Source organism: Scomber scombrus, chromosome 7 (genome assembly GCF_963691925.1).
Source record: "Scomber scombrus chromosome 7, fScoSco1.1, whole genome shotgun sequence".
In the NCBI taxonomy this organism is placed as follows: domain Eukaryota; kingdom Metazoa; phylum Chordata; class Actinopteri; order Scombriformes; family Scombridae; genus Scomber; species Scomber scombrus.
The window spans coordinates 23,821,160-23,965,338 of NC_084976.1; the positions used below are offsets into that span (position 1 = coordinate 23,821,160).

The 144,179-nt window shown below is 38.5% G+C and overlaps 6 protein-coding genes across 9 annotated transcripts in view; 3 read left to right on the forward strand and 3 right to left on the reverse strand.

Moving 5' to 3' along the window:
- Nucleotides 1-349: 349 nt before the first annotated feature.
- Nucleotides 350-52,071, reverse strand: crppa (CDP-L-ribitol pyrophosphorylase A). Its single transcript, XM_062422835.1, has 10 exons — nt 51,705-52,071; nt 47,899-48,184; nt 43,651-43,800; nt 36,585-36,689; nt 35,463-35,508; nt 33,762-33,859; nt 26,864-26,941; nt 25,455-25,547; nt 18,835-18,966; nt 350-1,686 (listed from the first exon to the last, which is right to left on the reverse strand). Exons 1-10 carry the CDS (start codon nt 51,953-51,955, stop codon nt 1,582-1,584), a joined length of 1,344 nt encoding a protein of 447 aa, XP_062278819.1. The 5' UTR covers nt 51,956-52,071; the 3' UTR covers nt 350-1,581.
- A 2,639-nt stretch (nt 52,072-54,710) lies between these two features.
- sostdc1a (sclerostin domain containing 1a) lies at nt 54,711-56,877 on the reverse strand. The gene is made up of 3 exons (XM_062423036.1): nt 56,673-56,877; nt 55,800-55,805; nt 54,711-55,156 (listed from the first exon to the last, which is right to left on the reverse strand). The coding sequence occupies exons 1-3, from the start codon at nt 56,875-56,877 to the stop codon at nt 54,711-54,713; spliced, it is 657 nt and encodes a 218-aa protein (XP_062279020.1).
- A 6,339-nt stretch (nt 56,878-63,216) lies between these two features.
- On the forward strand, nt 63,217-64,777 carry LOC133983933 (leucine-rich repeat-containing protein 72). Its single transcript, XM_062423148.1, has 7 exons — nt 63,217-63,222; nt 63,341-63,414; nt 63,518-63,587; nt 63,684-63,765; nt 64,186-64,299; nt 64,469-64,531; nt 64,680-64,777. The coding sequence occupies exons 1-7, from the start codon at nt 63,217-63,219 to the stop codon at nt 64,775-64,777; spliced, it is 507 nt and encodes a 168-aa protein (XP_062279132.1).
- Nucleotides 64,778-66,195: 1,418 nt separating this feature from the next.
- Nucleotides 66,196-144,179, reverse strand: part of ankmy2a (ankyrin repeat and MYND domain containing 2a) — a 366,395-nt gene continuing 288,411 nt past the window's right edge. The window contains exons 2-11 of the mRNA XM_062422730.1: nt 75,049-75,182; nt 73,573-73,637; nt 72,030-72,168; nt 71,830-71,928; nt 71,431-71,591; nt 69,866-70,080; nt 69,406-69,541; nt 69,083-69,211; nt 68,494-68,623; nt 66,196-67,108 (exon numbers count right to left, since the gene is read on the reverse strand). Coding sequence (XP_062278714.1) covers nt 66,975-67,108; nt 68,494-68,623; nt 69,083-69,211; nt 69,406-69,541; nt 69,866-70,080; nt 71,431-71,591; nt 71,830-71,928; nt 72,030-72,168; nt 73,573-73,637; nt 75,049-75,115 — 1,275 coding nt within the window. The 5' untranslated portion in view covers nt 75,116-75,182 and the 3' untranslated portion in view covers nt 66,196-66,974. The remainder of the gene's footprint in view (nt 67,109-68,493; nt 68,624-69,082; nt 69,212-69,405; nt 69,542-69,865; nt 70,081-71,430; nt 71,592-71,829; nt 71,929-72,029; nt 72,169-73,572; nt 73,638-75,048; nt 75,183-144,179) is intronic.
- LOC133983757 (type-4 ice-structuring protein LS-12-like) lies at nt 89,467-91,500 on the forward strand. 2 transcript variants are annotated; one of them, XM_062422935.1, is made up of 4 exons: nt 89,467-89,584; nt 89,791-89,871; nt 90,275-90,425; nt 91,111-91,500. In XM_062422935.1, exons 2-4 carry the CDS (start codon nt 89,820-89,822, stop codon nt 91,370-91,372), a joined length of 465 nt encoding a protein of 154 aa, XP_062278919.1. In that variant the 5' UTR covers nt 89,467-89,584; nt 89,791-89,819; the 3' UTR covers nt 91,373-91,500. The 2 variants fall into 2 exon arrangements, with proteins under 2 accessions (XP_062278919.1, XP_062278920.1); XM_062422936.1 differs by lacking the exon at nt 89,467-89,584 and adding an exon at nt 89,671-89,717.
- Nucleotides 123,224-144,179, forward strand: part of ntrk1 (neurotrophic tyrosine kinase, receptor, type 1) — a 38,425-nt gene continuing 17,469 nt past the window's right edge. Inside the window, exons 1-8 of one of the 3 annotated variants that reach the window (XM_062421920.1) lie at nt 123,224-123,293; nt 124,805-125,095; nt 134,689-134,763; nt 136,080-136,151; nt 139,385-139,453; nt 140,905-141,059; nt 142,222-142,364; nt 143,795-143,933. In XM_062421920.1, coding sequence (XP_062277904.1) covers nt 124,881-125,095; nt 134,689-134,763; nt 136,080-136,151; nt 139,385-139,453; nt 140,905-141,059; nt 142,222-142,364; nt 143,795-143,933 — 868 coding nt within the window. In that variant the 5' untranslated portion in view covers nt 123,224-123,293; nt 124,805-124,880. Of the gene's footprint in view, nt 123,407-124,152; nt 125,096-134,688; nt 134,764-136,079; nt 136,152-139,384; nt 139,454-140,904; nt 141,060-142,221; nt 142,365-143,794; nt 143,934-144,179 lie in introns of all 3 variants that reach the window. The other 2 variants (XM_062421919.1, XM_062421922.1) reach the window with 2 other exon arrangements.

Here is a 144,179-nt window from a genome sequence, read left to right on the forward strand (position 1 = left end):
TCAGGTGCCACAGGGCCTGCTGGTATTAGAGCTGGTTCACTGCAGGAAACAGGAGACTCTTCTACACTGAGCTCCATCATTAAAAGCTCCTCTGATGCATGAGGTCGCAGACACACAAACTGACCTGCATGTAAACTTTAAATCACCCTTTTTTTCTGAAAATGGCACGATTTGGAGTAGGTTTCTTCTGAATGTAAGGTAGCAGTAGGTAAAAGAGACAGGCAGCTTGCTCTCCTGAACACCTGTTGAAAGGATATTTATGAATTATGTTTATGATTGAGTTTATGAGTGTCAACTTAAAAAAAAAAACACATGACCTCCAATGACCACAGGTACTGTAGAATATGAAAAACATCTTTATATGTAATTTATTGTCTAAATAAGCAGTTTCAGTAGATTACAAAAAAATATAAACTCAGTCTTTTTACATATTTGTGTCAACTGCAGTTTCCAGTGGTGAAGAAAAGGCCATGTTTATCCCACAACACAATTTAACTGTCATAACATTAATGCGCCAAACCTCTGCCCCATTACTCACTGGACTTGTTGATGTTTAGTACATCACACCTAACTTTATTTGACCTTTAAACAGAGTGTTGGCAGGAAAAAGTCCCTAAATACTATTTGGCCAGCTGTCTTTCAAACACTGAAGAGGACAAACCTACTGGAAGTGATGTGATTCCCCAATTATTAACTTCTTCCACTATCACATGTCACAAAAACTGTATTTGTCTTGAAATAACAACACAGCTTCCTGTTTTAGATTGTCCCTTTTAGTCATTTTAATGCCTCAGTTTTTACATGATTGTTTTATCTTTCAAATGATGCAAGTAAGTCTGAAGTTTGTGGAAAATTTAGACCATTCAAGCGTAATTTAACTGTATGTGGTGTTTCAGTTCTTTCTGCTAGAGTGTCTGTTTATTTATGCATTTAACCACAAAGATTCGGCAAAACCAGAAAGGTTCAAATCCAACACACAGGGGCTTTAATTTCTGAATATGCTTTGAGATATATTCAATTTCAATTTTAACATCCCCTTTAAATCCCTGTTAATTACATGAATGCAGATTTTGGGATGTTTTTCTAACTTTTCTGGAGAAGAGAAGAAACTTTCTCTTTTATTAACCGCAGATTCAACCCCAAAAATAACAGCCACAAATTATTAAACAAACATATTTTTAAAAATATAACACTGCCTCTGAGTTGTGGTTGATTATAGTAAAGACTAGCTTAACCTTTCATTGCCACAGTAAAAATGGCTGGCAGGTAGTAATTAAAGGGACACCACATGTCAAAGTCAATTTAGTAGTCATGGTCAGCCTTTGAAAACGGGTTATTTAAAGCATTTAGTTCATCTTGCAAACTGTGGGCGAGGAGCTTGAAAGGGACGGATTGATGAAGTGTCTCAAAAGTATTGAAATCTGTCTCTTCCAGCACTAAATCTCTGGAGTTTCCCTTTAATCTTGCTGTAATTGATAATGAGCTGGATTAGGAGCAGGAAAAACACAGTCCCTTGGTAGTCAGCAGCAGCAGCAGTGTTCATGGGAAATGTGGGGATTTTCGGTTGGTGTGGCGTCCCCTTCATGCCTGCAGAAGCTGTCCCACCAGGGCGGAGCTTCTTTCCCGGATCAAGGCTGACGTAATCTCAGCTACCCTCAACACTGACCTCTCCCAACAGTCTGTGTCCTACAAGAGAGAAGGAGGAGAGAAAGCGAGGCTATTTGTTAGAGGATATTCAATTACAGGCATACACGACATCAACGCGCCTCCTCGCTCGTCGGCTTCACACGAGCGAGATCCTGCAGTAACAAACTGAGACGTCCACACGCAGATTCACATTTGTTCACGTTTATCTTTCCTCTCAGTAGTCACGACTCCGTTTGAGTCATCCAAACGTTTGTACACAAGTGTTTCATCTTACGGGACCGCCAGCAGCATCCAGTTAGTGTGGCGTTAGCAGGCTGTTCAAACCAGCGGGAAACAAAGTTAAACCATGTTGTTCCACTTGTAGTAATGGCAGCAAGTAAAAGCAAGTAACAGACTGTTAGGAAGAACTTACAGCATCAATTGTTTGCTTTTGCTCTAAGCAACTCAAACATCACTCAGAACAAACAGTAAAAAGGATTCAGAGAAGATACAAATTTAGCAACAGCTGTGACTTTTTCTGCAGAAATGACACTCATGGAAAAAATATCCTGGATGTTGACAAATCCTGCTTTCCTCTCACATCTCATCTCCAAACACCTGCAGCGTGTCAGCTATAAAGTAAACAAATCAATACACACACACACAGCGTGTAGCGTGTGGCGATCTGAATTCACCACATTTAATTTGATTGCAAGAATCACAAATTCTTAGGAAGGATTTTCGTGAGTCCCATGTTATTTTATGGCTTGTTCAATCAACAGACGGAAGCAATTTTCCAAAAAAAGGAGGGGAAAGAAAAATGCCACAGAGTTACAGCACTTTGGCTTTCTTTTTTTCACAAATTTGTGTTAATACAAAGTCCTCTGAAGCACATGAGCCAATAAGGCCTACTTTGAGATTTATTGTGCATGATATTGGACAGATCAATGCTAAACCACACATTAAGACAAAAGGCCAACATACATTCTCTCTCTGTTTCTTTTAAAGGCAAACTCCAGTGTTGTGGTTGTTTTGCTTTTCGTGATTTCTCTCTTCTGTATCTCTTTCTTCTTCTCTTTTTTTTTCTCTTTGCAGACCGCCTGTGCAATGCACTTTTAATGGTTTTCACTCCCCTGACTCCATTCCTTAGGCTGCAGCAACTCCCTACTTTGATTTAGGTTCCTGATGAGGCCTCAGAATGACCTGTTTTCCATCTTTCAAAGGCAACTCAGTTCAAGGAGCTTTACTTTGTTTTAACCACGGCTTGTTCCTCGCATAGATTTATGCTTCATGCTCTACCTGGACTTTTTCATAAATGGATCGCGAACTTTAATAAGGCTTTTGACATCGCTTTTGATGTAGCAGCGTGCATGAAGGAGAAAATATAAAAAACATTTTCATATCTTGAAGTCTTTAAAGTAACAGTTTATGCCACTGAGAATGCAAAAAAATGAAATATACCGCCGAGAATAGAACAAAAAAAAAGAGGTCTGGAATTGATATTGGTTAATGCAACGCAACATTGCATTCAAATATCTACAATGTTACATTGTTTTCAAGCATAAACGTTCAAGAGCGAATAGTTTGGTTGAGGTGGAGCGCAGAATGAAGAACAGCACATAGTCCAAGACAAGCAGCTAAAAAGGATGAAATGTAAATAATCACAATATCACTTCTCTGACATTGTATCTCCATCCACTCGTTTCATTTTTCCTTGTAGGAAGTGGGAGTAGAGTTACACAACTCCGGGAATTCAGAAATGCTTGAAATAATACTATAAAAACATTCTTCACTAAAGTAACATTATTGCTGCCATAACTTTCTCCTCCTGTTAATGCCAGAAAATCATTGGACGCAGGTTGTAGAGGTATTTAAGGTCAACCTTCAATTTTGTTGAAATTTGTTCGCAAAACCTGTCAAAATCAGCATAAACTCCTTTCCCTTGACAATGTCAAACTTGCGCTTTTGGTGTAAAAGTGTCTGTTCAGTATCTTGTTTTTTTTTTACCATTTCCACTTTTGGTCATCATGTCTAATACTATTTAATAATGGCACTTTCATAAACTAAAATTGTTCAGAGACTGTAGCCAAATTATCTACTAATTTGGAAAACCAAAAGTAACTACTAAAAATTAAATAATCCCTTATTTCATATTAAAACTGCACACACGACTACATTAAGTACAACATGTGAAAGTTGAACCATGAAGTGGGTCTATAAACTGTAATGAATATTTATAACTGACAGTTTTGGTCGTAATTTTAAACCGGTTCAACTTTGTTTTCTCCTCTAAATATGTTTGGTTAACCCGGATCTTCACCTAAAACCTCAGCAATCATCTGACCGCTTGTATTTCTTGTCCAGTCTGATTTCTTTTTAGAGCCTGAACTAAGTAATCACCTCAGTGAGTATATTGTTACTGATGGAAACAACGGTCAAACCTACAAAAATAAGATCCAAGTGGCAATAAACTGGAATGATCCTTTAAAATACGACTGATTGTGAACTGTGAATCGTTTTATCCCAGCAGAAACACACCAGCCACTCTGACACTCTCATTTCTGGGTCTAAAAGTGGTTTTAACAGCCAGGTCTCATAAGGCAGGTTTGGCCAGAATGAATACAATCAGTCAAGAAAGATTAATAAGACTTTTCACAAGCTTTTAATGTTCTAATAAGCGCAGATAGGAAAATAGAAATATATAAAAATATGTCCCACTAAAATGACAATATATATTTGATTTGTGATCTGGAACATCCTGTGTAGCATATCTTCAGATCTGAACTCCAAATGCAGTTTGCATTACAACTATGTGTCAGCAGTTTGACACACTTGGAGCTGAAAGTATGTTTTCTCTCGCTCTGTCCTTCTCTCGATCTCGTGGCCTAACTTCACCAGCCACCTCCTAAAGGCCCAGTGTGCGCGGGGATTGGACGGGAATGTGACGAGGTGTGAGAGTGATGAGCGTGGAATCGGGCCTGACCGTGGTTAATGGGAGCGAGGGACCCTAGATCCAGAACTCCCGGAGCACTTCTCCCTAATCAGAACCAGCGCAGGGGGAGTCAGATGACATGGATTTTCCACACCAGAAGACTGAAGGGGGGGCGAGGAACTGGAGCACAGATCAGCGACTCCAGCCTCTCATTGATTAAAGCAACACGGGGGGAATGAACAGAAAAACCAAAAAAACAAAAGATGGGATCAAAATATGATAGCTTTGAATGGGCTCCAGAGGGGTTCACTGTCAGCATCTACAACCCTTTCTTAATAAAATATATTCTTCATAATTGGCTAGATCTTTGAAGAATCAAAGGACATGGAGTAAAAGAATGAAAAAAGAGGCATTCCTGGGTTTTTGGGTTGTTTTTTTTTACGATGTACCCAAGTCATTGTTCTGTGGCTTAATCACTCGTACGAGGCGATGAGGAGAAGATCCAGTACATCTGCAAGCAGTCAACAGAACGCAGCTGATAGCACAATGTTGTCCTCATATCTTCAGGAATATGCGCAAGTCCATCAGCGATCAGTCAGGAGCTCCGAGCACGAAAATCAAAGTGTTCGAGTAAATCTGATTGCATCTTTTCATTGTTTACACCATAAACAATCAGATCAAAGCATTCTTCTGACTGTTATCTAAAAGCAATTACACTCTTCACACGGAAAGTATTTGAGATGTTACATGTGTTTGGCGGAGCTAAAAGGCCGCGGGGATGATAAATGCAATGAGCACGATCGTCGGACGATTACCACCCAAGTGCGTTGACGAGGACCCTGGGAAAGTCACGAGAACTCCGGGTGTCTCGGGCATATTGAAGACAGCTACAGCCATCAAAACCACAGCTAATGACTCTATTATAGAGGTCTGTTTGCTTATAGGCAGAACAAAAAAACATTTAAAGTTTGCACACGAGAAAAATAAGAAAAAGCAAAAAATGTACGTCTAGATCACCAAGGAGGATCAAAGTTTTAAGCCTGTCTAAGCCCCTGTGCTGAATTATTTCCACTCCAGATATGAGGCCTTTGAAATATGAATCATGCTTCATAAAGCAGCGTTATTAAATCAAGTAGTTGCTTGCACAGTGGAACACAAATATGACTTGAGCTCTTCATTGACTCGTGGCACAGCTTTAAGTAGTCACAACTGTCACTCAGACTTCAAATGTGGTCGAGGGAAAAAAAACACGACAAAAGGGTAGAATTACTTAGCAACAACAAACGCAGAGGCCTCAGATAAATTTGCATATGTAACTACTTTCAGGCTGAAATCTATATGAGTAGAGCATGAGGAATTGATTGATTGCCGCTCAGAGAAGAGCCACAGTTCGTTCCCGTATGCTGACAGACAAGATAAGGTACTAGCTTCTCCTGACCGGGGCTTCGCTCCTGTTGGCGAGGTGGCGTACCGTTCAGCTCGTGTCTCTCGTCTTTCCACTGCGGACCATCCAGGACGAATAAAGCAGCTCACTAACGAGCAGCCCACTGGCTCATTGTTACGGGCAGACGACCATGAGAGGGGATACATGTGATGGGACACACACACACTTGCACGCATATGAAAGACAGAACAGAAGCTCAGACTGGGGACGACCTATTGTGCATACTCGTGCGCACACAAAGAGGTGGAATGTGATCCTGGAAGGGATTTGCATGTCTCCAGATCTTCATAATCATCATCATCAAGCCTCTATCCTCCAGCGTTGACTGACTCTTTTCCACTGTCTCTCTCCCGATGTCTCTTCCAGCAGAATATGGAGATGAAGAAACCAGTTAGCGAGCGCTCTAGGCTGAATATTTCTCACTGTGTCAGAGCTGAGACAAACAGGCATTTGGACAGAAATGTGATAAAACCTGAAGGGAAGGCATAATTGAGCCTTTGAGATGAAAAACCACAAGCGAATTAGTCTTGATTGATGGCGCTATTTGAGCTAATAGGCCTTCCTCACCTGTTTACAATGAGGAATTAATCTTCATATGCTCCAAAGACAGAGAGATCTCATGTGCCAAAGTCTAAGTGCAGTCAGCAGGAGGGTATTTTAATTTATTTTAAAAAGGGTCTGCTTTTTACGAGATTCACTTGACTATTATTAGACTTGAGGGAACCTCACTTTCCACTTCACAATGATTAACTGCCACAAATCCTCACTTAAAGGATTTCCCAGCCAAAGGTATCATCATTTATTCACATTAGTGGAGGGACTATCAGCAGTAACGTACGCCATATTGAATGGCAAAGCGACACATTTACATTTTGAAATGCAACACACTTTTTTTTTTCTTTTCTCCACACCGTGCCTACTGCTACATCGATTACTGACGCATTCAATCCTTTGGTGGCCTTGATTGCCATTATATAGTTTCTTTTGACAGATTTTACATTATAAAAATAGAGACTGTCAGCAAACAACATTTGAACTGGGAATCAAGGGGAAAAATACCACTTGATAGAAGTCATAGATGGAGAGACTTCTAGGGACTTTAGTGGTGTTATTTAGTTTTTTTATTTTTACTTTGCACACCTTGATTCTCCTCCAAGTGACAAGTCATATTAAGAAATTAAGTGACAGTATTGTTTTAATAGATAAACAATGCCATATATCATCGTATGACTGGGCAGTAACTAAAAGCAAAATGTTCCCCAATCACTCCCATGTGTATGAATGCACAAACACATGAAACAGCCTTGTTATTCCAAACTACAACCGCAAGTTTATGGAATGGAACTTCAATCATTAGCTTCTATTTTTGCTTACTGTTTAAAAGGGAGGATTTTGACAAGCCGTGAGGCGACAGGTCTTTGAAACGCAGAGCGGTGGGGGGAACGAGGAAAGACGGGGGGTGAGGGGAGGGGGGGCGGCATCGGTGGACCACACACAATAAGCAATCCTCAAACTCTCTCTACTCTTAAATGCCATGGGTGCAATCAACCTTTCCGTCTCAGAGGAGCGTGCAGCAGCACTTCTGCCACACAAGAAGGGTCTGCTTTGAAACTTAAAGGTTTCAGGCAATTAGGACCTTTAACGGTGACAATCACACGCCTCTGTCTTCTCCCGACATCCCAAGGCCCCAGGACGGCTGCTGCTGCTGCTGCTGAGGGCTTCCACTTCTCTTTCCTTCATGAAGTGCCAAGAGCGCCGGGTCCTAATTGAAAAACAGCTTATGGAAAAGCTTGGCACAAGGCCCGAGCCAAGAGCACTGGAAAGAGTTGTAAGAGTCACACCAGCTACCAAAACCAAAGTGGCCAAGAACATTTTGAAAGCTTTTATCGCCTCTTTTCATCATCCTAATGTTATACTGTCACTGTATTTTTACCCAGTGACATGAAGTACAAATGGTTGCAGCATCCACTTGAGGGCAGCATCACAACTAGCATGAAAGCCAAGCAGCATTCTCCACTCTGGGAGTCTTAAAAGTTAAAACCACCACCTAATGTGAACTTCACTGACTGGCCTCTACTCTTTAATAGATGAAGTCATTTCTCAGGAAAAAAAAAAATTCTCCCTAAATGACCTGCACATTGAATCCCAGTGATACAATACTGCTAAAAACACCCGTGCTTTGGTCTAAGAGAGGATAGTGTTTCAGGGCTTCTGACAGCTCGTCCCTGAGTGGGTATTGTGGTCCTGCTGCCCTCCCTCCCCTCCGTGTATCATTGAAGACAGGCAGTAGCTGGGGGCTAAACTGAGAGGAGAGAAGGGGGATAACAGGTCAGATTACTGGCCAGTCCAAAAGTCTGCCCCAAATGTTACGCTGCACAGATGAGACTCATCTGATATGATGATAAAAGGTAGCAAAAGCAGCAACATCGAAGGGAGAAAAATACACCATTAAAAAGGTAAAAATCCTGTATTAACTCCTTAAAATCCTTTTATTCTGAATCATTGGAACTACACGATGATTACAGTGAGTTAAATATATTCAAATTCAAGACTCTATGTTTATTATGGCTGCACTGGTTTCAACAAATGGAAATATTCTGCATCATTTTATACACATACCCCCAAAATTCAGCCTGAAATATTTGGTATCCTTGGAAACTTTGTTATCTCCACTAGAATTTAAAATAAAGTCTTGCGGGTTTATGCAATGTCCTGTTGCACATACATGTGTTTTTAATGATGGACCCACCGAGGCAAGTAACTGGGATTTAAAAAACCTTGAAGTTAACAAGTAGTAGCAGCAAAATATTATAAAGTGTGAGAAAGAGTGTAAAAGTTGTGCTTTATTCCTGTAGAGGGATTTGAATGCTTTCATGTGAGTTCAAGAAGGAAGAAAGGCAAGAAGAAGTTAGGAGAGAACATACAGGAGCAATGGTGAAACGACGAAGAAAAATAAGTTCTGTACTGAGTTACGTTCCTTTTTATATATTCAAAGTACTCATTTTGAGAAAGAGTACATAAAGTTTAGTTGTGCTGCTGGATGAAAACCGTTATTCCTGGCTAGATTGTCTTGCTTTTAAATCAGCTGACAATGGAAGGAAAATAAATATGAGGGATGAAATGATACAAGGCCAGAATAAAGGAAGAAAAGCAGTAAAGAAATAAGGAAAGGATACCTCAAAATTGTACTTCGCTGACACTAAAAGTTGAGCAATAAATTAAAAAAGCTGCGTGGATCCAATCTGAGAGACTGAGAGCTGCAGTTGACAGAGATGACAGAGACGTAAGCTTTATTTCTTACTTAGCATCTCCGGGGAATGTGTTTTATTGAATTTAGCTGAGGTATTTAGTGTCGTTGCCTGAATGTCTGTATTTTAGATACCCGTGTCGTTCCCACTCTGCCTCACTTCATCTGAAAGGGATCGTAATGTAGGAAAATGAATAAGTCTGTATCCCACCCTACTTTTGTGCGGCTGTGCCTTCCCTAAGTCTTTCCAGCCATAGAAAAAGCAAACTTTTGTATTGATAACTGCTTTTCAGACCCCATTGAGAGAACAATTGCGGCCACACAACTCTTTCATGGTACACTGGTGAAGCTCTTTCAACACAGGTTTCCAAAATATCCTGTCTAGGGGCGTCGATTGGGCAAACATAGCAGTTTGTTAGTCACGTCTAATGTACAACTTCTCTTTCTGTGTACCCTCTTCAGAAGAGGCGAAAGCTGCAAAGAATGGGACGCTGAGGGGGTCTGTCTTTCCACTGGATCCCCTCAGTGAGAACACTTTTTCAACAAGCTCTGGTGAGAGACAACTTTGTTTGAATTCAACTCACCGACAGACATACCTGAAAACAGTAAGCAGAACAATGGATCTTTAGTTGAGGAGGTATGAAAGCATGAAGGCATGGGTAGGATTTATGAACTGAGAACTACCAAATCCCACATGCGGTGAAAGAGCCTCAAAAGCACAACACACACACACACACATACACACACACATACACACAACACACACACACATCCTCCAGGGATGCCTCATTTACTTATCACACGTTATCAGTTACACAAAACCAGGGAAGCCAAATACAGTCTATAATCCTGAGAGCATCCGAGGTCAGGTGCAGGTGCAGGAGAATATCAAAAAACAAGACATTTATTACGACCTGAGCTTTCAGCAGCACGCATCCTGGCCAAGGCTTAGTGCCCTCACTTCCAGCCTCCGTACAAGCACTAGATTGTAATCACAGGCCGTAAGCCAAACATACAAACATAGGTGCAACACTGTGTTTTTGTACTGCTGTCAAAATATCGGTGTACCGCAGACTAAACATCAGGGGATAAAGCCGACCGTGTGGCTTGACAGATGTAGTGTGAGAACAAGAGGGGACCACTAACAGAAACTGTTGAGGAAAATCATTTTCATATGACACTTTGTGAGAAAACTCTGGAACTGTGTGATTCATTTGAAGACATTAAATGCATGTCCAGATTTCAGTTCTTGAATTCTACCTTGAAACTTGGTTATTTAAAACTTTAGAAACTTCCAATTGGGGTTTCCATTAGAGCAAGAAATAACATTTTAGCATTGGGACCCAAATCCAAAAACTCACCGGCCATATGCACTTCACCAGTTGACTGAACCTTCCAACTATGAGGGACGACCTCCAAACAAATTGGTTGGTCATTACCTCCATTAAAATGATGCTTTCAGTCTGATTCAGCTCCTTTTAGTTTTACATCACATTTTGTGCAGTAAGGGACTACAGCATAATATAGCTACACTATAGCTGCTTCTGCTAATAGGCTCTGAACCTAACCTTACACCATAGCTGACGTTTACCTTCCCAAAAATGTAAGTACACGTCAGGCCTACAAACGCTATGGAGATACCTTGTGCAGACATGAAGAACTGTGATTGGTTACTGGTGTTATCTCCTTTAGGTTTTTGGTTCCTGAGGATATTTGTAAAGACAACATTTAAAAATTTAAATAAATGCTGTAACACTCTCCTTTTCAGTAGTTCGTATCTACAAACCCTCTTTTCACCGCAACCAACGCTCTTTATCACAGAGAACGAATGAATGTAAACATTACGATTGCAAGCTAGTAGTCTCCTATCAGTACTAAGACAAGGGGAAATAGTTACTATGAGGACTGAAATTATAGCAGGACAGAACCCAATCACGTATGATACATCTGCCTAATGTTACAGCATGTGGTGTCAATCGGTTAAATCTTAAACTGAGCGAAAAAGCAAAACCCGTGACATATGTATCTACAGCACGAAAGCAACTCCTTGCATGAGTATGAATCCGGCTAAAAGATTAACATTAGATTAACGTTATGGCAAGGATTTGGATCTACTTTGTGTTTTTGTTTGTAGCCTTTACAAAATCGACAGAAAACATAGTTTTGGTGAATTCCAAAATTCTTGTTGCCCGCTATTGTCTGACTGCAATTAAGAGTTTGGAGGCATATGCACGATTTTGCAAATTTGATGGCATTCAGCTTCTTTCAGGTTGAGCTAAAGCAACATAAAATGAAAATGGTCATTTAACTATGTTCATGTCTCTGAGTTATTTGAAATGTTGCATATACAAAGCCTTAATATTTCTGTAAAGGATTTATTTTTCCAAAAAATGATGGACATGATGGCCTACTACTAGATGTGGGTTAAAATTCAGATTTAAAATTATTATTTAAAAAATGTACTTTTGTTTTGCGCCCTGTGAGTGCTTTCTGATTTGCCAAAGAGACTGGGAGTGCACCAGCCTTAACTTTAGTTTTACCAGCATTCAGGGCATCTGGTGGTATTTTTCCTGGTCTGAATACACTGTGTGCTATTCCTGCAGTTATTTTCCACCACACCGAACCAGACAAGCATGTGTACCGAGAGGTCCCTGCAAATAAAAGCAGCGACAGAGCAGGAAGGTGAGCACCACAAAAACAATCTTTGATGAAGCCTGTTAAATGAGCGCATAATCCCTGCAGAGCCGTGCTCTCCTAAGACATAACTAGCTGGAAGTAAACTCAAACCAGAACTACTGTGGGTGGTCAGAAACAGCTCAAAACCAAGTGGCAAAACAAACATACACGTATGTTTTGCCCTTTCTCTGTGTGATTGAATGTTTACAAACTAATTGTGAAGAGCTGGCTCACATTAATCTTCCATAAGAGCAAACCGTCTGTTTGAAACACTAATTCTCTCTTGGAATGTCCTTTCCCGATTGTCTGTAAGAGCCTGAGTTGAGGAGTCACATCAGCCCCAACAGCGTGCTTGCTGGTCTTCTTAATCTAAGAAATCAAAGCTGAGTAAACATCGCTTTGGTATGTGTAATTCCTAGAGCCAAACTCCAGCGGTCAAGTTTCACACATACCGACACACATCTGGAGCTTTCTCGGCATGGAAGATCAAGCTTGATATCCTGCACATGTTGCAGCAGTGAGAGTCTCTTCCAAGGCTCTGACCCTAACACTCTACAAATACATCACTAAGGAAAGGAGTGATCCCGAGCTTCTGTCTGTATGGAGATGTCAGGATTCCACTAAGGTAGCCAAGTGCTCTCATCCACATTTCCAGGGGGATCTTAGATAAAGTATAAAGACATAATCATCTGAGCAAAGACAAGTACTTAGGCAAACAGCAGGGGGAAAAACTGTGTGAATACGCAGGGTGGATATTGGACTTTAACTCTGATGCTAAGTGCAGTGGATCCACAAGGAGGACTCGCCAAATCTGTCAGCCCTCCCAGAGACGTTGTTGGGGTAACCGAAAACAGCTTTAAGAAAACGCCATCATTTCTTATCTGTTTTGCTTTCTCCAATGTTTTGATGAACTTATGTAAAGTTCAGTTAAGCATCACTTTTAAAACAGCAACTCGATACTAACAGCATTTTTTCTAAAATTTCTCTTCAGCTGTCAATTGACCTGGACTCGTAATTTGTTTTTTAATAACTCCTCATTTCAGAAACTGGAATGGTGATAAATAGAGAACATTTAAGCTTCCAATGCTCTTTCATCACAGACAATATAATGCCAGTTACCTATTTATCAGAGAACAATCGTTGGATTTGCTCAGAGAAAGGTCCGGAGTGTGCTGAGACAGCAGAGGCGGCAGCCATCCCAGATCTCCTTTGACCCCGCCAGGGTGCGAATACATCGTGTCACAGCAAGAGCTTCAGTCGCTTGTGTTGGGTTTCACCTGTCAGCCTTGTTGGACCTAAACAGGATAAGATGCATATGTCACCTGACAGATGTAGTGTGAGAAAAAGTGTGGACAAGAACTTTGGGAGAAATGATTATCCCTTTACGCTTCATTTAGAAAACTCTCCAGCGGTGTGTAAATCCTTTTGAGAGAATGAACTGAAGGAGCATATTTTACTTATGGAACTATGCAGTGAAACCTGATTGTTTATGACATTCCAAAACTTTTGTTCACTTCAAGTTCATAGAAAATTAGATTCTTAAAATCAATCCTTTTGGCTTGTGACCTCTTAAAATGAAATAGTGTCTACTTGCGGGTAGGGGGCTATGAATTGTGAGCAGTGACTGATTTTCCCTTCAAAACATCTCCGATTGTTTCATTTGAGTGACGACCAAAAGAGTCAAGATTCAAAATATCACAAGAAAAAAGCAAAGACTAGAGAAAAGTGATGAATAATAATATAAATGTGTTTGGCAGAAGTTTTTATTTCTTTTTTCCTATCCCACTATCCGATTCCATCCCTGCGACCACTCTGATTCATCCACGGATCCGCAGGTTGCTAAGAGGATCCTTCAAAGAACTTTTATGTGAAGATAAACTTTCAAGCTATAGCATTCCTTGCCATTAAGACCAGTTGTTCATTCATCAGAGGACAACAGTTGGATTTAGTCCGAGAAAAGTCGGGAGTGTGCCGAAACCACAGAGACGGCAGTAGTCCACACTCTCCCTTGACCCCGAAGAGGGTACAACTCCACGGGTGTCACAGCAAGAGCTTCACTGGGCCGTGTACAGTTTCACCTGTCTGCCTTTCAGAGGCTGATCTGAACAGGTAGAGGAGAATAGACCTATAGAGTCCGCTCCTTTTCTACCTCCTCCCCTCTCTCTTCTCCTTTCTCTCCCTTCTCTTTTCTCCCTGGCCAGCTAATCTCTTCTCAGGTTTAGGATTCCCGGGTCCTTACTCTTTGAGTAGGAGGAAATATGGGGTTGGGTAAACATCAGGGCTCTCACTGCGGGGATTACAACACCCATATATCACTGTGACAGCTCCCTTTTCAGCGGATGACAAGTCGCCAGGACCCTGTACGACGAGGGATCCAATGACACTTCCTATCGCCGCAGCCGACACTGATAGTATATACCGTCACCATTTTCACAACATCGTGTCAGTTTATGAGGATCCGGTGTCTGTGAATTCTCAGCCAACGTCTTTAGATTGGTTTGAGGTTTTCACACATTATTGCACCTGATGTTTGGCTTGTGGGCATCTTCAGAGAGGCAACAACAAAAAAACGGAAAAGGACTCTAGAGAAGTGCTTTGATCACGTCCTTTCAGAAAGACTGCGGCTCATTGTCCGTGACTCCATTTCACTCTCTCCTCTTGACGAAGTGAAGTGGCACACATGGTGACACGCTGCTGGGTGCATTGTGCCTCGGCAGCTGGGTGTTACTCTGAATAACGTGAAACCGTAGTCAGGCCTCATTTCAGAAAATCCACTTTTTATCCAAAAAGACATCACTGAAAGGTCACTGAGGTGGATCACTTTCCCAACCTCTCTGGGATAAACACAATTCCATGTGCTCATGCTGTTAAACTGTCAAAGGTTAAAATTCAGTTAGCCAAATGGCCGTACTTTTCCAAAGTGGTGGGTGCGTCCAATAATTCCTCAGAGTGATACATAATAAGAGGCAAGGGACACTTAAATGTTCTCAACGGTTGTTCTTCACACTGTTGAGCAGTTGAAAACAACAGTCATGTCAAAGGAGAAAGATGATATCATTCAAAGAGTTTATGAACGATTATCTTTAACAGTGGTCTGCATAAAAAAGGTGGAACATACTCATGGTGTTGATGTCATACCTTGATTTATTATTGATGGCATCAGATATGAGCAGAAAATGGCTTATTTTAGTTAAAACTTAGTTAGGATCTGTATTGATTTAGAACATGAACTGTATTTTAATTCATAAAATCTTTATTGGATTGGAAACATCTCCGGTGACATGCAGCCCTAATTATTATATTAAAGTGTTGTGTGTTGGCAGTATTACTCAGGTAATGGTGCCCTGAACCTTGCAATTAAATCCAGAAAACTAAGCAACTCTGACTGCACAAATATTATTCTTTGCTTGAATAAGACGATCCCTGACACAAAGCCTCACCGATGCCAGGTGAAAACTGAACACAGGTCTCATAATATTTACCCACTTTTTTTTTTAACAATGGCTGCCTGATATTTTTTAATACTTTTTATACTAGTAGAAAGAGGAGGACCACACACAGACTTATACGTTGTCCTATTTTACTTCAATATCATAATGAATAAAGGTCTATGTTTTACTATTTTCTCAAAAATACACAGCATCACTTCTATTGATCTACTTTTCAATCATATACTTTTCCACTAAGGGATTATATGATGTCAGACACTTGGATGATTTCACCCTTTAAGCCCAATCTCACAAATTGTAATTTATTTGTGTAGCATGGTCCAATAAATTAGTTTCATATGTAGCTATTCAAGGTTCAGTAGCAAAGTGCAGCATAAACGGAGGAAACTGTGACATTCATACAGAGCAGTGTGTGTGTGTGTGTATGTGTGTATGTGTGTGTGTGTGTGTGTGTGTGTGTGTGTGTGTGTGTGTGTGTGTGTGTGTGTGTGTGTGTGCGTGTGTGCGTGTGTGTGCGTGTGTGTGTGTGCGCGCGCGTGTGTGTGGTGCTCAGGAAGCAAACTCAGACTGACAGTTTTTGGGGTTTTGAACAACTTAACTTTTTCATTATGATCATGACCACGATCCTTTCCAAACCTTAACCAAATGGTTTCAGTTGTTTCATCTGTAAGAAATCATTCAACATTTTAGGAAATAGTTTAGTCGGTTTCTTCACAGGAGTGAGATGAGATGATTGATACCACTCTCATATCTGTGTGTTAAGTGTGCAGCTGGAGCCAGGAGTCATCCAGCTTCATTTAGCTTAGCTTAGTTAAAGCACCTAACTCCCCACAAGACCACAAGTTGTTGTTTTGGCATTTCTGTTTGTGTATGGATAACAAAAACAACATACATGGTGTTTTTTACTTTGGACAGAATTAGTACAACAGTTTCCCCCTGCTTCCAGTCTATATGCTAAGCTAAGGTGTTTCCATTTGACTCTTAAATGGTCAAAACTCACACTTGTGGTATATAAAACAACTTCATTGTTTTATCTAGCATTAACCGGTTACATTTTACAGTTTATATTGAGTTTTCGTAGTAGATTGAGTTTTTCTTTATAGTGATTTCAGGGTTACTGAGCACCACTGATTCTTTGCAGATTCTCCCTGCTTCACACTCGGACAGGTTCAAAGTTGTTTTTTCGCATCAGTACATTCAGCAATTGTACCAATAGCAACAGTGGTCACAGTTCAAATGAGTTGCACATTCTGTTTTGATTCACCAGCAGTTGTTGCTGCCAGTGAAAAACGACCTGTCGTTTTATTGTACAATCAGTTTTCACAAAACTGTTTCTGAGAAATATAACTCAGCCAGCTTACATTGGAAGAGCGTTAAAGATTTTCTCTGTGTAACTGTGTTGTGACTGCAGTCAGTTTGGTCGATGTTTGACAACACAATAAACTTAACAGCCAGAAATGACTGTTTGTCTTGATGTGGACCAAAGGCAAAACCAGAAAATATACACAGTCACATGTGGATTTACATGGAAAAACGCTGATATTAATCAATGATGGATACACAGATATATACCTAATACATTATTCATATGAACTAAATTAATGTTTATTAATACAAAGTGAACTGTCGAATGTTATAGGAAGAACGTATGCATAAAACTGTGCAGCATAACTAAAATGTTTTTGTCTCCGTTGCCTTCCTTTGTGAAGATACTTTGAGATTAACAAACAGGAACACTCGACCGTTTCCTTGCAGGGAACAGAAAATGTAATCCAGACTCTCTTGTCATGGTGAAAACACAACATGTCATCTTACCTAAAGTGCATGTGACCAAGCTGAAAATAACATCCTCCTCCTAATGTTAAAAATGCTGAGTTTCATGGCAAAGATACCCGAGTTGTAGCCTGTACTTGGTGACATCATGGTTCACATATACACAGTTATGTATTCTTTAAAGCTGCAAACACATAAGGGCAAAAACCAATTAGAACAAGTTCAGCTGCATTTTTTGTAAAGTTTTACTACGTCTTTCAACAGACATGATTGGCTGAAGATGTTGGCTATGTGTGCATCATTTCAAGCTGTCAGATCTTCTTTATAAACACCAAACAAATAAAACAAACTTTGTATTTGTGAGCAAAATTCATATATACTGTATGACCACGGCTGACAGAGGAAGTGTTGGCAAGCATCTCGACAAGTACGAATAAGGCCCATCTGGGAAGAATTATCCTCATTATAACAAAAAGCTAACAGTGATTTATTCGAGGCTGTATTCTGCTGTTCCACTATCTCATAACGATAAGCATTTTATCATGGTGAAACACGAATTATCTCCGTCCACTCCCTTCCCCTTTTCTCTGTTCTCTCAGAGGAGTTGAAGCAGGATGACTAATTAACAGCATTAGTCTCCATAATTCAGAGGAAAACCATGATGTCCAACATCCGATAGTGGAATCAAAGTCACATGTAGGCCAGCAGCGTATTGCATGCCTCACTATCGAGAATACAAAGCATCTCGTTTCAATTAGGTGATTCTGTGACGTCAAGGCCCGCTGACGACGCCGACTCACTGACCACAGTGAAGATCGTTCTTCAGCTAATTGTTCAAATTTTCTTTTGCAGGAGTGAACGAACCCGACCTGCTCAAACATCCCGTCGCCTGAGACACAGAAACTTTAACTATTGATTTGTGAAGACGTGCAGCTGCCAAGAAGCCTCATTTGTCACACTGTTGCAGTCACAGTCATGAACATAAATCATGACGGATGTCATATTTAAGGCCAGAAGCTCCATGAATATTCAATGTTTGTCTTCAGTTTTCTCTGCACATCAGGTCCAAAAGTTGTGATTTGAGCTGACAGCTTTGGTAGCATGACTCCTGACATTTCTCACTGCGCTGGATGAATAATTCCACCTTATATAATCCTGTAATTACTGAGCAGTCAGTTATGGATTTCAGGTCAACCGCATCCACCCTGATGACTCCAGAGCATGCTTGGCGGGCCTCACAGAGGATTCCCATGACACACAGCTTAACTCAAGAGCTACAGCCTACACGGGTGGTGGTCGACACTAGACCTAAAGCACCTCTGCATCCTTTTCATCCCTCTGGGATAATAATACTACACAACACATATGGCAGGAGGGGAAAAAGTTGATATCCTGCCCTCTTAATCACACTAGTGGGCACATATTTATTCCCACTTGCACACAGATAGACTCACCTGTCCATGTGCAACACACACACACTAATACAAAAAGATGGTTGTTAAAAGACAGCAACCTTGCCTGAAGCATATAAGCATAAAAGCATGACAGGGCATTGGAACGAGACACTTAAAAGACATTTCCCATTCTGTTTAGTTTGGCCTCTCTTAAATATGCATTCCACAGGAAGTCTGAGCTCACTTCAGAAAGAAGAAATTAAAGAAGAGATGGGAAAAGGCAAAGAGCTTACCTTTGACTGCTGAAGCAGGACGCCATAGACGAAAATATTTCGGAGCTTTGCTGCTGAGGCCAGGTCCGTGATGGCCGCAGGCTCTGCCATCCTCCCACTGATGGACAGCTCATCTGAAGTACTCAAATGCACCTATCAAAACAAAGACCACCGCGCCCAATCAGAAAACACTTGCCAATGGCGAGGATCTCTTTCCAGAAGAGCAATTATGCCCTTTTTTTGGAACAATTACAGCTCATTGTTCCGAGCATTCGTTTAAACATGTTGCAACTCAATAGGTCTGTTTATTTAAGGTTGTGTTGAGGGAAGATTTGTGACGCGTGAGCTCTGCTGGCTGAGAGTAAACAGAGGTTGGTTGATACACAGTCCTGTCTGAGGATATAATGACTCTGTAATTCAGTTGTAAATCTTTAGGGCCTCTGGGGTTTATTTTCTTCAATTAGGGCAGCAAAATCCAGACACATGGGTTCATATTACAGTGTCATCCGTATGAGTATCCAAAGCTTAGCCGATTTCCATAACCATCCCACTGACAGAAATGTAAGTCCTGATTTATTCACCGCAATTATTTTGTCAGATATCCTTAAAATCTGTGGCAGCAAGACGCACAAGTCAGGAGAAACGTTTTAAATGTGTCAAGACATCTGCCATAAATGTGCAATTACTACACGTACACTTGAATATCAATCAGATGCTCGCTGTCATCGGGTGAACTTCAACTTGAAGACTGATAATTGAGCACATTAGCAGATGTCAAACTTCCCACATAAATATCTCAGTACACCTGAATTGGCTTCTCCAGGCCATGTATGAGTCTATTCTGAGATCAATGCCGCAGTGTGCAGAAAATATGAACCACTGAGTTCTAAACAAACTGACAAACAGGGACAACAGCATGGATTAAGTAATTAAAGGTGTGTCATTCTGTTGTTATGGTAACCTTTTTAAAGACGAAAAGGTTGAGCAAGGATAGACATGCTTTTTTATTCAAACTTTTAAACTTTACTTCAAATTTTCTTTGAGATACATTAACACTAAAAACATTAGTGTCTACCTTTGGCCTCTCAGCAGGTTTTCTAAGATGTAGGGCTGGGTATCTAAAAAATGACTATACCAGTACCAATCCAAATACCCTTAAAGTGATACTGATACCAATTGAATACTTCATTCAATACCCATCATGGGAATAGAAGCATTAAATTGCATAAAATGCTACCACACTTCCACATTTAAATTATTTCATTTTTACACAAATGCATTTTGAAAGTTTTCAAATTATTAATATTTGTTAAATGCAAAATGCTCAAACTCAGTAGATAGTCAAACAATCATAACAGTCATATTTTTTAGTTTTGGGTGCAAAAAGTATTGACTGCAGGTATCGCTTGACAGAAAATGTTTAAATACTACTTGGTATTGATTTATTTTAGTCGATACCTTAAAGGTACCGATACCCAGCCCTACTAGGATGGTTAAAAGACAGAGCAGCTCATTCATAATAGTTAATGGGGATTTACCTTACAGTTTTAGCCATTTACAACACAACATCAAGCCTGGATAATAATACTGCATCTATTGCAGAGGGCTCTAAAACATCATCGGAAGTCAGTGTCAGGTTTTGAGGCGTCAGTTGTTCATGAACAGAGTGAAGGCTTGTTTATTCCTTCACCAGAAAGCAATAGAGGACGAGGAAAACCAACAAAATGTACTTTATTGAAGTCTCAAAAGACTAGAATAAGAACAAGACATGGCATGTGGCTACTATAACTTAAAAAGTGGTTGCTAGGTAGCTAGCAGGTGATTCCCACAAACTGAATGAAAGCAACAAGTCCTTGCTTACTAAGCTAACTACTAATTTAAAGGGGACATGTGGTGTTCTTGTGAGTTTTTGTTATTTCTATACTGTTATGATATCCGATGTTAAACAAAGTCAAGGTTTCAAAATTTGAGGTGAACATATGTAAAAATGCTCCCTGCAAGTCAAAAGTGAGGGCTTCAGCCTTATCTGAACCTCTACTTCCTCCTCATGATGATGTCAGATTGTTCATGCACGCCCACAAACAGCTGTTCATTCGTAAGGTAGTTTCATGGGTTTCATGGGCTGTTCACTTTGTCCTCTCGTATATTTCAGAATGGATATGGACTCCAACATATACAGATGTTTTGTATTCTGAGTGAAAAGCAACTACTACTGCTACTGTTTGTTTGCATAGCCTCCAGTGACGACTAAAGCTGGCCACTCAGAACAGAGTTGGCTCATCAGGAAGGCGGCCTTAAAGAGACAGGAACTAAAACAACCTGTTTTAATTGTAATTCATTTCATTTGTCCTTTTAATTTGGTTTGTTTGTAGTCAGTTTCTGCTTAGTACACTTTCTGCAATGATTTAGAAAGTTGTTCAACTTTAAATTGGAAAAAATATTTGACTTGTCCAGACGTGATTTTTAAACTGCCTCAATGCATCAATCAGAAATAAACACGTTCTGTAGGCATTATATAATACTAAATAACTACTACTACTACAACATAAGACATCAAAAGGTAATATTTATGAGAGGGAGCTTTCTTTTAACACACTGCATAAGGTAACAGCACCTCAGCATGTTAATTCACTTTTCTTGACCATGTTATGGCAGACAAAACAGTGACCTTCAACCACCAGTCTGCCTGTCCGCCCTCGAGGTAACCTCCTACACTTCAAACTCAACTTTCCACTGATCGAACCTGTGATAAATAACAAGGTTTGTGTGCCATTTAACAGCAGCCCCTGTACCAAAAAGAAGAGGTAAGAAAAACACTTCATTGCTGAACTGAACCACATCTCATTACAACCGTGAAACTCCAAAGCTGCTTCAAGTTTCTTTTTGTCACAACGTCCCAGACTGAGTTCATACAAAGTCTGACGTGACCATAAAATCAGATTAGGCAGGGAGGGAAAGTAAACTCTGTGATCTATTCAAAGTTTTTCTTTTTCCTTTTTTAAAATGTACCTCACCGTATAATTTATGGACGGTTTTGTAGCTAGCTTAACGGATAGTTTTTAATCTGGTCTTGATCATTTTTATTATATTATGCAACATCCACATTTGTCGGGCTGCCAACTCAGGATTCATATCCATTTTTTTCTTGCTTCTTTTGTCAATTAGGTGATTGATCATTTAACCTATAAAATGTCTAAAGATGGGAAAAGTTGCTCAAAATTACACAAAGCCCAGATTGATGCCTGAGTGAGATTATTTGTTTTGATTGATCAACAGTCCAGTTATAGAGTTATTATTACATCCAACAACTATATCAAGAGAAAAGCAACAAATCAGTGTTAATTAGACAGACAATAAAGTTGTCTTACCTTATCTTAAACAAATGAATAGAATATAATGGAGTGGAGCAGAACAGAACAGTGGAGTAGAGTAGAGGCGAATAAAAAGAAAAGTATAGAATAGGCCAGTATAGCGATTCCTATTCTTATCCTAGCATAAACTAGTCTACGTTCGATTAGAATAAAGTAGAATAGAATAGAATATATTAATCAAGACTAGAATAGAAAATAAATATAGAAGAATAGATTCATAGACATACATTGACTGCTTCAGCCTGTTGCTATGATACGTCAATGTCTCCACCCCATTAGACAGGGCAAAACTTCCTGTAAACAAATACAAGTAAATGGGGGAGGTGCGTTTTTCCTTGATATAAAGCACTATGTTTTTTAATTAATTGTTTTTTTATATTCACATTTGGAAGAGTGGTGGTTCAATTCCCGGCTTCTCCGGTCCACGTGTGATGTGTCCGTCGGCAAGGTACTTAACCACAAATGCTCTCGACGGTGTATGAATGTGCAAGTGAATGTTAGTTTCCTCCTGAGAGGTTGGCACCCTGAGTGGCAGCCCCTGACATCAGTGTATGAATGTGTGTATGAATGGGTGAATGTGACATGTAATGTAGCGCACTGAATGGTCAAAAAGACTAAAAAAGCACTAAATAGGTACACTCCATTAACCATTTATTTGTGGAGACGTCCCGATGCCATGTAAATAAATTACATTTTTTACATTACTACATACTTTTCTTGTGCTCCAGGTTGGAACCAGCTGGACCCAGCAGCCGTTGTGGCATCTATGTAAATGTCCATGAATAGAGTAGCAGTCTAGAATAGCATATGTTAGAATAGAGCAACCTTTGCTTTTGGAATAGTACAGAATAGATTAGGATGAAATTGAGCATCTTTTTCTAGAATAGAATAAAAAACAAACGTAAAACAATAGATCAGTATTGGATATATGCCAGTCTTATGCCAGACGACAATAGAGTAAAGTAGCCTGTACTATTCAACTGTTTTTTACAATTCAACAGAACAGAATAGATGCTCGTGGATACTGGGAGTTGTGGAGAACTCAGACATGGCGTTGCTCAGGTGTGGCAGAGGGTCAACCCAACCAAAAAACTGGAGCTTCAGACTGTGTTTTCACAAGTGAGTCCATGTGTCTGCCAATCTTTGTTGTAAACTCAGTGCAACTAACACAAATAAGAGTTTCAGTTGAGTAAGACTGCGTGACATCTGCAGTGATTGAGACTTTTGTTCTGTGGTTGAAATCGGCCTGTGCAGGTTTGTTTTGATTTATTACCTGGCATTGCTTTGGCATTTCCTCTGTGTGTTAGTTGAAAAGCTCAATTTTCCATATTTAAAAAGTGTAAACACAACTTTCACAAATATTTAAATGTTTCTTGGTGCAGATGTGATCAGTTTGTTTTAGGTTTGTCTCACTCAGAGCTCTGAGTGTTGCTCTGGTAGAGAACGAATGTCGGTGTTTGAAGCAGGACGAACAGTAAGCGAGGCAGAGCTGCGTCGCTCTCCTGGGAGGTGTAAGGTTTCCAAACAGCTACAAAGCTCCTCAAGGGACCCGAGGTGGACTACAGGTGACGTTTTTACAAGCGTAAAAAAAGAAAAGCTATGGCTTGCCGTGTAGTACATGGACCGCGATGAAACTGAATCTATCCTGTGCCAGATGTCTGCATTCATGAACATGCAAAGAAAAAGTTCATTCAAAGTGTGGGAAATGATACTGAGACATGCTTAACTATGCTTCAGTCCACTTACGGAGCACAGAGGCCTACAGGAGCTGTTAATACAGACAGATGTGAAGCTCTTTAATGGGCTCAGAACAGCCGGATTGTGTTTTACCCTGTTTTCTAAACAGAGGTTTTGCATCAGTAAATAGGATTAAAAGTGAAATTGCTTGGTCTTACACAGTAGGTACTTTAAAAGATAAATTTTGTCTGTTTTCGACCAGAATTGCTACAATGTGGGTATTATATGCAAATGAACAATGATTAACTTCCCTCCATGTTGGCTGTACCCAGAGCTCTGCGCTCATTTGCTGGCAAGAGTTAGCTGTCTTGGCCTGCAGAAGTCTCTAGTGAGCATGCTCCATGGGCGCATTGGGCCCATAGAGTGTGCACAGTATGTTTTCCAGAAGTAGCTTTTTTGGCTTCATTTGATGCTGAGCAACTTTCACAGGAATGAACGGGGCCCGCCTCCAACGCTGCATCCAGCTCTCTTTATACATCCATGAATATAACAAGTGAATTGTTAACTGTTTCTCCTTGCTACTCTAATCTAAGCTAATAACCTTCTGATTGTACAGTTTGTTTTTGATTGTTTAAGATTTTAGCATAATATTTATAGACATGACGAGTGATATCAATCTTCTTATATAAAATTAATAAGCTTAGATTCAAAAATGTCAAACTATTTCTTCTCAGGACTCTTTAAACAGAGAGATGAAGATTTCGCAAACAAAATAGCCAAAAATGTTCATTACATTACTGCCTTTTTCTTTGTCCATTTCAATCAGTGCTCATACTAATAACTAATTAATCTGAAACGGATGTTCCTATCACTTACTGTGAATCCCTGTTGTGCTGTCAATAAACTTCAAAAAGCCTTATTTTAGCATTGGCTGCTTATTGCTCATCTACAATATTTGCCTTTGAAGTGAAGAATAAAAAGTAATGAGAGTAAGATTTGCACAGATGCTTTCGTTGTGGCGTGACAGAGACAAGTCGTTTCTGCACTAATGAAACCCGCCGTGTGTGGACTTACAGCTTTACTGAAAGGCCAGCGTACCTAACACAAATCAAGGCAGCGGCTTAATCGAGTAATGCTCTGTGACATTTGCACTTATTAAACTAAAGTTCTTTTTTTGTTTTGTTTTGGGTTGAAACACACGCACATAGAAAATCGCATAAATCAAATCAAGAGTAGGCATTCCAAGTTGTGTTGGCCTCATTATTCAGCTTCATTTTTCACTGGGCCTCAGAGTGCAAAGTTTTAATTAGAAAAAGTTAAATAGGGTTTTTTTTACGAATTCAAGAAATTACGTCTTTTCTTGCTATAACTGGATGCTAATGTAGAATTAATGTGTTGTTAATAGTTCCTGTAACTCCCAACATCTAAGCATTCTTCACTGATTTGCAAGTCCACCCAACTCACAATGAGGAATGGAAACTGCAGACGGGGAATTTCAATTTCCAGCATTTGGTAAGGTTGTGAGGATATATTTGGACATGTGAAATCATAGGTAGCTTTTTTTGTGATTACAGTATCCCTGCTTGAACTCACCAAAATGACAACCAGCGGGTGGAGAATAGCTCGATTCGCTGCCTCCAAAGCTGTCAGTAAGGCCTCCACTTCAGACAGGCAAGAACCACTGATCTGAAGACCAAAGAAATAAAAAACAAGAACTTTTAAAGTACAGATTCCATTTTTCTCTATGATTAACAGCAGGATGATAAATATACTAAATCTAGGCACCCTATTGGCCAGAGCAAATGATGAATTTACGGTACATTGGACAAGCACTTGTTTACTCTCTCTATTTTGGACTCGGCCTTTACTCTCTGGAGCAGATTGGGTACCAATTGTTTCAAAGATCTCTTTGATGGTGATACATTTTTTCTGGCTTTGACTCTTTATGTCTTAAATTTAGTTTGTCATATTCAAACTTGTTCCGTTATCTCCAAGTCCGTCACTTCGTACATAAAAGTTTGATTCCTTTCCCAGGCCCCCTCAAGAATCATGAAAGGATAGCCTTTTAAAGCTATCTCCTCCTCAGAGGGGGCTTATATCTGAAATCTATCAAATAAAACATGTCTTTGAACAGGGACACAGTCTCTATGTCAGAATCCAGATAGGAGGGGGAAAGGAAGTGGCTTCATCACCCTGTGCTCAACTGAGGTGGACACAGCACAGAGCCTAATTCTACCAATCTAAACTGCATGGAACATACCCAACAGTCTACAGGCAGACCTCTCACATATGCCTGATGCTCGATTTTCAACATATTCTTGACGTTGTTGAATGACAGTTTACAGCCTCGCTTGTTACTGGCCATTTTCGGGGGTACCAGCGGAGGCCTTCCCTTGCATTTCCAACAAGGTTGATATGATTGCTTTCACAACAGTTCGAGCCAAGTGAACAATACTCCTAACACGGAAATCACCTACCCACCCCACACATTCTCTAGCTGAAAGATGTGATGTTATTTTTACACCTAGAAAAGATAAAGTTACTTACACTTGAAGGGTGTAGTGACTATTTTCTAAAAAAAAGTGGCAACTCTTTGTCTCCAATTTTAATGGTTTATCTGTTTTTCCTCATGACTTGACTGTGTTTCTACATGATATCATCGGTATGTAACTGGCCCCAGATCAATACACTCCTGAACCCCGTGGCCTACTATAAACAAGTTAATGCAGAGCTTTTTTTCCCATTTTTATTTTTACTTTAATTTGTTTTATTATTTTGTTTGTTATTTTTCTTTTCCACATTTTTTTCCTGGCAATGAACTTACTCACCCCATGTTGGTTATCATAGGGTGCTGGGTAGGAGAAAACATGAAAAATTGTGACCTGTAAGCCCAGCACTGGGTTAACTGATTGCTTATGCTTTTCATCAAAGAAAAGAAAAGAAAAACTATTTTAAATATAATTCCATTGGACATAAAAAATGTGCTCAAAACGAGAACTTACAGAAACATGGATGAAGTTCCACTCCGTTACTAGATACCTGGCGTTGTCTCCCATCAGATCTGGGATGGCGTCCAGCTCCTGTAAGACAGAGATACAATTATGTTTTTAAAAAAATGTGGTTGATATTCAGCTTGTTACAGGATCCTGAGTAATAACATTCAAAGCAGGTGCTGCAGTACCAGGGTCCTAATGCATCTGATGTCAAATGACTGATTGACTTCAGTGCTCAAAAGTTCAAGAGCCTTCTGGTTTTTGTTTCTGCCACTTCTTCAATCATTCAGTGCAAGAGTACACCCACCTGCTTTCCTGTCATGAATCATTTTATGATTAGAGAAGAGGGGTAAAAAAAAAAAGAAGAAGAAAAAACCCATTACTCTCAGAGAATATGACCTGAGTGGCTTATTTCCATCATCTGTAATCAGAAGCTTATTAGAACAAATGGAAGAGATTAAAAAAAGAAACTTTTCTGGGCTCCTTTATAATTCTGACCTGGCAGGAAAATTCTGTCATATGCAAAAGTCGGGAACAGCGATCATACACAAGCCAACTTAAATTTCATTACGCTGCAAATTGAATCGAAGGCGGACGTACGGCCAAGAATCGTAAAATCTTTTTTGCTCAAAGAACCAGAACATTTAGGTCTTGATCTTTCCATGCAGTTTTGGCCTTGGCATGAGAGTGACATGAGGCAACTGGATCGCGCTCCGTGTCCACCATGTCCGTTTTACATTCGTCTTTGTTGTTTAGCCTATAATTACAGCCTGGTACTACAATTTCACACACACAGGAAATAAACACAGAAATAAACAGTCAGAGTCTCAGTTTGGCATTAAGATACAGTTGTTCTACCCATTAAAATAACACAAAGTAATTGGAAATGTGAAATGGTTATGGAAAACATATGTCGGAGGGTTAATTAGTCTTGAAAGATAACTGCCCGTGGCTTCAGGAGGAAAATAATTTCAGTCCGAAATGTAGATTTGCAGGGTTTTAAAAAAAAAAAGACATGATCTAAACCAGGTTGGGCATGAAATCCCAGAGTAGGAATGTTTATTTAAATTTAGGCATGGCCTGGAGAGCCAAGAAGCCACGGAGGCTCGACGACCAAACCACTGCAAGGAGAGAAGAAAAACAAGGTTTCAAAGCTAAGTATAGTCAGAAAGCGACCCGCAATATAACTTTTAAATGTGTTGAGGAAGAGAATAAGTCATGCTGGAGTGGAAGGATCTAATTTAAAATAATCACGTGTTTAAACATTAGAAAATCCTTATTAAATGATCTAAAGCAGTAATATGTAAAATGATGCTGTAATACAAAACTGATTTAGATCTGCCTAGTTGTCTATTTACACACCAAGGAGTCACAGAGCAACATTAATGTTCATTTTGTGTTGAGTTTCTGACCGCCCAACAAATATAGGTCCAATATTCACTCTTATTTTAGCTCTGATTGGGGCTCCACTAACTAAATGCTTCAGCTGGTTGCTTATAGGCAGAAATATGTGCCCCTAGAAACTACATTTTAACCATTTATATTTTAATCTTAGTTGCTCACCTAATCATCGAATCTGTATTGTTTAACTTGATTAAATTTTAAACTTGATTGAAAACTGAATCTGAATATGGTAATTTTAAAATTTAAATTAAATTAGTTTGGAACTGAATTTCAATAAAATTGAAACTAAATAATATAATATGAATGAAATTAAATGAATTTGCTCTGAAACTGTATTTAATTCTCACTAAAAATTCAACACATACATCCACAATCAGATGTCACAATTAAAATTCAGTTAAGTGAGATGCTCGAAAACACTGTAGGCATTTGAAATAATAGCAACTCTGGAAGCCTAACTAGTATAAACTAAATTACTGGATGTGATAATGGCACTACATGAAGAGACATTTTCACTCTAAACCATAAATGTCAACGTAATGGTAAATCATCAAATTCATTATGCTTCATCCTACTGGAGTCACAAATGTATGTGCAAAATTTCAAGTTAATCCATTAGATAGTTGTTGAGATATTTAAGTTGCAACTAAGTAAGTGGACTAACCTAATGACAGGCATGTTAGAGCCAAGTTTTTGGTGTTTTTAAATCAAGTTTCCTGTTAGACGAGAGCAGCGTGACTTTAACAATAGGAGGGAAAAAGAATGTAAAAAAAATGTCTAATATATAATTACTTTATTTCATCTTTGAGCCTGAATTGGCATTAAGGTGGGATAATAAGTAGCAACAAGAGAGTATTTTCATCCATACTCCAGATGACATATTATTTCCTATATTCAGATTTCGCCTGTCTGCTCTAAAAAAAACATTTAGCTAGTGGATGCAATCCTTTTTCTTCTGTCTAAATGAAATATTCTCTCATAGGTTGAGGTTAACCATTAAAAACCTTCACAAAATTGATACATGAGTCTGAGGATTCTCTTTGATGTGGACTGAATATGAGTATTATCATACATCAAGTTAAAGACATTAGTGATAAGGGAGCGCATACAGAAGAGGTGATCTGGATTGTTTTATCAGATCCTGCTTTTCTTTAAGTATTTATGTGCCTATAAAACATCCACTTATCTGAGTTTTGCCTTTGTTCCAATTCACTGAAGCCAAAATGTTTGAATAGTTAATGCCTCATAATTATAAAACCAAAAATGGAGAAGAAGATTTTGACTGCCTTGCAAAACTGTTTCAACAGGGATTAACTCCTTTACAGGAAACTGAGATTTTCAATTCTTCAAAATAAACTGCACAACAAAACTGATTGATTTGGCTAAATATTACACTTAGTTTTTCAATGCTCATGAAACATTTCGCATAATGTGTGCAGGAAACAGATGAACACAGTAATGCTTAACATTTGGTTACAATGAAAAAAATTCCACAGACTGAAATGTGTAGGTCAGGGCGTTGTTTGCCTCTTTACATCTGAAACTAAAGATTTATCTGACTACATATTGAAAAACTTAACATCGCTACAGATTTATACTATTACAACAACTATCTTAATCCCAATGACCAATATTAATGATGTGTAGCTATTAAGAGCTGTAACACATAAAGATCAAAGATTGCAAAAACAGAGATACAAAACTACTTATTTCATCACCGTACTATTTATACTGTTGAGAAGGCTAGTTTTATAACAATGCACATTATTTTTGCTTCATTGCTTTTGCTAAAAATGCCTGTTGGTAACTTTTTCTATATAAGCACATTGCCTGTCTGACACCCTGTTTACACCAGGCATTAATATGAGTCTCAGGTGATCCAATCACAAGTGAACAGAGCAAAATACAAGTGTAAATGACCTCGGAGACGCATTGTGATCCAATCACTCAAACCATTTGTTGAGGTAGTCTGGGATGCATTTGACCACATGTATTTTGTAGTGTAGTAGTTTTGTAGTGGCCTGGAGAGCCAAGAAGCCACGGAGGCTTGATGACAAAACTGCTCCAAGGAGAGAGGAAAAACAAGGTTTTAAAGCTCAGTAAAGGCAGAAAGCGACCTGCAATATAAGGGTCAATGACGTATAAGGATTTTCAACAACTCAATTTTAGAATAATAAAAACAAGCATATCTAATGCAGTAGTTCAAACATTCAGAATGTTGTGTACCTGACAATTCATATTACAATTTGAAAGTGATTTTAGTGGGAGTTTTTCAAGATTAATTGGCACTGGCCTTAAAAAAAAAGTCATGTGGTGCGACCATGATTCATCTTGAAATGTCTTATATAAATAAAAGATCATACTTTACAAACATTTTTAAAAAAATGCAAATACTTTGTTTCCAAACACTTTATATTACTGAAAAATTGTAAATAAAGATGTGAAGCGTATTAAGTAAATTCATTTATTTCAAGATGAATCATGGTCGCACCACATGACTTTTTTTAAGGCCAGTGCCAATTAATCTTGAAAACCCCCACTAAAATCACTTAATTTCAAATTTATAATATGGATCTTCAGGTACACAACATTCTGAATGTTTGAACTACTGCATTAGATATGCTTGTTTTTTATTGTTCTACAATTGAGTTATACGTCATTGACCCATAAATGTTAAGTGTTGAGAAGGAGAATAGGTCATGCTGGACTGGAAGGATCTAATTTAAAATAATCACACGTTTAAACATTAGAAATCCTTATTGAATTACTTAAAGCAGTAATAAGTGAAATGAAGCTGTAATACAACATTGATTTACCATCTGCCTAGTCGCCTATTTACACACCAAAGAGTCACAGAGCAACATGATGTGTCCCTGGCAAGGACGTAATAGCAAATATATCATCAATGGAGGACGTGGTGGCTGTATTGGTAAAAGCGTGTCAATGGTTGATGTACATGGTTGGAGTAATCTGAACATTTGGAATATCTTGTGCATGTATATTAGGTCTTGAAACATCTTTCTTAGCTCTTTAGCCCACAATAAAAACAAATCTGGCGCTTGTCTGACTGACGTAATAACTGTGCGTTGAGCCGTTTAACCTTCTTGTGGAAGTGATGTAGGCAGCAACAAAATCTGGACACAAGTGGTCAACTTGAGATGCATAATAGAGACAGTCGTGAACAACAATGCGTCTCAACTGTCCACTTGTGATTGGATCACCCGCAAAGCATGCTAACCGTCATACATTACTACCACTGAAGGGCCCTTGAGCCAGGCCCTCAACCCCTACTGCTCCTATGAAAAATGTTTCGTAATCAGCAGATAAAATGGTTGTATGATTGTACTGGACAGCCCCAAGGTGGTAATGTGTGCAACTGTGTGAGAGTGAAAAGGGACTTCTTGAAGAACAGTACAACTTAAATGCCTTCCAAGAAAAGGAGTATTTGTTCCTGTAGTGAGGTATTTTCAGGAGTTACACTTGACAGATTCATTTCAGTATAAATTATACATCAACTGACAACTTGGATTGGAAGTGGATTAAATGTATCTCAGGTAGCATCCTGCCCGCTGAGAGAATCCCTTAATCATATTCTAACTGTGAGTGTTTTCCTCACTCACTCAGACATGCTACCAATTCCTCCACCTGTGAGCGCACACACAAACACACACACACACACACACACCACACTGTCAGTTTTCAGCTTAGCTTGGGCAGCTCAGCCTCTCTTATCCCTGTATTAAATTCACGCAGTGGCACTGAGACAAAGGTAATTCTTCCGCTTCTTCCACTCGCCTTTCATCTCCCCACCATTCTTCCTCCATCCCCAAACTGCCTGAAAAGGATGAATCTGGTTCCGAACACGTGCACCGGAAAAACACACATCCCCACCGGCCACCTGAGCACAGACGGGAATGGCTCCAATCAGCCGATCCAAAGATGCCGACACTGGCCCCTATCCATCTGTGGGGCCCGGTCCAGCACCGGACAGCAAGATCCGCCTGTTTGACATCAGTCGATGATGGACTTGGAGCGAGTTTAAAGGAGGATGGACGTTTGAATCACGGCGGAGTATTGGAACACGTCATGCAGCGTGCTCTGCTGCCCCTCTCCACTGTCAGCAGATACACCCGGGGAATATATATTCGTATCAGGATGATCCAGGAAACACATTTCTGTGCGTAAAGCCATGTGTGGGCGATTTGTCAGCCTGGGTGTCTTCACTGAAAATAAATCATAGGTGATGGCAGTGAAATATAAGCACATGAGGAGGTGGACACAACATCATGAACACCTTTACAATCTCTGGAAAAGTGGAAAGGACACTAAGTGCTTTCTGAAGGGATCCTCTGATGGCCAGTATGAACGGAGGAACGATTATGGCAACAAAAAAAACAAGTTTTAATGTTCATTTGGGCTCCTGTCTGTTGTTTTAAAACAGACTCTAAGAAGTGTGAACTTGTCCTTTAAATGGGCCAAAAAAAAGCTTCAGCTCCACGAATGCAGTATTTGTTGCAGAATTTGGCTCTAAAGGCATTTGTGATATTGCATCCACCCTCTTCACTGTTTCAGCTCTTGTCATATCAGGTGAATCAACTCACCTTATTGCAGCCAAACAACATTTTACAACTGACTGACATGATGGATTGATTTTATGTTATAACTTGTCACTAGCTGGTGTTCATTACCTTCATGTTTTAAACACACCTTTGCACAAAAGCTAATATTTCCAATTCATTTTGATATTTCTGAACCAAACTAGTCAGCTGGGTAAAATAACTTATTTTTCTGACATCCATTCTTCCTCCTCAGTTTCAAAGACGAAAGGTTGCTTCAGTTTGTGGTTAGGCGGCTTGCTGAAGGGAAACCCAACAGTTGTTGAGGTAAAGGAGAGTGTTTCACATGTGGAACCTCTATGGTCTGTGCTGTCGTATTTAATATCTCAGACTGTCACTCTTTACTGTTTTGCATATGGAGACTGTTTTCCATTGTCTATTAGGAACAATTTTACACATTAAATGGAGGATGTTTGCAACATAGGCCGAAGGCAACATGGGAATTTGATTTACCCCAAAAAAAAGATTAATAGTGAAAGGGAAGGATATGAACTATGGTGGAAACTGGGAGCATGTCAGGTCTGACTGAGCTGAGTTGGTAGGAGGACGAGGAGGAGGAGGCAAGAACTCATCACTAAACACTCAATTAATCAAGCAAACTCCCGTGGTTTGGGAAATGTGACTGCCATCTGCTCTCCTGCATGCAGGGGAGTGAGAGGTGGAGGTCGGGGATGGTGGAAGAAAATGAGGAGGAGGAAAGTTGCAGAGTGTGGATGTCCCAGACAGGCTCCATTAGAGGTCTGACCGCAGATGGCAAGTCTCCACCACCGGCCCACCCAAGTGGAGCTCACAATGAGTTTGTGGGATATTGGAGGTACGTGATGGGAGATAGGGACGGGGATCTTCACCGCCAACATTTCAGTCAGCTGCGACTGTCACACTCTTACCATTTCCAGAGCTCCAACCGCCTTCTGGAGGGCTTCAGCCAGCGTCACAGCTTGTGCAGACCCACCTGTGATAACACAGGCCGTCCGTGATAGAGCCTCTGAAAGAAAAACACGTGATTGATTAAAAAACAAACTAAACTGAATAACTGCCATATAAACAGGTAAAACGTTTATTTGCATGAAAGCAACCTAACAAAATGTTGTATTGCAAACATACTGACAGTCAGTTTGATACCATCAGTAGAAGTCAAATGGAGGAGCATTGCACAAGTATGATAAAAATGTAAATAGATAAATTGTTACTGAGAAATTGTGTTTTAAGTCGTGCCAGTGTGGTACGGTGGATGGCTCTAAATCCAACGATTCCATGAGTATGGATTCTCAAGAGAGTCAGAGCAAATACAAAAATGATTCATCACTGAGAATAGGAACAAAACACCAAACAATAATTGCTAAATTTATACCAAACCGATCTGAAATCTGCAAGTAATCTCACTGAATATTTTAACAGGTTTCTACTTAGTGTTTTTTCCCCCTTCAGCATACAATTAGTATTTCAAGTTCCACAAAATACTCCTTCAGAGTTGTGATTCACTTCTTCCATCACCATTCAAGCTTTGCAAGTACTCCAACTGTCAGTCACCTACCACTAAAATGACATTAACTTCTGCAATCCTTGAGGCCTAAAACAACTTGTACCTCCTCATCTAGACCTCTACATCATGAAGGTGACGGCGAGCTGACCTGACTATAATATAGTAGTCAGAGCTTTTCACATTTCGTAGACTGCAGGTTTCATTCAAAAACGAATAAACTGACTTTTTTTGGCCATGAATCCACAGGCAATAACCCAAAATGACAAATAAAAAACATTAAGCTTCTCTTTTATTTTCAGTAGTTTGCTAACTGACAAGCATTATTATTATAATTTCATGGTTCAAAACACAGTTAACCATAACTATTTTTTCTGTTAAGTGGCCAACTTGTATGTTTTGACACACAGTCATGACATCACAACCTCTAAAACAGCAAGCCCAAATTAAAGGACATACTGAGAAATCAATTCATAATTCAACAAGCAAACACACAGTACATGTGGGCACACAGACACACACAAAATACACAACCTGAAACATTCGACAGTTTCTCATACTGACAGATGTGAGAACTTTCTTCCACGTCTTCTCTAAAAATAAAAAAAACACACACACAATGAATTCATTCACTTCACAGGCTCTGTGAATAATCACTGTGCGCCTTATGTCATCATCAAACAGGTAATTGTTAGTCCAGGTGCTGGCGGGGTGAAATATAGGGCTGTGTTTATTTCCATTTCTCTGATTGTGATAGGCTCCCTTGTCCTGACTTGCTCTCTGTAGTATTCAGACTTTTTACACCCGCCCTGCTCCAACCAAACTAAACAATGCTACAAAGAATTTATCCCTCTGAGTAGAGTGAGGGACTATTTTGGTTGAATGTCGCCTATTCAACTCCTTAGACTATCAAACAAAGAGAGACAAAACACTGCTCATTTCTGAACATTTAACCCATCTAAGAAGAGCCATTACATTCATTCTTTCATGTATATTATGTCTATATGCATAATTAATGTGGGTATATACTGAAGTCTGCTATATACAATACATACAGGAAACGATGTAAAGGCTAGGGTTAGAGTTTGGTACAAAGAAGGTAGCTCACCTTTGATAATGGACTCTGCAGCAGCCAAATCCCGTTTGTAGGTTACCTGCAGGACAAAATAGGACAGGTTTAAAGGGTTGGTTCACCCAAATTATATGTCTGACCATCCCTTTTGGTTTTCAGTGCCATAATGTTTCAAAAAAATGTTTCCCAGCCCAGGGGTCAGGACATAAATCAAAGGGGTCACATGATAATAATGACGGGGTAGAAAATAATCAAAAATAAAGTTCGGCTGCACAAAATGTTATTTTTTTGACTTTTTTGGGGGAAAAACTGGAAAGCTTTACCTCTTCTACCCTCTAAAATTATTCAATGAAATCAATCTAAGAAGGACTAAAAATGACTCTTTGATTATAATGCTCATAACTGCTTTCCTTTCAAATGTAGAACCAATTTTAATCAAATTTCCAGAAAATGTACAAAACATGCCTCCATGCACATTATCATCCACTACCATCATGTGAATATTAGGAGTTGTTTGATCGAGATAATCAGCCGTTGTGACGTCAATTAAACCATTGCAAAAGAAAAGAGTGCATAAGATGATGTCATTAATAAAGTGCCTGCACACAAATCTGATGTTTTTGTCTGCTGCCATTTTAAGTCACTTAATATTTAAGTCACTTGCGTCATGTACATTATGATTTATCCGCCAAGTCTAAAGCCATTACACTCACATTTTGCTTTTAGAGCTATAATAGCTTAAAGAGGAGCAACTGCTCCAGTCAGCATCCAGTAACCACTGTTTCTAAAAGCAAAACAAAACAAAAACAAAGTTTGTGCTCAAGTGTATTTAAATATAATTTTCAATGCTTTGACCACCACAAACAAAATACTGTCTGTCTTTATTGTATTGGAAGAGGGGCAGAAAACTCAAAACCTCAAATATTCGGGTGAAATAATCCTGTGAGGTTCAGTACAAAATGTTTATATTTAAATTAATTTCTACATGCTTACTCTGGACGTCAGATTCATCGTATTGATGTTTCCTCTTTCGCCAAAAATCCCTCACTCTCAATTTGCGAACTTTCTCTGTGCCCGTATGATAATCAGCGGCGGGCACACAGCTGTGCTCACCAGATCCACCATCCCCAACCCAAACCAGGTTCCTGGCGAGCTCACCTTCCACAATGTTGGCGGACCCTCGATGAGCTTGGCGTTGGTACCACAGTACTGCAGAGCCAGATGGAGACACTCGGTGCCAAACTCAAAGTCTGACTCGGTGCACTGAAGAGAAACACAACAGAGACAAGAAGCTGTCACATGTTGATCCACTGCACTGAACTGCACTGATGGATGCAGCATATATGTACATGTATTGGCGCTTTTCCACTACACCGTTCCAGCACGACTCGCCTCGACTCGGCACGGTTCCTTTTCCATTACAAAAAAGTACCTACTCAACGTGGGCGGGGTCGTCATAGCACGGCTCCGCGAAACTGCTGTGACTTTGTTTTATACGCGACACAAAACACATAAACAATGGAGGACATTGAGGCAGTGGTGTACTTGCTGCTGTATGAGGCTTTCTGTCACACACAAAGCAAGAAAATTGAGCCGTATGGTTGTAACTATGGTTGTAACGCTGCTGCCGGTATTTAAAAATGCCGGGTTTGATTCTTGTGTGGGACGGCTCATGACGCTTCCAGCGACAACTACCAATCAGCGGCCAGCAGTGTGTCGACGTCACATTTTAATACCGGCTTGGCTCGCTTGGAACCTCACCAGAGCAGGTACTAAAAAAGTACCAGGTACCAGGTACTTTCCCTAGTGGAAACGCAAAAAGAACCGAGGCGAGGCGAGGCGAGGCGAGTCGAGGCGAGTCGTGCTGGAACGGTGTAGTGGAAAAGCGCCATATGTGCACCCTAATAGCTACTTTAACTGCCATAAATATAATTTACATCATTGTTTCTAGTTTTTTTTTTTTTTTACATATTTTATTTTTGTACTGTTTGTTTTCATGGCTGTTGATTTTTTGTGTGCCACTATGTAGGAACTTATCTTGTATTCTGTGATGTGTGCGGGATGAATTTGATTGTAACAAGCCAGAGAAGTGTGCTAAACTTTAAGTTTAAAACTTTAAGTCTATGAAGAGAGAAGATGTATTGCTCATTTAAAGATTCAGTTTGAAAGATTCAGTACTGGATTTTCATTTATCTGAGTTGTTTAATCTCTCTTTTTATTCTGTTGTATTCAGTTGAATCTTTATTTTATTTTAATATTACTCCTCCTAGGTGTTTTGATACGTTATTCATATTAAATGAAAAGAAGCATAACGTCACCCTGTCCAGCTGTCTTTGTAATGGATCCTTCACAATAAAATATATTTGAAACATGTTCTTAGTTGTTTTTAAGCCCGTTCAGCACTTTGGCCGATGCGGTTGTTTTAAACTGTGCTTTATAAATAAACTTGACATTGACATCTAACAGAAGCAATAATAGAAGCCAACACATACACACAACACACTGACAATAACAATTTTGTTTTTCTTAGAGCCAATAGTGAGGCAAAGAGTGATAATTTTATGGTTTGTGTGTTAGAAAAATGTAATGTAATGGAAATGTACCTTAAATTGTGGGATGTCATGTGTGGAAATCTGATATTTTGGGCTGAGTGTGGTGAAAGCTGAAAGCTCATGGAGAGCATCTGGGGATCATGAATATACTCATCTTACTCAGTAAATTTCTGGTCAATGTCCCTGAATTAACTGACTCAGGGTAAGTACATAAGACCCCTGCATTGCGATAGAGCAGGAAATGCTGTCCTCAGTTACTATCAACCCACATTGTTTCCAATTTAGTTATTTATTTGGTCATTTTGAGATAAAAAAAAAAAAAAAAAGTTTACAGTCTGTCCTGCTGTCACCTTTCATTATTCTGTCTTTTTATAGCTTTGAGTTATAGTCGAGACTTCTCGACTGACGCACTGATGCAATTCATAATAATATCGATTTTTAAGGCTGCTGTATAAAAGTGAAAAAAGATTTGGCCTAATGGTGGTAAGGGAAATGTCAAGAGTCACTGTTTCTTCTACTCACTGGACAGATTCTTGGAAATCTGGTTATTAGTTGTTTTTTAAAAATCCTTATCATGAACTGCAATGTTGGCTAGATCATGAATATACAAACCAAATGTCATGGCAATTTGGTGAGTAGCTGTGGAGAAACCAATGACAATCATCATCCTCAGTCATTGTCACCAAGAAAATACACACAAAAAAAGCAACTTAGAAAAATATTATAGGCACCTTTTCTCTTTTCTGTCTGCTTAGGTTCAACTTAAAACACCTGACTGTAAGAATTGCTTCACAGTGTTATTTAAAGAAGAGTTCACATCAATCAAACTGCGATATGACCGTCTCTGTCTTCCACTTGCTTCATAACTTCCTTGCATTCCTCAGATAATTTGGCTCTGTGCATCACGTTGCTGTCTACTTGAAAGATTAAATCCTTCTTTAACTTATCCTGTCTGCCAATATTTCACTAAATATATCTCGCTATCTGGAGCCTTTCCTTTATGGTCATCATCGTGATCAGAGTCGGTGTTTGCACAGAAGAGAAACAGACTCATGAGACAATGTTTCTGTCATATTTTTTCTGTAGATACTTAAGAGGATATTGTTTTCTTTGGCTGACGGACTGCTGGCTCTGTGACACTCTTATCTTCTTCAATTACGATTTAAAAAGTGCAGATTTGGGATTCGTTCGCACCGAGAGACATTTTCCCACGTTTTTAAAAGACGTGTGGATGCTACAAATGTCTGTTCCTGTAGATGCACGAAGAAAAAAAAAAAAACACCCTCTATGTTCGTCTGGAGGTGATGTTGGTGCACAGTTGCTTCATGTTTACTTCATTCTTGTTCAGTTGGGTGGAGCAGTCGGATCTCGCTCAGGATCCTGCGGTCTTTCACACTTCCTATTAAATCCCCTCACATACCATTCTCAATCAACAACAGTGTTACCCACAGGAATTTATTTGTGTTGGTTGACTTTGTGAGGGTGTTTCCAGAGATATTAATGATTGATTATGTTGGCAGCTAAACCACCTGTCCTTTTAGAACATAAAAGAACAAGCAGTGAGTAAAAAAAAGGTTATTTTACTTCCTTTTTCACAACAGCACAGATTTCACATTGTTTGTTCGAGCATTTTTGTTTCAGTTGTTCTTTTTTAAGAAACTGTTCAACGGCTGGTTTTAGTTTATTTTACTGGAATTTTATGCTTTTGTCAACTTTCAAAAAAACAGCATCAATGTGTAAGCTGTCACACATAAAAGTGTGTAATTGTGCCTAAATATGTGAGAGGGACAAATGACAGGCCTGTCACGAATAGCTGCAATTCACATGGAAAAGTAAGAATAAGAATAAAGGAAAACTCTGTGTGGACAGGGAAAAATCTCTCTATATATATATATATTGATATACTTAAATAAATTCACAAGAGTAACTGAGCCAAGATACAACAAACATCGGATAGAACTAATTAGAATTCTATTAAATTTAGGTGAGGCAAAATCTGCATGTGAATGTTAATGCTCACAACTCCAGTTAAAGGGAACTGTAGCCTCTTTTGACCTTGTTATTGCTGGTCATGCCATTCAAAATTAAAGTTATTGGGGGTTTTCCAAGCCTTGAGGTACTAAAAACAGAACATTTAAATGTGAAATGTGTGGCCGGGCTTTGTTATCTAATCTGAATACCTTCTGTGCTAAGAAGTGTCTGCAGTGCTGAGTATCAAAAACTCTCAAATTTAGAGAGTTGGTATCAAACACTGGAGAGATTTTTAGTCTTCCTTGTGTATCATTTGAATCTAAATCATAACTTTGCTTTGCATTTTAGATAATATTTCTTCAAAGCTGAATTAATTTTTTCTTTGGCCGCTTGGGGCGAGTTGAACAAGCTAAACACACAACACTAACATCTTACATGTCAGCTAACAGTTGCGTATTTACACATCCTGCAAAAAAAACCCGGAGCAACAGCATTCATTTGGAGTCATTTTCTAATCACCTAATGAATGTAAGTCCAATATTCACTCTTCTTACAGCTCTGTTTTTGCTCTCTACTAACTCCCGAGGGAAATATCTGGATCTTTAATTGCTTAAATTTATCAGAGCTTTTTTGCTGATGAGAGCTGCGAGACTGAAGCAAACCAGTAACAATGAGTTGAAAGACGATAAAAAGCTCCAAAAGGTAATTCTCTGCAGTCTATCACGATTAGCGACCCCTTTTCTCTCTAAACACAGTTATTTCATCCTTTGTTAATGGAAAAATACTGATTAGAGCGGCTTTAAACTGAGGTTTAAAAAAAAAAAGAAGAAAGCTTAAGAAAACATATGTGATCATTATGTATGTCTTTTCTCCTCCTGAACTCATCATAATAAGGATAAATATGTTTGTAGTTAATTGTACATCTGAACATTTTATTTGTGCTTTGATTCACTTCTGGGAAAGCTCTGTTTGTGACGATCACATGGATGTTTGGATCGAGGCAATGAGCTCATTTGGTTTAAAATACAGTCCGGAAAAAATACAAAGTACAAAGACAAATCCATGCTACCTGAGATTATAGTTGGGTAATATTTTATCAAGCTATAAAAGAGAGAGGTCTTTTATTCAAGGGACCCTGGAACTGAATAGAGAAATTACATGAGAAATATGCTCTTGGTCTTGAGGTAATTTAACCTTCAGCGTTTTCTCCCGGTACAAAAGCCTTCACTGGGGACTGGATAAAGTGTCTCCCCCTTTGTCTTTTCAGCCCTAAATTCTTCCACTCTCATTGGATGTCAAGCTACAAATGTGCAGCTCCCAGAGATTTTTCATGAACATGTCCTACAGTCCTAACTTGACAGACACCTTACACTTTCCCTTCTTTTGAAAGCTCGAAGAGGAGGAGAACAACAGGGAGCAGAGAGGGAGGGAAAGCGCACTCTCCCATCGACCCCGACCTGCTCCTTCTCTGCCGACCTCCCCGAGTTCGTCTTCATTTTCGCAACCTGACTGGCCCCGACACAGCGACATAAATGTGAGCTCATTTTCTGTAAAGGCCAAAGCCAACAGGGCTCTCAAAGCAATCTGAAGATCCCAATGTGTGCCAGGAATAAAAATAACTGCAGACAAATGGGGCTCCAATTGGAGGCATTCTTTAGCTCTTAGCTCAAAGTTCGCTGCCTCCTTTAAATCACGGCTATCGGAAGAGCCAATCTAATGGAGTGAAGGTTGAAACAGCAAACTCGGAGTGTCTGAGAGATAAATATGGTCAATTTCTGCGACTCAAGTTTCATATTAAGCTGGCCCGTCAAGTCTTAGCAATAAGCCCCCTTGCTTTCAGAGGAGAATCAACACATTTGTGGCTGACGTCAGCGGATAAATTCTTTCCATTTTTTCAGGTACACGCATTAAAACGCACTCAACTGCTGAGACTATTAATCCGAATCCACCTAGACGTGCCATGTAATTTCAGCGCTCTTTCGCCACTTTTCCAACTGAGCCCCTTTATTCACTTTTTGTTCCACAGACTAATCTGCTGCAGTGTGGCAGAATATATTAACGTGTCATTTCTTTCCCAGACGCGGCGGCAGAGGCCAAGTGAAAATGATAGCGCCCGTGCCACGAGCTCTTCAGAGTGAAACGCTGCAGGTTCTGGCACATCAAGCCGAACAATGAAGGGCTGTAAAGACCTGTTATGATGTATGAGAACCATAAAGTCCTTTGTCATGTAAGTGGTGTAATTTTTAGTGCATAAATCTCAACTTGACTCTCATTTCATAAGATTTGAGAGACCTTTTTTTGAATTATTTGACATTAAGAGTGAGTGTGGCATGCCAGCAAGACTTGATGTGTCTATTCTGTGATTGTTTTTTTACTAATATATCTGCTGTAGAAGTCACATTTTTGGTTGCATGCGCCTTGGAGAAATACTGCATTACTGCTGCAGCCCAAAAAGAGAAAACAAACACTCTTACTCTCTGCAATGTATGTCCAGTCCAGACAGTAAATATTTGGACAGCTACACATTTATTGTACATTTCGCACTCAGTTCTTTCAATACTGACGTAAACCTTCTCAAATTAAAGCCGAGACTTAGCACTTTTTAAAGTCGTTTCCATTACTCTGTTCCAAACTGTCCAAATACTTACTGTCTGGACTGTAAAACAATCAAAAATCACTTTGGCATCGGCCTGCTCCGCTGTACGTATTCTCTGGTAGGGCGGGTCACTTTATGGTCGTGTAAAAACAGCGGATTCGATGGCAAAATCATCAAAATATTAAAATACAGACTTGCTGATTGTCTATTGGTTGCTATTTTTAATTTAGTAACTAAAACGAAATTAGGACAAAATAAAAATTGGCAGTTTTTCTTCAGCTTTTCTTTCTCATTTGCCCACCGCTTTTAAATGTCTATTCATTATTTCACTTACGAAAAAAGGTGCGTTTTTATTTGTATGTCAATTATGAGGAGAAATAGAAAGGAGAGAGATCGCACCTGAACTAAAACATCTAAGATTTTTAAACCGGCACGTGCAGCAGCAAACGAACTGTGCTGTTAATTAACAGAATAAAACTTCTTATAAAGACTCGTCAGCTTTCTTCTTTCTGCACATTAATGTCTGAACTGAAGTCATGGAGAAAAAAAAGACATTCATCTCCAATTATCAGGTTGCAGCCTGTGCAGGTTTTTCTAACAGAGACGACTGAGGAGAGAGTTGCTGTGAATGTTTTTGTGGCTTTTAAATCTAACTTTTTCTTTTTAATCTAAGAGCTCTGTGCACTCACTGACTTCTTACTGTTTCTTTGAATCTGACACATTCACAACACAAAAAACGCTATTGTGTGTGTTAAAGCCAAGTCGACCACATTTCAAGAAAACTCAACAGTTCAAAATGACTGATACTAACATTTTTCATATATGTATTTTCAACGAGTATTCAAAGACTACAAATATATTATCATTGGGTGAAAATGTCTTCTTTGTTAAAGTCCTTTAGATGATTTTTGTTTAAAGGCTTTAATCTTATTGTTAACAGTATGATTATGTATGTAAATTATTAAAAAGATAGATGTCAGCCCATCTAGGCTTTTACTTTTTCCTGGCAAATAGATGTTTTTCGTTGCTGTTTTGTGTGAAGTTGTTTGATTTTAAGCTGTCCAAAATTAAATTCGATGGGTAAATTAAGTAAAAAGTCTCTTACGCTCTGATAGGCTTGATGGATGACATCGTATGTGAAGCCCTGAGGCATCTCGCTGGCTCTGTACTTGGCTCGCTCCAGTGAATGATCCAGGTAGCCCTCGGACGTGGTGGCGATCACCGTGGAAACCAGCGGTCGGATGGCTCCTGCCGCCTGGGTGTAGAAAACAGAAAAGTGTTATTTTTTTTACATTTCTCTGTATTTTTTATTAAAGTTGCTCTTTTAATTAAAATTGAAAAACACATAACATTAAATATAATAATGTTAAATCGATGCTTTGTCAATATTCTGGCTTGTTGGAAACATTCACAATATGTAAAAGTCGGTCATAAAATAATCTTTAATGATAAAATAATCCTCCTAAAATGTGTAAAGCTGCAACGAGTGGTCAATTAATTTATTAGTCGATCGAAAGAAAATGAATCTGCTACTATAACTAAACTATTTTGATCATTTAAGTAATTTTTCAAGCAAAAGTACCAAAGATGTGTTGGTGCCATGCTCTCAAATATGAGAATTTGGTCTTAAAATCATAACACACTGAATACTTTTGTTTTTACTTTACATTGTAGTATGTTGTGATGGGCAGTTTTCGCAGTAATCTGATGATTTATAGACCAAACAATCAATTGATTAATCAAGAGAATAAATAACAAATTCATTAATAATCATCAAATCTGGGGTCTAAAGATAGAGGATGTCGTATGCTGTATGGACTCTAAAGCCATCTCAGGCTGATATTGGGCTATATAAATTAAAATTGACTTGACTTTCGGCCCTAGATCTGTGCAAAGGTATGGTGAAAAATGTGATATAGTAAAAATACACTAGACAAGGACGTAAATCAGCTAGCAAAATCCATAAACGTAATAATACACAGATGAATAAAAATGTCTAGACAGGAGGATCCAATGTCTGAACCTTTGGACAAGCATTTTCCAAACACCTTGTTGGACACAAACCATAAAAGCACTTTGCACTTTTTTTTTTTCACTTGAAAAGCTCAGGTGTCACTAATAACATTAACGACGACAGTTCAATTCAAATATCTCAGAAGTCATAACAGTGTGACAGTGTGAAAGTGAGCCAGCACTAACGAAGACCAGGACCCTGCAGCAGAAGCAGATACATGAAATTCAGCCATCATTCATTTTATCATTTAAATGTGAGTTTTTCCTACTGTGACAAAGCCTTTATCAAGTTTCAAGTGCCAAGTTTATAACCACAACTATTTAAAACATACAGTGGAATGAAATTGCTTTTCTCAGGACCAGAGTGCAAAAGAAATACAATAAATAACTAAAGGAACACGTAAGAATAATTAAAAAGACAATTTAAAAAAAGCAGCAGTTAAAAAAGACCAGTGCTATACTAAAATAAAATATGCCTGATAAAAACATAATAAATAATAATATGAAATCATTTAAAAGGTAGATGTTGTGCAGATGTGCAAAAGTGCAGTTTCCCAGGTTTATAAGAGTCTTACGGCTCGTGGGAATAAGTTGATAGTATTGATAGACACAAAAACAGATGCAGATTGACACTGCGTGGCACTAGCTGAGTCCTTCAGGTTTGCAGCGACTGTGAGTTTTGTGTCTCCATGAATGTGCAGAGAAAGAGCTTCTGTGGTTAAATTGTTCCCTGATAAGTTATGAAATCTGTCTGAAAGCTGTCACACACACACATTCGCTGTTTATTGTCACTGCAAACATCTGCACCGTCAGGCGGAGGAGTGTTTATGCCCGAAAGGCGCCAAAACCACCGCAGTGGATAACATTACACCCCTAATATCAACTCGTCTTTTCGCTTTGGATGTTCGCTGTGGATGAAAATAATCAACATGTTGACGTACGCTGTAAAAATCGGCAGCTTTTTTTAGGCTTTCGTGCGATGTCGTCGTGATTGACAACCTTTATCACGGTATCGTCAACATATTTTTGAATCAGGATTGAAGAGACACAAGCGAGCGGAGTTTGAGTGTCACGGCAGCCGTAACTGCACATTTCAAACAGGGGAGAGAGTCAGCAGCCGTGATTTTTTTACAGTAACAATAAATCCATCTTAACAAGCGCAGCTGGAGCACACACTGGTTGCACTTCCTCCCTTGGAAAATTCAAAATAATCAGCATTTCTGAGATAATATTTTCATCTTGGTATAGCTTGATTGAAGACAGTTTCCAGGAGCAGGCGAGCAGAGTTTGGCGAGCGTGTGCGGGCAAAAACGGCCGGCGAACGAAAGCAAAGCAAACATGTGTTCTGCGTGTTACACATGTTGTTAAAATCTAAATGAATCTGCTGCTTTTCTGTGGAGACAGGCTTTCTGTTGCGAGCGTGGATACTGGCAATAATGAAGACCAGACCGCCTGCTGTGAAAGTTCTTAACAAGGCACACACACACACACACACACACACACACACACACACACACACACACACACACACACACACACACACACACACACACACACACACACACACACACACACACACACACAACAAATGTTGGCCCCGAGCCAGAGAGCTCTGGGATTTTTCACAACCTGTGTGACCTGCATTCAATTCAGCTTGTGCGGTTGAGCCGTGAATCATTATGAAACTGATCTTCGTTAGAGCGGCCGTGACTTCAGCCCCAATGTTTTTCCGTCTATCGCTGATGAAAAGCTGTAAACTCCTCCACCAGGAGCGATGGATCTGTCAATCTGATAAACAATTTATGAAAAGATGGAAAGACCGTGTTAGAAAAAGGGGGGAGGGGCAGGTTAAAGGTGTGAATACAAGAACTGTTTGTCTCTTTTTTGCTCTGAACCCGCCTGGAAAACTTGACTTTTGTTGTATTTATGAGTTTGGTTTGTTTATGTGCACACTTCATGGTAAAAAATGAACCGCTGTAGTCCCACCAGGAGGGATGTTTGACTTTAGGTCTCTAAAACTGCAGCTACACACGATGGATTTGTTTAAACTCATTTGCTATAATTGCTTTTCTCTGATTTTCAGCTAAAAGCACATTAAAAAAAACATAAAGTATGAGCGACAGTTGAGCTTTAATTCATCCACGCTATTATTTCCAAACACGAGGATGTATTGGCATTTTGGGGTTGTTTCCCTTTACTTGCAGAGGGATTACGATCTTTCTCTGAACCGCTGTTCAAACTTGGAAATGGACGCTTCCTGCTTACATGTGCTCCTGGAAAATTGGACATCACATAAAGGTTGCACATCTTCAAGTCATATTCACAAACGAGCTTTGGAGATTAGTGTGATTATTTAAATTTCCAAATCGTGACAACGCTGAGCTTCATCATGGCAGGATGACCAGCTGCTTACAAATAAATGCATGATTGCCATGAGCGAAAGACCCATTTCCATTCATTTATGATCAACAAACAAGCAAAAAAAAAAACCTAATATGTGCAGTGTTTCTGATTTGGAAACAGATGAACATCAAAATCACATCTAAACAAGTGATTAGATTTGAGCTTGTGAGCAAATGAACCAAAGGAGGAAACAGAGATACATAACCAATACAAAACACAAACGTGATGTAAATTAGGGCTGCAAATAACTATTATTGTCATTATTGATTCATATTTTGATGAATTTTTAAATAAATCAGTTAATCATTTGGTCTATTGATGGTGAAAAATGTGACTCATTGTTTCCTGAAGCCCGAAGCTAAAGTGTCTTCCACAACCCAATTATATTCAGTTTTCTATCATACAGAAGTAAAGAAAACTGAAATATTCACATTTAAGAAGCTGGAACGAGAGAATTTGGGATTTTGTTTTTTCTTTATAAAATGACTAAAAAAAAATTCATTGAAATAGTTGACAGTTAATTTTCTTTCAATTGACTTGGTTAATCGTTGCAGCTCTTTTGTAAATGCACCCTTAGATTAGAATAAGCAGCAGATGTAGTGAGTTTAAAGGATTTCACTTTGCAAAAGACCAAGTTCCTATCACTCGAAATATGAGTGATGAGCAGAAAAACCACATAATGACACTCTAACCCATCATCATTTTAGTCACATCGAAACAAAAGATGAGGGAAGATGGGAACGCTGATGTGTAGAAGGAAAGAAAAGACGCCATGTTCGTCACTGAGACACATTTTGGCTTCGGTTAACATTTAAATGACAAAACAGCAGAATGAAACTGTGGGAAGAGAGACGGTGTGCACAAGTTTATCTAATAAGCTGATATTGATTCAGTGCTAATATCAAAGATTATAGTTAAATCAGCTTTTATTACTGACCCCTTGTTCCTTGGCAGCCATGGCTATCTTGTACAGAAAGTCCTCCTCCACAAAAGGCCGCACTGCATCGTGGATGATGACCACCTTCGGCCTCTCCGCTGTCGACCCCCCCTCCTCGTCCTGCCCGGAGCCCAGAGCCAGAACCCCGTTGCATATGGAGCGGTGACGAGTCGATCCGCCTGGCACCACTCGAACCTTCCTGTGCTGGAAGCGCTGGATGATGTCAGTCATCAGGTCTGTGTTTTCTTTGGCAACCACCACCACGATGGTCTGGATCCAAGACACCCTGCGAGAAAACATCACGTCTGTTCTGTAAGGTGAGAATTCAGGCGGAGCGGCGACGGCAGGCATAACATAACACTCACTGAGAAGTTCTTACATAGAGGAAGTAGGTCAGCAGCTAATCTTAAATTTGCTTTTTTAATCTAAGGAATGTCAAAACAATACCCACTTCTTGTTTTAGATGACCACTAGTCAAATACTTAAAGATATGGTGATACAAAACAGGGAAAAGCAGAAACACCTCACATTTTAGAAACTAACACTAAAGAATCCTACACACTGTCTATCACTTGAACTCACTTTATGGATACAATGTCCTGTCCTCAGACCTTTACTAGGCAAAATCATACAGACAAACAGTACCATATATATATATATAAAGGCTATGGGCTTCACTCGAGATAAAAACCAATTGGCTGAAACTGATAAAGAGAATTCAAGTGATGGGCAGTGTGCAGGAATCTTCTTTTTGAGTCACAAATTTTGGATCCTAAACACATTTTACCAAGACGTTATGGTATACAAGTAGGGCTGGGTACCATTTAAAAATACCAGTACCAATTCAGTGATACAGACACCAACAGAGCACAGCATTCGATACCCATTACACATTTTGTGCACTTGCTTTTATCTGGTGTAACAGGCATGTAGTGAAGCCACACTTTAGATTGCATCATCATTACTTATCAATTAACTTGTTGATTATTTTCCTGATTCATTGATTCATTGTTTGGTCCATAAAGTGTCAGAAAATGGTAAATAAAATGCCAATAAATGTTTCCCAAAGCCTGAGGTGACATCTTCAAATGTCTTGTTTTGTACACAACCCAAAAATACTCCAATAAATAAAAATAAACCAGAAAATATTAACATTTGAGACACTGGAATCAGAAAATTTGGAGATGCTCTTCTTAAAATTGACTTTATGAACTACTCAAAGACTTGGTGATTCATTTAATAGTTGGCAACTAATCAATTAATCAACTAATAGACTAATTGTTGCAGCCCTAATAATGAATATCGACTTTAAAAACGATAGATTGTGGTTTCACCCTGCACTCAGTCTTCATGCTAAACTCAGCTAACTGTGTAGCTTCATGTTTAACAGACAAACATGAGATGGGTAACAGTCTTCTCATTAAACCTCAGCAATAAAGAGAATTAGTATTTATCCCAAAATGAATTTACTTAACTAAACGATCGATACATTCTCAAAAAGTTGTCAATTTTTATTTAAGAAATGTAATTGTTCTACCAACACGTGGTAACACATCTGCACAGAAATCAATCCCATGTATCCCTTCTCATAATGAATGACCAGTTCGGGGTTTTTTTCTGACGCAACACTGATGGCCTCTGACCTTCCTCTACTGGGAGCCCCTCTCTGTAATCACTGGGCCACACAGGCAGCATCTCAGTGCTCTTCACTTCCAGGATGTTGCTACTTTCATTTCCTGACAACACATAAACACTGACAACAGACTAAGAGGAGACAGGTCTGATTATAAACACCGGTTGTTTTTGTATTGTTGTAATGAAGGTCAGGCACTGATCACAACACACTGTAAACATCCACCTTCTCAGTTATGGAGATGGAAATCACTAGAAAATATGACTGTCTACCAGTGGTGGAAAACACTCAAATACTTCAATGATGCTAAAATGTGATAAAAGGAATACCTGCAATTGAATAAATTGGAAAAAGTAATTAAGTGAGTAAACTTTATTTCTATAGAGGGCTGCAACTAATGATTAGTTTCTCAATTAATCAATTTGTTGTCTGATCTATAAAACATCAGAAAGTGATGAAAAATGTTGATCACAGCACAAGGGGACATCCTCAAATGTTCATAGTCCGACACAACTCAAAATATTCAGTTTACATCATAGAAGACTAAAGACATTAGAAAACATAAGAATTAAAAACATAATTTGTGTTTTTTCTTAAAAAAGTGACCTACAAAAAATCAATTATTTAAAAACTCAGCATTTCAGTTTCTGCCAATTGATTAATCAATGAATCACTGCATCTCTATTTCTTTAGCACCTTACAAAATGTGGTTCTTTATACATAGTAGTAAACAGGTATTAGCCTGTATGAAAGGGTCAGTTCACACAAATGACAAAAGTCTGAGATTTCCATTTTCACTTGAGGTTGAGCGATGTGACAATAAACCATGAGAACACACAAAGTAATCAGACTTTTTTTGCCATAGCCATAATACCCATAATTTAACATCTCTGGAGTGTATTAGGCCACGTTGGGCAATGTTGCAATTTAATGTCTTTCATGGTGGGAGTGTGGAGGGGGCCGCTGTTTATTTAAAGGGGATGTAATATGCTTTGATATGTCTACTAATCATATTTCTATTATTATTGATGTTGTTATTATGGTTGCTGCTCTCTCTCGCTCTCTCTCCTCTTCCCTCCTTCTTTCTCTCCCAACCAAACCAGTCAAAGGCAGATGGCCGCCCACCTAGAGCCCTGGTTCTGCTTGAGGTTTCTTCCCATTAAAGGGGCTGTTTTTCCTTGCCGCTGTTGCCAACTGCTTGCTCATGGGAGAAATGTTAGGTCTCTTTAAATTAAAGAGTTTGGTCTTGACCTGCTCTTTGTGAGTTAACTTCTGTTGTGATTTGACGCTATATAAATAAAACTGATTCTAATATGTTGCACAGTGGAAGTATATTAACAAAAAGGTGGACTTTGGCCGGATCTACCATACGGGCAATGTGGTCAAGTACCCAGGGGCCTTAAGCAGAAAGGGATCCTCAATGATGAGAGAAAAAAAAAAGTGTGCACTATTTTTATTTTATTTTATTTGTCAGGCTCCAAAGAAATATGACACAAGGCTTAACTCGTTCTCTTGAAGTTGATCATTATGGTCACTGTCGGAAATGTAGCAGGCCTATGTCCAAAACAAAATATGGAATAACAAGGTTTTCCACCCAACAGCAGCGTTATCCAATCAGAATAAAATAAAAGTTGTTGGGGACACATGAGCTTCCAGTGTCCAGGGGGCCGTGGGGATACTAATCCAGCTTTGACTTTGGCACTAAAAAGACAAATAAAAATAAAAATAAAAATAAACTGAAATATATCGACTGGATTTGACTCATTTGGACAGCTGGAGCTTCATATTAGCTTCAGATAATCTTTTAAATACATTTTTACACAGAAAGAGGACTGTGGATATTTGTCCCCCATCACTTTCATTGTAAATGCATTATGAAGGGATCTTCTAATGGTCAGTATGAAGAGGAGTGGTCACAACAAGAGAAACAATGCTCCTGAATGTTGCTTTAAGACAGACATTTAAATTTAAAAAAAACTGTGAATTTATCCTTTAAGTAAAGACTGAGTATTTCTTCCACCACTGATTGAGGAGTAATTGATAACACCTGTGTAACCTGCAATTAAAATGTAAATATTAAAAGCCTGCACAGACACACACTGTCTCTACCTGTAGATGCTCAAAAATAGTGATTATTAAATCTTATTTATCCTGTTTTTATCCTTTTTTTTACCTCTCAAAAGCCTGGATAGTGTAGCTTATGAGCTGTCTGCCCAGGAATGAGCAGAACTGTTTAGGTGTCTGCAGTCCGGTTCTCTCTCCGGTGCCTCCGGCTGGAAGAACCACAGACACCGGGAAGTCCACTCTGCGTTCCGCCGGGTTTCGCTCGCTCTTCCAGGCCTCGCCACTTGGGAAAACCCCAGGATGAGCGGGCCTGTCTGGGTCACAGTCATCGCTCTGCTTGTTGATGGGATTCATCTCCATCAGCTGGTGAATGGAGGGTCAAGACAGGTCATTCCCAAAACTGCACATTCCCTGTGTGTGTGTGTGTGTGTGGGAGGGATGTGAGGTCAGCGGCAGCGTGGACTAGATTTGGGAAAAAACGGAAAAAAGTTAGTTACATTTTAATACAAGGCTTCCGCTTTTGCTTTCAAAAATAAAACCCGTACCTGCAGAGTAAAAATGATCAAAAGTTAATTTCATTTTTTAATATTTAACATGTTACTGAATATATATGTTGCTTTTTATAATTCTTTGAAATCATTTTTTAATATTTTGTAAATAAATTATGATGTGGGTTTGTTTAAACACACCGATTAAGCCCATGCCAGTTTTTTGACTTATTTCATAAAATATCTTTATTTTATGTTCCAAAATCTACATGAACTAATGGATATATTTTCAAGTGGGAGATAAATCTTTCTTTATAAGAAATTATCTCCCTTATAAATCATGTCAGTATCCATGAAAAAACACCTGAATTTAGATTTTGGTGGTTTTAATGGGTAAACTTACCCTAACGGCTGAAAACATTAGTTAGACAATTGGAAAAGTAGTCAAAAAGTAATGTAATAAGTTACATTACTTTGATTAAGTCATTGAAATAGTTACATTACTTATTACATTTTAAATAAGGTAACTAGTAATCTGTAATCTATTACATTTTCAAAATAACCTTCCCAACTCTGTCTTTAAGAAACTGCTGTAAGTGAAAGTATCAGATCCTGTACTGAAAATATGCATTTACAGTTAATTGGATGGATGGCTGGATGGATAAATAGATCTTTTTATTTCTATATATTTCTATACTTCTATTTCACCATGACAGTTACATTGTGTGATATTGCACAATTCCAGAATTTCAGGAGTTAATTAAAGACAAACATATAACTTAACAAACAGCCTAATGTTACACTAAAGAATTACAAGAGAAAGAAATAAAAGTGTTGCACCGCTATCTGAGAATTTGCACTGCAGCTCTTTGGAGCCACTGTCCTCTGCAGCGGCAACCATCAGTCGATTAACTGATTAGTTGCCATTTATTAAAGTAATTTTAATATTATGATATACTATAATATAGTTTTAATATTCCAGCTTCTTAAATATTAATATGTTCTATTCTTTTAGTCCTCTATGACAGTAAGCTGAACATCTTTGGGTTGTGGACTGTTGTTCAGGATGAAACAAGACGTTTGAGGACATCATCTTGGGCCCTGAGTGATCATTGTGCATCATTTACTGACATTTTATGGTCCAAGCAACTAATTGAGTTGCAGCTGCACTGTCCTCTGATGCTGTGCGTTTTTCACATTAACAACCCTAAATGGACACAAATTAGACCAATGGACTTTTAGATGTTTTATTACAGAATATGAAACCCATGACCAAAATAGTCACACATTCTTTCATTGTGTTACTTATAAATGAAATCACAGAGAAAGTATGGTCTAATGCTTAATTGTCTTGCTATGCTTAAATGTCTGTAGTGTACACTGAGTTATGTTGGAGTGATTGATTTGGTTGTCTATAAGCAGACCTTAATATTTTTATTTACCAGATGATGTCATTTTAATTTATTTAGTTTGTTTGTTTTTTATTTCAGCTTTCATTTTTAAAGTTTGAATTGTTTTATTTCCGCTCAAATTCAAGTAAATGTTCCCAACTTGACGCATCTTTAGAAAGGAATCGGCAACTGCTACAAATCGTCACATGTGAATATTCTCGCGAGATCTCAGGGTCTCACCACACTGCAAGTCTCGCGTGATGTCAGTACTGCTGTCTGCCTTTGAATTAGAAAACTCCCTTGCAGCTAATGCCATACAAAAAATAATATTTTTTTAAATTATCTACTAGTGCACAACTAATTTTATTATAGTGGTGATCATTTCCTAAACATTAACATATATTTGTATTATTTTCAATTAAGCACCAAATGAAGCACACTGTAAAAAATATAAACTATAACACATCCCAGTTGTATTTCATCAGGGATAAAGTCTATATTTGCATGATTGAAATTTTAATTTCAACCTTCCTGCAGGCCAAGCATCTCTGTGTGAGTAACCACGGCAACCTGCAGTGTCATACCTGGGTAAAGTCTCCACGGACACCAAAAGTTGTGATAAAAAGTAATATTTATTTCATATGAAGTTATAACAAGAATCATTGATGACAAAAGCTTTTCCAGCCACATGCTGACGCCACTTTAAGCAAAACTCATCATATGTTGTCACAGAAAATATATTACATCATACATCATAGATCTTACATAGTAAAATTTTATACACATGGCCATACTTCAAAAAGGCAAGTATTTGATATATGTACAAGTATTTACACACAATATTTTTTGAGATGTTTGGTGTTTACTGGTGTTGGACAGGGGGGGCGACAGATCTCCGTCTGTGATTAAAATGAATATATGAACGCATGCACATGGCTACATCTGGGACAGTGTGGGGTTGGCTCGGAGCTCCAGAAAGCTCTGCAGACTGTACACCTCACTTTTGTTCACATTATATTTAATCACATGGATTAAAATGTCAAGAAAAGTCCTTAGCATGCCCTTTACAGTTCTCCATCATAGTGAGGAACCAGCTTCACATAAATCAAGTCCCCCTTTCACACGGAGAGATAATCCACAACTGCAGGCTCTGGATGCTGTGTCTCATTATCGTAGAGACAAAACTCCTTTAGGATATATGGGGTTTCAGAGTGAGTCTGCATGCCTTCCTGTCTCTCAGGGTTCAGTCTCGTGCCAGTTCTCGCTCAGCCGGTTCTTCCCCAGCCTCCTCTTGCTCTTGGACTTGTGCTTGTGCAGGAGCTGCGGCTGCGACACAGACGGCTCCTCGAACTTGTTGCCGGACTCGTTGTGCTGCCTCGAGTACCTCTTGCATTTGCAGGAGGTGACAATGGTGATCTTGTACGTTCTCGTGCTGCCGTCGTGGCACTGCAGCTGGATGCGCTGGGTGCGGGTCTTGTCGTTGACGCACCGCCAGTCCTGGTTGCTGCTCCGGCGACTCCAGAACTTCCTGCCGTAGGCGCCGCCGATCCAGTTTTGAAGCATCTGAGCTGGGAGACACTCGCCGGTGCACACCAGCTCCTTTATGGGGTTGATGCTGGTGCAGTGGCCATCAGAGATGTACTTAGTGGATCTGAGCTCTCTGCATCCGATTTGGCTTCGTTCTACTGGAAAGACAATGAGAATTTGGAGAAATAAATAAGCAGAATCGAGCAGTGCAGACATCTGAACAGGATGAAGTCATGTCAGGTTTAGTTTTCTAAGTAATTTGAATGAGAATGTTCTTTTCATCTCTGAGACAACAAAATTGCCCTTCACAGTAGCTCAACGTCATTATTTCATCATGATATTGAAGGATAATAGATGATAATAGTGGATTACTGCCCAGCCCTTTATCTTGTACATTATAGTGGTTTTGAGCCTCTGGCAAGTCACAGGAACACTGGGAAGGAACACAATAGCATCTTGACCTTTATACTTCAAAAAGTTGAGGAATTACAGCATGTGATCAGGAAAGAAACTCCTTTTTTATCAGAGGAGCAGGGTTTTAACAGGAGGATTACCTATGTCAGTATTATTATGCTGCAGGCTGCTAACAGTCGCCCCCTCCCTTGCTCTCCCCTCTACCACTGTAACCCAAGCTCAGGTCCATTCATACAGCTCCATACACCTCAGTGACAATGCTCGCCTCTCTCTGTGACAGCGTTTGATGAATGAACAGGGGTGAGGCTCAGGCTCTGTCTCCCCCCTCTCTCTGGCTCTTACAACCCCCCCCCCCCTCCCCTTCCCCTCTCTTCCTTCCTTCACGGTCGACTGCTGGGAGAGCTCATGTCAAACAGCCTCAATCACAAGCTTCCTGTGCACAAGAGAACACCTCCATTCAGCTGCTCTGACACCCAGTCGGCTGCTGGGCCTGTCGGAGCCTCTCATCTCTGCTTGGCTGACAGCCAGCCAGGTGTGTGTTACACTTGGTTGGGCTGAGTGTTACCTCGGCTCATTGTGGTGATGAGCAAGGAAATACACTAAATACACTGCCACTATGAGCAGATCAACCATATCTCATTGAAGGGATCACACTATGACAAGAGCTATTTTTAACTTACCTTATTAAAACTGTGCAAAACTCTGGTAAATTTAAAGTGGTCTTACAGTGATTAGATTAGAGTATTTGTACAACTGCACGATTCTTGTGATATAAACATTATTGATATTTTAAAGTGTTTTGATGATATATAGTCAACAATACCTCTCAAGAATGTGGAGGTATTTGTAAATGATGAAGGGATCATGATGGGATTAAGTGGCTGATTTAAAGGTGCCTCATTTGGCTCTTTGTGATGCAGATGTGTAACTTAACTTAAAGATCAAGTTAAGAGGAAGAAAAATATGTTTTGGAGAACTAAAGTTAATGCCTGTTTAGTTTTCTCATCTTTTCATGCAATTGTTAGGCTGCATGAACTGCAGAAAGTAAAGTGATCCATTAGGACATTCTACATAGATTACTATTTGACATCCTGCACAAAACCTCAGATTAAGAAAAAAGTGACTATAAATTCACTGTAAATCACCAGATATTTTAAAATCTGCACAGAAATATAAAAGCATCTGACAGCCTAGTAATAAATGACAAGAGCATCCTCCGCTCTCCTCTGCAGCACCAGGACTCGTCCTCTCACTCACCGCCTCTGTCTTGCGCCGTGTTGCCAGCTCCTCTCCCGCCGGTCCGTGCACGGTTCAGGGACACGTTGCTCTGAACCTCCGGCACTGCTGCGGTCACATGAGAAAACAGGAGCTCCGTGGCATCGTTCTTGAAGGCTTGGCAACTCCTCAGGAGGATGCAAAGTAAGACCAAGGAATGGCACGACTCGTGTGCGCTCAGGTGCATGGTTGCCTCAGGGGGTAAAGGGGGGGTAGTGCAGCAGTTGGATATGAGATGTAGCTCCGGCTAGATTTAGACTGATGCTGGGTGAACTACAGGAGAGTCTGCTGTCCCGCTGGTTTTATACAGCCGGTCCGCCTCTCGCTTTGGCAGCCGCTCAGGTGCGTCTCTGTTTGGAGGCTCTGATTGGTCGCCACGGTTGTACACTCTGTATACAACCCCGCCAAATGCTTTCATTTTGGAGCGTTATAATCATGATGATGATGATGATGTTGATGTCACTGCCCCTCCTCAATGTGTGTATTTTGGAGACACAGAGAGAAGTTTGTTTATAACAAGACTGGATATTCCTGCAGATATTATGACTAAATCTGAATGTAATAATAATCCTTTGATTTACATGATTAATCTTTTATTTGTAGTTGGTAAATTTCACATGTTTCACACAAATAAAACAATATTCTCTCCATCCTTCCCCAGTCTTAATTTTTGTCTGTCTGAATTCAATTTGTAGCTTTTGTTTGTATTCTAAAGAAATATCTCCCCCTGATTGTTGACTGAATATTGACTTTTATTGATGTTATTGTTGATCTATTATGTTTTGATACTTCATTTTTTATATTTACTTTAATTTGTTTACTTTTTCATATTTTATTCAACTGATATCTACTTTTTTCCCCCATTTATTGGAATATTGAATTATACAAAAATGTCCATTAAATGTCCACCATCTGAAAGTCTGTATGTTCTTAGTGTTCAATAAGGGGGAAAAGAGTGAGGGGAAGTGGAGCAGCAAATGAAAAACAAAAGATCATGATGATGGTGATGGTGTTGGGGTTATGTGTCTGAGTAATTGGCACATTTACACGTTTTTTGGTTAGGTTTAGCTACATTATTGTCTCTGGTGTTTCCATATTCCCCAGACCATTAGTAAAATGTTTAGTCTCTGACACTGAGATACATGTATTAGAAATGAAATTAACTAAATTATCTCAGAATCATTATATCTTTTTCAGGAGACAGATAAGGTACCTATTCAGGTAACTTCATCCTCTTCCACTGAAGAGAAACTCAACATAAATGTCTTTATCATTGTGATATCTGAATATATTAATAATTAATTAAAAGAAGAGATGGCAGAGGAGAACACAACACAAAGGCAACACCTTTCAAACTAATCAAAAACCTGCTAATGGTGATTTGATAAAGCTAAAATCTTGATGAGATCAGCTTCAGTTTTCCATATACATGTGGGTCATTAAATGCAGCATTTATACATTTTAAATGAGACAGAAATAATGTTTTGCAGCCATTAAAGTCAGAATAAATCACATCACAGATTACTCTGGAGTAAAGACAGCCTTGAAATATAGCTATCATCCCCATAAGTCTGCAATAAAAACCTAATTCACTCAGTTTGACTCATTTGTACCTGCTCGTTGTGCTTTCAACTTTTCAACACACAAATACATTTACTGAGCACAAAATAGATTTTTGCTGGCTCAATTTTTTTTAAGTTCACCACATTCCATGACAAATGATTCAATAGTTGTCGAGACATTTTACTTAAAACTGCACATTTTTACAGTGCCACTCAAAAGTTTGGACACATCTTCCAATTCACTTCAATGAGAACGCTTGCCCAAACTTTTGAGTGGGACTGTACCTCATGGTGGAGCTATAAGAAGAAGGAAGGAGCCACCAAAAGTCATCTGGGAACAATGAAGGTCTGTACAAAGTTTAACGACAATCCATCCATCCAATAGTTGCTGATATATTTCAGTCTGGAGCAAAGAGGAGGACCGTCTGACATCATCACCCAGCCGCGACGGTGCTGTAGCCATGTTCACTTCTGTGTCTACATCGAGTGATAAAATTTAAGAGCAAAATTAGAACTCGAGAGTGACATCCAAACCACACTGTATCTCAAACAGCTCTGTCTGAAGCGAGCTGGACTCCTCGATTATGAGCAACTTCTCTTGTGCATGTGGAAAAGAGTTTGCACCAGATATCCTCAGAATATTTGAAAATGACTCACTCTTAGTCTGTTTCTTTTAACATAAGCAGGTACTAGAGGTGCACAGTACATGTACGAACAAATCTTTAACACTTAAGTTCAAAGTGAGTCAGGTATACTGAATCATTGCTGTCATCGACCGAATCAGAAGCTTTTAGCAGTGGAGCTCAACTCACCACTGACTGAGAGCACCACTGTGAGCACAATATTTCCTTATTAAAGCTCTTTCAAATGCAGGAAAAGCCACAAAAGCACCATAATGTGATTACTGTCAAAAATATGCATCTGCTGAGGTATTCACCTTAAAAGCTGTGCTGTAAAGTCTGATATTGTACTCATCTGAGCACAATGGCTCGAAATAGAAACAAACTGAACATATGCTTACTGTTGTGCATGAAGTGAAATTAAACAGATTGCTTTGCTTAGATGGAAAGTGAACAAAAATGAGTGATTCTGAATCTTTGAAGTGATAGATGAAATGATTTAAATCAGCAAAATGAATCATAATTTACTCCTCTGCCTGGTTTCAAATGTAAATCCAAAAAAAAAAAATGGAGTTTAGTTTTCAATCACTGAACAATTTTGCTGAGTTTTCTTCTTCTCTATCTCATTAAAACTGTCTGACATCTGTTGTGTTTTCTGTGTCACATAAATAATAATAAAAAATGATTGCAAACACTATTTGACCCTGAACTGATCCTAACAGGCTCGTTTTTCACCGCTGTCATCAGCAGTGATGCAGAATTAGTCACATATGTGTACGTAGCTGACGATTTAAGACACCAACTCGTGTTTTTACCTTGTGGTTAGTTTGTCATGTTGGATGTTCTCCACGTTGTGACTTGCCCCTCTCTCAGGCACACGTTTAATTCAGAAATGAAAGCTGATATTGTCTGTGTGTAATTTGCTTTCTGTCTACGGACCATCCTCCCTCTGCCTAGCTCTCAGTCCCTGTCAGTTACACGTCTGAGGATCTGAGTGCCCAGACTAACTGGAGTCTTTGTGTGTCCACTGTTCAAAACAAGGAAAGATATAATTACTTTTTGTGGGGAACATTCAATCCAGGCTTGTCTCACTGATTTGAAAAGAGGCGTCGTGCAGAGACACTAATTGTTGCTCATGTGAATGAAAGCTGATACGCAGATCACTTACCTGTTTGGTTTTAATACCACAAAAGCACTTTTTTTTTTTTAGGGCTTTGGTCCCTTTTCAGAGCTGAGAGAGTAGGAGGAGCAGATGTGTCTTTCTCTTCATGAGTGAAAGGTTATCGTTGGAGTGAGCAGTGAAAGAAATGAGCAGAAAATACTACAGTGTTAAAAAATGTATCTATTAAGTACTGAGTGAGAGTACTGTATTCAGTACAACTACAAATGTAGGTGAAAGTATAAAGTATGTATGTTTTCAAGTATTCAAAGTAGTCATTGTGGAAAACATAGAGTTTAGTTTTGCAGTCGGCTTCATATATATCATTGAATTTGGGGTATTTTCCAGGATTTTAGATCAGAAGAGGAGGACAGAAATAATTTAGTGAAGATGAGAGGAAATAAATAAAAGAGAAAGAAGGATGAAAAGAAAGACAAACTGTTTAACCCATTCCTTACACTTTTACACTTTTTGGTTTTGGAAATATAAAATTGCTCTCCTAACCCTGTAAATGTAGAAATGTGTTCATTCTAAGACAACTGCTGATGCTGAGGAGTTTAGCTAACGTTTAATCTTAGTATCCAAAGCAGTAGTAGCATCTAGAAGCTACTAGAAAAATGTAGAGTGAGTAGAGTGATAGGGTTCACAGTTTTTCCAACCTGTCAGGTGTCCAAAAGAATGATTCCTCCTGTTCATGCAGGCCATTAGAAGATCCCTTCATAATTCTCTTGTAATGTAAAATCCACAGTCCTCCTTCTTTAAAAGTTTATCTGAAGCTAATATGAAGCTTCAGCTGTCCAAATGAGTCAAATCAAGTAGATATCTTTCAATATTAGTCTTTTTAGTGCTAAAGTCCCTGTTTCTGTTACAACACAAAGAGGGACTTTGATGCTATAAATACTTTAAATGTGGCAAATATCCACTTGATATGACTAACTCAGACTGCTGAAGCCTCATATAAGCTTCACATCTACTTTTAAAATGTCATTTTTGCACTAAATGACACTGGTCCCCATCACATTTGAAAGCACATTCGAAGGATCTTTTAATAGCCAATATGAACAGGAGGAATGATTACAGTGAGGAAAACCTCTTTCACTGTTCACATACAGACCTGACTGTTGTTTTAAGACACACTTGGAACAATTGTGAGAGCACTCTTTAAAACTATTCTTGAGTAAATAATTCTGGTTTTGAGGCTCCTGAGCAGATGAACTCAGTTTATCATTAAACTTCACACTCAGTCGCTGTTATTGTTTCCTCTCTCTTTTGTTTCCACCTCAAACAGGGACACCAGAGACTCTTTCACTCCACTTCCGACGGCAAATAAAGGACAACAAGGCCAACTCCTCTCAGAAGACTATTTACACTTCGACGCCCCCTCTTAGCTTCTTATGGGACCGGGTTAAATGAATGCTGAAAAGTGAATATAATAGGCCCCCGGCTTTTGTCTTCTCACTATGTAAAGAAACAGAAAGCTGAGAGCTGAGTCCCTCTCTGTGCACAGACACACACAGACACAGACACATCCACACACACACACACACACACACACACACACACACTAACGCACAGACACAGACACATCCACACACACACACACACACACACACACACACACACACACACAGACACAGACACCGGTAGTGAAACTCTGCAGCAGGAATTCAGCTGCCCGTAACCCTCATGGGAAATGAAAGGTGGCTGGGTTAATAGCATATTGACAAGCAGCGTGGCAGGAGTGCATGATCAGGAAGCGCCCACATGCAGTAATGGGAGGTGTGGCGAGGGCGACCGGAGGGAAACAAAAGGAATGCACAACACCTGGAACAAAGCCAAAAGTGAAAGGTCACTGTGGCAATAGAGTTTGGAAAGGATCCCAAACGAGAGACAGACAATAGATGGAGGGATGTGTCTCATTCACATCCGTTTTTCCCTGAGATTGATCCAGTATGTCACTCAATGGTACCTACACTATTATTATTGTAAAAGCTAATACTTGTGGTTGTGGTTACATTTATAACAACTATATCTCTGATGAAATCAAATCCAACTCTACTTCCCTGCTTTTTCCTGAGACTTCAACCACATCTTATGGTTTTCATCAGTGAATAGAATTGGCCCAGGTGTCATCACATGTTTTTTAATGTGGAGACCTTTCAACATCCAACACCAAAGATCATTTTTGCACTGAGACAGAAGTCGCAATCTCGTCTACTACATACATATACTGTATATAGACAACATGACCAACATTCTTGAGCCAGCTACCTTTTGCTGATGAAGACCATGAGATGTGGTCAAAAGCTCAGAAAAAAAGCAAATGAGTAAAATGATTCTAACATATTTACAACTAAGATCATCAGCAAGTAGCCAAGAAATTTAACATGGGTATTTAACTTGTGTATAGCATATAACACACCACAGGGGGCTCAATGATAAATTAAAAATTACTCATTAAATGAAAATCAAGGTATTTGTTTAACAGCTTTTTATTGGTACATTGAGATGGAGATTACATGCTGCTCAGAAAAGTCTGGCTTTCTGCTTGTAAATTTAATTTAATTTAAATTTATGAGTGTAATATTTGGTCAAAAATAAGAAATAAATGAATCAGGTAAAAAACCAAGAGAAATATTTCCATTTATATTCAGTGCATGAGTGACAACATCTCCATAAAAATGAAAGCCAGTAGATTTTAGTGTATGAGAGCCTCCATTGACTTTCAGTAAGGAGTATCAAACTGTTTTGCTTTCAGTCCTATGAGTAAAATGAGGAGGATTTCATTTCAAAAAGTCACCACATCCTGCACACTGCTTCTGGCTGAAAGTGTGTATCAGTAAAATCAGCTGTTTGGCTTAAAATAAAAGGGAGAGCTGTTGGACTTCAGCTGCACACAGTTAGGAACCACAGTGTGAAGAAACCTAACAAAAACTAACCTAAATTGACCTTATTTGCCTTTAAATTGTGGTGAAATGTTGCCCTCTGCTGGGAATCTGCTTTCACTGCTAATAAATGATGCACAGCTCACTACTGGGATCTAGTTTAACAAAAAACAAAACACCTAGATCTAATCAAAGCATTTTATAACACATTTTTTAAACTAAGAGAAGAATTTTGTGTTGTTTGTTGTGAGTTTCCTGGCAACAGGTGTGTCTGGTCTGCAAATCCACAGGTGGCACACAATGGAGGTATCCAAGGTAGACAACTTTCTCTCCAACACTGACAAACAATAGCAAAGATTATATCAGCAAAGACGCATACATGTAGATTGTATAGCTTTTTGTATTTTTTTTCTTCTTCTCTGAGGACATCAAGGACTCTCTTCAGAGGTGTGGGATAAGGAGGGATGTTGATGTTTGCCAAATCAGCCTCAACAGAAAGTAAGACAAACTTCTCTCTTGTTTCTCTCTCTGCAGCCGCTGGTAAAACAGAGACGCACACAAGAGCCCTCTTTGATACAATATTTGCTGTTTCATTGAGCAGAAAACTCACCAGTGTTCCCGACTTATCGAGATTTCACTTTCTGAGGAGGCTGTGGCTGAAAAACAACAAGGTAGGCTTCTGGACAGCTTTGTATATTTCATTAAAAATCTATTTTTAAAGTTCAGATGGACCAAAAGAGCATTAAGTTGTATTCTGACTCTTTCAGATCAGAGAGCTCAGCTGTCGTTCCATCAACTGCTGCTTGACTGAACTTTACCTTCAAAATAACAACATCAAATCTATTTCTGGTGATTTTTATATATTCTATCTCCTCTTAATGTGAAGATAATGTTAAAGTTTAGGGGGGGAAATTAGTATGTGACTGTAAGGTTGTCTGAAATGTAGCTATCACTGACCTGTGGCACCAAACAGCCTAGAATCTGAGGGATGTTTTTGGATCTTACAACTCAATGCAAACTTGTCTTGTTTTGAATGTGGTTTTACAAAGACACAAAAACTCAAGGGGACAGTTATAGATGCTGTTGCAGGTCCTTATTGTTGTAGAAGACAAGAGCACTAAATGCAAAACACTGCTCATACTCCAACAGCAAAGGACTGATCATGTATTTTTTAGGTGTTGCTGAATTATTGCAAAGCAAGGCAGTGCTGAAAAAACCTTATGAGGACAATATGGGTCCACGTCTGTCTGAATTGTGTCTTCCATACAGGAGCTTTAAATCATCTGACCTGCCTCCGGCTTCTTTTCCTCCACAACAACCAGATCAGAGGGCTGGACGACACGATGCATGAGCTCAGGAAAATGCAGCAGCTCCAAACTGTCAGTGAGTGATTTGAAAGTCACATCACAATGATTTTTCTATCCTCGGATGTGTGAGATTCACTTTTTAAAAAGCAATAAAAAATATGCACTTCTTCAAACAGTAGATGGAGGAATGTAACTCTTTGATTTTGTTCAATTTGCAGCTTTTTTCCTCAATCCCATTTCCCATGAACCTGGATATCGCCCCCACGTGATACACTACTTGCCTTCTATTCAGGTGTTAGACAGAAAAGGTGAAATATGAAGACAGGGAGATGGCTGACCTATACAAACCTGCAAGATTACACATTCTGTCATTATAAAATATGACCTATTGTCTCTTTATTGATGTTATATTTTTAATTAAAATGTGTCAGAGGTGTGGTATCTTTGTGTTGTCAGAGGTGAAGTCAGTGGAGAGGAGGAGGTCCTTCCAGATGCACAGCCAGGACCGCCATCGTGTCCTCCAGTCTGTGGCCTTCGGCAGACGAGCCTCATAGTCCACAAGCAGAGAGGAAGATGATGTTTGCCTCCTTTAGAAATCAGTGTTGCCATTACACATTGAAAATATATATTTGCAGTGTTTTAATAAGTCTGTGATCTGCTCAACATGCTTTATAATGATCAGTCAAAACACACAACACAACACACTGACCTAACCTGATCGGATCTTCAGCAGCTTTATGAAAACTTGACATGTTCGTGTGTCAGTGTGTGTGTATGTGGTTTATCTAAAATAACCATGGTGTTGTTTGTTGGTAGAAACAGTTAAACTGCAAAGAAGAAGCAGTTTATATCTTGAAACCTACTTAAGTTTCTGCAGGGTTCACAAAGTCTAATTTACATTTTTTATACCACATAAAATGCAATTTAACAGCTTTTTCAGAGCCATACCAGCCACAAGTATGAAACTATATAAGGGATAGTATGCTGTAGAATTATTTATCCATCTACGATGCTTTTCAGTGCTACCCAGCAGTATGTTAAGTTAATTTCTAATGACATTAATGTCACTTGTATCAACAGCAGAAAATTGATGGGTGTATTTATCAATTTGAAATGTTTTTTTTCATTTCAGTATATTGAAGTTTTTGCTAAAATCTTCATTTGTTCATTGTAAATTGAAGAGCTTCCTGTTACTGTAGCTGCAGCAGTCATAGTGTTAGCTGCAGGTCTGATGCTGCCGGCTGAAACTCCACACACACAAAAAAAGGACTGAACAACTTCCTGAGATGCAATCTACCCTCACACCAGCATGACCTGTAGTTTATATATGTGGAGGAAGTAGAAGTAACATTGCAAATGAAGCGTTCAGAGCTGGCTGGCACTATTTTCTTTTATTTATTCCACTTCCCTTTCCTCACCTCCTTTTTCTCACTAATTATTTCACCTTCTGTCACCCCTAATTGGCCTGAGTAAGTTCACCTGGTTGACTCAAGCCTTATTTAAAGACTGCATTCCCTCTCACCCTCACATGGGGAGACAGGCCAGATAAGAGGTTTTATGTTATCCTATCCATGTTAGTTTAACTGACAACATAATAAACCTTATTTTTAAGACATGGGGATAATTTGATTTATTGTGTAAGTTTAATCTTGAATTTGTTTCTTTTAGACTTGGAGAGGAATTCCCCCCTCCCCCCTCCTTTTGTTGCTGCACAAATACAATTGCTCTCGAAATAAACCTTTGTTAAGAGGACTGAAGTTTCATGGCCTTTCTTTCCATGCATGCTCACCGATGCCCATGATGATAATCGCTTTGACTATGTTTAACATAGATATGGCCGTATAAAATAACAGAAAAATCACAAAAATCATGATCCGTCCACTTTAAAAAAAAAAAAAAAAAAAAGGTATGAACAAAAGGAAGAATACACTCAAGTTGTGAAAATGTCCAACAAATATGATTCAGATCCATTTGATGAAGCAGGTCTTTATTGAACATGATTAAGATCAGTTTGTTTGACACAGTAGAAGCCGTCAGACACAATAAACTGAAGAATATCAGTACTGATGATGTGTTTTTTGTGCTGTGGAGAATCCTTCATCGACAAAATTATGTTGCACTTCGGGAGAAAACTTTCATAATTTGAAAAAAACCTGAGCATTAGCTTCATCTTCCACCATCCACACACGTTTTAAAACTACCTTTTTTAGATGGTGAAAAATACAAATAAATTCATGTCTTGTTATAATATTTAAAATATACATTTTTGGTCAATATTGTGCAGCCCTGCTTATCCATTCACCATCCACAATGAGGTTATCAGTACAAAAGAAGGTTTCTGTTAACAAATCAAGTATTTTCTTAACGCACGTTTGGAAACAACAGCTCTTGATTGGCTACACAGTCACTTCGCTCCAACACAGGTTGCTACAGTTTCTTTAAGGCAGAATTACATTTCGTCATTAACTCTTCACATCTTCACCCAAAATTCCTCCCGGTGACCTCTACCACAAACACGCCAGCCTACATTATTTTCACACTCACATATGACATTATATCATCTGAAAAAATCAACATAGAAAAATGACAAAAAGATGTCTCCCCGCCTTGGCGGTAGTCTCGCATCAGTAATAAATATGGATTCTTATCTCTTGCTGGACCAGTCCGTCTCTGGCTTTCTGTCTCGCTGCCAGTTTGCTCTCTGTTCGTGGTGTATGGATGTATTCTGGGACAGGTGGTTGCTGATGTTCTTCAGTTGTCAGCAGCCGGGATGGGGGCGGGGTTTGGGGTTTCTGCTGCAGTGTCTGAGGGAGCGGCTTCACTGTTGGTCTCCACTGAGAGCTCCTTCATGGAGTCTGTGGCCTCCTGCACTGCTGAACTCTCCTCTGAAACACAAAGACAGCTATGTTAGGCTTTTATATTGAAAATTACATAATAAAACAACCTGAAACCTCATGTTTCTGTTCATATTAGTTTCAGGAACATTACATCCTCAAAAAGAAGTTGATTTGTATGAAGAAGCTTTGATGCCATTCAGGTTTACATTACTTTAATAGATTTTTAAAGGTTGTGCTACATATCTCAGCCTCTTGACTTTGAACTGAAGCTCTTTGAGAAATTTACATTGTTGTACAAAACCAAAAGGTTGTAATATTTAGCACAAGCTAGCGAAGCTGTATAAACATAACCACTTTCCTGCACATGCTCAGTGACGTCTGCCTTACAAAGAACTGCTCTCCTGAGACTGAAAACATGATCACTGCTATTAGTCTTTGGAGCCATTTCTAAACCACCTAACATGTCCAAAATCCTTGTAATGACAGATCATGTTATCCAGCGCAGCGGTATGACTCACTGATGTGTTTTTAATGGGTTTTGGACAACAACGGTGGTCTCCAGCACAAAGGAATAAGATAAATCAGGCTTTAGATAGATACACAGATACACAGATACACAGATACACAGATACACACACACACACACACACACACACTACTTGTAAGTACATCAATTCATTGTTGCTTTTGGTGTGCATGAAAACAAAACTTTGGCTGGTTGGTTAAAACTAATTTCATCTCCATTTTATATCCCAATGCACCCAAAAGGTGTTGTATCTCATTATTCATCATCATTTGCTATTGCTCTATTGTTTCTTACACAAATACTAATTATAGTGTAGCGATTTTCTCATTTAATTCTCGGGAAGAGCAAAATGATCAACTATTCAATGTAGCCAGCCAGAAATGAGAAAACTTATTGGGGTGTGGGGTGCTGAGCAAAACTCAGGAGAGACTAAGCTGTCAGACATTTTTCTGATCTCTGATTAGGAGCAGCTGAGATCTTCACTATTATGAGAATAGCTGGTCCTCCTTAAAAAGGTCAGTCTTGCTCTGTCACAAGAGGCTAATTTTGCTCGCTAACTTCGGGGCTAACCGTCTTCACTTTAATCAAAGGTGGAAAATATGACACATAAACTTGGCTCAGGTCTTGAGGAGTTGTAGCATGTATTCACCGACAAATAGCCTCAACTGTACACACACAGCTAACTCCTAACATAAGCCTTTTGGTAAATTGATGAAGTGCACCTCTTCACCACAGCACATCAGAAGTTTGAGTTAATTTGTCTTACTTGACATCACACACCCTGCAATGTGAGTATTGCACAAGCACCTATTGTGATGTCAATGCTGAAATCATGCAGCACTGGTGTATTCCTCTATGTTAGTGTTTAATTAGGTTTCATATTTTGTCTCTCAAACAGTTTAGCAACCTTTGCTCTGCTGCAGCCTCAGTTTGGCAGCTTCTGACTCTTGCTTCTCTCTCTGCTGTTGGAGTTTCTTGCAGACTTTCTTGTGGGTGAACCAGTGCATCTTCTGGCAGGCTTGGCCACAGTAGATCACCTGGATGCCAAAAATAAATAAATCATGTATTTATGCACCGTTTAAAACATCACAAACACAAGTGAAGAAATATCAGCAGTTGAGGTGAAACTAAGAATCTTTGATGAAGTTTAAGCCAAAATTATACGAAGAAATAAACTGGGACAACTAAGAAAAATAACAGTTAGTTGAATGCTGAGACAAAATATGTACGTTACATTAATTTTGTGCTCATTTATGTAAGTTTTTCATTCTGTGTTTGGTTGAAGGAAACTGCACAAATTACTAATTTAATAACATGGGTTGATGCTGATAAAAGCCAAGAGTGTAGACATATTACCATCTGCATGGGAGTTGATTTGTATCATATTATCAAATGATGGATTAAAAAATATTCAAAAATGCAATACAGTGGGAGATATGAAGCTTAACAGAGCTTGATAGAATATATATACATACTATAGAAGCATTCAAGCTCACCATTTTACATATAGAGCATCTCTTCTCGGCTCCTTTCTCTCCACACGAGGTGCAGAACTCTGCGTCCATGAAGCCGACCTGACCTGTGATAGCCTGAGTCAGCACGGACAGGGCTGTGGGGTCGTTACCCTGCAACACCGGGCGTTTCAAAGAGGAGCGAGGACAAGAAAAATGATCAAGAATCTCACAGAAAACCATTAACAGCATTCAGATGAGTTTAATTTACTGGTTACATTTCCATCATATAACACAAAGTCTGGAAGCCTTAATTTAAAGTCTAGTCTCCAAACGCTTTTGTTTCTCAGTGATGGGTGTAAACTCACAATCTCCACAGGAGCGATGCTGCGGACCAGCTGCTGCAGCAGGGTAGCATCACAGTAGGGGAACTTGCGGATGCACTCTCTGAGAAACTTCTCCTGGTAGACGGGGAAGCCGTCGCTGTCCCGACCTTTGAGCAAACTGGAGGAGACGGATCAAGGTGGCAAATATGTCAGAAAAAAACTCTTGTAATGGAAACAAAAATTACAGAAATGTATGTTTTTGTCTTGTTAAAATACATTTTACAGGTACTTCAATATGTGTTGTTACTGTTAAATTCGATTAATCAGTTTGAGTCATTTAAGACATAAATTGATTGAATGATTCAGATTTTACATTTATTAGTGATTTTTTAAAGTGAAACAAGACACACAGTTGTTGCTCTCTGTTTAAATTGTTATATAAACATACAGGGGTGCATGTCTGAAAGGGGCTTCATATTGTATAACGCAGACTGGGCCTGACCTCTTGATGAGTCCGTCCAGCTTGTCCTCGCGGTCTTTGAGGAAGGAGGCGCACTTCCCCAGCAAACAGCTGATGTAATGCATCTTCATGGCCAGCACCTCGTTCATGTCCTGCTGCTTGATGCACTTCTCACAGATGAGCTCCATCACCCGGCGGCATTTTTCCAGAGCCTCGGCCTCCGCCAACAGAGGGTTCTCCGTCACAAGCATCACCATCTGGAAACACCAAATATTTGTTAAGAGAGAACAAATCTACTGACTGCTTTGTTCCACTTGTGGTCAAAGCGTGTTGTCATCCTGTTAATGTAGAGCTGCAATGATAAGTCGAATAATGAATTAGTTGATTGACAGAAAATTAATCATAACAACTTTTATAATCAAATAATTCATGACATTTTAAGCAGAAATGCTAAAAATTTGGTAGTAGCAGTTTCTTGAATATGAGGATCTGAATCTGTGTTTTACTTTATAATAAATTGAGCATCTTTGGATTTTGGAGTGTTGATCTCACAAAAGAAGACGTTTAAGGACATCACCATGAGCTGAGAATAAATTATAATTATCACTATTTTCTGATGTTCTATAGATAAAAGAATATAAAATTATATCTACTGCACATGGTGATAAAAATATTTTCACTTTTTAGTTAATCTGGAAATGAATTAACTAATTTTGTACATAAAATGTCTTCCAAACAAATTCTGGGGGGGACAAAAGGCAGAAGCAAATATCTTTGATTTAACTTTCTCATCAACACGAAAGAACAACACGAAAACAACTTTCTAACTTCAAGGTGATTCATTTTCAGCTCTTTAAAAATCCCAAATAATTATTTTCGCTAAAACAGGAGGTAATGCTTCACCAAAAACATTTTAAAGTTTATTTCGGTCATTTTTAAATGTATGCAACTCAAATACACATGTAAATAAATAAAGGACATGCTCATATGTCCTTATTTTCTTCATCGCCCTTAGAAACAGTGACAAACCTAAAAAAGTTTCTGGCCTAAAGGGTGCTGAAGCATTAATTTATAAACACTGACACTTTTCACAGTCCACTAACTTTTGTCGAAGCCTCATTAAAGTGAAATCAAAGACTGAACAGTAGAAAAACTGTACTGTTAAAAGCAGCAGATGTATTGTTGATGCAGACAGAACCTCATTTGTGTGTTTGAACCAGACTGTGAAGACCACCGATCAGTGAAGCCAATCAAACCAATTACTGCAGCAGCTCATTAGTTCTCTGATCACTTGATGAACGAGACATAATTCAGCTAAATCAGCTGCAGGTGTGTTGAGATTTAGACACAATCTGTGTGGTCTTGTCATTATTAAGAACCACTTAACACACAATGAGTGTCTCTCTTTTATTAATATTCATCCTCCAGAGAGAGGAAGTGGAAGGACAAGCATGAGGAGACTTTAGAGGATAGATGGATGAGGGAAGCAGAGGGTGAGAAGATGAATTTAGTTTGTCTAAAATCAAAAAAAAGAAAAAAATCTATTAACTATTTAACTAGGACTAACTAGTTAACTATTTAACGGTCTCTGTCATGTGGAGTCCTACCTTGACGGGGTTCAGGTTGGTGCTCATGATGACCTTGTGGAGGGGTCCGGCCAGTTTGGACGGCAGCTTGGGTTCCTTCTCCAGACCCTGGGCTTTGGTGTAGTAGTCTAGTCTGGCGCGGGAGAAGAAGTTGTTGATGACGGTGACACAGTCGTGTTGCCCTGAGGAGAAAATAAAGAGGAGACAGTTCATCATTTTTTGACATGAATTTAATATCTGTTACACAAAATGAGGAGTCGATTATCAAAACAGTTGGTGATTAATCTAATAGTTGGCAGCTAATCGATTAATGGACTAAATGTTGTAAAATCATCATTTTGGTGTGTAATCCATCGTCTCTGTTTGTGTGACAAGACTTAAATGCACCGGATTGTTGAGCAAAATCCCATCCACACGTACCGACAAACGCAGCCATTTGCGCGGCGGTCCTTCCGACAGAGTTGACCGCGTCCGTTTCTGCCCCGGCGTCCAACATCATCCACGTGATATCAGTCTTCCCTACAGACACAGAGGTGGAGGAGTCATATACAGAACTTCCCAAAACAACAGAGGTGAAGAAGTTTCAGTCATGCTGCTGTGATGTAACGATCGACACAAACCTGACAGTCCTGCGAACATCAGCGCTGTGTATCCGTGCTCGTGTTGATTGCAGTTCACGTCCGCTCCGTGTTGCAGCAGCAGCTTGCACATGTCTGCTTTTCCTTTATAAGCGGCATGCATCAGAGGTGTCATCCCGTACTGTGGAAGAGACAGAAACATTACATCAACCTGAACAAAAAAGTAGGAAAAATTAGGTGATACACAAACATCAGCAGGGTTTAATAATTGAGCATTTTAATAAAAGCTAATCAGAGATATCTGCCTATTGAAGTGACAGCTGCTTTAATGGCAGAAAAAATATCATTAAAAAACCTACCTATTTCATTTTTCTGAATAATGGTGCTCCTGATAGTTTCAATAGAAACTAAACTATTCTTGCTTTGATTTGCAATTAGTTAGATGCAATAATTCAGAAATCATGATTAATCAGCATGTTCATCTGATGCATGTTTTTTTTGTTTGGTTGTTTTTTTGTTGTTGTTTTTTAAAATTAATGTATTAAATGTTTCTTTATTATTGTTATCTTAATCAAGTAGTTAATCATTCTAAAAACACATATATAATTATTTGCTACAAGGAATGTCGAGTACAGAATGTTTGCCCATGAAAAAGGACAATATTCGCCTCATTATTTGAGGGGGAGGAGAGGGGGCGGGGGGGTTTCTTCCCAACAAAGGAAAGAGCAGAATGTCTTGAAGCTACTGAAGTACTGAGAAGACTCTCACGTTCACTTGTTCATTACTTAAAACCTAACAAAACATCAGCTGCAAACATCTGATTTTGACAGGCGGACATAACGGACTAAAGAAAGAAAGAAGGAAAGACATGAAGGACCTCCTCCAAAGCCCTTCAGACAGAGTCCTCTTGTCCCACACATATGTCAATGAACAAAAGCCTCTGTCACAAGATCTCACAATCCATGCTGTTCCCCCTCTACAAAAATTAACAGAGTGTAGGCCTGAAAAACATCCAGCTATACTTTATAAGACAAGCGTCCGATTGGGGCTAAACTGTATAATCATTTTAATATTTGACACTTCTGAGTCAGAGATGCATGTTTATGTGTTTCCCCAAGAAAAAAACATAAATGAAACTCCATAAAACTTTCAGGTCAGGTCATTTGATGCAGGAAATATATTAATATGTGAAAATGTACATATAGAAAAAGAAAATCTGATTATGAAACACATAATTTTGTTGGCGTATCATATCTATAAAATTAACTAGACCTGTCTCTCATTTCTGCTTAGTTTAATTAGTCAAAACTTGTAAAACAGATAAAAAAATTCACCAAAAAATCCAAGATTAGAGAAAGAGTCCAAAAACTGAAAACATGTGTATCAGACTCATCTCACGACCCCTCACATTTATCTGCTGACCTTTTAGAGGGGCCCTGACCCCTAAGTTGGGAACCACTGGACTAAACTAGCAACTGTAGTTGTGTTTTTAATGCAGGACTTTTACTTGTAATGGAGTATTTCTACATTGCTGAAGTAAAGGATCTGAATACTTCTTCCCACACTGTTAAAAATGCTTTGTTACCTCGTCCAAACAGTTGACTCGAACATCTTTGCAGCCCAGCAGTCTTGAGGCCTCTTGAACATTTCCTAAAAGAACAAAATGCAATATTATTGGCGTATAAACACGACACAAAGCCTCAGCAGCAGGTACAGGAGCTCTAATGAGTAAACAAAACTCCTTTTTGAGGGTGCAGATTACACTTTTGTATTCAATCTACCTTTTATAATTCAACTGTTGCGTAGTTCATACTCTTATGAATCTACAGTGCAAACACTTCCACATCAACTACATTAGATGTTATTATGAAAGTTGCAGGGTTCATAATTTTTCATGCCTGTCTTAAACCTTTACATAAAGTTCATATTCTGACTCATAATTAGTCTCTACACCAATTCACATTCATAAATTCCCCATCAGTCATTAATAAAATGTTTGATTAATCCTTCTGTGGAAAAAAACACATTCACAGTCACTATTTTATGGTCCAGGAGAACATTTTATATAATATGATGAATACAACATGTTTTATTCCTGATCTTTGAATTTGTTTAATAAACACAGGTCAAACTTGTACATTAGCATATAAAATGTGTATCAGCTGCACAAAAAATAAAATAAAATAAAAATAACTAAATTATGCATTTTATTTCCAACAGTCAGGAGCCCAAATGACATTGAAACCTGTTTTAGTTTTTTTTTGTTGCTGTAAATATTCCTCTGTCCCCTTATAATGCACTTATAATACGTTTCTCATTATTTTGAGTTGCTAAGGTATTATTAATGACTTAGTATCTCAAAATAATGACTTAGTATCTCAAAATAATGACCTATTTACTCAAAACAATGACTTAACTTAAAATAATGACCAGGTATCTCAAATGAATGACTTAGTATCTCAAATTAATGACTTAGTATCTCAATATAATGAGAATTTATCTCAAAATAATGACTTAGTGTCTCATTATGTTGAGTTATTAAGTCATTATTTTTGAGATACTAGGTGTTTGGAAGCCCCCAAACATAAACATAGTTTTGAAAGGTGCTTATAAATATAAATCAAATTGTCTTTATTTACTCACATTGATAACACATTTCACGGAGATTTGTTTTAAGAGGCAGTAAGAACAGGACTGATTACAGTGAGGAAAACCTCTGTCAGTGTCCATATAGGCAGCTGTGTGTTGTCTTAAGACACACTTGAATAAATAGTGAATCTCTGCTTTTTAAAAACAGAAAGCTATCAGAAGTCAGCTAGCCTTACTCATGCACGTTTTTAGCCATTAGCTTAAAATTAAACTCATACTAAGCATTGTTACAAATCTGACATCTACATTAAAAGGCACTATTTAACAAGACAACCACAGAGCAGCACGCTTGTCATGCTGATTTGTCTTTATTGCCAGTATTATCTGTGTCGTAATTGAATCAAACAAGCTAAAAAAAAAAAAGAGCTAACCTCGTTTTCTTCAGGGATTAGCGTTAGCACAAGAGGCTTACCTGCAGTGATAACCTCAAATAATTCCTTTTCGCTTGAAGACAAGTCTCCCTTCATAGGAGCCGACATGCTGCTGATTAAGAAGTTACAAACAAGACAGTAATGGCACAAATAAACTGCGTGTCTCCTGATTATTGCTTGTTTTCTGTGGATGTGTCTGCTGATGCTCAGGCACGGAGGATAGCTCAGGTCGAGCTGTCATCTGGACTGTACCACTGTGTGCCGTTAGTAGGGGTGTGCTGAGTTACAGGGGGGACAAAAATGCTTTATTCCGTCAACGCCAATATATTTAAAGTAGATCTAAATAATATGACAAATATATATTAATGAATATATTCTGAATATATCATAGTTAAAGTAATTACCTACAGTAATGACGCCATAATTAGCACAATCGAAACTGATGTTCATCCCCCTGCCCTTTCTCTTAAATAACCTGTTCCACGAAAGTCTCGAAAGTTTTTTTTAATTAAATTAAATTAATTTATTAAACTTATTTTATTATATTTCATTTAATTTTATTTAATTTTATTTATTTTTTTGTTTTACATAATATTTTACTTTTTAATTTATTTGTATTTTTTATTTCATTGTCAAGTCTAGAAAGTTGTTGCAAAACTAACAATGCTTCATGAACAGGTGTCAGTCCTCATCCATACAGGTCACAACAAAGAGATGAAAGAGTCACAATGTTAATAATAGGCTACTGTGTGAGAAGGCTTAATTCACACAAACAGGTGTTTGAAGCAAATAAGCACATTGTTGAATCAAGTACTGTAGCTAATTAAACACGCATTTGAAGTACTTGTGCTTAACTTGAGTATTTATGCTACTAAATACTTCCACTCCACTACATTTCAGAAGGAAATACTGAACTCTTACTCCACTACATTTATTTCACAGCTTTAGTTACATTTCCGGTTAAATTTTACACAGAATAACATAATGACAAATATAAATTACACTGCATTTTTAAAGATTAAACCAGTGGTTCCCAAACATGTTGGCTTATGGCCCCCTAAACACAAAAAACAGTGTGTATTCTTGTGAATAGTTTATTTGGAATATTTAGTTTTTGTCTTTAAAGTTGCATGTTTTTAATCTTTATATTTTGTTGTGATTTGGTGCTATATAAATAAAGATTGATTGATTGATTGATTGATTGATGTTAAATGGCACAGAAATTAAAATAAATATAATAATTGTGTCTTACTATATACTCATTCATCATCTGTTTATATTGCCTATAAGATTATATTATCGGTGTATTAGCAACCATTGTCACTCTTCAGCTTTATCTACTGTGCACATGGGCGTCGCTGCCATTATAAGACTTTCCCACTTTTTAAAATTATTAGTTTGAAAATCAAATCTTGGCATTTAACTAAATGTATTTTGTTCACCTTTCGCTCATAGCCTTTTAATTTTTCTTACAAAGTCTGTAGTATACAGACTGACAGGCGCCTCAATGTTCTGTTAGATAACTGTTGAATGCAGTGCCGCAGTGTGCCTGGGAAGTCGAGTGGTTAGGGGTCAGCTTCATGGACACAGAAAGTAAAAAGATGAAGTGACAGAAGTCTGCTCTCTGAGAAACGCAACCTCTATACTGTTGCTTTGGTGTTTTCTGTCTGAAGCTAATATAGAGTTCAGCACAGACAAATGCTGTCAGTCCCAGTCCAACGTCGAGGCCGATCCTTCCCTGACTCTCTGGTTGTGGCTCACAGTAGGTTTCTGAGGTTTGGGCTGATTTACAGCTAAAGGACAGAAAAATAATAATAATTGTACTTGTATTCCAAAAATTCTCTCATCCAAACATTCAACTCTTCTACTTGTAAAATCTGGGCTGTTAGGGTTTGAACCTGCTGGTGTTTGTGTCCACCTACATATTCTGAGTTTGACTGAATCATCTTAGCAGTGACATTGAGGAGGCATCTGTCTGTGAAGTCTGATTCATCCTCCTCTGTGGGCGTCTTTGTCACACTGAACTCGACCTGCAAACTCTTCATCCTGAGACCTCAACACTCTGATGTACTTGACAAAGGGCTGGGTCATTGCTATCAGTGAAGAGTTGACCGAAGATGGTAAGTGAAGTGGAGGAACTGTCAGGTTTGGTTGTGTGATGTTGTGGTTCTCCTCTGCTTGATAGAAGGTCTGCGTCACTTTCACTAAATATTCCTGTCGAAGAGACAGAGAGGGAACGTGAGGACCAGACAAACTGAGAACTGAGGCTGCAAAACTATAGCAAGAGTTCAAATGTGCTGCAATATAGAAAAGGTGATGCATGATACAATAATAAATAAAAAATGAGCAACAACTGAATAAAGAACTCTTTCCCCAATTGCAGTAAGGCATTTTTACCACCTTTAATAAGTTCTGCCAATGTTATCGCTCACAGATTAAAGATAGAGGTCATAAAATCTCTTAGTGAGGCTAAAAATGTATTTTTATTATTTATATATATGGATATTCCAGCAAAGTTGTAAACTAACCAGAGACACAGGAGGTCAGGCTGATGAGCAGAAGACTCTTGCAGATCATCCTCTCCATGTGAGAGGACACAGAGGAGAAGAGTCATGAACACATGAGGTCAAAGTTCAGTCATCACATGTGTGAGAAGAAAAATCCACAACATCAAACCTTGATTCTCATGTCAGAATCAATGTGGAACCACAGATATGGTCATTTCAAATGGAAATGAGTTTATCTCTGAATACATTTAGAATTTAAAAATCTGTCACAGGATGGCGCCAAAAATCTCTTCAACAAAATCTCTTTTCAACAGTGAAAGTTTCTCACAGCAGCTACAAATTCAAGTGAATCTAACACATCTCTACAAATGTGCAAATTACACCCAATATGATATGAGGCATCACACTTCGTGAATAAGGAATACGTTTACTTCAAATATTAAATACAATAAAATATAACTTTTTGCATTTAAATAATGCTTCATGTCTATATGCCACCGATGATGAGATAACCACTATGTGGCAATTTGGAGGTTATCGTCAAGTTTTTGCGTATCAGAGAGAGCAATACACGATGAGTCATAAGATCAACTTCTAAATGGAGAATTAAAATCAGATCAAACGTCTGAGATCTTTTCTGTGTCTTGCTCATATCTGAAGTAAATCCTCTCAATAAAAAGTTGTGTTTTCTGCCTGTAAACATCTATTTATCTTCTTAAAACATGCATAGTTAAAATCAAACAAACAAGCAGAGGTGGCTACTTAAGTTCAACTCCTTTACTCAAGTGAAAGTAAGAAAGTACAGGCTCTGAAATGTACTGAAGTACAAAAGTAAAATGTAAAAATGTATTTTCACCGTCATTGATACACAATAGGTAACTCTCCTGATAACTCGACAAAATGAAAAAAAGTTCCTGGCACACAAAATAGGATAGTTTTTTCCTCTTTTATTAACAACCTGCACAGAAAGAAATCACTGGACACAGTCTGGTTTTGTTTGCCCTAATACGCCTTCATACTTATTTAACGAAGTACAAATACATAGTTACTTCCCACTTCTGCAAACAGGTGTGTTGTGGTGTGATTTTTTGTACTTTTATTACAGGGAAAATATGAACTGCATCTGGATGTTAGAATATAACGCCCCACCCATATAACATTTACCTATTGTTTTGTTGAGTTATCAAGGACACTTGTCTTGTATTTGTGTTAAGAAGTGTTGAGGATAAATGTTGGTTAAATTGTGAATAATACAGCAGTTATATTTTCAAAGTATTATGTAATATTGGAATGATGGATTCAATTTCGTGACTATTTTATGAACTGCTGTGAGACCAGGATCGCAGGTGCACTGATCGTTCGTGTTACTGCATTTAACTTCATGGGATTATGTACAAAAATGTGTGCACAACTTTTCATACAATGCCTGTTCTTATCCACCTCTTAGTTGTGTTTCCTTGCCCCAATCCTGTGGCCTTCGTCCAGTTGTGTAGTAATGGTAACTCTGATCATATTCTCCATGTGTACCTTTGTACACTCAGATAAATGTTTAAACTCCTAAGCAGCCACTTACTGTGGATATTACACTCCACCTCTACCGGTCCCTGTGGGCTATAGCCTATTTATTTTTAAATTATGTTGAGCAGTGTGAGCTTTGCAGGAGATTCCCTTATTGTGTGTTGTATTGATGTATGAGTGTTTTCTTTAAAGGTTTACTTTAAAGAATAGAGAGACTGCTTTCAGCACCTCCAGTTGAAATCTTGCTCTCACAGATATGGGTTCACGTGCCCATTTGTGTGCAATTTATGAATCACATTCACAACTAAATTTGTATGACTATCCTTGCCAATAATGGAAAGTCTTATTAATAGAATTGAGTACAAGGATGCTTTTTTTCCTGTAAAATGTGTAGATCTGTTTTTTCTTGAGTTGACTGGTAATGAAGCAGAATTGGCTGTAGGCTGTAATGAATGCATGAAGGGACATCTAGTAGTTAACACCACCCTAACAAGTTGCCACTGCGGATTGCGGATTTTTCAGTTTGTCTATGTTTGTTTTCTTGTCTTCTTACTTCACATAAATAAGTTTTTCTGGGAAAAGACGGCCCATCCACTTTTGTAATGGCCCACCCAAAACACAATTTTCTGCCTACGCAACTGCACTGAACATCTTCACTTCTGTTTTTGTGTCTTTTGCAAATGCGCACACCTCCTGATGTGAAACCACCAAAAGCTTCCTCCAATTTTCATAGCCCTCCAATATGGAGCATGGCTGTCTCTCTCTCTTTCTCTAATGCTGAAATACCACTTGAAATTACAGTACAATGTTGGAAGTAGAAACAGGCAGGAGGCAATTCAGGTGCTCAGCCTCCGCAACAATGGAGTTATGGCCTTGATGACGGTTGCTAGGCAATGGAGGAAGTATGATGTGGCCTCCTCTGAAACCAAAGGTCTTTGAAACCCCCCTCTAGTGTATTTTGGCATTTTTAAGATAATTTTATATTTTTCAGAGTAATTTCCTGACAACGTTGATAAGCCACACTGTTTGCCAACTGCTGACAGATGTATTTATTTCACTGCATAAAGTTGCACTATGGATAAATGAAAGTATATATAAATAAATAAATGAAAGTATAAATATATAAATGTGTGAATAAATGCATACGTAAACAAATACATTAATAAACAAATTAATAAATAAATATACAAATGTCTAAATAAATAAATACAACAATAAATGTAACATTTATATATTAAATGTTTTATTTATTATTTTATTCATTCATTTATTTAAGCATTTTATGATAAAATTATATATTTATTAATTTATTTAAATATTGAATTGTCATTTCTCAGGACGTTATTTTATACATTTAAGTGAAAGTAGGTGTATTAGCGCAAAAAAGACAAAAGGTGTTAGGTATTAGTGCAACAAAAGGTGTATTCAAGATCACAATAAGACCAACTGTAACATCTTTATTTTCTTTAACAACAGCTGTCATAATTTGGAGGTGCAGCTTGGATAATTACAGCCCAGCGGTTGGAGCTTCTTGGTTCACGCCATAAACACTGCGCAGTAAAATAAGTCACCAGGCACACGCTGACCTTTTGAGACATTTTTTACAACCCTGAAAATATTAAGGACAGCATCTCTCTGAAGGACTCCCCTTCCCCTTCAATCTCATTTACCCCATATACATCTCCCTCATCTGCTGGAGAGAAACTGAAGCACCACTTCAAGCCAGCTCTATTATTTGCTCCTTTCGGGGCCCGGCCCCTGAAGTAGTGCACTCAGTTAGGACCTGTAATATAGATTCCATTTCAGTTGCTATTAGGCCTTATCCGTTATAGCAGAGCTGCCTTTTTGTTACTCGTCCACTGTGCTCTCTCCATCCATCCCCACCTCCCCTCTGTTTTTGTTCTGCCGTCCCTTCACTCATCCTCTCATTCCTTCTCGCTCCTCCACCCATCTGTCCCCTATCCCATCCTGCTATCCCTCCACTCCAGCACTCAACTGACCACCCTGTTTTTTCCTCCCTCCCCTCCCTCCATCTACTTCACTCCACTCTACTCCCATCCCCAGCCTTGCCCCCAGGGGAGCCCTGAAAACTGCTTATTCAACAATCGGCTGCCATAAATATATGTAATGACATTTTTGAAGGCAAAGAGGCCTGTGTGGTTTTTAATTCATATTTAATGGCTGTCAGGCTAAATAGCCCACTATCCTAAATGGGAGAGGCTGCTGCTCTTCCACTTCTGGAAATCTGCTGTGTGTCTGCTGTGCACTCAATACAAGTGATACTGCTGCTGCCGACCCTCGCCCTATGTGTAACATTTGACAGTGTATCATGTCCAGTTGGCCTGCACTAAATCCTGCCTTATTTGTTACTTTGTTCTGTGAATTTCAGTTTTGTTCGGTCCTGTTTAGTTTTGCTTTCCCTGCACTAATAAAAAGCGTTCTTCAGTTCCTGCTGCCTCCTGCATTTGGGTCCACCTGCTCCACTGATTAGATTTTTTTGGAATATTTAGGTGTCATACCATGTTGAGTTTTTCATGTTTATTTAAATCAGAGGGTAAATTAGAGGTCTCTGACACTAGCACAGTGTGTTTGTTCACCTGTAGCAAGAGATAATGTTGATGTCAGTGTAGTTAGCCTTGTGAGACTAACAACACTATTTACGTTTCAGTGGTGAAACACAACAAACTTTGGGATTTATAATCTTTTGATTTCATTTCCTACCATTAAATCCTGCTGGGAGTTCACAATGTTGAACCTCCTTCCCTCCCGTTTTTCTTCAACCATTAAATTCATCACTGACCTCCTAAGTCTCAACAATCATAAACTTTCCAACAATCAATTCAACAATCAGCAGGATGTTGTTACAGTTGTATTAGTGTAAGTGTGAGAGCGCTACTGCATGCATCCAGGAACCCAAGAGTCCTGACTTCTTGGCACTGCTTGCACCTCGAGCCGCTGGTGGGACAGCACACACTCTCACCTGGGGGGCAGATGAGATCTCCATCACCATATCCCATCTCTTCCTCTCATCATCATCAACACACACCCTTCATCCCAACCTCTCCCTCTTCCCCCTCTCGCTTTCTGAGGTGTCTGGTGACTCTGGCCCCTGATATCTTGCCCCTCCCTTCATCGTAGAAGAGAGGAAGAGGGAGGGAGAAATAGAGAGAGACTGCAGCCCACCACCACCATGTCCCCTGAGGCCCCTTGCCTGCCTGCCTGCCTGCCCCTCCTGCTGCTCAGTACAGCTGTGGCTCAGCACCAGACCCTAACCAGCTGGGATCTCAAGCCTGCCAGAGAGCCAAGAGAAGAGCCACTGTGTGAGAAAGCTCCTCACCACTTTTCACTTGCTCTTCATTAGGTGAGCCATAGAGACCCTAACTCCAACTGCAACTGCCAAACCTCTCTGCTGGTCCTGAGAAGATCCTCTTTTGAGCATGGCTGTGGCAGAGGGCGCAGCTTCGTTGGCAGGACAACTGGCCCTGGCACTGCCCCTTGCGCTCACCCTGTTCAGCCTGGCACCGGCACCCACCTTGGGAGGATGCCCGTCAGCTCTTTCGCCATGCTGCAGTGCCTGGAGCTCAATGGTATCACTAGTATCCCGGCACTGGCGCCACATGAGAGCAAGTACCTGACAGAGATGTGAGTACTGTATGATTGGTTTGGTGTCTGCATGTGCCTCTAAATAGGCATGAGTGTATCAGTTAATTTTTGATTTTCGTCTCCGTTTTGCAACTGGTTTAAAATCTGATCTGAAGTTTCATCTTAGGACAAGATTTGCTGATAGTTTGGGGTTTGGTCCAGTTGTTTAGGAGAGCATTCAAGGGAGGGTTAGGGTTAACCCCAACCCCAACCCTAACCCATAGAGTGATGGGAACTGAGATCCTATCATCAGTGTGTCTCAGTGTGACAGTCAAGATCTGAACCTCTTCAAGAAAACCTCACAGCTCTGGTTTTGGTGTTTTGCTTTTCCTATTCAAGTTTATCTGGCCTAATGTTGTTAACTGCAAGATCTCACTCTTCTTTAATTAATAAACATTCAAACTCATTCAACGTAACACTGTTGGTGTCCATTGAGATAGAAAAATGTGTCCTGAAATGTTTTTTTTCATCTGGATATACAACATTATTATTAAAGAACATTCCCATGAACTCTGAGTCTTAAAGGTCCGCTACTGATGGCAGCTGAGGCAAAGATGATGCACTTGTGTGGTGTGACTTTCTATCTGCTGCCACTGTAATAAACCAATAAGCTCTTAGCATGTGTAAGATATTTACTGCAGGTAAAATGACATGTCTTTACTATGTGTCAGGTTTTTATTTCCAGTGGATACCAACATACTGTGATCTGTGTTGCTGTAAAAAGTATTTTTCATTGTTTTGAGACTCGATCTGTTGACCTGCCTGTAACACTGAGGTTGTTCTGACTTAATTTATGTTGATGAAATAGAAAGCTGATGTTGTTCACTTGATGCTGTAGTTAGGAGGCTAGTTGAGTTTGATGCAGGTTTCAGCAATAATGTACAATTTTGAGATACTTAAATTTCCTCAATCTACAAATTACCTTTTAAAATCAATATATCATGCTTATAAAACATGATATATTGTTACAGATTAAACTATCCAACAGTGCATATGTAGTCTAAATGAGCTCCACCTTCAGCAGCTGCAAGATTAACTGCCTACATTACACCAGGGCTGCAACTAATGATTATTTTTATTATTGATGAATTTGTTGAACTTACTTCACCTCGCTCTTAAAGAACTCCTTCACCTCATACACACTGTACTTTTACATTGTAGTTGCAGTAGGTTGACTGTTGTTTTTTCCTCCCAGACACATTAGTGCCTCTGAAAGTTGGAGAACACTGAGAAATGACAGCACCCAGTGATGCTCTTTAGAAAATAAGGTCAAAAAGAGTGAGGGCGCCAATCAGCTGAGAAAATGGGACTGATAACTCTGCTAAGATCTGATTTAAGCCCATTTTTCGTTGTCTAACTTTGCAATGAGCTCTGAGAACTGGCAGGCTTATGAACATAATTCAAGGCTTCTCTTGGCATTCTGATAACAATTGCATCTCTCTAACTTTCTGTTTGTTAATTCCACAAGCACATAAGTGTCGAAGCTGTGTGCCCCTCCCTCTTTTCTCCCTCTCTCTCTCCCTATTTTTCTCCTCCTGTCCTCTCTTGTCTCTCAGGCATGTCTTGCAGGAACACCACCTATCCTGGAACTGCTCTGCTTCCCTCAGTGTTGGTGCCATTTCCTGAGGTTTTGGATCCGATTCCCCATCCTACATGAGTTCAGTCTCACCTCATATGTCTCTCTATCTCTCTCTGACTGATGTCTTTATCCTTCTCTCTCTCTCTCCTGTGTTTATGTGATTTGTGAGATGTGAGTCTCCTCTTGCCAGGTCTCCATGGTGATTGAGGCTCAGGTTCTATTATGTTTTGATGGCGCCTGGAAGCTGCTTGGCATCTTCTTCATCTCGTTCATCATAGATTTTATATTCCATTATACTTTGTCTTCCTGTTGAATGTTGTATTGTGTAATTTATGTTGTACTCTGTACACACATCCTTTGCACCTCTGTCCATCCTGGGAGAGTTACCCCCTCCTCTGTTGCTCTTCCTGAAGTTTATTTAATTTTTCTCCATTTAAGGGTATTTTAAGGAGTTTCTCCTTATTCAAATCAAGGGTCTAAGGACAGGGGATGTTGTGATATTGGCCTATACAAATAAAGTTGACTTGATTTTTATATTCTAAGGTGAAATAGCTCAAGTAAGATAAGCAGAGGTCGCTAATTGATGAAGTTAAATTTCATTGAGTGTAACCGACTTAAGTGAAATTATCTGACCAATGAGACAAAATGCCTCAGTATCCCCTTAGCACAGCACTTTTCTGAGGCTGGGTCACGGTTTAAGAGCTGTACATACAAAATGAGGGATCTTTGCACTTGAGTGAGTCCCATTCGATCTAAACGAGGCCATTTCCTGTAATTTCATGTCCAGTGGAGCTTCCAGGTAGCTTTTGTGGTCAGGGGCACACAACGACCAGGATTCATTATTCATAGTAGGTCAGCACAGGTTTGCAGTGCAGATGGAGAACATTGATTCATGGAAACTCCATGAGAACCTTTAAGGCACTTGACCAGCCGTTGACTTTGCATAAAACTTGATCAAGGTGCAGATTCAGCATAAAATCATTGCATATAAACCTGTGGATTCAAAGATTTCTATGTTAACATTATTTTACTCATTGGGAAAATAAATGTTTTATTTATCATTTTTGATGTTTTGAAGATGAAAAGTAAAGTTAAACAGTTCTGAGAAATAAAAAAAAATAAAATGTGTTACTCAGATGTCCTGCTGATTGTTGTGCCTTCACTCCTTTCTTCTTATTATTTAGTGTTTACTTGTTGGCAAACCAGCTCAGAGGTGCATTTCTGCCACCAAAAGCGCTGGAGTCACCACACTCTCAGTCTCATTATTTTTCATTTGGGAGCGTCTGCTGAGTTAAGTGCAACACGTAGTGGTAAAATTCAGTATATTGCTCCAGTCCCATGTTTGGCTTAATATCAAACTGGTTTAAAAATGGTTACACTGACCCAACTCTACAATACTATATATTCTATATGTTTTTCGACCATTATTTTCTCCGTCTCTGGGTCTGTATTAAGATGGTAATTTATTCAGATATTTTTTCTATTTGGATAAATATGAGAGACTAAAGTGGGGAGTATCAGATGATGGGAGCCATAGATCTTTCTTATCTTATGTTTTACAGAAAAATATGTGTAATATCTTGAGTGTATATAAAAAATGCTACCAAATAAACACAAATTAGCAAAAAGAAAAATGCAAAAATATATTTTAAAAGTTTGATATGAAGCACACATGAATTTTCAGCCATCCATGAGTCAAATCAAGTGATATCAGTCAATGTTATGGCCTTTTTCATCCCATTTTTTTGTTAAAATACTTTTACCACAGCTCAACAGTGAAACACAAAGAGGGAATTTGATGCTAAAAAGACTGCAAATGTGTCAGATATCCACTTCATATGACTAACTCAGACTGCTGAAGCCTCATTAAGCTTCAGATCAACTTTTAAATGTCCTTTAACATAACGTCCATTAATATTTTAATGTGATAATATTGTACTACAGACACTTCAGTAAGGTCATAACAGTTACCGTACACAGTTATGTAGCCATCCACCCAAAAACGTGTATGTCCCAACACATGTCTTGGTGGGATCTTCAAGGTTTAAGCAATACAATCAACAGTCAAGCTGAATACCTCTTCAAGGATGCTATAATGTATTATTACTGATATAATTTGTGTTCCAAGTGCCATAATAACCTCTCAATTTGATATGTTCATAATTTGCAGGATTTGGGTTAAATTAATAATTAATAATAATTGCAAACATGAGATGACTTCAGGAAGTATCATTCTGCTCCATTTTAGCTTGTTTGAGGGTGTGAATCAAGATGTGATAACATTTGTGTAGCTCAGTGTTTGGAGAATGCTTCGATTTAAATCAGTTCAATTCAATTTTATTTATATAGTGCCAAATCACAATAAAAGTTATCTCACATAGAGCAGGTCTAGACTCTACTCTTGAATTTCATTTAGAGACACAACATACCTCTATGAGCAAGTATTTCACTCAGCACAAGATAGGGAGGATAAGAAGTACTATGTCGGGGTACTGATGCTGCTCATGGTTCCACAGTTTGTTAAAATAAATCACAAGTCCAGCAGAGGGCACTCACACATCTACACAGGCTCCTGGTCCTTGTATTGTGGCCTGAGGCTGCATGTTCTGGACACGTATGAAGAGATTAACTGTTATTTGATCACCACCTGGTGGTGAATCAGATCAATTCATCGACTGTTTATGACTAACTCAACTGAAGACTCATATTGTCTTCAGATAAACTTTTAATTGATTTTTTTTTGCTGAAAACAAGGACTGTGGGTTTTGTCCCCCATGACTTACATTGGAAGGAAAAATGTGGAAAAACTGTGAACTTATCCTTCAAGGCAGTACAAAACTACTTTAAATCAGATATTTAAATGGTTTCATGACTGTGTGGTGGGGCTCACTCTCCGCTCAGCTATTTCTGAAAATCTCTTTATGGTGTGTGACAATGTCAGCACCTAGTGGCCGGTGCTAGTAGGACTGTATCTCACAGCTGAGCAGAGGATCCCTGAGAGCTTATAGGGAAGAATGTGCTGTAAAGGCTGCTCTGCTGGTCATTCTGCCACTGCTATAAAAAAAAAAATATATATACAGAAACATACATTGATGGATGAATAAAAGAAAACTGTTTCCATTGTCAGAGAGAGGGATCTTGGGTTCAGTTGGCTTTGAGCATTTATCTCAGTAGGGCACACACAGTAGGCTAGAGGTGCCCAAAATATGTCATCTGATGGGTTCACTAAAGGTCACTTCAAGTGAACTATAAATAACCGCAATTACTTGAAGATGAAGATGAGATCTGACAACATTAAAAAAAATCTTTCTTATAATTCCTTCATGTGTCATGACTTTTAAATAATTTGTTTGATGTATATGTTGAAGACGAGCCCCATTTTAAGCACAGAAGTATGTTATTAAGGCCTAAAGTCAGTGTACAACACACTAAGGAAAGATAAGAGTTGACCTGAACTTTAATCTCATGGATGTGGAACTAACATGCAAGCATACATCATCTCTGCATCAATATGTAGCCACATAAAGGTCAGTAATCTGACATGAATCTACTAAACAGTGAAAACATGTTACTTTATTCTACTCAATTCTATTGTGGAAAAATATTTGTCTTTTTAAATCAACATTCATCCTGAGTGGTCTCTCGGTTGTATCTAAAATCAATCTGCTCCTGACATAACAGGAGCAATAATGAAGCCCAAACAAAGCACACTGTCTATGTACTATTGTAAGCTGCTTTTTAGATAAATATGATTTGAAAGACAGAATTCAAAATGTTATATTAAAGTTATTTTAAAGGAATAACTACTAAAACTAACAGCACAGCAGAATTATAAACACTGAAAAGTATTTCATGCAAGAATTTATTCAATGACTCTTAAAGTTTACATGACATGTGCTAAAGATATGAGAATTTCCTGGAATCAGTTTATCATACTCATTGTCCCAGAACAAGGAGAGTAGAACAATATCAAAAAGTACAAAAACTGATGGCTAAGTAGGTTGCCAGAGTGACATTACAGGCACAAAATGTCCAAATGTGTGCCTATCTACAGAAAACAATATGTGTTTAAAAACTAAAAGGATTAGAAAACCATTTAAAAATGTGTAGAAACGTGGCGCACTGACATGAACTACACCTCCTGGTTTTAAAAATATGAAGAAACAGACAGTAAAACACACAACACACATAACTAAAGTATCATTTGTCATGAGTTTATCAGGAGATCCTCTCACAGCCTGTTGGAGATTGTACATACAGTGTGGAGCAACTGCTGATAGGACGGATTAAGTGGAGGTCCAAGGCTCCATCAGCACAATTGAGTAACTCTGTTTCATCAGCTGACCCCGTGTTGAGACAACAATCAAGGATTAATCACTGCCATCATCAAAAGGAAAAGGGGACAAATAAAAATGAACTCAGGGATAACACATTACATACTTTATATATTTATGTATGTATGTGTACATTATTTTGCCCAAAATGACCAAAAAAACACAAGTTAAAAATGAAATCTTCATAAAATTGTCTGTCAAAGGTGTTACTTTCTGTTTCATGGTTATTTTGCATCTCAATGGGACATTGTTTAGTTCTTTTAATTAAATCAGATCTAATCAAATCTTTATTGTCATATGCACAGCTGCACTATGCAATGAAACTCATACTTTGCACTCACAGCGAGACCGTGGCTGTATATAACCAAATACAGTTGAGAATGAAACACAAACTAACACAAAATACAAATTTTACAAGATTAAAATACAAAACTACAAGAATTTAAAGCACATTATATAGTATATACAAGCAATACAAGCAAATACAAATACATAATGAAATACAAATTTAAACTTTTTTTCAGATGTAATATTTTTTAATATGTTATATGTTTGTGAATGAATGCATCAAATTCATAACAAAGGTTCATCAAGTCATAACAACCAGCAGCTCTTGATTAATCTCTATCTGTTTCCCTCCAGTTCTCTCTCTCTCTCTCTCTCTCTCTCACACACACACACACACACACACACACACACACACACACACACACACACACACACACACACACACACACACACACACACACACACACACACACACACACACACACACAGAGAGAGAGAGAGCAGAGTGGACTTTGTGTCTACTTTGTGACAGCTATCAAGCATCAAGGTTAGGCCAACACAGTGATTGTACTCCTCTTGTGAGGTCATGTCCTAATGTTGGAAGTGATTACATTGTGATTAGCCATGATTTACTCATCCTCTGGAGCTATAAAAGCCTTTGGCTACTTGACAGAAGGCACCATCAGGTCGAAGAACCCCAGGAGTTAAGGTATGTCTCTTGCTACTGTGCTTTGGTGTTTCTCACTCTTGGAATGGCTGTGGACAGGAATGCATTGTTCACATATTAGAGAAAAAACAAATTTCCTATGACTTGAATTGCTTAAATTACCACAAAACCCACTGTAAGTGTGTATGTAACTGCTTTACCACATTCATATTGTCAGACTAATCCTTTCTTAACTTAACTTTCTTTAGGTTTGGTCTTACAGTACTCATCTGCAGCCATGAAATTCTCCCTTGTTGCCGCTCTTGTCGTTGTGCTGGCTGTTGCCCATGGTAAGACATTTTTTCAACGCTTACAAAAAACAGTGTTTAATATGTTTTTAAGATCAAATATAGACATATATGACATTTCAATAACTCAAAACTGCTTTTATTTTAACGTCAACACTGTTACATTTCCTATAAGCATTATACTAGTACATATTATACATTTTGAAGACCCACAGAAGGCCATTTAAAAAATCTTACTTAAATGAAAACCTGAAAATCAACCAAATTCAGAGAGCTAGTGCTGAGTATAGATGTATGTATGTATAAATAGTGTCATGTGCATGCTATGAGACTGTCTGACAGAAGGCATTACTGCTCATCCTTCTTCAAATAATGCAGTATGTAAATTATAATTTAAGTTTGGTGGATTTTAATAAAAAAGCTTTAAAAAAATGTGTGTTTGCAGGCACTGAGTCCGTGTCAGTGGTGAAGCGTGATGTCCAGGCTGAGGTTGACAAGATTACTAAGCTCATCAATGAAATGTCAGCCGGCATCACCACCGCAACCCATGACATGGTGGAGAAGGTGAAGGCTCTTGAGGTGACCAACACTGCCCAGTAAGTAACAACCAACAGAAACATCTACCTTTACTCTCTCACTCTGCTTTCATTATCTACTGCTCGACCTCCAACCTACACCAACTGCACTCAGTTTCAGTCTTCCACCATTGTTTCATGTGCTGATAATTGAATCTAAACTCCTTTCAATGTTACCTGCAAGTTGAGTAGGACACTAAATATAACATAAATGGGATTAAGATGAATTATCACTGAGAATGTAGGACCCATTTGACTTTACTCCTTTATTTTCCACTTAAATTTACTGACTATACGTCTTTATATATACAAACAATATACTGAAAATCTCATGTAACCGATTTCATTTAAAAATTGAATCCACCACTGAAAAGAAGTTGCTTGAAAAAAACAATACATTTGTCACTTTTAAGTTAATTTTCAGGATAAACAATGTTGGCTAATTATGTAACACACAAGACTGAAGCCTGTTCAGTATTTAGGGGTTTGGGTAGTAAGAGGGTTGTTTTTGTACTGTAAAATCATGCAGCATACGCCCTGATTGATCTGATGTAGTACTAAATGGAATTAATAGTGAGCCAAAATAGTTTGTTTCTCAAGAGTAACATAAAATAATAAACGGTCAGCCAGTTTTGGTTCATTTTCTTTATTAGAATGCAATTCAGAGTCAGTAGCAGTGAAATTTGCACTTTTTCTACAATCATAGGGGTTACGTGAAGGACAGCAGGGCCCAGATCCAGCCTCTGGTTGAGAAGGTCCAGGCTGAGGCCGCCAAGCTGCAGGAGCAGGTCAAGCCCTTCATCGCCAACATTGAGGATCAGCTTAAGCCCCTCACCGACAACTTCAATGCTCAGGTCAAGCCTCTGACCGACAACTTCCACGCACAGGTCAAGCCTCTGACCGACATTATGGAGAAGCTCTTCCAGCAGGTGATGGACCAGACCAAGGCCCTGCTGCCCCCCCAGTAGAGCTCGCTGTTGGTTCGTTCCAGCTGCCCAGGATGCTTTACTGGTGTTTGTCTGTGATACTCCTTCGTCCTTTAAGTCATCTGAGATGTGATACTTAAAATGTCATCATTAAAGGGGTTTGAAAGTCATCAGTTTGAGTTGGCTTGTTCTTTATTTTGGCCTGTATGACTACATGAATATTTGATTTACATTTTCAGTTCTGGGAATAATTAATGGAAAGCAAAAGGGGCAAGTAATAAGGTTGAAATGAAATAAATTGTAGCAGAATCTGATGAGAGTTGCTCATTGAAGGGAAAGTCAATATCAACATTACCTATAACCTTTGGGCCTTTGGGGTTTTCCATCATTCACGGTTCAATATTCTGAAGTAGGCTGTTAAATAGGTTGGAGTCCAGTTTAGTGTAGATACAATCAGGTTGATGGGATTAACCCAAATTCATAGATGTATTGACTTTAAGCCAATAATTAACCTAATGCACAATCAGAATGATCTGGCTGTGTAAAAGCTGAACGAGTCTTGCTTCATCTGTTTTTATCACAGCCACCTTTCAGCTCGGGAGAGTGACAAGATAAAAGAAAAGAAAATTACCTCTCTATATGTGAAATGTGAAAATAAACAGATTAACAACAGATGCATTTGTATGCGTACACAGATTGCCAAATCAATCAATACCTCTGAAACACCTCATCTACAGTTTCATTCAGTTTGCCTCAACAGAAGTGTTCAAAGCAAACATCTGCATGAGCAGCTCACATTAAAACGATAGGGAACAGGGAACAATACAAGGTGAAATCATTTTAATATCTATCCAAGCATAGTTGAAATATAATGTTCAGAATTCTAACAATGACTTGATCCAAAGTACTCTGTAATTTTAATAAATTACCACACAACAAATGTGTGTTTCTTACCAGTCGAATTCCACCTCGTCCTGTATGCTGTCGTCTCGTTCAGACAGGAGGGAAAGAAAAAAAGACATCACTTACCACAGACACTGCAGATATGAGCCTGGATTCCTGTACAGAAAAATTATATAAAATAAGTAAATCACTCTGAAATCAAACAAAAACATCCATTAAAAATCTGCATTTACTTTTACATAGTTAAAAATGGACTATTACTTTTCTATTCAGCAGTATTGACTGACAGTATTGTGCCTCCTATTCAGATTAAATGTTTTGAAAAACAGTATTTATAATTCAAAGAACAGTTACCATGCTTTTGTGTGTGTGTGTGTATTTTTTTTAATTGATTTTCACCCAAAATTGTACACCTTCTCCCTGGGGATACATCTTTATTTGACCCAGTTTAGCCCAGTAACTCTGTTATTATGTTATTATAAATATTCAACTAGAACATTATTGCTCAGTGTCAGATTTAAAGAGTCATTTTTCCGATGTGACTTGAGCTCAAGGCTGTGTCTCAAAGCAGTGAGGGAGACAATGACTTGTTGTCGGTTTAGACACAAAACAACAAAATCACTAGTCTTCCATACTGCCATGCACTCATCCAGACAGTGAAGGCCATACGATTTATCTGTTTTGTCAATTAAATGCTTTAAAAAGAACAATTCTTCAGGCTGGTGAACCCTCTCAATAAATGCATTTAAATTATTTTTTATCCAGTGCATTTTCCTTTAAGTTCTGTTACCACGCTTACAAGTCATACTCAAGGTGGCCTCCTTGAGCTAATGTATGATACAAATAACTCCTGTGAAGACGTGGGAGGGCTGAAGGAGCTTTCTAACAAAACCTCCATGGCATTCCTTCAAGCCAAACTTCTATATCTTAAACCTCTTGGTTGAAGGCCGGAGTTTGTTTTTCAGAGCAGAACTGGCAGTCCTTCTCTTTGTGCTCACAGATAAAATGAAGCAGGACTGGCAGCCTGTCAAGAAACAATCTGTCAATGTGCTTGTAGACATGCTCGAAAGAAACACACTTCAATACCTCAATTATCTCTGTGTGACTGCTTCGTTATCTGTCATCTACCATTTTTTTATTTGAAAACAGGAATCACAAAGTTATGTTACATACTACATTTGAAAAACATGGAACCGATATATGTGAAATGTGTTAACCTGTGGAGGGTTCAGTTTGTGAGAGCCTGATGTTCTTGAGGAAGGCCGAGGCCAAGTGATGAGTGAAGGCAGAGAGGCTTGAAGCAGGGTCAGAGGTCAGCGTCAGGGTTATTTTCCAGGACAAACTGTGTGATCCAAGGCTCGGTACAACCAGTGACAACCCTGCACGCTTGAACAGAGAGAGCTGCCACTCATGAGTTATCTCTCCGTCACTGCAGTGTGTTTTTTGTATGCTGACGTCAGTGTTAATCAGTTCAGTGTCACTTTAATTCAGCTGTCAGTCAGCGATGCTGCCAAAATAAATTAAGTGAACAGTGAGGAGAAAATTAATTAATAAATCCCTTTACATTTCATCATGCACCGATGAGGGAAGAATATAAAACCTCTACCTGAATTTAATATTATATTTATAAAGCAGATTGGTGGATTTTTGCATCAGATAATGATTTTTCTTTCATTATTCAGCAGTTTTAATTGATTTCTTATTGAAAGAGGCTATAAGAGGCTGCAAAAGCTATTTATTTTACATATTAAAGTATTTAAATTTAGCATTGTTTATCCATGAATTCTTCAGCTACCATCATCTCCAGTGATGATAGTTGCCCCATTCACCCCTAGCAGAAAATTACTGCATTAATTATCCATTTCTTCCATATGTATGTGCTCTACTCAATTCCACAAAGTGATTTAAATCTATATGTTCCAGGTAAGGTTTTTACGTTGTCAATAATAATCAATAATTTAACATTAATAATAACGTTTTGGACGTCTGAAGTCAGCCTTTGAGCGAAGACTTAAAGCCAGTTGTTTCTCACTGGCACATTGCCATTTTGTTAATGCTTTAGGTGGACACATATTACAGTGATGGACATATTTTACTGTGATGGACACATATTACAACAATGGACACATATTGCAGTGAAGAAATAATACCAACACATTAAATGCATGATTTATATCCGAAAAAGCACTTTAATTTTGGGTGTTATAACATCACGTCACCATATATATTTGAATGATCACTTACTTGCTCTGAACACATATTCAGGGAATTAAGAGTAAGATATAGATATTGGCTGTGGGATTGTTTTCTTATTACAGGCAAACTTATTCTTCAGTTCGAGCAGATAAAAACATTTTTCTTTTAACAAAGGAACATTTTTTCTAATAAATCTATTCTTCTGTCTGTACTAAGAGAAAGTGTGTAATTAGCTCTGCATTCGCTGCTCTGCACTTACGCTTTGTGTACAGTTTTATTGTGTGAAATTGATTCCTACTGAACATAAATGCACAGAATGATGTGAATATTTACTGAAACTTGATAGCACGTCGGCCAACAGCGCTGCTATCTCACCGGACCCTCGACACAGACAACCCTGTGTGTGTTTGTGTGTGTGTGCATGTGGACTGCACAGACACAATGAAACCTGATCTGCGTGTGTGTGCACGTGCAAGTGTGTGTGCTTTTACATGTATTTTGTGTGCATAGGTCTACAGTATGTCAGTCTGATGTGTGTGTGTGTTTGTGTGTGTTGGAATATAACTGTGTTTTATGTGCTTTTTATGGGAATGATTAAGAACAACCAGATTATTTGGTTGTCACATCAGTGTGCAGCAGTTTGATGTTAAATGCAGGGATTCTCACACAGACTAGTTGCACAGTTGAAAATCAATAAGAGAAAGCGTGTGACATTGACAGACAATGGCAACGAAAGTCACAAATGGGGAAAATGTTTCAATGGTAAATTGTTGCAATGACCAGAAAAAAAACAACCTGTAAATATTCGCAGCACAAATATTCTCGGTATATGTCAGGCAAAACAATACAAATATAACCAACATAATCAGAGACACACATTTATCTGATGGTAAAATTATTGGCACTTACCCTTATTGAATATGGCACCTGGGGTCATCCACAAGCGTGTTGATTGCGCGCAGACAAAAAAAGAGCAATTTTCACTGCACAAAGAGAAAACGCAATCTTTGTCAAAAAAATATAAATAAAAATTAAGCTCACTTGAATTCACAAAAAGGATGTTTGAAAGGAAAAAAATGTATGTAGACTCACAGAAAAGATGCTAAAAACCTAAATAGCTTTTAGGGTTAAGAAAATAGAGGGCTTCAGGGGGCCAGTCTCTAACACCTACAGAGTCGATGTTGGCCTCTGTTGGCCAGTGAAGAACACTGATAGATATGTTTTTGCTGGCATGGGTTATGTTTTTACTCAGATCTGACAGACAGACAGCCCCCATGCACACAGGTGCTATTCAAGGAAACTGAGTAAAAGTGACGTCACTGAGAAAAATCTAGCCCACAAACCTTTTCAGCACTGAAGTCCTGCCCACTACATGTTGCTCTGTTCATATTTTTCCCATTTTCTTCTTTTTTTCTCCTTCTCTCTGTATCTCTACTTCTCTCCCCCCCTCTTTATCTCTCTCTCTCTCTCTCTCTCTCTCTCTCTCTCTCTCTCTCTCTCTCTCTCTCTCTCTCTCTCTCTCTCTCTCTCTCTCTCTCTCTTCCATCTTTGTCTGTTTCTGTTTGTGGTTTTCTATTTCTCTGTATCAATCTGTCAGTTTATAAAGTACATTTCAACAAAATATAAAGCTATAAACATAGATCTCATGCAAATTCACAAAAACCTTTAAAGGCATCTCTTTATCTCAGTTTCTGTTGCTGTCTTTAGCACGTTCTCTGTCTCCATCTTTTTCTCCCTCTCTCTCTCTCTGTCAAACACACACACACACACACACACACACACACACACACACACACACACACAAACACACACACACACACACACAAACACACACACACACACGGTATAGGTTGAAATATAAATCGTTCAGTGTTTGTTTTCATTTTGCCATCGCCAGCTAAACACACAATTCGCAGAACGTCTTCTCCACTGTTTGTGTGGCTTTTGCAAATGCGCGCGGCTCCTGATGTGAAACCACCAAATGAAGCTTCCCCCAATTTTCATAGCCCTCCAATTTGGAGCACGGCCATCTCTCTCTCTCTAATGCTGAAACGCCACTTTGTGAAATTACAGTACAATTTTGAAAAGTAGAAACAGGCAGCAGGCAATTCAGGTGCTCAGCCTCCGCAACAATGGAGTGCTGGCCTTGATGATGGTTGCTAGGCGATGGAGGAAACACAATGGCCTCCTCTGAAACCAAAGGCCCTTAAGTGGACTGACAGGAGTGAAAGCACACACACACACACACACACACACACATGCACACACACACATGCACACGCTTGCAAAATAGAGCGATGCAGGAAGAAGGAGAGTGCAAGTGAAGCCGTGCACCTCTGTGTGCAGACGCTCGACCGAAATATTGCCATTGCTGTTTGGAAGTAGAAGAAGTATTGGACTGAATAGGTGTGAATCTGGTGCAGCACACACAAGAAACTAGCAAAAGTGAGCAGGCTAGTCCTGGATATCTACACCTGTGTTGACTGCTGCTACATGCTTGTATTGAATAAATATGTTGTAGATCTTTTCTGTTTTTGAAGACAGCTTGGGACAACCTGATAGTGGTAGATAATGTTTCAGACGAAGCAATGTATTGACCAATCACATGGTCAATAGAACAACAATCAGTGGCTGCTCACGTCTGGCAGGCTGTCTGCCTCCCCATCTGTCTGTTCATTTCTTCGTCCCTCCCTCCGTTATTACATGTAACGATCTATCTGTTCATCATATATTCATCCAGCTGTCAATCCATCCAATCAGCTGGCAAATGAAACAATATTGTACACAGTGTGGCCACTACGCTACATGTTCATTTTCTGCATTTTATACCAAGACAAGTGCTCAGAGAGTGAAAAGAGTTTGCAGGTAAGAGCAAATTATAGTAGTTACAGTATAATTTTGATAGGAAATATATGTGTTTTCTGTCTTTGCAAGCAATTATATCCCCCATCCTTGTGGTGATGCTGGAAATATTTAAAAAAGGTTTGTTGACTGATCATCCCCCGCAACATTTTATGTAAAAAACAATCAAAGTTCAGCTGCAAAATGAAGCCAAATTACAGATTCTTGAAAACAGCATTAGTACTCTGTCATTGGGAGATGACAATAGCATTTACAGTAGGCACTGTTCTATTGTTGCAGCTTCATCAGACAAGGAAGTGTTTGACTGACTGAAAATAATAATGTAAATATATAAAGCATAGGATAAAGTGAAAATAACCTCATTGAATGTCATTTGACGGGAGGGTATATCAAATATGCTTAAGTGAAATTAGCTGTATTAGTGCAACAAAAGGTGTATTCAAGAACACAACAAGACCAACTGTAATGTCTTTAATTCTTTAACAACAGCTGTCATAATTTGGAGGTGCAGCTTGGATAATTACAACCCAGTGGTTGGAGCTTCTTGGTTCACGCCATAAACACTGCGCAGTAAAATGAGTCGCCAGGCACACGCTGACCTTTTGAGACATTTTTTACAACCCTGAAAATATTAAGGACAGCATCTATCTGAAGGACTCCCCTTCCCCTTCAATCTCATTTACCCCATACACATCTCCCTCATCTGCTGGAGAGAAACTGAAGCACCACTTCAAGCCAGCTCTATTATTTGCTCCTTTCGGGGCCCGGCCCCTGAAGTAGTGCACTCAGTTAGGACCTGTAATGTAGATTCCATTTCAGCTGCTATTAGGCCTCATCCGTTATAGCAGAGCTGCCTTTTCGTTTTTCCTCCACTGCGCTCTCTCCATCCTCCGTGCCTCTCTTCCGCACATGGCCAGAAACCCCCCCTCCCCTCTGTTTTTGTTCTGCCATCCCTTCACTCATCCTCTCATTCCTTCTCGCTCCTCCACCCATCTGTCCCCTATCCCATCCTGCTATCCCTCCACTCCAGCACTCAACTGACCACCCTGTTTCTTCCTCCCTCCCCTCCCTCCATCCACTTCACTCCACTCTACTCCCATCCCCAGCCTTGCCCCCAGGGGAGCCCTGCAAACTGCTTATTCAACAATCGGCTGCCATAAAGATATGTAATGACATTTTCGAAGGCAAAGAGGCCTGTGTGGTTTTTAATTCATATTTAATGGCTGTCAGGCTAAATAGCCCACTATCCTAAATGGGAGAGGCTGCTGCTCTTCCACTTAAGACTGGGAGCCGTCTGCTTGTGGAAATCTGCTGGCTGTCCAGAGCTTCTGGTGCTGCTGCTGCTGCTGCTGCTGCTGCTGGCCCCCTCTGTTTGTTCTCATTTTGGAAAAATCACTCAATACAAGTGTTACTGCCGCCTCCGACCCTCGCCCTCTGTGTAACAACAAGACACAAGCTGATGGTGCAGCACAGTGAAGCTTGAGCATGACTTATCTTACAGAAGGTAAAAGAAGTGACTCCCATCAAAATCGCACATGATGAGAAATAATGTTCCAGTTCAATCACAAGTATTTTGCTGTTTCATCCAAGAAACTGCTTCAAAAATCCAGCCAGGCAGTCAGAAACCAACTTTTACTTTGACTTTGAAACCACAATTTTTGTTTATAGTTCCCCAAAATCAAATGCAATTATCATGTGGCATTACCAAGACCAGCTCACTATAATAGAAGCCATCACACTGGCATTTAATGGCTGCTCTAATGGATAAACAGTACATAAGTAGGTAGTTGTTTGGTATTAGAATTCAGCAGGATGTCTGGCTGCTTTAGTCTGAAATGTACTGTCTGCATTTTCTCATAAAAAAAAAAGATTTGCTCTTATTTTCCACCTATGTCATCCTTAAATCAAAGTCCTCTCTATAGAAGCTGAATTGCTTTATTTTCCTGAAACCTACCAAATCGTCAAGTTCACATTCTTTCAGTTTTGTTCATTAATAAAAAGCTATATATATATAGTTGTATATATTAATTTTCAACCTGTGTCTTTAGGCAGTTGAAAAAGTTTGTATTCTTCTACTGTTTTTTTTAAAATTCTACTTTCACTAAATAATGTGTTTTTATTCTTGTTCCTTCAGTTGGATGTTTGAGCTTCACTGTGAAGAATGACATATGTAGGGTTGCAGCAACAGATCATTTCATTATTGATTTATTTGTCAATTATTTGATCAATAAATCTATAAGTAAATTTGTCTATAAAATGTCTGAAAATGGTGAAGAATGTCCATGTATGTTTCCTCAAGCCCAAGATGCAAAATAAAATGTCTTGTTTTGGCATTTTAGCAAGGTGCCTCAAAATGTAACTAATCGATTATCAAAATAGTTGGCAATTAATTTTCTTCTGTTAACTAATCGATTAATCAATTAGCTGCTGCAGCCCTGCATGTATGTGCAGAGTTTGACTCTAAAAAGCTGTTTTCACATTAATCTGATGAAAGTGAAAACAACAAATGAAAGTTTATTTGTGCTAAATGAAAATCAGAATAAAGGCATATAATAAGGAACAGGATTTATCTGGAACCAGTTGAGCTCATGTCTTACAACATGCCTGGAGGGGGATCATTAAGTCTTATTTTATTCTAAATTAAAAACCTAATGCAAACATGTGTCGTCACTCTGCAGGCTCATGTCTCACATCTCATTTTCTACTTTTATAGAAAAACTCAGTCGATGCCTGCTGCTAACCTCCCGACCAGGCAGGAGCCTAAAGGTTTCAGAGGTGAGACTGTGTGCGGAGAGTTTCTCCTGACTGGCTGGAAAATGTGAGTAAGAATTGATCCCTTCCCACTTAAGAGTTACTGGCCAACAGTGGAGGATTATTTTTGTGGTGGACATCTGACAGATGATACAGAAAAAACAAAGTGTGTAAATCTTCTCAGGGTAAATAAAAAATAAACAGTGAGTTAACACTACACAGACAGACAGAGATGCAGGCTAAAAGCTGAGCGAGTATGTGGCATTCTCCATCTGATTTGTAGTAATTACATAGTGGGCACAAATTAAAACCTTGAGGGCCATTTATAATTTTAGATTGCATATTCCGTCTAATATTTGGCACAGTGGGGGCTCTGCACAAATGTCTTTAAACCTTTCCAAATGAAGTGACGGCCTGGCCTTGAGAGACTTAAAAGTAATCATAGCGGTACAATAATTGAGAAGTGCTGTAGTGAGCACAATCAGATGTGATAATGCAATCATGTTCTCAAAATAGCCATTGATTAAGTGTTAGTTAAAGTCAGTCTATGGTTAAAGTTAATTACAGACAGAACGACTCCCAATGAAATCTGTTCGGTCATTAAAAAATATCTCCAGAGGCATTGTTATATATTAGATATCCAAATGTAGACAACAGATATACTATAATGGCCAAGAATAATCCAATGACTGACCAGAGCAACATGAAGCATCACCAGCAGCATTAAGTCATCATTATAGAACAAAAGCTGGGGGTTGGGTAAAGGAGGATCATCACTACTACAAAATATTGATGCCCTGGCTGCCTCGTATCATTTTTTTCTGAGTGGGGTCCAGGCGCTGAAATGTAAATAAATCTATCAGGGCAAGGAGCTGGGGGCTCCAGTTACCACTCCTAACAATCAAGAGGCTTTTCATGCTGCCCTGGAGGGCCATTCCTGTAACGCTAGCACACTGGAGAGAGCCACAAATCATCATCTCTCCTATGCTCTCCCTCCCTCTGTCGCACCAGCCTCCTCCTGGTGTTCCTCCTCCTCTTGGACTCTGGTCTTTCTTTTTCTCCTCCCTTTATGTATCTCTCTTACACTATCTCTCTCTCTCTCTCAAACACACACACATACACACACAAAACATCACCGTCCTCCATTCCTCTGTTCTTTTTTCCTCCTCAGCCTTCCTTTTTCCTAGAACCTTCCTTTTTATCTCCTTAATGCCATTCATCATAACCTCCTCATGCTCCCTGCTCTCCCACAGCTCTGTCTTTATATTCTTAATCCTCTTCTTGGTTCTTCACAGCTCCTGAACACTCCTTACCGAAGTTCCTGCTACAATAAAACGACAGATGAGAGTGATGCTTGCTACCACATTTATCAATATCTCAAACATCATGTCACTTATGTGTCAGAAAACCACATATCAACATTTCATGTTCACAAAACTACACTTACGGTTCAATGTTGTTTTAAAGAGAGCACTGAGCTCAAAATATTTCTGCTACCTGTGTCTGCGTATTTCATCCATTTCAATTCATCTTTTGCTCACTGCATTTGGTGATTTCAGCACATCAGAGGCTGTAGTAGCTTTTTAAAACATTTTTGAAGGCAAGATACATCTGCTGAACCTGACATTTGTTTTCATTCTATATATTCTCACTCCATTCCTCATTTCATGTCATCACTCATCTGTCCACTTAAAATGCAATAAAAAGAAAGAATATAAGTTAACAGTAATAAGCAAATGATCACTGAATAATTAAAGTCATATGGAGATATGTAAACAAATAATTCATTTCAATATTACACGTCACTGTCTGCTGTAGATTACGTCATTATTAAAGTCACATTTTAAGATTATAGACCTTTGAATGTGTTAATTGTTTTGTATGTTTGAGCCATTTTACTGTAAATCACATGTACTTTTGGAAAAATGCAGAAAATATTATTCAATTATCAAAATAGTTGCTGATTAATTCTTTAAAAATCAATTCATCAACTAATTGTTGCAGCTCTACAACTAACCATTTTGCAAACTGTGCTGCTGTGTTTTAAAAAATCTTAAATGTACTTCTGCATCCAGACATCCTCACCTGCTTCATCATAGTAACATAACTTCCAAAAATGTTTGCATACTTGATGTTCTCTGTGACTGATTACACAACAAAGATATGGCTAATTTATTTTCATATCATACTGGAATGAATAGAAATCAATGGCTGCATGGTCTGGTAAAAAAAAAAAAAGATTTAAACATTTAAACCAGTACAGCAGAGGGTTTTCAAACTGTGAGGCGTTTCTCCCCAGGGGGTGCTGGAGAGTTGAAGGTGGGGCGTAAACAGAGTGATGTGAGACAAAGCCGGTGAGTGAGGTGAACAGGACGTGCATGCCAGTGCTCTGAAAACAACAGGCTCAGTAACAGCTGCAGCAGTGGTTATGATGTACATCTCATCTCATTTTTTTTTTTTTACCAAGAGCATTGCAACCAGAAACAGGAGTTAAACCCAGACGCTGGAAATATGATGAACAGTAACTCGAGCTGAGACTGAGTCAAGTGACTCACCATAGCCTCAGTTTGTGTTTTGTAAAGAAGTGCTAGCTAATGATAGCATGCGACCTATACCACTTATGTTGAATTAGTAAATAAGCCCCATGATTTTCAGACTTGAGGCGTTTTGAAGAAAAAAGAGCCTGAAGGCAACAAGGCCTCATTCAGAGTTGGTATGTCAAGAGAGGCCCACAGCATCGAGGAAAATATATAGAAAACAATGGCAACCGCATTGTTTTAGTGAAGGGAAACGTCATTGTCAAATGTCCGGCTGTATTGAAAATGGTCAACGATGATGCTAAGTAGAGGTTGAAACATTAATAAGGAATCCTTTAAAATCCTTTAAAAGGGCACACATCATGCTTTTGTGATTTTGCTATTTTTATGCTGTTATGATGTCGGATGTCTATGTTAAACATGGATAGAGTTCCAAAAGCTGAGGTGAACGTAAAAATGTTCCCTGAAAGTCAAAAGCTAAGGCTTCACCCTGCTCTGAACGCTCTCTTTGCATGACCTCTACATCTTACTCATGATGATGTCAGATTTTTTGCGTCGTTCAACAGCCTTTGTTTTTTTCCAAGGTTGGCCCATGTGTTGTTCAGGTTATCCACTCACATATTCTGGATCAGATTCAGAACATTTTAACATGTATGGATGTATGAAATTTCCATTTTGAGAAAAGAGTGAGGAAAAGATGTGAAATCTTACTACTACGGCTTGTTAATGTAGCCTCCACAGCTGACAGAAGCTTCCTGAAGTTGGCCAATCAGACCAGTGTGGGTTCATGAGGAGGAAGACCTTAAAGAGACAGGAGCTAAAACGGTCTGTTTCAGACAGAGGCTGAACTTAGTAGCTGCATAAAGGACCAGTGTAAGAGTTGAATTCTTAATCGTATTCCAATGATATTCCAGAAATATTAATATAGAGCTGGAAATGTGCATGATATGTCCACTTTACAGATGATCACCACTCTCTTTAACAAAGTTTAGGTTGCAAAAGAAACAAAAAACGAACTACAAGAAAGCAAGGCTCTGCAGATTGAGATCAAATGCGTGTCGCCCCCTGAAAGTTGATGAGTCAAATCATCTGTTGGAGATCCCTCAGTCGACTGAGATTCTTCAAGTTGAGCATTCAGTTTTTAAAAACCTTAATTGTAAGTACTGTCATTATTTATTATTATTTATTCCTTTTTCATGAAAAAATAATTCCAACCATAAAAAATAAATGTATTAATTATTTTTTGTTTAGGTTTATTTATTCATAGTTTATTTATGTATTAGTTTTTGTTTAAAGAGAAATAAAGAAGTAGGCCTATCCTGTTGAAGAACAGATGTCAGTTATTTCATAGCAGGCAATGACATGAAACAGTTTCATTTGTTTATTAATTTACATGTCTTTAATTTTAAAGTGCAATATTAAATAAATCAGCTTTAAGAGCTTGATTTAAAAAGAGGTACATGTGAGTTGCTTTTCTAATTCTGACATACTGTCACAACCCTGCTGCATATACTATATGGCAGGAATTTCAAATATTGCATCATATGCAGCTGTCTTTTATTGATTTTGAAGAGCTCAAAATGAGTCCCATGACTCCGTTGCATTTGATTATTTTAATCTGGTTGAAATCATCACTTAAACTCATGCAAATGGATTTTCTGATAGTCCAGATAGTCTACATGGAAAAAAAAAAAATAGAACGAATAGTCAAATCGTCATTGCCAAAACCAATTCGACTGACAAAATTGTAATTCGAGTACAAGCCTAAAGTCTTTAATAATAAAGTTGTGATTTTGATTTGAAGACAAACATTTACTTACCTTTGCCCCAAAATGATCATTTAGAAATTGCTGTAAAATGTAGAAAACAAATGAGTGGAAGGCAAATTTATTTCATTATCCATCCTTTCAACAGACCACAGCTGTTTTTGTTGTGCTGTTTACTCCACACTACTCTTTTGTGCGTGCAAAATGGATTTGACAGAGTGCTCTTTTGAGAAACTTTCCAGAGGCCGAGCTGAAATAGTACACATAGGTGAGGGTGAAGAGGTTTTGTTAAGAGGTGAGAAAGGAGCCAAAGTCATTGGTATTGATTGACAGCCTTACAAAGCTTTTGCACACATCTTATCATCAATTAGGGCACTAAAAGTCTTACTTTGCTTCACATTTACGCATTATAAAGACTGACAGGTGTTGGACGTGAATGCCATCTTATTCCAGCCTTCACACAAATAACATCTGTACTACTACTGCTCCATGTTGAATGATGAGGCTATCTTCGTCCCCTGATCAATGACGGCCTGAGTCTGTCATTGATCCGTCTGGCTGAGGCTTTGGGACTCTGCTTGGTCTGTTCTGACCCACAGAGGCCAGTCAGGTCACGCAGGTCATGGCCACAGTTTGGACTGATACCGCCAGAGGTTAATATGGACCACGTAAACATGACAATGTGACACCGGGAGAGATAATGTTTGGCATGTTGCTGCCAAATGACTCGAAAGCAGAGTTGGAGGGTTTTCTCTCTGTTATTTTGGTCATTTTGCAAAAATTTATTGTCTACAGAAAGCCAGAATTCAAATGTGTATACATGATCGGCATCAACCAAGTGATTTTGTATTCTTGATTAATAAACTGAAGCTCCTGCCCATGGGTAATAATTTCATCCTGATGCAGAGCGTAATCTCTTCCTAGGTGTGTAACTAAATCTCATCTGTGATCCTCAAGTGTGATTTCCTGAGTGCCGATTTAGATATCAAGCTGCCAGGTGGATTAGGTAGTGACGGTCTGGAAAAATGAAGAGCCAAAGCATCGGATATACATACATTATTACATCCATTTTTAATTACTTAAAGTTGTGGTTTATAAGAAAATAATACTAATACATTATCTGTGCGATCAGACAATTCATAAAATGTAATTTTCATTTTCAGATTTGGTTTAATTAAATTTGTCCTCAACATACCATGACAATATGATTTGTATATGAGCTCACATTGGTTGAAGATGATCCAACCTTTAAAAGTTGTAAAAATCTTGATTTCTAAACACAGCTTTCAACATCAAAATCCACATCTGAAAAGTCACAAGAGATTTAAAAAAAGTATGTTTATATATTTATGTTGCATGCAATTATTTTTGTTTTATGAATGGTCTGAATGAATAGTGGCTTTTTGCTTGGATAATATCAAAGTTTTTCAACAACATTTTCCAAATGAAACAATTTGAGAATAAAAAAAAAAATAGTGTTGCTGGAAGATAGTCACAAGAAAACAAATGAGTGTATTTCTTAATGTTGACCACTGAACCACAGCTGAGAACAATGTAGTAAATAAAGTCTTGAAAATTCCCATTTAGCACCACTGTTCTTTTTCTAAATGTTTAAAAAGAGGAAAATAATCACAAATGCATTTTTAAAAGGTTGTGTGCATCCGCCCCTTTTAATCCATTCAGAGCAGGAAGAAATTCAGTCATTTTTCTAAAATTATAACTAATACAAATTTCCAATGAGTGTGATTTTTTTTATTAACTGGAAATAATTGCAAAAACGTAAGTATAATCCCTCCAGGTTTTTACAAATATCAGATCAGTGGTCCAACATGTGTCCTCAGAAAGTCTTTAAAACTGGCACTGTAGAAGTAAACATGTGACTCCCATTATGCTTTTCAGGCCCCTTTGAACCAACCAGTAAGTAAAATAACATAAATACAGCCAGGGCATTTTTAAACTGAGCTAAAATACAGTAACAAGTCAGTATCATGTTCAAGATCTTACTGTGATGTAAATATACATCATATTAAATGTTTAGCACCCTCTGTAGGCTAATCATTGTTTCATAAATGTTTTGTGAAAATGTATGGCATGTCTTGTTTAAAACAAATACATGACACAAAATACACAGAATGAACTAAAAGAAGCTGAGATGTGATGTGTGGCAGACAGGGGACAGTCATTCTCCAGGTTGAGGGCAGGATCTTGTGATTGGCCCTGGTCCAAACTGCTCTACACAACCTAGGACAACTTAGCTGATCGATGTCCAACTGGTTTGGAAGTGAGCCTATATCCACAGCGTCTCTAGTCACATGACACAGACTGACATCCACTGAACCGTACATTTCATCCTGCTATTTATGCCAAGTTTGTGAGTGTGGGCTTGTATACATATATATATATATATATATATATATATATATATATATATATATATATATATATATATATATATATATATATATATATTCTGTGTGTGTGCTCTTTAATCCATACCCATGTTACAATGCCAATTTGGACACACCACACAAAAACCATCCGCCATCAATTTATTCTAATTACTGCCAGGCCTCTGGTGGGCCACCTCTCCCAGCACCGTGTCCAGTCCCCATCCATCCTGCCAAAATGGCAGCTTTATAGCCTCTCTCCAGGATGGTCCCCCGTCGGTCAATTGGATGGGGCAAGTCCTCGCCTAAACAGCGGGATACATCTGGTTCATAAATTGAGATGTTGCCCAAGGGTTGTTGGTTGTGTTCTTGGACACTCACCAATTAAATAATTATCCTGCTGCTCAGGGTCTGTCTCTCCCCACTTACCCCAGTCAGGATATTGCTAATTACTGTAATGATAAGGATTTGTACAACTTCAGTTGTTTGTTTTTTTTTAAATAGTATATGTAGTGTATAATTGTACATGAGTGGTTTGTTCTTCTTTTGCAGTTGCTCATGCTTTGTATTGATGATTCAGCCAAGAAAGTTACATGTTTTAAGATACATAAAAATGAATAAAAATTGGTGTCTATTGTGTTTTTTCCACAAGAAAAAGTTTGATTAAGTAGTTTGAAATTCATAAAATGACATATAATCCATCTCCCTTATTGACAAATCCTGAATATATAATTATGTAAATGACTTTAAAAGCTGGAAACCAGATGTCTCCCACTGACAAGTCCATTTTCAGTGTATGTGCATTGTTTCAAGTTTCCACATCACACTTTCTACTTTCAGAAGATGAAGATGAAAACAGGCTTCTGCTGTCAAACTCTGCACATACATCATTCTGCACAGTGAAGCTCAAACATTCAACTGTAGCAAGAAGAAAAGAAACACATTTTTGACTGAAAGGCAACATTAAATGACAACCAAGGCTCAGAAGTGCTGCTCACTGAAAAACATGCTCAGGACAAGCAACACACGAGTTACATGTATGGCTTAATGTGGATATTTAAACAGTGAATCGTGAATGCTTTACTTATGCAAAATAAAATGATTTGAAGTTGAGGAATAACCAATGAATTCGTCAAATGTAACACTGTCTAACATGTGTTTGATTTGAGTTGCAGGACAGTAAACTCCCCCAAATCAAATAAAGAGCAGAGCTGGTATCTTTAACTCTGATAAATCAGCATCTTGATGTAATCTATAACTGACAAATTAATGTAATTAATGTCATGCCCCTTGGCCTCAGAAGAAATAAAAATGTACAACTGTTAATTAGATATTTAATATTTTACATTTACAGACAAACTGTTAATTTGTTCTTTACACTTTTGATTTTGTGTTTTAGGAGAGGTGATAAAAGACACAAACCCCTCCACCTCTTGTATATGAAGCATTTATCCAAGCACACCACTTCAGCATGTGAAGAAATCCAAAGCTTGACAGGCCTGCTGTGCCTGGTTACGGTTGCTAAGCTATGATTGGATAATTGCTGTTTGGGGGCGTCCTTTCTGCCTCACCTTAGGATGAGAGCGTGCGACTGCAGCTGAGAGACAGACAAAAGGCTGCAGTTTATCTGTTAATCAACTTTTTTTTTTATTTATTGTTGTGTGTGATAGATCATAGGATATAAAAAATACATCATCATCTACTATCATGTAAAAGAATTTCATCAATCTCTCAAGTTTGCTTTTGTGCAAGTCATCATGTATCATCATTAAGTGACAGAAACAGCCATTTAGAATTAAAGCCTGATCATTTGTACAACACTGAATAACTAAAATATCTAAACAGACTCCCTGAATTTCATTTTGTCACTTTTTGGTTGAGCTGCCATGTTAACAAGAAGCTGCTGAGAGACCGCTGAGTGTCGACTCTGTGCTCTGTGATCAGAATGGCAGATCAGTTGTTAGCGGCACCAGGAGGAGTCAGTGCAGCTCTTTCCAGGTCACACAGAACCAGTGAATCACCAGGGACCAGCAACCCACAAGTGTGCGAGTGAAAAACAAAAGTATACAGGCATATCTGCATGTGTACACATTTGTGTCTGAGTATATGTCAGCATACTGTATGTATGTTTGCACGGCTTCACTTTCACCATCACCCTATTAGTATATTGTAGGTTAGAGCTCCTCTACACTGTATATGTGCGTGCAAGGGTATCTTCCTACGTGTGTGTGTGCGTACGTGTGTGTGATGGAACAGGAAAAAAGGGTGAGTGGAAGCAGAAGATGAAGATCACAACTGCATTTTATTCAATGAATGAAATGTGACCTGCAATTTTTTAGTATTTGTGACATAATTTTTGCAGATGATGTGAACCATTATCAGGCACAAACAACAAAAACTAAATGTATATATATAATTTGCATATTCAAGGCTTATTGAGAGTGGACAAAGTGCCACAAAAGTGCCATCTCACAGACTTTGAATGAGACATGACTGTCAGATTCACAGATCTGAGGATCAACAGGACCACAGTGTTGCTTTTCAGAGGCAGCAATCATCAAATATTTGCTAGGTGGCAGGAAGATCTTGATGCACTAGAGTCATAATCCCCAGTCCACAGTCAGACAATGCAGGTAACATTATAATGTGACTATGGACAAAATGCTAGGTTATTAGGTTAGTTAGCTGGGCATTATAACATTTACAACTTACATGAGAGCAGATGAACCAATTATATCATCCATTTTTTTCCACTTTTGTTCTCGTATTTTTTAGAGGTGACAAAAAAAAAGTCGTCTTTGCATCAAGTATTGCTCCTCTCAGTGTTGTTGTCAATAATAGCCCATAGCATAGCTAAAAACCAAGAAAGTCACCCTTCATTTCAGATTATTTCATCTAATCACTATTCAAAATTATTAAAACATGTTACTCGACACAAATACTCTTTTCTTTCTTAATATGGCTAATTTGTGTCCAGATTTCATTCTGGCCTATGTCACTTCTGCTAAAGGGACCTGCACACAGTTATTACATCAGATAAGCACCACATTTATTTTTTGGGCTAAAGAGGGCTAAGAGAGAAAAAAAAATGTTCAGGTAACCGCATACATCTATGCTCCTCTCTATTTTTTCAACCACTGGCATGCTTTTATCAAAACAACCGTCACGTCCTGCTTTGATGACATATTTTCCGGTTATGTTCTTGCCGGGAACGAGTCAGCAATTCCACTACAAAAGATGTGTCATCAGATGCGTCCCAGACCACCTCGGCAAGTGGTTGGCCTGATCGGATCACAAAATGCAACTTGGAGGTTGCTCACACTTATATTTAGAGCTATTTGAGGTTGAGACAAATGAAGTCAGAGTTGGTTGGGGTTCCAGTGAAATTTCCTTAATCCATTCAAACATCCAGGACCCCTCAGATTGCTCCTCATCGTATAGCTCAATAAAGTTAGTGGTGGCCTTGACTACATGTCAAGAAAAGACCTCAACCACTGATCACACTTCAGTAAGTATGCACATTTCCAGTACAGTGCAAAAAGTGTTTTGGCTGTCATAAAACCAATAATGCTTCAATGAAGAGTTGGTGAGTATGCAACTGAAAACCACAATAAAATAACACCTTACTGTTTACTGCATTTTATTTACCTTTTGACTGATTGCCTGAACTTATTTTTCCAGTATGATTCTATTTGATTGATTGTGTTTTTATTTAAATTTGACAATACCTTTAAAACATATTGAAAAGCTGTTTTAATGAAAGTGTTGATTATTTTACAAAGTCTCTAAAAACAGGCTATGCAAGGAGGAGATTAGAGGGTGACAGCAGATAATAAATTAAGTTGATAAATTACTGCTTGGATTACAGATTTCATTTTATAGTTTTCTACAATGTTTTCTATAGTGTCCAAAATGGTGTTTTGTAAGTCTAGAGAGAGGAGTGGTGAGAATATGTTAGCTTTACACAGGTTCAAAGTTCAAGTTTCTGTATGAACAAAAGTTCAAATTCAGTTTTTCAACTAAGAGCCATAAACTAAGACTTTGGAGGCAAAGTGCACTTGAGTGCACTTGAGAAATGCTGCTGAAATAGAGGCAAACTGACAATATTTCTTTTTTTTAACTCAATGCAGCTCCCGTTGCTTTGCCGGCTGACTAAAACTGCTGGCCGCTGTGCACTTTGTTTCATTCACTCAAAATGCTGAACATTAAGAGATATTCCAATAGTTTTAACATACCACAATGGAGCCTTTTTGAAGCTAACAAAGGATTGGAAATGGACTTTATGTAGCTGATATTAATTTGTAAAGTGTAACTCCACATTTGAGCTTTCTTACTTCCTCTTAGCAGAGCTCTTCTCCTCTCCGCTATCTTTATGCTAATCAACTCACATCTGAGTAAAATACATTTATATTATGCATTTCAATTGTTACTGATTTTGTCTTAATACATATACGGCAAAAATAGTTTCTGAATCCATTGTATAGTCATTCTCATTTACATATTTTTATCAGAGATCAGAAGTGGTGTGAAATACAGTCAAACTTAACAAAAACACAAGTTAATGACTGTGGTGACTATGAAGGCCATAGCACATCGTTTTCATCATCAAACCGTTCAGTGACCCCTCATGCTCTATGGACGGGAGCAATGTCATCCCAGAAGAGACCACTCCCATCAGGATAGAAATGTTTCATCACAGGATAAAGATGATCACTCAGAACAACTTTGTATTGATTTGCAGTGACGCTTCCGTCTAAAGAGGACATGTGGACCCAAACAATGCCATGAAAATGCCCCTCACAGCATAACAGAGCCACCAGATTCTCAAGCATTGAGACCTGTACTGTTTTTTCATTTCCTTTTCCCACCGCTGCCTGTATTCCTTTTTGGTATTAATCTTGGAAAAAGACTGCAGTGACTTGAAGCATAAGTGTTTATTAACATTTAACTGGAACTACAATCTTTCACTAACCCCAACCAAACCGAACAAGATGTGAGACTATACACCTCCTGTCCACCCAGACCACCTTCCTGTGACTTCAGTGAGACATTTAAATGTAAGTTTTCATTAATTCAAGAAAACATTGCCTATTAACATAATCGCAACATAATTGGGTTTAGTAGGTTTATAGTGTAAAAACAATCACATTTCTAGAATAACTACTCGATTCTTCTGTTCCTGTTCACACAGCCTGACTGGAAAAGCCTAAAATCATAGCGATGTGGTTAATGATTATTGGTTTTCCTTGTGCATCACTTTCTGTACACAAGGAAAGACTAATCACCGTCAAAGGCTTTTTGTATGTGGTCATAATTCATGTAAACCAGCGGTCGGCAACTGGCGGCCCACAGGCCAAAACTGACCCACTGCATTCTGATGAACTGAATTCTGTCTCGCAGGTACTGGACTGCCTTGCTGTAATAGCCATGCTATTTGTGGTAAAAAAGAGGTAGACAACACCTGGTGCTGAAATAGCCAACATGTGGTGTGTGGTGAAGAAAGAAAAAAACAACAACACTGCAGTAAATCATTGACTGTGAGCCGTTCAAGGCAAGAATGCTGCGCTGTTGTTCCGCCTCGCTGTTCTCTATAAAAGGTACAGAGCTGGTTGCAGAAGTGTAGTCACAGAGCCGGATCAACGCTGGCATGGCGGGACAGGGTGCTGACGCTGTTGTGTTAGCAGCTGTGGTCGAGAGAGCTTGAGAGTGAATGAAGACAGGGAGCACCTGCAGTGAGAAAGCCGGTGAATCAGATCAATAAAACATTATTTTCTGATTGTTTCACAGCGTTTATGTTCAACAGCACAACAACAGCATTGCTGAAAAATTGTTTCATTTTATGAAAAACACAAAAAAGCAGAATCTGCGTGATCGTGGCATATGACTTGAGGTCACTGATGCATAAGAATAATTTTGAGTAAAAGTATATCAAATAATTAGGCTAGGCTCTACAGGTGTTGATGTGTTGTGGGTAACAAAGCAAAACGAAAATTATACACATTTATTATTGAGTTAAACTTACAGCCCAAACAAAAAAAAACATGTTTGAGTGAACACACATTAACTCTGATGAGAGTTACTGTGTGGATGTTTCAATAATAACTCAGATATTCTCAGTCTCCTCTGCTGGCTGTTGTTTTTCTCCATCAGTTATATCCGCTGTGCCTGATTCATACGCTGTATTTGTACTTTATTTTCCACTAATAACTTGTGGTGACATAGAATGAGAGCAGTACACGATTATAATGTTCCTGCTGTGTATTTCATTGCATTATTGACTTTTCCCAGAGCTGCAGAAGGCATATTCCATAAACCTCTTCTTCTATCATTAGTGGACCTAAACGTAGATGATGCATCCGTGACAAAATGCCTCCAATGTACAGACAAAGACAGTTCTGGGAAGTTTGTGTGTGTGTGTGTGTGTGTGTGTGTATGTGTGTGTGTGTGTGTGTGTGTGTGTGTGTGTGTGTGTGTGTGTGTGTGTGTGTGTGTGTGTGTGTGTGTGTGTGTGTGTGTGTGTTGAGAGGGTAGTTATAAAAATGATTGTAACCAGATGACTCATCTCGACCTCTCTTTGCACAATTTTGAGGACGTGTTTTCTGAGGGTTTGCATTTGTGTTGTCAGATTCTTGCTCAATTTTAAAACTTTAAGAAAATACACAAATTTATAAAATGCCAAGTAAAACACTTGAAGAGTTCTCTGTATTACTTTGTCATCTCATTGTAGAAATACTGAAGCATTGTCTGTCGCCTCAGGTTGAACTGCAATGTACGATATGAATAGAAGGGTTATGGCCGTGTATTGTGAATAAAGTGGCACTTTGCTCTAATTTTTCAATTAGGATAATGGAGAGCAGCTCTTTGTAAACATGGATATGAGCTGGAGATGTGGCAGGGAGGGAGAGAGGGGAGGGGGGCAGAGCAAGAGAGCGACAGTCAAACAAAGAGAGAGAAGAAAAAGGATGAACTTCTACAATCTGTTATCTTTTATTATAACATATTAAAGTTTATTCTATTGTATTTCATTTGTATTAAACAAGATTTCTGCCTGTGAATAATCCAACTGTATTTTTTTAGATGGCAGAATGGGGTAGGAACAGAGGAAAATGTCCCATCACTCCTTCAGTTGTGTTAGTTTAGCCTGTTTGATGTGGTCAATAATGATAATTCTTTCTTTTGTTAAAGTCTTTGAGAGTATCTCATTTGTACAGCAGTGTAGTTATGTTGTTGTTATGTTTTCGCACATTTATTTCAGCAGCAGCAACACTGCTGTTTTTATGAAATAAATATACAGTCTAATGTTTCAAACACCTTTTTTGTTATGAAGAGTAATTATTCTCATTATAACGAGAAAACATACTTGATTTAATGTTAATAAGGATCTTGTTATAATGACTCATTATAATTAAAATAATTAGCTCAATATAAGAAGTAGACTTATACCTACAAAACCTTTTAGTTGTAACGTAATATCTGATTATATCAAGAAAATGATCAAGAGGGTTGTTTTTTCATGACGGCAGCATTCTTTCTTCTCATTTTACTCATCTTTTTCTATAGTGATGTATAAACTATGGTGATCTATCTATCTACAGTATCTTGCAACAGGTAACATATGGATGCATGGGGACATAACATCTGGTTGATAATCATTTGCTATTTAAAAAAAAAAGTTATTTTAAGGTTAAAAAATCTGTGAAAACAGACAACATTAAGCTATATGTTTAGTATCTGCATCGCAGGGACACACAGAGTGTGCTGTGTGCACTTTATTGATGAGATATTACCAAGATGCTTTTTTAAATTCAGTGAAAACATGCTGTATACTCATTGAATTCTCTATACTATCCATCCACTTAGTTGCTGTATATCCAGTCATTGTCAGCCAGGTCTTCTGTTCTTGAACTATTATGGAAACTATTTCTTACGCTGCAACGAGAGGGAACAAATTACATTGAAGGCTGACTGTGGTGAATGTAAAACTGTGTTGAGTATGAAAGCAGGGAAAAGAGGAAAGCAGTGCTACTGAGGAAAGGTATAGACACAGACAGGGTATCATTATTTTTTCTGCCGAGTTTCTTTTATAAGGAGACCGTAGTTTATGAACTGCTTTCATTCAACCTTGGCGTGCAACTAATGCTGAATGTTTTCAAGTGCTTTGGAAACACTGATGTTACCAGAGCGGCTGGTAGAGAGACAAAGGAGAAGAGAAAGGAAAAGAGTTACATCCTTCCAATAAGCTCTGCAAATTAAACATCAACATCACTGGTAATTGCCCTCCAGATTGACACAAATAAGCATGATTTCTGATCTGATGCCCCTATCAGTAGGACATCATTTGCAAAATTATTAAAAATCACTTAGAGTCACTACCAAAGCCAAGGAGCATATAGTCAACTAACGACATTACTCTCTGTAAGAAAAATCTCGGCTAAAGAGGGACATTTACTTCATAGGAGCCATTCCTGTGTCTCTAGATTTGGGCAAGTTTACATTTCAGCAACTCCATACAAACGCATTACCCAAAAATAGCATTACATTTGCCAAATGTATATATTTGTTGTTGTCCTCCTGTTGTCTGAAGTCAGTGTAACATACTGGCCAAACTGTGTAATTACAATTTCCGGGTCCGTCACATGATGCACACTGGCCCGAAAAGCTTTCCCCCCCCTCATACACAATCACTGGAGAAGGATGAGCTTTAAAAGAGTGGATACATTTTTCTGAGCATCTCAATCCCTCACAAATGATTCATGTTATTATAAGATCTATTTATTATTCAATAGCATTTGGAAAGCCTAAAAGAACTGTATGATTAAACAATTTTAGCCCCATTCAAGTAAACGTGGACAAAAACGAATAGAGGGGCAGATGAGGCAAGACAAATTAAGAGAGAAGGGCTAGAGACACCAAGCAAAGAGGGACAACTGTAACAGAGACAGATAGATGGCATGAGGACAGGGAGCAAGACAGCAGAGACTTTGTTGTTCATTAGCTCCTGAGCTAACTGCTGCTGTCTCGCCCCCCCCCTGCTCCTACCACAGCTCCTCAGGTTTCTGCTCATCTGCATGAGCCTCTTGGAGGCCTCTGGTGTCCACAGCCTGGGCTACTAATGATGGGCTGAGACGGGCTGATCCGATTACACACACACATAAAACTTCTCCTCTCGCTTACTTCAGCCCATTGATTCTGGGTTTACCCCTGTGATCTGCTCACACACACACACACACACATATACACACACACACACACACACACACACACACACACACACACACACACAGACACTTACACATTATTGCCCGAAAATGAGCAAATAAGCACAAATACAGATACAGGCATCTACACACACACACACACACACACACACACACACACACACACACACACACACGCACACACACACACACACGCACACACACACACACACACACACACACACGGCTGAATATGTACATGCTCACCCAAAAGCAAATCAGCAAACACACACAGCCAGGGACCACACACACACACACACACACACACACTGGTCTGGGCATTAATGACTGGGTGGTGTTGATCCAGCCACAGATGCAAACGGAAAATAAGATGGGGGAGGTAATGATGTAAAAAAGACGAGTGGAGATGTGATGAAGAATTTGAGACAGCTACACCCAACACCGTTGTTTTGCTTGGTGGTGTATCGATCAGGGAGGAGAGGATTTTGTCTAACGAGAGGTTGGGGGCTACGATGTCCAGATCTGTAGATAAAGACAGTAAAGCATGTGATGGCTTACACAGAGTCCCCTCTCTATATCTTGTTCCATCAGCTTGTACTGAACTGTACTTCATCTGATAAGAGACAGCTGACATGTGCTCTCATAGAGCTCACTGGATAGTGTATGGCATGAACCATGTGTCCTGGGTGAGAGCTCTGATTTCCCCTTTTTTCAGGCCATCTGAACATCTCGAAACCCTTTTAAGACTGTTTTTTTTAACAATGCAATGTTCTCAAACTAAATAATTTCAGCTATATAAATATTCTTTGCACTATTTTGGTATTATCTTGTTTTGATGTTAAGTTAAAAGGCAGTAACATAGAAAGTTGCATTAAAGTGAGAAAAAAAAATCATTACTTACCGCTAACAACAGTGGTAGATGAATCTGTTCATCATACACAGGTTGTGTTTATCACTGCGGTCTTTCAAACAAGTTTGAGAAATGGAAAATTAAAAGTTTTGTTGTAACCACCTTTTTTTTGGGTTCAGCAGCATGTTGAGTGTCCACACATCATTGCCTGTACTCCTGGATGCTCTGCAGTCCAGGAAATAAATGGACCCCAAGTGGCTTGTTTACAATGTGAAGATGCTCAGATACCATTAGGGTTAGCCTCAGTCCTTTTCCTGTATTTGTGGAACATCTATTATGAAATAAAGTCATAGTGATTTTACAGGGAACCTATTATGCTTTCCTTTATTTTCTGTCATATATAACGTCACAATGTCCAATGTTAATATTAAATGTGGCCAAAATGTCAAATACTGAAGTAAATGTATGAAGTAATGTAAAAAGAACTGGCTTCAGGCTGTTCTGAACGCTCAGTTTCTGATGTTTTTTCTACTTTCAGCCAAGATGACCTCAACTCAGGACTGATTTCTTTGTATGATATGCTCCATGCACAGTGTGCAAGTTCACTGCTCCACTCCACGAACATTATTGCTTTCTTCTGTTGTTTTTGGGTTGTCACACTGAGCCATGGCTCAAGTTGGGCTGTTATTCTGTGAGTGTTTTTCCATTACACATGAAATGTACCTTATCATTGGTGCAATTACGTTGAGGAGGTTATTGACCAATGGCAGAACAATTCCATATGGAACTTGAGTATGGTGACTCTTTTTGTGATAATAGAAATGTTTTTCAAAAGAATATTCAAGTTGTAGGTGCATATTTTTTAGCAGGGCCACAGGTCTTTTCAAAGCAGCTGCAATAAAAAAAACAATTTCAAGTCCAACTAACGACAGGGTCATTACTTTGGAAAAATGTACTTACGTATTTTATTAGAAATAAAAAAGTCCTCAACCTCCTGTTGATCCACTCAAGGCCTCCACTGCCTATAGGAGAGCAGAGAGGACAGGCTTTAAAACAGCCTCAAAGAGAATAATGGTTATGTTACAGAGGTACTCCAGTGATTTTGTAGAGTACATCCAAAACATTTGGGGACTCACAAGAGACAGATTTAAAGAAAAAGGAATGATTAAAATCAAAGCAATAGAGGCATTAATGACACTCTGTATTGTGTTGTGTTGTAACATTTTCTTGCGACGACCCCAGGAAGATAAGCAGTCATTAATGCCCTTAATATTGGTCAAGCTGCAAAAATACTGGCATCATCAGGGTTATTTTTCCAACTTTAAAAATCTCTCTTTCGAGCTGCAGAAGACATTAGACAACAGGCTGAGTACACCTTTTGATAAATACGCTTTTACGAGACACATTTAGAGTGTGCAACAAATATGATTGTGTGAGTTTATTGTATGTTACATTGTGTGATACACCTATAATAAAATCTTGGTCACAATCTGTGTCAGACTGCACAATATCAATTTTAGCTTGTCAGATTGTGCTCTGAATGCGTGGTGAATCATAGTATTACAACTTAAACGGAAAAAGTTATTATGTGAGCAGAGGCACGTAATCAGCTTGGATCATTTATCTGGTTTGAAAATGCAGTCAAATCACAAAACATTTTCATTTCACCTCCACCGTTTTGTTTTTTGGGTTTTCAAGTGTGTTATCCCCCTAAACTTTGTTCCAAAACTGTGCTTATGAAATTTCACATTGGTGTAATTTCTTATCGTCTTATTCTGATTTCTTTGTGAATGTGGGTCGTAGCAGCTTGTCACATGTTGAGAATTTAGTCATACATTTCTGACAGTCACAACTTTTTTTTGTTATCTTTGGTCACCAAAGCTCCATATCGGTCCACCATTTTGGATCAATGGCAAAAGATTTTACCACGTTTCTCTGACGATTTGTGTTGCAATACATACATTTGAATTAATTATTGAATGAATACAAATTTAATTAATCAATCGATTGTATTTTATGGCTGAGAGGATACATTTGGTAAATTAAAATAATAGAGAATTTAAAATAATACAAAATAACGTCAGCAGAAGGTGCAGAATTCATGCTCAACCTTTAAAACACAAGTATATAAAACATTTCATCAACAGATCCACTTAGTAGTTGCTGTGGAGCTTTCAATCATATCACCTGACCTTCATCAGCAGATGACGTTTGCCCAGTTGTCCAATTTATTTTAAAATTTGCGTTTTATTTATTTAATTTTTCAGGAAGTCCTTAAAGTGCGAGTGTCAACTAGGAAAACTCCTCTTATGAAAACCATTGATGTTATTGAAATCTCTAGAACTAAGTGGACTTTGAGATGAAATTGTTTGCTAAAAGAATAGAAGAAATGTGAAAGTTTATACTGTAAACAACATCTCTTACAAAAAACAAAAAAAACTTTAATATTTATAGTTTATGTCTGAGCTACCAAACAGTGACAAACTGCCCGGTTTAATTTCCCCACAAAGATACTGAAATCATTTTAAAAGAATGTACTAGATCGACATACGAATGTAAGACAATCCATTATATCAGTGTTCTGTACACATGAGAAATGTACAGCAAATGGCGGTGAATGCTATCCAGAAGCAACATAGACTACATACGAACATGGCTGCTACGTGCATTTACCACTTAAAGTGTAAAAGCCTTTCCTTGTACTTGGTCCAAAAGAGCTTTTACTCACCCGCTCATTCTCTTACGCACTCTCTTTGCCCTCCCCTCTCTTTCTCTCTCTCTCTCTCTGTCTCTCTCTCTCTCTCTCTCTCTCTCTCTCTCTCTCTCTCTCTCTCTCTCTCTCTCCCTGATGTTGAGCATAAATATGAAATTGATTGATTATTGTTTAAGGGTCTGACAGAAGAGCAGACTCTTCCTCGCAGCATGTGCTGCAAACCCGAGCTGCACAGATATACAATAAATACTTTCTATTTTATACTTACTAGCACAAATGCACCCATTAGTTTTAATAACCTTGAAAATCTTTTCAATTCTTTTTTCTTGATTACTTTTTTCTGCTTTAATGCCTCTATCGGCAGTGAACAGCAAGACGATCATTTGTCTATGCCATTGTAATATGTTGGGGAAAAAAGCAGTTTGATGCGAGTTTAGGAAAAGATCATGGGTTAAGATAAGCACTTTATTAAGGTTAGGGAAACATTCTGGTTAAAACTAGGGAACGAGGGATGCTAATTATCAAAGTTAATTTCCTCCTTTGTATATTGCATATTTACTGCAGCCACTAGAGGGCATCTGTCATGTTATCGTAAATATACGTTGTTTTGGGGCATTAATGACTGATCCTGTCATTTTTCTTGGGAAGACAGTCTAAGACAATGTGGGATTGACTCAAAATAACAGTGTAACAATGTTTGAAATCAATATATTTTTGGAAAGCAAATGGCAAATATGGCAAAGACAGACAATACTTAGTAGAATCAATTACATTTGTTGACAATAAGAAAATATATGGCCTACCTTCTTATCTAATCTTAGTGTATGGATTGATTTAATGAGGCTATGCTCCGTGCATTTGCATGTTTGTGATTGTGGGCCAAGAGAGATAAAGAGAGGAAGTAAGGGACACATGGTGGAGATACGGCTGGTAACATGGTCAAGTCCATAAAACAGGATGCAACAGTGACTGTGTCTGTTCCCTGTCAGTGGAATCCTGACCAGCGTATTTATATGTGACGTGACAGCAGGAGATTGATTCAAAAGCCAAGTGTCGCAATTAACCCCTTCTATGACCATCAATCACAGTAATGCATAAAAACAGTAATCTAATTAAATACCCAGAGAGAAATGAGGCCATTATTATCTGTCAAATGGCCACTATTTCCAAATGATGTGAGGTTGAAAATTGTCATATGGCTCGTAGGAAATTAGATTGTCTGTAAATTAATTGTGCAAATTCAAATAAGGAGAGGGAGAGACAGAAATGAGCCTGATTTGGTCACTTTTAAATAGAATGCATTACTTGGAAATCAGGACACAAAAGACAGGGTGAAGTCATGCCATATACTATAGTCTTAGCACAATACATGAAGATGTTTTTTCCTTAAATGTTGTGTAGCCAAAACAACGGGTTGGAAAAATATCAGCCATGGTATGTTATGAAAAGCATAACATCTTAGTTAAGTGTTATTTGCAATCATGTAAGAATATGTGACATTTTTCAGCTGAGTGATATCTCATTGAATAAAAACGCTTCACATTATGTCTCATATTCATCTATTGTTTAAAGAACAAGCATATTTCTATGGATGTTTTACTGTAGTTGTCAACTTTATAAAGTTAACAACTACCTCTGAAGGAAGCTGATGATGTGTGTAGGTGGTAAAAAATTACTTGATTGATTATTGTTTTATAAAGACTTATTGTGTCCCACCTAAAGGCTGGTTTATGGAGACTCATTAAGGCATGATTGCACTGCTGTCTACAAAGTTTTAAACAAAAAGATTATATATAAATGAAAAACAGAAAGTACCTAAATTCTTTATTGCTGTGATTTATATCTCAATGTTGAAAGCATGAAGAAGACTACAGCCAGGCTAACAGCTCAATGAGGCTGTACTTGAGAGGGGAGACATGAGGGAGTGCTACAACCTTGAAGATGATGGTTGCCTGACTGATGGGGGAAGATAGTGTTTACCGCTTGCATGTTCATGGTGACAATGCTCATGTTTATCAGGTATAATGTTTACTATGGTCCCCAACATGATATTGATTATTAGTCAGATGCGGCAAAAGTACTCACATGCTGTACTTAAGTAGAAGTACAGGCTCTGAAATGTACTTAAGCACAAAAGTAAAAAGTAAAAATACCTTCAGTGATACACAATACCTCTTTTGATAACTTGACAAAAGAAAAGAAAAAAAAGATTGGTTTTCTAGCGCTTATTTGCATTTCATGTCTTTGACAATGTAAGGAGTAGAAAGTATATTTGTGTTCAAAAGTAGGGAGTAAAGATAAAAAGTCATCAGAAAAATAAATACTCAAGTAAAGTACAGATACCTGGAAAATCTACTTTAATAAAGTAACGAAGTACAAGTATTTCATTACTTCCCACCTCTGTAATTAGTAGATGATTGAGATAATTCATTGGACCAGTTACTACTATTTTCACACAATAACGTAACGTAACGTTAGCTACTTTAGCTAAACAAAAACATTAAACTTACCTGAATATTGTGAGAATAGTGTGACTCAGTGCAACTCAACAGGAGCTGGAAAGAGCAGCACATGAACGATCTGTTAATCACAGCTGTCAATCAACGCCCACACAGCAAACATCAAAGCTACTATTAGTCTTCAAATCAATGGAGCAATAATTTCCAAAATGACCACCAGCACACTTATTAAATGTCCCGAATTTAGCAGTTGAGACCATAATGACTCAGTATTTCTAGAGAGAAGTTGATGTGTTTTTTTGTTTGTTTGTTTTTTAATAGGAGTGATTTGGTGCTAGGGATGTTTCTGAAGCTAACCTTAGTAGCCATTGATGAAATTGTACGTCAGGGTACCTTTGGATTTTTCTTCAACCTCAAGCTGTGGTAGCTGCTCATTGGTCACAATGGATAATCTAATAGAACTGCACCAACTTTATCTAGACCCGTGAATTTGAAATGATATCACTTCACCACCAAATACAGCTGGGAAATTAAAGAAAGTGGTTATAAGAACATAAATATGTACATAAACCTGTTCACATGATCTCATTTACACGTTTGTTTTGTACGATTAGGCAAGATGCTGTCAATTACCCCTACCAAGAAATGCAACCCCCCATTCAGTGTTTCATCTCTTAACTGCTGCCTGAACTCTCAAACACTTTTCCTGTGAATAAGCGCCTTGTCCCCCCACACTATGTGCTGAGCTAAGACTAAAAAAAAGGGCGTAAAAAGGAGTAATTAAGCCCCCAGATACTCCTGACGACAGCAGCAAAAATGGCTATTCAGCTTATAGCCAGTAATTGTGGTCAGTCATTCTGCACTATGACCTTACTCATGTGTAGAATGACTGAGAGGAATGGGGGTGGGGCACAATATTTGTCCCATGGGTAAAAAATGGCTCCACTCATGTAAAGACTATATGTGTGATGGATAGCCCGAAGTCTCTGCAGCAGGTTAATGCAAACAGTTACAGGATTAGAGGCTCTATCAGTAGACTTCACCTGCTAGTATGCTTTCACTTTATTTATAAGCTCATATTGTTCCATGAAGTGGTGGTACATGGTCTGGAAATATTTCAGTTTCTACTGAAGCAAAGGAAAGCCACGTCAAGCAGATATAACTGCATGCTCTGTGACTCTGTGCTGTGTTTGTCTTGTGACTCTGTGAACTTCGGACTCACGTTTTATTGAGAATTTCACAATGTGTAGCAGATGCTGATCAGACTCAATAGGAATGGTCAGATATGGTGTACTCATAAAGGAGAACATACAGCAACGAGGTGAGTGTGTCAGTGTGTGTAAGGTGGGCTTGTCTGGGTTTGTACGCATGGCCCCGTGTTGAGATGGGGGTGTGACGGGACGTGGGACTGGAGGGACCCCTATCACTTGCAAGGTGACTGACAGGAGAGTCAAGTTAACACTATTGCTACCAAGCTTATCTGCCAGCATGAGCTATTTTCACAATTTTAATAATATACTTTTTTTTTTAGGATTAATTGATTTTAAGATTATGTTTTTTGTATTTCTAGGACATTTTGAACAGAACTGGGTGACACACCCTCGCATTTAAAAAAACATTTTGAGGGAAATTTCTACGACAAAACTGTTATAAAGATACGTTTTAAAAGCCAGATTAACGCAACATGTATTTTCATGATGGCGTATTTTAAATAGATGAATTAGACACCAATTTGCCTGGGACAGTTGGTTACCAACAACTAGCCTAATTACACGTTTGTCACCTTCGGCTTGTGGGTCATATCAGTCCCTCAAGAGTCTCCCAGGTGTTATCTGCGCCTCTTAAAACACTCAAACTAAATCAACAACCTTTTAACCAAGTGAACCATGACTCTGCTACTGCATAGCCTATTTGGTAAATCAAATTCAAATGGATTTCAGTGGAATATTTAAGTGTCACATGTCAAATTTTTCATGCTTATATAAATCAGAAGGTAAATCAGAGGTGTGACACTAACACAGTGTGTTTGTTCACCTGTAGCAAGAGAGATAATGTTGATGTCAGTGTAGTTAGCCTTGTGAGACTAACAACATGTTCCTGCTGTGAAACTCAGGGACCTATAATCTTTATTTTTCTTTTCTTATCATTAAATCCTGCTGGGAGTTCACAATGTTGAACAGCTTATAACCAATAGCGTGCCTCCTGCCCCACCTCCTCTTTCCTACCATTAAATTCATCACTGATCTCCTAAGTCTCAACAATCACGAACCTTCCAACAATCAATTCTCCCAGGACCAGAAAGATCCATCTCTCCATCCGTGCAGCAGGATGTTGTTACAGTTGTATTAGTGTGAGTGTGAGAGCGCTACTGCATGCATCCAGGGACCCAGGAGCCCTGACTTCTTGGCACTGCTTGCACCTCGGGCCACTGGTGGGACAGCACACACTCTCACCCGGGGGGCAGATGAGATCTCCATCACCGTATCCCATCTCTTCCTCTCATCATCATCAACACACACCCTTCACCCCAACCCCTCCCTCTTCCCCCTCTCGCTTTCTGAGGTGTCTGGTGACTCTGGCCCCTGTTATCTTGCCCCTCCCTTCATCGTAGAAGAGAGGAAGAGAGAGGGAGAAAGAGAGAGGCTGCAGCCCACCACCACTATGTCCCCTGAGGCCCCTTGCCTGCCTGCCTGCCTGCCCCTCCTGCTGCTCAGTACAGCTGTGGCTCAGCACCAGACCCTAACCAGCTGGGATCTCAAGCCTGCCAGAGAGCCAAGAGAAGAGCCACTGTGTGAGAAAGCTCCTTACCACTTTTCACTTGCTCTTCATTAGGTGAACCATAGAGACACTAACTCCAACTGCAACTGCCAAACCTCTCTGCTGGTCCTGAGAAGATCCTCTTTTGAGAATGGCTGTGGCAGAGGGCGCAGCTTCGTTGGCAGGACCCCTGGCCCTGGCACTGCCCCTTGTGCTCACCCTGTTCAGCCTGGCACCGGCACCCACTTTGGGAGGATGCCCATCAGCTTGCCGGTGCTCTTTCGCCATGCTGCAGTGCCTTGAGCTCGATGGTATCACTAGCATCCCGGCACTGGCGCCACAAGAGAGCGAGAACGTGACAGAGATGTGAGTATATTGCCTCTGTGTCACCTGCTCTGCATGTGCCTCTAAATAAGAATGAGTGTATCGGATACTTTGATTTTTGCCTTGCTTGATTGTTTGTGTTCAGCTTATCAATCTGGGTTTGTGTTGAATGTGTTCGAAGTGTTTCAGCGGCAGAGTTTTGCAAGTGGATTCATATCTGATCTGAGGTTTCATCTTAGGAAAACATTTTCTGATAGTTCGGGGTTTTGGTCCAATTTTTTAGAAGAGCATGTTCAGTCCAGTTGTTGAAGCAGCAATTGTAGAAATTACTCTACAGTCATTTGTAAGGTTTTCTGAATGAGTGATATAAAAGTAAAAGTCTCTGGTTAAAAAAAGATGGAGTAGCACCATATTGCCCAAAGTTGTGCTACTACAAAGTTGCTTTCCATTTTTTTTTTATTATGAACAAGTGCTTCTTTGTGTGTAAAGTTTCCTTTTCTCTTTGTTCAAAGTTGGATTGCAGATATGCCTTTGTTTGTTATTATTTAGTACAGTCAGATTCATGTTATAATTAAATCTGTGGTCCGTTTCCATAGCATGTAGAGCCTTTGTTCTCATCGTTGGCCAAATCAAGGTGCTGCTCTATAACCTTTATTTGTTTTGATGTGAAGTAAATCCACTGCTATTTGAGATGCATTAGCCTGGCAGTAATTCAGTCACTTTGGTTATTGGAAATCAATTGTAGAATGGTACTGACAATAACTGGCATAGAGTGATGGGAACTGAGGTCCTATCATGCAGTGTGTCTCAGTGTGGCCTCTGTGTCACAGAGAGCAGAGCAGGTGGAACCAAATGCAGGAGATGGCAGGCAGACTGGATCAAAAGCAAGTATGGAAACTCAACAGAGACTATGAGACAGAAACAGAAACTGAAAGCTGAACGTAAATACTAACTGAACTAAAGAGGAGAGAAAGTGCAGGTGGGGAGATGGGTGGAGAGGCTCAGGTGAGGGGAGTGAGGTGAGGAGATGATTGGATGGGGGAAACACTGAGGCCCTGTTCATACTGATACATTTTACTTTTAAAACACGTTTGCTATGTTTATGCCTAAGGTCCATACTACACCAGCATTTTCAAACCCCTGAAATGGAGATTATACCTGTAGTTATAGTGGAGATAGTTTGAAAACTCACTGCATTTTAGTCTGGATGGGCGGAAATAGATACTTTTGAAAATGATGACGCAGGAAATTTCAATAATAAATGCCAAGTGCAGCTTGATAGGTCTGACGCATGGACTGTGTGGATGTTTCCATGTACATCTGCTATTTTGGTGCATGTATGTGCAGCAGCACAAAGTGCAAATGGTCTGAGTGAAAGTGACTAAAGAGGTGGTGTGGTGGGGTGTGGTGATTATACTCTTAGCCAGTCACATCACTGCTGTCATACCTCTGAAACAGCTGTGCCAATCACAGTTAAACGTGACAAATGGAAAGCTTTCTTAAGGAAATGTCTGGGTGGTTCTAAACATCACGACATGCACACACATCAACACAAATCTGCACCCAAAGATTATGAAGTAATTTTTTTCATCAGTTATAATAATATACAATGATAGAAATAAAAGATAAAGATATGGGTAAAGCTTTTTATATATTTATATCAGACAGACAATATTTCAGCAATCATTCTAATGTATCTCACTTTGAACATGGTTGCATAGTTTAATAATTGATGTTACACTGCAGCAGTTGCACTGCAATGTCTTTCAAGGAGAAGCTACTTTTGTTTAAAAGAAAGTTTGAAAAGAGGTTGATGAGTTCTGCTAATCTGACATCGAGTATCAGGTTATAACTGACCAGTCTGATGGGAGCTACAGTGTGTGTGTGATTATACTGTTTCAACCTGGGGCATGAACTAGGAAGACTGAAAAAGTATTTATTGGCTGATGAGGTCTAAGTTATCTGACACAAATGTTGTCTTTATTATCATTAGAGCCAATTAAAATTGTGCTGATTATTTTTCTAGTAAAAGGCAATGTTTGGTTTTTATTTCCAGTTATCGTCACACAGTTTTCTCATATTATTCTTGTGTGTAAAATCATCCACACTGTGAGCTGTTACAATTAAAATGCTGCTAAAATGATCATCATTAGAAAGTTTGGAAAACTAAAATGTTTCCACTGACCTATAAAATATATACTGCCCTTCTACTTGTCACTTTATTGTAACTCAGGATGTTTGTCCATGTCGTGATCCTGTAGGAGTGGTGACTCTTTATTTCCACTGATTGGTCAGTGGGAGGTAGGCGTGTTGACAGGTGAACCTCTTCCATAGCAGTTCAGCACTAGTTACCATGGTGATGTACCCCTGTAAGAAGTGAACCACTGTTGTAGGAGTGAAAACCCCAGAGTTAAACCTGAAGTTACCTCGCTAACCCCAAATCCCTCTTCAGCGTACAAGCCCCAGGTGTCATCAGGTGATTTGATTAAGGTAAACACAGTGGACGGCTGTGTGTAAACATATCAGCCTTAACATGCTGCAGGAATGTTTTTTGTTTTCAAGCGCAGTAATCTGGACGGAGATTAGTTTTGAGACGGAGGTTGTTTTCATTTTAAAATGCTGTTTTAAAATAAAAAAGCATTAGCCTAGTATGGATGTAGCCTGAGAGCAGGGCAGGACTAAGGAGGCTTGATGCAGAGCAGGTGTGGAGGGAAAAGCAGGCTGGGGAATAGTAACTGAACACAGGACAGAAACGCTGAGTAAACACAAAACCAAAAAAAAACCCAGAAAACACAATGAGACAGGTGATGTTGCTATAAATTTAAATGTAGGTACAGCTGACATGAGATTAAGTAAAAGCAGTTATGTCTCAAAGTGTAAAGTGTAATTAAATGAACATAATGTAGAAAGCCAACTTCTTAACCTCCCCCCTTAGTCTGGAGGGAGGGGCATAAAGCCAGATGGACATTAAGGGTCTTCAAAAGATCTGAACTTCTCTAAGAAAACCTGACAACCCAAGTTTTGGTGTTTATTTTTGTTAAAAGCATGTCTCAGGTTTTTAATCTGCTCATCTAGTTGTGTTTTAAGTGCAATATTTGGCTCTTTTTTTTGTTAAAACCCATTGAAACTCATTCAAAAAATACATTCGATGTGTACTTTGATCAGTTATACAACCATTGTCACACCCAAGTAGTGTGAATACAGGTGCACACTGATCACACAAATAAGAGTCATCCTCCAATTAAACAAAAAATCCTAACATGGAAGTGTCAAAGTTCCTCTTCATACTTCAGTTAATACAACACTACGAATAGTGTGACCATTTCTGTCATCACAACACACATCACATTATGAGGTCATTTTATATATCATTTCAACAAAACACTTTTACTAACATATCTCTCTTTAAAACATATTTACTTCAGTGTGAAACCAAACATTCAGTATTTAACATCCATATAGAAACCTACCATACAACATATGTGTTTACTAAGGCTTAACAATTTTGAAAAAATATCTAATTGCAATTATTTTGACTGATATTGCAATTGTGACATGATTTGGGATGTTAGAGGAAATGATCATTTTTTCATAATATTTTCATTTTCGTTGAAGAACATATTAAAATGATTATGGGGTGATTTTTTTGGAGGGGGGATCTGAACCTGTAGGTCATGACGTGTAGGACAAGACGTCTCTGCAGCACCAAAATTGGGTTTTTTTCTAGATTTGTTTTGGGCTTTTTTTGCCTTTTAATTATACAGTAACTGGCAGAGAGGCCAACAGGAAACAAGGAGAGAGAGGGGAATAACCTGCAGCATAGGTCCCTGGCTGGATTCGAACCAGGGACGTTGCGATTACATGGCATGCGCTCCAACCACTTGACCACCAGTGCTTTTATTTCCAATGGAGACCCACATGCTGTGATCTGGGTTGCTGTAAAAAAAAAAAAAAAAAGAAGAAAAGTATTATTCATTTTTTGAAACTCAAATGTAAATTCCTCTCCTGATAAACGATCCGTTGACCTGCTTGCAACACTGAGGTTGTTCTGTCCTAACTGATGTTTCTTTGATGTGGTTCAACTGGTGCTCAAAAGAAGAAACAGAAAGCTGATGATGTTCACTTCACGCTGTGGTTTGGAGGCTACTTTAGTTTGATGCAGGTTGCTCTTTACAGCCATACACATCATTTTTTTTTGTCATCATATAGCTTGTGGACAGAAAATCAGCAGGAGAAATGTGTTTGAATTACACTCATCTAAGTTCAAAATGAAGCAATAATTTCAGTCAGCTACAGCACGTCTGTTATTTAACATTGGCTTTTTAAAACTTTGCATGGAAAAAAAAGAAGTAGAAACTGACCACCTGTGATTGAAAGCAGTCTGCTGTATTATTATACAACCCACCATCAACTCCAACATGGAAAACTAAATGTCACTCTCTGCACCACCACGCTGTTCTCTCTTTGTTCCTGTCCACGGATCTGAGCAATTAGTACTTGTTAAGAAGGAACTACATTTGTGAAAGCTGTTTCGGTGGAGCAAGTCAATTTCCTGCCGCTTTCTGCCTCTATTCACCTATACCCCACTCTCCTCCTTTCTCTTTTTGTCTCTCTTTACCCTCTCTCTCTCTCTTACCTCATAGGTATTTCAGTTAAACATGTTTCGTAGAGCTCAGGGTGAGGCTTGACATTCTCTGAACTGTTCAATCAATAAGTGAGCGGGCCTTTCTCTGGTTCTGTTTACCGCCGTGCTCTACATGCCAGCAAACAACAACACTTCGCTGTATTGGCAGTGCAAGGGAATATAGCCGATACGCTGAGCAAACAAGGGGCCATTAACTGTGGAACAGGGCCCAAGATTCATCATATGCTGAGTTATAAATTCAATTTTGCGAATTGCCAGTCAATGCCCCCAGCCGGGAACAATAGATGATATACAACCCACTTGGCTCAATCCAATAAGTAAGGGCGATGGGTGATCCTGGGCCCACCTGCCCTGTAATCACATTATTGCTGTGTGGGTCAATCAGACATGAATAAAAAGGGTTGTGTGTTGCAGTTGACAAACAGAGAAGTGGAAGGTTGAAACAGTGCCACATGCTGCAATTGGCTGTCATCAAGTAGAAATTACTGCAGGTATTTTTTTGGCATGTACTCTACACAGGAAGTACCACTGAAAAAACAACATAGTTCTATCTATCTATCTATCTATCTATCTATCTATCTATCTATCTATCTATCTATCTATCTATCTATCTATCTATCTATCTATCTATCTATCTATCTATCTATCTATCTATCTATCTATCTATCTATCTATGATGATGCACATTTTATGCTATAGAGAAATACAGTATTTCACTTTATTTCAAGATTTGTACTCCTACAAATTACTTTTTAGATTAAGACTTTAAACAGTATTCCTGTGATGTTTTTATAAAACATGATATATAGTTACAGATTGAACTACCCAACAGTAGTTAAAATGAGCTTCAGCTTCATCAGATGCAACATTAACTGCTTACATTTACACCTGCAACTAATGATTATTTTTTATTATTGATTATTTTTCAGATGAATCATTTGGTTCATAAAATATCAGAAAATAGTAAGAATGTATTTTTCTTTGCTTGCTTGTTTTGACTTACCAACAATCCAAAACCCAAAGCTATTTAGATTTATAATCACATATAACAAAAAAAACCTGCAAATCCTCACATTTGAAAAGTTAAACATGATTTATATTTTGTCTTAAAAATGTCTCGACGATTAACTGAACAAATGATAATAATAATGTTCCATTTATATAATGTGAATTCTTTTTACATTGTGGTATGAATACTTATACTGAAAGATACCAGCTCCAAATGCTTTAGGACATATTTAAAATGCTGTTTGGATAATAATAATTTGTGTCTTTGTGGTTTTTACACATAAAAAGTTCAGTTACTTCATTAAAACCTTAAAAATTACACTTCCTTCTTCCTCGTTGAAAAATCCAGAAATCGCAAATATATTATAATTTCAAAAGATGCATGAAGTCTCCTAGATCACTGCAAAGTTCATTCTCAGTGTTCCACGTTTCAGTCTCACATTTGTATAAGTTGTATACTGCCCCAAACTAGTTGCATTGTCACAAATCATGCATATAGGTAGTTACGCACCTTAAATGCAGAGCACTTTCCCCATTTAGCAGATGAATATGAAAACAGTCTTCTAGTTTCAAACTCTGCACATACATCATTCTGCACAGTGAAAGTCAAATGTCCAATTAAAGAAACAAGAAGAAAAACACTTTTTTTGAGTGAAGGGGGACTTTAAGTATCTGAATTTTTACCTCATTCTTCAGTTTTGAAATCCATAACAGGGAGTTTCCTGGAAGATATATTCTATATCTATCTGTCAAAAACACTAATTGAAACCCCAAACTGTTACTGTACTTTACTATTTTATGGTCATGTAGGTCCCTACTGAGTAAGAAGCTGATCTTAAAGGTATATCATGTAAGATTTTTCTATAGAACAATGTATAGACTTATACAAAAATAATCCCTCTCAATCGTCACTTACGACCCACTAGAAGTGCGTAGTGATGTATTTATCTGCAGGGACGCTCGTATTTTCTTATTATTATTTTGCTGTGTTCAGGTGGTTGCGTTTCTGGGTGTCCACCTTTTAAGTAGTGGGTGTGAATCTCCCAGCCTATAACAGCAGGCAGGGTGAGAAACTGGGACTAGTAGCATAGCGACCAGATTACATCGCTGTCTCCCGTTTCTCTCTTCTGCTCCCCTCTGCTCTCTGTCTCTGTGTCATGGATGTACAAAGAGCAGCGGGTCTGTGTGTCTGCTTGACCGAGGGCGGGGCTGAGCTACACACACAGAGCAGAGAGGCCACAGCAGACGAAGCCCTGCATTCACACAAAATCTGGCAATGCAACATCTTCTCACAGGGTTGTACAGAGGTGTGGGTGTATTTATTTGTGCGTTAGATCGTAGCTACCGTGAAACAATCAGAAAATAACGTTCTATTTAACCGATTCACTGCTTTGTTGCCAGCGCCACTTTCTCTCTTCATTCACTCTGAAGCCCTAACCCTAACCCTAACCCTAACCCTAACCCTAACCCTAACCCTAACCCTAACCCTGTCTCTCCACTCAGTCGTTGAGCCGGTGCCAACTTAAATGTTGTTATTGTACAAACACCAACCAACCAATACTGCAAAGTATACCTTTAAACCCTTATAAAAGATGGGTTCACCATTTTATGTCTGTCTTTAAACAACAGTCAGGAGCCCAAATGAACATTGAAATAGTTTTTTTCTTGCCACAATCATTACTCCTGTTCATACAGATTATGAACATCCCTTCTTAATACACTTACAATGTTAGTGATGGAGGACAAAATCCACAGTCCTCCTTCTGTGCAAAATGTATTTAAAAGTTTATAATACGAAGGTTCTGTCCAAATTAGTCAAATAAAGTTGATCTCTTATGGGGTTCCAGTCTTTTTAGTGCCAAATTTAGTGCCACTGTCTGAGGAAACAAAGAGGGAATTTGATGCTAAAAAGACTGCAAATGTGGCAGATATCCACATGACTAACTCAACTCTGAAGCCTCATTTAAGCTTCACACAAACTTTTAAATGACTGGATTTTGGCCCCTGTCCCTCATCTTTTGACACCTGAATGTTGTTTTAAGGACAGACTGAAGTTATCCTTTAATTTTTAAATCTAAGTTTAAAACATATTAGTATGAGCATGATCTCACAACAAGTTTAGTTCTCAGTGCACATACAATGAAAATGGACCTTTCAATGAAGTATGAGACATCTTGTAGCCAGCAGTTAAACTTTTGTATTGAAAAATATTAGCATATTCATAATTTCTTTTGTGTTTTTAAAGATGTTGAACTACATGATTCAGATCTTCTTTTTATGTGATAAAACACTTACATTTTGGGACCAAGTCCAAAAAACAATACATTTTACTAGATCTATTCAGAGAGGTTTTGAATTTGCTGTTGTATTAAATATTATTTATATATAATGGTTGGTTTACTTCTGAAGTGCATACAGTGACTATAACTATAATAAACTGTCCTGAAAGTATGTTTTCATGCTTAAAGTTCTGAGTTGATACACATATATATTTCATATCTGTTTGTCCATCTTCTTCTATTGTGTTTGCTTCAAGGCAATCTCCTCAATGTTGTTCTCATAATCTCTATTCATTATTATTATTATTTTTATTTGGTTCAATTTGGAGGACAGAAAAGCTTTATGAAGGATATTATGATGCGTGCAGGAAAGGGCCAAAAATAAAGATCTTTCTTAATCTAGTCGTCTTTTCAGAAAAGCTCATCAAGAAGCGTCCTCCTGAGATAAATGGAGAAAACATTCATATAAAGCACTGGAAGCAGTGGAGTGGAGGTGGAGAAGGGCAGAGAATAGGGTGGACAGTTTTCTCCAGAGAGATCCTTGGTAGGTCCGATCTATCCATCTATTCAGACTTCTCATAAAAAGAGCTGGTTGTCCTTGCGCTAAGTGCTGAATTGATAGCTCACTAGTTATTGGGAGGTAGCCTGTGTCTGGAAAAGTGGAAAATTACTCATTGAGAAGAATTTCCCATCAGCCTCGTCTGCCTGGCATCTCTCAAGGCATTCTTCTTTTTTTCCCCACATGAGCAGTAGATTAAGTCTTGATACAAGCTTTGTGGTTTGTTGGTCCCTGGACATCTCTGTCGGTTTTGTTATCACTTGTTAGTTAGTTTGGGGAATTTCAGGGAGGTCAGACACAGACGTGGGGTTTTATCCTATTTCTTGTTTTTTTCTTATTTTGTAGTTCAGCTCACACCACCTTGATTTCAGAACACACTCTCTTCTCATCCTCTCTCCTGTTGTTTCTCCCAAGTGTGAATAAAGATGCCAGTAAAAAAAGGGGTTAATGGTTTGAGTAATTACATGCTGAATATTGGCACAAAGGTTACGAGGGTGAATATAACTCAGTCTCTTCTGTTGCTGTCAGTGTTTAGTGAGGAATGCCATTGTTAATAGCCTGGTATTTGCTTTACATAATGCTGTATCATTACTATTATTATTATTATTATTATTATTATTATTAATTGAACATTTGCATATTTATACTCTTTATGAACATTTGGACATACCTAGTCAGTATTTTGTAACGGCTGTTTTCACTTCATTATAGACTTTACACATTTTGTCTTGTAATTTTACATTTTATATTATTTATGATTACTTGACTTTTGTGGTACTTGTATTTTCTCTTACTTTGTACATTTTCTTTCTTTTTTTTGGGTACATTTTCATTGTTTTGAATCACAACAAGAAGTACATTGTTTTGTTTCTGATTCTGACTGCTTTGCTATATTTTGAAAATCATTTCATGTGTGTGGTATTGCCCTTTTTAAAATGGCATTTCGGTATTTTTATTCCGTTTTTATCTGTCCAAAGTTGGAAATACCCTTAAGGCTAAGGGAATTAATTCGCTTGTTTGTTTTCTACTATTTTCATTCAGCATGGACTAAACTGAACACTAGCACAACAAAAGTCTAACACAATGTATGTATTTACCTTGTATCTCTCTCTCTTTCTTTCTCTTTCCCCTTTTTTCCAACCAGTTACATAGAAAACCAAGCGGGCCTGGAAAGCATTAGAGAAAATGATCTGGTTAGCTACAGGGAGCTGAAGAACCTGTAAGTAATTTTTTTCTAACAACTTAAAACAACTTACAGTGGACCAAAGATACTGCTCATATTCAATTGACATTGTTGTATTGTATTGTTTGTTCTATAAGTGCAATTCTCAATACAATATGTCATTCACAACTACACTGTGACCATCTTCTCTATAATGTACAACTAACCCTAACCTTAACCCTACAATAACTCCATACAGCCTTGTCAGAGTTGTCCATAATGTCTCCCGCTCAAGAACAACACAATACATTTACTTTATGGGTGGCTATTCAGACTATTCATATATGACTGAATGACGCCCATTTGTGATTGCTGAATATCCTGTTCATCCTACCATTAATGTGCTGCTGCAACAGCCTCATCTCTTCTGGGAAGGTTTTCCACAACATTGTAGAACCTGACTTCAGAGATTTGTTCCCACTCAGTCAATAGAGCATCCGTGACATCGGCCTCTGATGATTGGCAATAAGATCTGGCACACAGCCAGCGGTCCAGTTCATCCCAAAGGTTTAAGGGTGTGGTTGAGGTCAGATCATCCGTGCCAAACTGGGAAAACCATTTCTTTATCGACCTCCTTTTGGGCCTGAGGGGATTGACATGTTTAAAGGGTAGATTCACAATTATTCAAGTGTGTCTTAAAACAATATTCGGGTGCTCCTACAAACACTGAAACAGGTTTTGTTTGCTGTAATCAGTCCTCCACCATTAGAAGATCCTCTCCAAAATCCCCAGTCTAGTCTTAATAGTTTTTATATATATAGTTTTAATATATTTTTGCACAGAAGGATGGCTGTAGATTTTGAAGGGCTCCCTTCATAGCCAGTATAAAGAGGAGGAATGATTAAAGCAACAAAAATGTTTCCATGTTTTAGGACAGACATGAAATAGTGTGAACCTGTCTGTGTCAAAGATACTTTTTATTGAGCAGTTGAGTTCCTATATAGATGACAATGAGTTAGTTTTTGCAACTGTAAAGCACAGAAAACAGAACAGAAACATAAACTTAGAAGGAAATATCTGAGAAGAGTTAATCTCAACCCATCATCCTAACCCACCAAAGTTTGGGGAGTGACATGTCTAAATGGTAAAAGACCTTCTCCAAACTGTTGCCGAAGAGTGGAGGCATGCTACATCTAAAATATTATTGAATTCTTAGCATTAAGAGTCCATTTAACTGGAGCTGAGGGGGCTGACTCATCATGAAATCATGTTCAAACTTCAGCTTAACAAAACATTATAATGTGTCATTTCTGGAAACACAAACTGTGTTTTATTTCGGTGGTTTTATTGCGCTTTCTCCTCTCTCTCTCCAGCACTGTCACATCGTGCAAGCTAAGGTTCATCTCTGCCAATGCCTTCCTGTCCAACTCCAAGCTGCAGTATGTGTAAGTGTCTTTGTTTGTTACATGAGGATTGTCTTCCCCCTGTCATGTTTTGACCTGTGTGTGTGGGTCAGCCTATTTGTCGCTGTCAGTTAGTGCTCGTGTTGCACGTCACATGAGATGAGGGCTTCATGTCTCAAAATCACAGCTGCTCAGGTGCTTTAGTCATCCACAGAACTCGTACATTTATAGTTTACAGTATTAAAACTACTATAGATAAATTAGCTGTCAAATGATTTATGTTATAGTTGTTATATATATATATTTGAAACATTCTTATATCCAGCAGTCCATCCATAATAAATGCAAGCAAGTTTGGACAAATGTAACATACTTCAAGTCATTTTGGGATAGAAACAATTAGTTTCAATTAGAAAGTTATTTACAGTTTATAGTAATATAGGGTAATTGGTCAAAGCATTTCTTATACTGTATGTGGAATTGCGGCTTTTCTCTGTTTTATATCACTCTAAATTTAATACCTTTGGGTTTTGGATTGCTGGTCAAGCAAAACAGGACATCATCTTGGGCTCTAGGTAATTGTAGTTGCCATGCTTCACATTTTTATGACTGAACAATCAATGATTAATTGAAAAATTAACTTACACATCATCTGTTTGTGAAAATATTCTTTAGTTGCAGAGTCGCTGACAAAAAAACAACAACACAATTTAATTTTCTGCTAGTTGTTTCAAATATGTAGCTTACTGTATCATAGAAACATATCCCTTAGTCACCACCTACTTTTTTAAAATGATCCTCTATAAAACAAGGCAGCATTAAACCTTTTGACTATTTTCAAAATTGTATCCATCATGTCTCTCTTTGGTCTTTACATTTATGAACAGTTTGGTCTTACAGTCCAGGCCTGAAGATAAATAATACCATGAAGACTTATCTATTGGTACCATCAAATCAGTCTAATTATCACCAGCTGACCCTCACCGCAACCATCTTGTCCTCATGGTTTTACTGAGCGTGTGCGACATGTCCGATGTTTATCTGAAAGACAGGCAGGTTTTGTGGACCAGAGATTGGGGGGTGGGTGGATGGTGAGGTAGGCGCGGGCGAGCTCGAGAAATTGGAGAAGACATCCACCAGTCACCTTTTACTCGCTCACTTTGGCGGATTATCGACAACTGATGCATAATAAATACACTCCACTAAGGGTCCATTATCACATAATCAATATTTCACTGTGGGGGGAGAGGGTGGGCTGGGGTTGGGTGTAGTATAGGGGCTTCTGTGTGACAGATGTATTTCTGAGATTAAGAGGGACTGACTTTAACTAAACTAAGCAGTCAACAGGAAGGCTAAGTCAGCTTTCCTTCCTCTCCCGCTCTCGACTTCATCCACAAACCTCCTGGAGTTCAGCTGCCTTACACAAAAATACTTTGAGTTTTAAGAACAGCTAAAGGAGAATGACATGGTATTCCTGTCTCTACTGTCCCCCTGTGGGGCCGAGGAGGAATCGAACTGGTAATGGATAAGCCCCAATGGCTAGCCCATCTGACATGAACTTTTGGGAGCAAGGAAAACAAATATTTGAACCCTTGGCCCTACCAGATTGAATATATATTGGCTTCCATGTGCGCACTCTCCCCTGTGTGGCTTTTTTGTCATCTTCTGAGGGAGTTTTATTTACAGCTTGGTTCCTCTGCTCTCCAAAGATCATTTGAGAGCTGCTGTGATGATACTTTAGTGGCCTGAGAGGATTGACAGGGGGATATTTAGCATTTATCTAATAGCCTGACATACAGAATTTGAAGTAGGATATCATTATTCCCATGTTTGCATTTTCTCCATTTGCTCACAGTCACAATGCTAGCATGATGACATTAAGCAAGTATAATGTGATGTAAAGTCCACCATCTTTGTTGAGGATGCTAGCCTGGTAAAATTGCTAATTAGCACAAAAGACAAAGTTCAGATGAGACTGAAGGGAATTTGTCTTAATGGGGTATGTTCGTGTGTGTTGGTGGATGAATATGTGTATCAAATTTCATGGTTACCCATCCAACAGTTTACCCATTAATAAATGTGGAATCAAACTATGTATTCATGAGTTTTAAGGGGACGATTAATTGATCAATTAATGGGATTTTAAGGGGTAAAAAAGAAACCTCAAAATAGACCAAAAACCATAAAAACTACCCCTTAATTTATCTTAAAATGCCTTAATCAGGGATATATATATATTTATATTGTATTTTGGGGGGATTTTTGTTTCACAGTGGTTATTGAGACACTTCACACAAAAGCACATGCAGACTTCATGGTTATGAAGTCACTCTGTCGAGCCATCTGGCAAACTTTGACGTGTTGGTGGCGGTAGAGGAAAAGTCAGACATATATATCTGTACCAAATTTCATGTGAATCTACCCAAAAGATATTTCACTAAAAGTCAAATATATCACCTTGACTATTCTGCATGTTGTAAAAATGTCAAGGCAATCCATCCAGTATTTGTTGAGATATTTCCATCTGGAACAAAGTGGTTGAACTTGTATACTACATGAAAACTAAAAGTTTCTATAGTAAGTGACAAACTTTTCCTGCAAATGTAATTCTGTGGAGTATTTTAGTTTGTGTAGCCGTCTTTGTTGTGTCCTTCTTCCAAGAAATGTTTGTCACTCTGGACTAATCACCTAATGTACTGAACACTAAGCAGACACTGAGAGGTGTGCTGAAGGTGTTTGTGAATGTGGCTAGCTGTGTGAAATACTTGCCAAGGTAATTGATCAGAACCCATTTGGATGCATTAACGTTTTCCACAGAGAGTGATTCAAAGCAGGTACGCATTATTCTGAAAGTGAGCAATCAAATCACAGCGTGACTCAACTGCAGAACAGGACTGGACTGCAACAATGAAAAGAAAATGTTTTACTTGAATATTTTATTTATTTAGGCTGAAAGTGTTGTACTCTCTCAAAATAACACTTGAGCAGATGGTTGGATGGCAAGACATCAACTACATTGCCACGGTACAGTTGCCTCATTGTGTATATGAGGGAGTGAATCAACAAGTTTCAACAAATCTCTTTGTTCAGGGAGTTCCTTCCTTTAAGAAATGCTGCTTTTGTGCCACTTGTAAAGGTAAAATGTCGGCAAAGAAAACGTACCACATGTAAAAGCTTTCCTGAGCTCAGTACAGCGCAGGTTAAATTACTGTTGTTACATATAGCAAAGCAAGTCTTGTTGATTGTGCATTGTGTCTTCTCTTTTTGTCTCATAGGAATCTGGCATCAAACTATCTGGAACACATTTCCTGGAGGGTGTTTCATTCTCTGCCTCTGCTGAACCTGTGAGTTCTTCTAAATTCAGAATGGTGTTAATCATTTCATTAAAAAAGTATAAATTTCCATGAGGTCAGACTGGCCGTAAGGGAATAAACAATCTCACAATAGTCGATTCTCTCTTTTCTTTTTGGTAATAGATTCAAGAAGTTGTACCCGTTCAACCCTATTATATATTATTTTGAGTTTTAGGAGGAGGGAGTTACAGATTTTCTTCTCTAAGTCAAAGAAAGGATCAGAAGAAATTTAAACTTTAAAAAATAAAGTATTTAAACTAAGGGCATTTTGAAACCTGCATTGTTTAGTCCGGTTAAATTGGGCTCTGGTTCATCTTCCCCCCTTGGTATGATTCTTTTAGGCAGATCTGAACTAAGTGATCATACTCTGGTGAGGACCAAAACAACCCAGTTAATGAAGTTGTCTCATTCTGGTCACAAATGAATTCTTGAGCGCTTAATTTGTGGCGGGGAAGTGATCTGACCTCAATCTGACCAAACTACTAGGCGTACGGTGCAAGTTTGAGCTGAATGATTCCTGTAGCCAGGTTCACTTTGCATACTGGTATATGAATGATCAAAATCAAGAGTTGCTAGACTAACAATGAAGAACAATGAAGTACGTTACATTGATATTTGGTGAGAGGATTTTCTTCAGAAGCTTCTCTTAGTTTTACTGTTCTCAGTCTTGCTCCAGACACATACTTAGGTTGGTTGTGTGATGCATTTTGGTTCACTAGAGCACAACAGGTTTACCATTCACTGATTCATATCAGAGCAAATAATAGGTTTGAAAATGCCCTTAGTGACAAACTTCAACAAGTAGATCTGCAGCTTGGAGACTCTTTAGAAGAGATGATCTGTGCACGAGATTCAACACAAACCACTTTACAGACATCAGTGTTAAGGGTTCAGTGTTTATATATATATATACCAACCATACGTCTATATATATATATATATATATATATATAGACATATGGTTGGTCTGAATTTGGACAATCTAGGCCCAAAACTATACTATACTATAAACTATAATATACAAAACATACTTTGATATCCATATTTCATCACCAAATACTGCAGTTTTTTTCACCAAGGGCAAATATGTTTTTTTAACTTTAATTTAGGACATACCAGGGAGATATTTGCAGAGAGAAAGACATTATTAAGACATTATGATGTGCACTTACTTTAAGGTACAAAGATAGCAAGCTAAAACATTACAAAAGAAACTAAGTATAGTCTAAGTATTTGTTGGCCTTTCTGTGTTGTGTTTTTTATGGCAGCAACACTTTTTCACTGGTTTTGGCTCATTGAGGTTTTCAAAGATGAGGAAAAATGTCATAATTTTTTAAGATAGTCATGATAAATAAACGTATTTTCTCATTTCTCTATAAATATCGTATTTACAATGTTTGAATTTGCAGTCAATGATGTTTATTTTACACCTTATTTCTCAGGGTTTTGCGGGACAACCCTCTCGTTTGCTCATGTGACCTCCACTGGCTCCAGCAGTGGCAGCGTAGTGAACGCGGTGACCTGGACAACCAAATGTTGTTTTGTATCTCCAATGACCAGGAAGTACCCCTCAACTCTTTGGTGATAGATAACTGCAGTGAGTGTGGCTTTCGTTTTGATATTGTGAATTTATATATTGTTATTAGTCATTTATGTTTGCAAAAAGATGTGCAAAATGTGACATAAGGGATCAAAAGATGATTTATTAATATATAAAAAAATCTACTCCAGTAAAATTGTTTTGCCTATTGTTACTTCTTCAGTGTGCAGAATGATTTATGGGCAGAGTTCGACACTGAAAGGCTGTTTTCAAATCTTCTGAAGGGCGAAAGTTTCTCAGTGCTCACCTTAAATCTGACTTAAATGTGTTCACATACGAGCATGATTTATAACATCTTGAATCAGAATCAGAATCAGGTTTAGTGCCAAATAAGTTTTCACATACAGGGAATATGCTTTGGTCTGATGATGCATAACAATAAACACTGTGTGAGGACAAATCACAGGCAAGTAGTGAGAAATACAAGAAACATGTAGTGACAGATTAACAATAGAAGATGTGTAAAAACTGTTATAAGAATAAGTATGTTTTTAAAAAAATAATTGAGCTGTGCAGGTTTGTGCAAAAGTTAACAGTGTGAAGTACAATTAGTGAGGAGCCAGTATTCAACCTTCATAAATGTGATATGGAAACATGAAAACTTCAGCACACATAAACTGAAAATTGACCTTTTCCAGCCAAGTAAGAGACATCTTTTAAAGATTATAGATTTTTCAATGAGGTAGAAGGAATAGATAGAATTTAAAAATCTTATCCGACACAAATCAAAGTAAGTGTCGTTCTCATAGTGTACTGGAGTGTGATGAATATATGAAATGATGCAGCTCAATCCAATTGGCTTGAAATGGGAAGAAAAAAAGCATTTCTTGTCTGCATATACATGTCTAGAACAAGCAGGTGCAGTGAGCTGAGTAGGCCAAATCTCACTAATGACCCATTGCTGGGTTGTTGCTAAAATAAATGGTCATCATTGAATGCATTTCATTTTTCCAAGCAACTAAGATGAACCAAAGAAAGTGGGTCAGCGTTGTTGCTTTAATCTCATACATCTTGTTGCCAGGAAACATATAAGAGAGTTTTTGGCTCTGTGCTTTTTCTCTGAGCTGCTAAAAAAAGCTCATCTCTACAGTCATCACCATCACATTGGCAAACTGTGCTTATTGCTTTGCGCTCATGCTGTCTCCTCTGCTGTGCTCAGGTCTGCCTGAGGTAACTATTCTCCCCTCCAACAACAAGATTGAGCAAGGAGGCAACCTGACTTTTGAGTGTCATGTGACAGGAAGTCCCACTCCCGAAGTGAGATGGCGAACGAATGAGCTCTACTCTCGCTTCTCCACCGAGGTAATGGTTTGTAAAAATCATTAAACAATCATGATATGTAGCAAAAATAAATAAATCTATGTAATCATGTCATTGAAGCTCCAGCTCCAAGCAATCGCAAAAGTAGGATTTTAATTCAGAAGTTAAATGATAAGCTAGCCACTGAAATCCAGCTTTAAACAACTCTGTTTTTTTCAAACTCAACAACACTTTTCTCTGTTTTGTCTGACTTGGGAAAAAAAACCATCCCCACCCTCATGTCTTGCATATTTTGGTATTATTACAAGTTTAGTGTGGTGATATTCTGTATTTTTTCTTATTGTCAAAAAATCCATTGAAAGTACAAAAACCTCTTTATCCTACATTGCAAGTGTGACCAGATGCTGCTGTGCCATAAACCTCCATTTGGTCCATAAACTATTAAAAACATCAGTGAGTCACACCTTTGCACTGGATGACATGTTCCTTCACTTCCATTATCACAGCCACATCTTTTGACTCATACCAAACTCCTGTATAAAAACACACAATTTAAAATAAGCCTTGCAGTCAAGCAATATGGATGATATTTTAAAAATGAGGTAACATCAGGAGCCACTGTTAAATTCGGCACATACCTTGTAAGTAAATGTGGGCTTGTTTCAGTATAAATAACTTAATTAACTAATTAAAAAGTGATCCATCGCCATCACTTTTTTTTTTCAATGGAGTTTGGTGCAACGTTACCCACTTCTCTGCTGAAAAGTCCTTTGCTGAAAAGTCCTTTGGGGCTTCATTGTGGCCTCTCACACTTTGCTTTTTGGTCCTGCCTGGCGAATGCTCTCCCTCTGGCTGGCAGTCTCCTAACTGCTCAGCTGGTGCTGAAGCCAAACTTGCTGGCGGCTCCACCCATCAACATGCGCTTAAGCTGGGTTCAAAATAACTCTTTGAGTGCTAATATTGACCGAAAATGGTCCCATTCACCAGTAACCAGGGATTATCCCAATCTTCTCCAATGAAAATTTGTAAAGCTACAGGGTAGTGACTATGAGTATGTTTGGTCTATAGTCACACTATTAACAGACATACCCAAAAAAATCCTTAATCCCTTATCTTCCTTTTGGTTGATTTAAGTGTTAATTCTTGTTTGTCGTCTTGGTTATCTTAGTGATCTCACTTTCAAGATTCAGCTTAAAAATGTACTTTCACTCTCTCTTTTATAATTTACCGTTTTTCTGTTCCACTTTTCTCTCTTTTCTGTGCTGTAAAGCTCTTTAGATCAACTGTGCAGTTCTTAAAGTGACATAAATAAAGTTCAGTTGGGTTCAGTACACCACTGATTGATCAAAAGTACAGTAAATTGGCTTCCATTTCATCTTTCAAACCTGTATACCTCTAAGTGATCCATACATAGTTCTGAATTGGCTGTATTAACCTCCTCTGTGCTTTATGTGCACTTTCGGCCACTGCAGAAGAAAACCTCGGGCTCCACAGTAGATCTGGTCGTTTACCTCACTGACGTTTCCTCCAGTGACAACCTGTACAATCTGACGTGTGAGGCCGAGAACCAAGCTGGGCCCGGGGAGGACATGGTGCAATTGGACATTGAGTGTAAGTGTCTGCACAATAAAACCACACTCTGGAACATTCACAGGCTCAATACAAGTCGTCGGGCTTAATGGAGATTAGGGCCAGAGCACACTGGGGCCATTTTTCTAGTGCAGGCAGGGTGGACAGGCAGAGAAAAGAAAAATGCACTGTGCCGATTCCTTTTAAATGCCCCTTCTACAAATATGAGTATGTTCCCACCATGCCTCCTCTAATGGAGCTCTTTGTCATCTGCCACTCACTTTGGCA

What these genes read in the sequence shown, in the direction of transcription:
- sostdc1a (XM_062423036.1), bottom strand. Translation starts at nt 56,877, where the DNA reads ATGCACCTGAGCGCACACGAGTCGTGCCATTCCTTGGTCTTACTTTGC.
- LOC133983757 (XM_062422935.1), top strand. Translation starts at nt 89,820, where the DNA reads ATGAAATTCTCCCTTGTTGCCGCTCTTGTCGTTGTGCTGGCTGTTGCC. An exon ending in TGTGCTGGCTGTTGCCCATG is followed by an intron (nt 89,872 to 90,274) that starts GTAAGACATTTT and finishes GTGTGTTTGCAG; the next exon opens with GCACTGAGTCCGTGTCAGTG. An exon ending in GAGGTGACCAACACTGCCCA is followed by an intron (nt 90,426 to 91,110) that starts GTAAGTAACAAC and finishes CTACAATCATAG; the next exon opens with GGGTTACGTGAAGGACAGCA.
- crppa (XM_062422835.1), bottom strand. Translation starts at nt 51,955, where the DNA reads ATGGAGATGAATCCCATCAACAAGCAGAGCGATGACTGTGACCCAGAC. An exon ending in TGCAGAGTCCATTATCAAAG is followed by an intron (nt 33,860 to 35,462) that starts GTGAGCTACCTT and finishes TTTTTCTTTCAG; the next exon opens with AGGCTCTATCACGGACGGCC. An exon ending in ACCCGCTGGTTGTCATTTTG is followed by an intron (nt 18,967 to 25,454) that starts GTGAGTTCAAGC and finishes TTGTTTTGATAG; the next exon opens with GTGCATTTGAGTACTTCAGA.
- LOC133983933 (XM_062423148.1), top strand. An exon ending in CAAATCAGCCTCAACAGAAA is followed by an intron (nt 63,415 to 63,517) that starts GTAAGACAAACT and finishes TTCATTGAGCAG; the next exon opens with AAAACTCACCAGTGTTCCCG. An exon ending in TGTGGCTGAAAAACAACAAG is followed by an intron (nt 63,588 to 63,683) that starts GTAGGCTTCTGG and finishes TGACTCTTTCAG; the next exon opens with ATCAGAGAGCTCAGCTGTCG.